The sequence below is a fragment of the Heterodontus francisci genome, chromosome 3, assembly GCF_036365525.1.
Source record: "Heterodontus francisci isolate sHetFra1 chromosome 3, sHetFra1.hap1, whole genome shotgun sequence".
Lineage (NCBI taxonomy): Eukaryota > Metazoa > Chordata > Chondrichthyes > Heterodontiformes > Heterodontidae > Heterodontus > Heterodontus francisci.
In genome coordinates this window covers 88,381,183-88,525,361 of record NC_090373.1, presented here as the reverse complement: position 1 = coordinate 88,525,361, position 144,179 = coordinate 88,381,183, and the positions used below count along the sequence as shown (strand labels likewise).

The 144,179-nt window shown below is 44.2% G+C and overlaps 2 protein-coding genes and 1 non-coding gene across 5 annotated transcripts; 2 read left to right on the top strand and 1 right to left on the bottom strand.

Annotated features, from left to right (window-relative positions):
- Positions 1-54,816: 54,816 nt before the first annotated feature.
- c3h8orf74 (chromosome 3 C8orf74 homolog) lies at positions 54,817-124,013 on the bottom strand. 3 transcript variants are annotated; one of them, XR_010971196.1, is made up of 6 exons: positions 107,268-107,439; positions 105,384-105,787; positions 88,128-88,314; positions 67,373-67,555; positions 61,085-61,158; positions 54,817-54,910 (listed from the first exon to the last, which is right to left on the bottom strand). XR_010971196.1 is itself a non-coding variant. In XM_068024106.1 (4 exons), exons 1-4 carry the CDS (start codon positions 107,371-107,373, stop codon positions 67,542-67,544), a joined length of 711 nt encoding a protein of 236 aa, XP_067880207.1. In that variant the 5' UTR covers positions 107,374-107,439; the 3' UTR covers positions 66,354-67,541. The 3 variants fall into 3 exon arrangements, 2 of the variants coding, with proteins under 2 accessions (XP_067880207.1, XP_067880206.1); XM_068024106.1 differs by lacking the exons at positions 54,817-54,910; positions 61,085-61,158 and having other exon boundaries at positions 66,354-67,555; XM_068024105.1 differs by lacking the exons at positions 54,817-54,910; positions 61,085-61,158; positions 67,373-67,555; positions 107,268-107,439 and adding exons at positions 116,573-116,765; positions 123,966-124,013 and having other exon boundaries at positions 87,927-88,314.
- On the top strand, positions 70,268-88,095 carry sox7 (SRY-box transcription factor 7). Its single transcript, XM_068024104.1, has 2 exons — positions 70,268-70,611; positions 84,302-88,095. Exons 1-2 carry the CDS (start codon positions 70,383-70,385, stop codon positions 85,165-85,167), a joined length of 1,095 nt encoding a protein of 364 aa, XP_067880205.1. The 5' UTR covers positions 70,268-70,382; the 3' UTR covers positions 85,168-88,095.
- Positions 124,014-133,285: 9,272 nt separating the features above from the next.
- trnal-cag (transfer RNA leucine (anticodon CAG)) lies at positions 133,286-133,368 on the top strand. The gene has a single exon. It is a non-coding gene; the product is annotated as a tRNA-Leu (tRNA).
- The last annotated feature ends 10,811 nt before the right edge of the window (positions 133,369-144,179 follow it).

Sequence of the window (144,179 nt, the reverse complement as noted above, 5' to 3'; positions counted from 1 at the left end):
TAGACAACGTCCATTGCCCTGCCCTCATCAATCCTCTTGGTCACCTCCTCAAAAAACTCAATCAAATTCGTAAGACATGATTTCCCATGCACAAAGCCATGCTGACTATCCCTAATCAGACCTTGCCTTTCTAAATGCATATAAATCCTGTCTCTCAGAATCCCTTCCAATAACTTTCCCACCACTGATGTAAGGCTCACCGGCCTGTAGTTCCCTGGCTTATCCCTGCTGCCCTTCTTAAATAAAGGCACAACATTAGCTATCCTCCAGTCTTCCGGTACCTCACTCGTGGCTAACGATGATACAAAAATCTCTGCCAGGGCCCCAGCAATTTCCTCCCTTGCTTTCCATAGCATCCTAGGATACACCTGGTCAGGCCCTGGGGATTTGTCCACCTTAATGTGCTTCAAAACCTCCAACACCTCCTCCTTTGTAATGTTGATATACTCCAGGATATCGTTGTTCCCTCCCTTGAACTCACTAGCTTCCATGACCTTCTCCATGGTAAATACAGACGAGAAATATTCATTTAAGACCTCGCCCATTTCCCGTGGCTCCACACATAGATTACCACACTGATCCTTAAGGGGACCTACTCTCTCCCTAGTTACCCTTTTAATATACTTACAAAATCTTTTAGGATTCTCCTTCATCTTATCTGCCATGGAAATCTCATGGCCCTTTTTCGCCCTCCTAATTTCCTTCTTAAGTGTACTCCTACATCCCCTATACCCCTAGAGGGACTCGCTTGATCCCAGCTGCCTATACCTGACATATGCCTCCTTCTTTGTCCTGACCAGACCCTCAATATCCCTCGTCAACCAAGGTTCCCTAAACTTGCCAGCCTTGCCCTTCCAAATAACAGGAACATGCCGGCCCTGAACTCTTCCTATCTCACTTTTAAAAGCCTCCCACTTGCCAGACGTCCCTTTACCTGTAAACAGCCTCTCCCATCCAACTTTTGAGTGTTCTTGTCCGATGCCATCAAAATTAGCCTTCCCCCAATTTCGGACTTCAACCTATCCTTTTTAGAGTCATAGAGAGATACAGCACTGAAACAGGCCCTTCGGCCTACTGAGTCTGTGCTGACCAACAACCAGCCATTTATACTAATCCTACATTAATCCCATACTCCCTACCACATCTTCACCATTCTCCGACCACCTACCTACACTAGGGGCAATTTACAATGGCCAATTTACCTATCAACCTACAAGTCTTTGGCTGTGGGAGGAAACCAGAGCACCCGGAGGAAACCCACGCGGTCACAGGGAGAACTTGCAAACTCTGCACAGGCAGTACCTAGAATCAAACCCGGGTCGCTGGAGCTGTGAGGCTGCGGTGCTAACCACTCCACCACTGTGCCGCCCAAACTATCTTTCCATAGCTATCTTGAAGCTAATAGAATTATGGTCATTGATCCCAAAGTGCTACCCCATGACACATCAACCACCTGCCCATCCTCATTTCCTAAGAGGAGGTCGAGTGTAGCCCCTTTTCTGGTAGGGCCATCCACATACTGCTTCAGAAAATTATCCTGGACACACTTAACAAATTCTTCCCCATCTGATCCCTTAGCACTAAGGCAGTCCCAGTCAATATTAGGGAAGTTAAAATCACCTACAATTACAACCCTACAATTCCTACATCTATCTGTGATTTCCCGACATATATGCTCCTCCACTTCCCTCTGACTATTGGGGGACCTATAGTATAATCCCATCAAAGTAATCACCCCTTTCTTATTTCTAAGTTCTACCCATATGGCCTCGATGGCCATTCCCCCCAGGATATCCTCTCTAAGTACTGCCGTGATGTCCTCCCTAATCAATAGTGCAACTCCCCCTCCTCTCTTACCTCCACCTCTGTCACGCCGGAAGCATTGGTACCCCGGAACATTGAGCTGCCAGTCCTGCCCATCCCTCAACCACCTTTCCGTAATAGCTATAATATCACAATCCCATGTACCGAGCCATGCTCTGAGTTCATCTGCCTTACCTGTAAGGCTTCTTGCATTAAAGTAAAAGCAGTTTAGCCTACCAGACCTTCCACGCTCCTTGTCCTGCCCCTGCCCGGCCTGCCTACTGGACTTGCTTGCTTTAACCTCTACATTTGCCTCAACTATCTCATCGGAGAGACTACTACTTTGGGTTCCACCCCCCTGCCAAACTAGTTTAAACCCTCCCGAGTCATACTAGCAAACCTCCCCGCAAGGATATTGGTCCCCTTCCAGTTCAGATGCAACCCATCCTTCTTGTACAGGTCACCTCTGCACCAGAAGAGATCCCAATGATCCATGTAGCTGAAGCCCTCCCGCCTACACCAGCTCTTCAGCCACGCATTCATTTGCCTTATCCTCCTATTCCTACCCTCACTAGCACATGGCACAGGGAGTAATCCTGAGATTACAATGCTTGAGGTCCTGCTTTTTAACTTTCTGCCTAACTCCCTATATTCACGTTGCAGGACCTCATCTCTCTTTCTGCCTGTGTCGTTAGTACCAATATGGACCACGACCTCTGGCTGCTCACCCTCCCCTTTGAGAATCTCCTGCAGCCGCTCCGAGACATCCTTGACCCTAGCACCAGGGAGGCAACATACCATCCTGGAGTCTCGTTTGCGGCCACAGAAATGCTTATCTGCACCCCTTACAATAGAATCCCCTATCACTATAGCTCTTCCACCCCTTTTCCTCCCCTGCTGTGCAGCAGAGACCTCCGTGGTGCCAAAAACATGGCTGTTGCTGCTTTCCCTGGGAGGTCATCTCCCTCAACAGTATCCAAAGCGGTATATCTGTTTGAGAGGGGGAATGGCCACAGGGGACTCCTGCACTACCTGCCTGTTCCGTCTGGTGATCACCCATCCCTTTTCTGCCTGTGCAGCCATTACCTGCAGTGTGACCACCTCACTAAACGTGCTATCCATGACATCCTCAGCATCACAGATGCTCCACAGTGCATCCACCCGCAGCTCCAGCTCCCTAATGCGGGTAGCCAGTAGCTGCAGGTGGATATACTTCCTGCACACATGGTCGTCAGGGACACTGGAAGCATCCCTGATTTCCCACATAGTGCAGGAGGAGCATATCACAGGGCTGAGCTCTCCTGTCATGACATACCCTTAGATTAATTAGTTACTCCCTTAATTAAAAAATACTAATTACACTAGGGGCTTTGTTCTACCCACTACAATCTAAAGTCCTTAATAAGCTACACAGAATTTAAAAAAAAACACTTTAGTAGTACTCATCTTATCACCAGGGATTTTTCCAACAAAAAAAAACTTTCCCCCCTTTTTAAAGATATTTAAATGCACTAACAGCAGTGACTCACCCAACCAATCACCTTGCAGCTCTCCTCTGACGCCATTATTGGCTTTTTTTTTCAAAACTCCGGTGCGCTGGAAGATCTCCTCTCCACTCCCAGAAGTAAGAGGAACTTGAAGAAAAAGAAAGACAGGAAAAGGAACAGGAGAGAAAGAGAAAGGCAGGAGAGGGAGACAGAGAGAGCTTTCCAGAAAAAACGTGAAGAGAAAGAAAGAGACTAGAGAGAGAGAGAAAGACAGGAGAAAGAACGAGAGAGGAGAGAGAGAGAAAGAATATTCTGGAAGGAATGTGAAGAAAGAGAGCTGAAGCAGCTTGAGTTAACTAAGGGGCGACAGAGTAACCCCAGTGAAAGCATGGCCAATATGGAGGAACAGAATTCAGGGCTGGGTACAGAATTGTCAAATCTAGCTCAACTAATTCAAAGATTCAATGAGGAAGATGTAGAAGATTTTTTGGGTCTTTTTTTTTTCTTTATTAGCCGTTTATTGTTCCATTTTGTCAAAAGAAGTCGTGTAATTGTCCGCAACCAGTTATTTAGATAGAGGCTTCAGTTGGCATCAGTTTTGTAGATCTGTTATCATAATCGTCTTGCTTCACGCTCAGACTCCAAAAGTGTGAGCACATCTCCCTCACGGACTGGTCCTTTCACGTTTCGAATGATGGAACAGTTGCTATCATCCATAAATTCTACACGGACCTGAGTACACTGTCCCTGGGTTGAGAAACTGGCAAGGTAGCTAAAATAGCCAGCTGAGACCTGGCCTCTTTGAGACCTAGCCCATGAGGTTTATTCCCTGTTGCCAGATGAGAGTTCATCAAATTATAAACTGAAAAAAAGTGCTCTCCTCGGGGCATATGAATTAGTACCCAAAGCCTACTGCTAAAAGTTTAGAATCCTCAAGAAGTAAGCTAATCAAACTTACCTGGAGTTTCAAAGAAGTAAGCAGCTGGCTTTTGACCAGTGGCTGAGGGCTCATAAAGTACAGCTCAGCTATGAGAATCTCAGAGAATTAATTCTGTTAGAGGAATTTAAACACTCTCTCCCATTCTCCATAAAGACCCATGTAGAGGAGCAGTGGGTCCAGAGAGCCCGGCAAGCAGCCGTTCTGGCCGATGAGTTTGCTTTAATTTATAAGTCAGTTTCCCAGAGGAGAACCTTTCCTAATTACCCCCATGAATCCAAAAAGGACAAAGAGTGGGAAGGTGATAGGAGCCCAAGCAGTCCTGGGAGAGAAAGGAAAGGAGACACAGGGGCCTCCTCTAGCCAAAAAGGAAGGTGCTGTGAGCAAGAGTAAAACCCGGAGACCTGTGTGTTTCCATTGTGATAAGGCAAGGCAATTAAAAGCTGCCTGCTGGAAACTAAAGGGAAAACCGGTAGGGTTAATCAGGGCACACTCGCTCAATGAAAAAGCGAACCTGATGGAAAGCACAGCAGAACAAGCTGCGGCTTTAACTGCAGTAAGAGTGAGACCCAGGAAGCTTACGGCTGCAAGTACAGGAAAAGTTAATAGGATTCCTGGAGGATTTCAGGGTTTTGTGTCTGAAGGGAGAGTAACCCCATACCCCTCAAGTGGGGCAAGCAAGCCTCTAGTGATTCTCAGGGACACAGGGGCCACTAGATCCCTTTTACTGAGAAAAGGCCAGACCTTTCCCTCAGAGAGTGTAGTGAGCAGCAAAATGGTGGCGAATGGTATTGGAGGGCAGTGTATGCCTGTACCTGTACACCAGGTGCACCTGGAGTGCGACCTAGTTTCGGGACCGGTGACCATAGGGATTGTCCCTAGTTTGCCTGTGGACGGGGTTGACCTGCTCCTAGGTAATGATCTGGCGGGGGTGAAGATGGTAGCCCCCCAGTAGTGAAAGAAAGACCACAGGAGGACAGAGAGACAGGTGGGAGACAGACCCCTGCAGTTTCCCTGAATGTATAGTGGGTCAGACCATGATCAAACCAGCTCCCCCAGAGGAGACTGTGTTGGCACTGCCGGCAGATGACCAGGTCTATCTGTCTGAGACTTTCTTTGGGAAGTTAGGAGTCCCAGGGAATGAATTAAATGGATTTTCCCTAGCTGAGGCTCAGCGAGCCAACCCAGTATTACGAGAGCTAGCACAGGCTGCCCAGTCTGAAAGCGAAGCAGAGGGAGTCCCGGATTGCTACTATTTAAAGAATGAGGTACTGATGAGGAAATGGAGTTCTCCGCACAGACCTGAGAGCAAGGAGTGGACAGTAGTTCACCAGTCAGTGGTGCCACAGAGGTACCAGAGAGAAATATTAAGAAGAGCCCACGAGACTACAGTGGCTGTACATGCCGATGTAAGAAAGACCAGAGCCCGTATAAGACAGCAGTTTGACTGGCCAAAACTCCACAAAGATGTGATGGAGTACTGCAGGAGTTGCCACATGTGCCAGGTTGAGGAGAAACTCCAATCTACAGTGAAACCTGCACCCCCAACTCCTGTACCACTGTTAGGAGGACCCTCCAGCAGAGGGCTGGTGAACTGTAAGGGACCCCCACTGAGAACAAAAGGGGACAGGCATGCACACTGCTGGCAAAAGGCTAGACAGGGAAGGGGAAAAAGTGTCAAGAGGGCAGGTTAAAGAAAGTCTGGGAGGAATCCCGGATGAAAACCCCTATTGTCTGGTCAGCCAACCTCGAAAAATGTGAAAGGTTATACCCCACATTCTCCTACGTAAATGCAGACACTAGAAGCACCCCACCAGAGTTGCTAACAGGCTTTCCAGGAATCTGCAGAGACAAAGAAAGACTGCTAGGGGCAGAGAAGCCATGAGGGTGATGCCTCACCTAGTCAAAGTGCCACATGGGGAATGCAGTAGAGTCTTCACAAATACCTGCAGGCAGGAGTGTCCTCTGGGACAAAGGGGAGATTAGCAAAGAATCTTCCCCCCACAGTCAGAATCAAAGAGAAGCACCCATCCCCCAAAGTCAAAAGCCTTTGCATGTCTCAGCAATGCACTGAAGGAGAGTTCAGGATAGACCTGCCCACTACCGAGTCTCCTGAAAAAAATTACCTCAGCAGGAACAAAGACCATCGCCTGCCATGGAAATGGGCAAATGGAAGAGATACTTCCCCAAAAAAGAACCACATGTTTATTGGGATGCCAAAAAGTGAGTGGGGGGGGGAGGGGGAGCAGTTTTAATAAGATTTAGGATTTGTGAATGAATGAGAGAAATGCATGTTTTTTTTCTGTATCTTATATTTTCTTTTGACCCTTTTAATGAAATGTGCCTTTTCTCAAATCACATTTCATTCCGCTGGGTGTGGAGGTGTCATGCCAGGTCCCCATCTGCCAAGAATGAGGCATATTAATTTTGTCATGAACATTGATTTTAAACTATTACTGGAGTGAAGAAAATACTTGTTAAACAGATCAGCTGTGGCTGGAAAATACATTTGCATATTAACAGACGGTGATTGGAAGGACAAAGGGCCATTTCCTGACACATTCAACCCACAATGGACCTTAATCACCAGGTATGGTGTGTAAGAGAAGCATTCCAGAGACTGTTATGGTGATACAATCCAAGACATGGTCAGACCAGCTAGTTACATGACTAACCTGTTTGGCAACCTGGGGTTTTCTGAATTGTACAAACAGTTTGAACTGAGAGTGTCTTTTTGCTCCTGGACTGAGAAGATCTCTCCTGTCTACTCCTATCTCTTTCTCACAAGCCTCTGAATCCACTGAAGACACATGAACCCCAAGAGAGAACAGTCTGCTACAGCGAACAAGGTTTAAGAAGAATACTGGGCCCCAATGAAAAGCAAGATCTACTAGAAGTACCGTAACAAAAACTCTTCAGATACTGCCTCAAACTTTACATTTTATTTTTTCTTCTGCTCTTTTCTGTCTCTATTTTACATGTGTATCGTGTATGCATGCTCGTGTGAGCGCATCGTGTATCCATAGGCATCAACCGAACTAGAGATTTAGTTTAATAAATTTCAACCTTTCTTCTTTAAACCTAAGAAAGCCTGTTTGTGTTAGTTTCTTTGCCTTATAATTGGAAAGCGGTGAACAGGGATTTGCCAAGGGGTAGCTAAAAACATGGTCTGTTTAAAATTAAACCTGTTAAGGTAAGACCAGTTGAAGGCTAAAAGGAACCCCTAGACACCTTCCTCAATGGGTTGTAACAAAGGTTATAGCAAAAGTATTTAATGACTGCAACAAACATATAAATCCCAAAGTGTAAGAAGTTATTATTGGCTATATTAATGTAGGAACATTTACTGCATTTATATGATATTCATATAATATTTCACTGTCGAACACATTTAAAAAAAGTAAGCTAACAACTCCATTAAAATAGTGACAGAAAAATTTCATATGAACATGTTAAGTGTTCCGTTGCTAATAATCAGCAACAGCAGTTCCTATCTGACAACCTTTTAGACCAGAGTTGTCCAATATACGGCCCACGGGTCAGGATCTGGCCTGCCGAAGGTTCCCATCCAGCCCATGGGTGTAAACTGTACCGGGGCTGCTCCTCATCCTCACCAGGGCTCTGAGACTGCAGATGGGAAATTTCCCATTGTTAGACCAGCTTTTAAAAAAGATTCAGGTTTTCCAGCGGGCTTTTAAAAGACTCCAAATCTGTCTGAAGTTCAGAAATTGCTGTTCCTGCTGTCAGGATCTGTCAGCTGTGAAACTGACTTGAGATTTTTTTATAAACTGACCAACCATCTGCTGAGCGTTCCCGCTCGCTGCAACTGTCAGAGAGAGAGAGATAGAGAGAGAAGGGGGAATAGGAAGAGAGAAGGGGTGCAGAGAGAGTGGGGGCAAGAGAGAGAGAGGGGCAGAGAGAGAGAGGGGGCAAAGAGAGAGGGGGCGGGCAGAGCAAGAGAGGGGGTAGAGAGAGAAGGGGGACAGAGAGAGGAGGGCAGCGAGAAGTGGGGTAGAGAGAGAGAGAGGGGCAGAGAGAGGGGGCAGAGAGAAAGAAGGGGGAACAGAGGTAGATAGAAGGGGAACAATGAGAGAGAGAAGGGGGAACAGAGAGAAGGGGGAACAAAGAGAGAGAGAGAGAAAGGGGAACATAGAGAGAGAGGGGGGCAGAGAGAGAGAGAGGAAAAGGGGACAGGGAGAGAAGGAAAGGGGACAGAGAGGGAGAGAGACAGAGGGAAAGGGGAACAGAGAGAGGGAAAAGGGGGTCAGAGAGAGAGAGAGAGGGAAAGGGGGTAGAGAGAGAGAAAGAGGGCAGAGAGAGGGGGTGACAGAGAGAGAGAGAGATGGAGAGAGAGTGATCGAGATCACTCCTGACAGAATAACATCTATCCAGAATACTCCGCGTCGCTGCAACAAGTGTGCGGGCAAACACTGACTACTTGTGCAAGCAAACAAATGCCAGGTATCTGACTCGATCAGTGTCCAACATAGTGACCAGAAATCAAGCCAATAAATTAGTCTTCTCATTTAAAGCTTCTTCACAAAAATGCACCACTCTTGTTGTTTTGATTAATAGTAAGATAAATGTTCATGCCTTTATCTTTATTGTCTCACCAGCCCCCCATGTAAGAAAAAAATTGTAATGTGGCCCCCCACGTGAAAAGGTTGGACAACCCTGTTTTAAACTGTTACCTTTCAGAGTTTTAAAATGATTGCTTTTCATTAAAGAGACATGGTACATGTAGATTTGAAACAAATGTGAGAAAGCAAAAAGATTATGGCAAGTAACAGGATGTCACAAGGTATAATATTAGGAAAGGGCTTGTAGATTGAGCAGTGAACTTATCTACTGAGCCGTACACACAAGGAAACTCTCAGATGCCAGTTTAGCTGATTTCAGCTGCAGTCCTTCTGCTATAATTGGCCTTTCATCATGTGCCTCTACCATTTGGCTGAATTTCTTTTTGACTTCTTGACCAAGTATGTAAGGCATGGAGCCTAGCTGGTGACTTTATCTATTCATATTCAATGAATGCTGGCTCTGAAACCTCTGGAAAATATGACCCCAGGAATTCTGGTCCAGGAGCTGTGCTGCGAAAAGTGCAGTGGTGCGGAACTTCCAGCCACTCAACTGCCCCAGCAATGAGCCTGCCCAACTCTGAGGCACTTGCAGAAAATGCCTGCATCTCTTATGGTGCTAACTGGGGTGAATACACAAGGGCACCAGAATTCCAAGTGACATTTTATTGCTCCTTTATGGAGGTGGGTGGGGTGGGTCTGAGTCTGATCTGATCAAGATGTCTCAACAGGAACATTTTTGCTGCTAGCTCTTCTTTTGTTGTTCTTCCACTTTCCTATTGGCAATCAGTCGCACTGATACAGCACTGTTAGCCCTTGGCTATTGGATCGTAAGTATGTTTGTTTCGAGTCAGTATTCTTGCTTGCCTGATCTGGGTGTAGTTGGGAGCCTGGCATCCCATCATTCCCAGCTTATACTCACGATGGTCAGGAAGGACCTCCATCCCACCCCACTGAAAATTTTCAAAGTGGCCTCAAAGGGGCAGAAGCAGTGGAAAAAGATTCCACCAACAACTCCTCCTTACTGTCCAGAATACCCACGCCTAAAATGGGCTAGACTTTCTATCCCAAAATAAGACCAGTAGCATGAGAGAGGGATGGATGTGGGATGGTGGGGATTCCCTACTTCAAGAGTTCCTGTATCATTGGCCTTTCAAGGGACTTGGTGTAGAGAAGGTCTCTGCATTGGGTCAAAATACGAAGGCCATTCAAAAGGCCTTCAATAAGATACCACCTAGTACACACATGACCAAGGTCAGAACATGTGGAGTCAGGGGATAAGTAGGAGAATGGATAAAAAGCTGGCTGCAAAACAGAAACAGAGGGCTGAATTTTACAGGCCTGTTCAGAGGCGGGTTGGAGAGGGAAATGGGTGTAAAACTGGAACTGAAAACGATGGACCGGATGTCCAACGTCTTCACGTCATTTCCATATTTTACCAATGGAGGATGACATGAAAGGTGGACACACATTGACGGGAAGGCAATTAAGGTCCTTAACAGGCCAAGTGACAGCAATTTTATGGCACATATTGAATTTTACTAATGCCGTACAGGAACTATGAGGCTTCAGAGCCTCGTCTGGTTAAAGGAGGTGGCAAGCAAATGGGAACTCTCCGGCAGTCATCATGCAAGGGAGGGTGCAGCAGCATAGGCACCAAAGCCAAAGGCAGGAGGGTGGAAAAGGTGCCAAAACTGTGGGGCATGCTGCTAGGATGCCATTGAGGCAATGGCATAATCCACGGAAAGGACTGGGGAAAAGTTGGGGACGGTCCTCTGGATGGAAGGCTGTGCACAAGGAGAGAGGCCACCTGCTATGGGCCTCATCCACCCAGGCTTTGGGGCTCCCTTGAGGAGGAGGAGCAGCAGATAGAGAGGGAGGTCCAGGCACCGGCTGTGGGACATCAGCAACCTCAGAGCTAACAAGTAGGCCAGCTTTAGATTGGGGACGCTGGAGAAGGATGCAGAGGGGCATGTGAATTGCATCATGAGTGCAAAAGAGACTACCGTCATGAGAGGGTCTAATATCTGAGGCTCAACTACTTTCAAATGTCAGAGTGTCAGTGTCAGTGAAGACTCCTGCACTGCAGAGAGACTGCCACTGATCTGTGTGCCATGATACCGGATGTGCTGAAACCCATGGTAATGGGTGGACACCAATGCCAGTGGTGTTGGAGATCATCGTGGCTCTGAACTTCTATGCCTCTGGATCATTCAAGGGATCCACTGGGGACATGTGTGGGGTCTCCCAGGGTGCGGCCCATCGGTGCATCAAGGAGGTGACCAATGCCATGTTCAAGAGGGCCGGTAACTATGTGCACTATTGCACTGATCCAGACATTCAAGCAGAGAAGTCCATCGGATTTGGCGCCATCGCTGGATTCCCCCAGGTGCAGGGTGTGATCGACTGCACGCACATGGCTATCAAGGCTCCCACAGAGCAGCCAATGACCTTCATCAACAAGAAGGGCTTCCACTTGCTGAATGTACAACTGGTCTGTAACCACCACAGATGGATTCCTCAGGTGTGTGCATGGTTCCCAGGAATAAGCCACGATGCCTAAATACTTCAGGAGTACCAGGTGCCACAGCTATTCCAGCCCCCAGCGTTCCTTCAGTGATGAAATAAGGGCTACCCACTGAGCACTAATGTCTGTGAGGAACTCACGCATGGATGCAGAGGAGAGATACAACACCTGCCGCAGGGCAACCTGAGCAAACATCATGCAGGCCCGTAGGTCTAATGAAGATGCAATTCAGATGCCTCGATCAATCCAGTGGACCTTTTCAGTATGCCCCAGCAAGGGTCTCGCCTATCATGGTGGTCTGCTGTGCACTGCACAACCTGGCACTGCAGGTAGGAGGCAGTGAACAATGAGGATCTTGTGAAGTTGTGATCTTGCGATGCCTCTTCTGATGGTGAGGATGTGGAGGAGGCTGCTGACCAGGTAATGCATGATGAAGGATCCCAGGGATGACAGGCAAGGTGAAATGAGATACGGGTAAGGGAGGCTGGGGACGTGCTAATACATAACTGTTTCTTATGACCCTTGCTACCTTTTAGAAATTTTCCAATAAAGTCTTACCTTTATGCAGCCCTGCTGTTGCCTCCTTCATTTTAGACTCCATTGCCCAGAGCCCAGGTGCACATCGCACAATGGCAAGGCTGAAGCATTGAGTGGTCATGGCTTAGTTCATTGTTTCCAGCCCTTTGAGGAAGCCAGGCTGTAGACGAAGTCTCAAAGGGCAGCAAGAATGGGAAGGAGGTGTAGCAACAATACATAAACCCTTATTACGTAGCACAACAAACATGAGGCTTAACATCTACATACTGTTTTCACCCATGAACCCCAAGTGCAGCTAGGTGCTCTTGTTAAATTTTGTGCACGTACTCCTAAGTGATGTATCCCCTGTGCTTTCAGCTGAGGTGGGGGCAGGTGGCTGACCTTGCTGCCCATGGCTTGGGATGACCTTGGCGGCCATTCTTCGATGCCCTGAGCATGCTGAGGGGCGAGCCTTCTCTGTTGTTGTGGCTACTGGAGGTGCTGCTGTCACTGGCAGAGGGGTTGAGGAGCTGCCATCCACACCAGAAGTGCCCTGAGAGGATCTCCCAGATGCAGAAGGCATCCGCTCCTCCTTCCTTGCAGGTGTTACGATCGAGGCAGGAGCAATGCACCGTCAATTCAGTCCCATCACTCCACAGGTCGCAGCATATTGTTAACGTTTTCCCACCCAACCATAAGACAGCCAAATTAAACACTCTAGTAACCCCCAGAATAAAACAGACCAAACCGGGCATCTCTAGACAACTACAAATTAACGATTTATTAAAAACATAATCTTAAATACTATTAAGATAAACTTATGTCTAAAGGCCTTATAACTTCTTATTTCAACCCATTCACACACATACACTCAAAAACTAATGGTTAACAGTTCCTTTGAAAAAATTATGTTTAAAAAAATTAGCTGTTTCTTAAGAATAAATAAATAACTGGCATATGTGTCTTTGTGGGTTACGTTCCTGATGGGTGAGGTATTCTAATGTAAAAATAATCAAATGCCACTTGAAGTCTCCACACGGATTTGATGAAATAGTCTCTTAGTCGATAGGCATTCAAAACACTTCGACTGCAGCAGGCAGCAAACAGTTCTTTCAACGATGAACACAGCAATAGGTTAACTTGAATTTTAAAGCCGACAGTCTCTCACTCTAAACTTTACTTCAGCAATACAAATGGTGTCTTCAAACGGTTTTTTCCTCCTTAGGCAATTAACTTAGCCTGCAACTCCTTGTAGGATTTTTGCTGAGAAAAATTGACACCTCTTTTCTTCAGTAGCATGCTTCGCTGGTGAGTCTCTCAAAACACAGTTAAATTGTTACAGTACACCATGTGACCTCTCTGTTACAGATCTTCAATAGACTCAATAGGTCACACTTGCCTTGATTATCTGGCATTGGCGCTTTACTGATCTCGTGAATCATCACAATCCGGAGTTCACTGCATGCTGGTAGTCCTGCTACCGCTGGATCATTGGTGTCTCACTAATTTGATTGAGTTTTTTGAGGAAGTGACAAAGATGTTTGATGAAGGAAGGGCAGTGGATGTTATATATATGGACTTCAGTAAAGCCTTTGACAAGGTCCCTCATGGCAGACTGGTACAAAAGGTGAAGTCACACGGGATCAGAGGTGAGCTGGCAAGATGGATACAGAACTGGCTCTGTCATAGAAGACAGAGGGTAGCAGTGGAAGGGTGCTTTACTGAATGGATGGATGTGACTAGTGGTGTTCTGCAGGGATCAGTGCTGGGATCTTTGCTGTTTGTAGTATATATAAATGATTTGGAGGAAAATGTAGCTGGTCTGATTAGTAAGTTTGCGGACGACACAAAGGTTGGTGGAGTTGTGAATAGTGATGAGGATTGTCAGAGGATACAGCAGGATATAGATTGGTTGGAGACTTGGGCGGAGAAATGGCAGATGGAGTTTCATCCAGACAAATGTGAGGTAATGCATTTTGGAAGATCTAATACAGGTGGGAAGTAAATGGCAGAACCCTTAGGAGTGTTGACAGGCAGAGAGATCTGGGCGTACAGGTCCACAGGTCACTGAAAGTGGCAACGCAGGTGGATAAGGTACTCAAGAAGGCATACGGCATGCTTGCCTTCATCGGTTGGGGTATAGAGTATAAAAATTGGCAAGTCATGCTGCAGCTGTACAGAACTTTAGTTAGGCCACACTTAGAATATTGCGTGCAATTCTGGTCGCCAAACTTCTAGAAGGATGTGGAGGCTTTGGAGAGGGTACAGAAGAGGTTTACCAGGATGTTGCCTGGTCTGAAGGGCATTAGCTATGAGGAGAGGTTGGATAAACTCAGATTGTTTTCACTGGAACGACGGAGGTGGAGGGGCGACATGATAGAGGTTTACAAAGTTATGAGCGGCATGGACAGAGTGGATAGTCAGAAGCTTTTTCCCAGGGTGGAAGAGTCAGTTACTCGGGAACATAGGTTTAAGGTGAGAGGGGCAAAGTTTAGAGGGGATGTGCGAGGCAAGTTCTTTACACAGAGGGTGGTGAGTGCCTGGAACTTGCTGCTGGGGGAAGTGGTGGAAGCAGGTACAATAGCGACATTTAAGAGGCATCTTGACAAATACATAAATAGGATGGGAATAGAGGGATACGGTCCCCGGAAGTGCAGAAGGTTTAAGTTTAGGCAGGCATCAAGATCGGCGCAGGCTTGGAGGGCCGAATGGCCTGTTCCTGTGCTGTACTGTTCTTTGTTCTTTGAACATATGAATTAGGAGCAGGAGTAGGCCACTCGCCTCGAGCCTGCTCCGCCATTCAATAAGTTCATGGCTGAACTGATTACTCCACATTTCCACCTACCCCCGATAACCTTTCACCTCCCTTGCTTATCAAGAATCTGTCTACCTCTGCCTTAAAAATATTCAAAGACTCTGCTTCCACCGCCTTTTGAGGATGAGAATTCCAAAGACTCACGACCCTCTGACAGAAAAAGTTCTCCTCATCTCTGTCTTAAATGGGCGACCCCTTATTTTTAAATAGTGCCCCCTAGTTCGAGATTTTCCCACAAGGGGAAACATACTTTCCACATCCACCCTGTCAAGACCCCTCACGATCTTATATGTTTCAATCAAGTCGCCTCTTACTCTTCTAAATTCCAGCGGATACAAGCTTGGCCTGTCCAATCTTTCCTCGTAAGACGGCCTGCCCATTCCAGGTATTAGTCGAGTAAACCTGATGTGGTCTCACCAATTCCCTGTATAGCTGAAACATAACCGCCCTACTTTTGTATTCTATTCTCCTTGCGATAAACGATAACATTCTATTAGCTTTCCTAATTACCTGCTGTACCTGCATACTAACCTTTTGCGATTCATGCACTAGGACACCCAGATCCCTCTGCATCTCAGAGCTCTGCAATCTCTCACCATTTAGATAAATGCTTCTTTTTTATTCTTCCTGCCAAAGTGGACAATTTCCCACTTTCCCACATTATACTCCATTTGCAAGGGCTTTGCCCACTCACTTAACCTATCAATATCCCTTTGTAGCTGTCTTATGTCTTCTTCACAAGTTACTTTCTTACCTATCTTTGTGTCATCAACAAATTTAGCAACCATACCTTCGGTCCCTTCATCTAAGTCATTTATATAAATTGTAAAAAATTGAGGCCCCAGCACAGATCCCTGTGGCACACCACTCGTTACATTTTGCCAACCAGAAAATGACCCATTTATGCCTACTCTCTAAAATAAAAGCGAAATACTGCGGATGCTGGAAATCTGAAATAAAAACAAGAAATGCTGGAACCACTCAGCAGGTCTGGCAGCATCTGTGGAAAGAGAAGCAGAGTTAACATTTCGGGTCAGTGACCCTTCTTCGGAACTGACAAATATTAGAAAAGTCACAGGTTATAAGCAAGTGAGGTGGGGGTGGGGCAAGAGATAACAAAGGAGGTCTAGATTGGACCAGGCCACATAGCTCACCAAAAGGTCACGGAGCAAAGGCAAACAATATGTTAATGGTGTGTTGAAAGACAAAGCATTAGTACAGATTAGGTGTTCATACACTGAATATTGAACAGCAGCAAGTGCAAACCTGAAAAAAAACTGTGGGTAAGCAAACTGAACAAACTAAGATGAAATGAAATAAATGCAAAAAAAAGATTGTAAAAAATGTAAAAAAGAATGTAAAAAAAAGGAAGAAAAAACAACTAAAAATGAAAGTAAAATGGTGGGCTGTCATGCTCTGAAATTATTGAACTCAATGTTCAGTCCGGCAGGCTGTAGTGTGCCTAATCGGTAGATGAGATACTGTTCCTCGAGCTTGCGTTGATGTTCACTGGAACACTGCAGCAATCCCAGGACAGAGCTGTGAGCATGAGAGCAGGGGGGAGTGTTGAAATGGCAAGCAACCGGAAGCTCAGGGTCCTGCTTGCGGACTGAGTGGAGATGTTCCGCAAAGCCATCACCCAGTCTGCGCTTGGTCTCCCCAATGTAGAGGAGACCACAGTGTGAGCAGCGAATACAGTATACTACATTGAAAGAAGTACAAGTAAATCGCTGCTTCACCTGAAAGGAGTGTTTGGGGCCTGGGATAGTGAGGAGGGAGGAGGTAAATGGGCAGGTATTACACCTCCTGCGATTGCAGGGGAAGGTGCCATGGGACGGGGACGAGGTGGTGGGGGTAATGGAGGAGTGGACCAGGGTGTCGCGGAGGGAACGATCCCTTCGGAATGCTGACAGGGGAAGGGAGGGGAAGATGCGACTGGTAGTGGCATCACGCTGGAGGTGGCGGAAATGGCGGCAGATGATCCTTTCTACTCTCTGTTTCCTGTTAGTTAGCTAATCATCTATCCATGCTAATATGTTACTCACTACACCATGAGTTTTTATTTTCTGCAATAACCTTTGATGTGGCACCTTATCAAATGCCTTCTGGAAATCTAAGTACAATACGTCCACCGATTCCCCTTTATTCACAGCACATGTAACTCCCTCAAAGAACTCCAATAAATTGGTTAAACATGATTTCACTTTCACAAAACCATGTTTACTCTGCCTGATTACCTTGAATATTTCTAAATGCCCTCCTATAACATCTTTAATAATAGCTTCTAACATTTTCCCTAAGACCGATGTTAAGCTAACTGGCCTGTAGTTTCCTACTTTCTGTTTCCCTCCCTTTTGAATAAAGGAGTTATTTCGCTATTTTCTAATCCAATGGAACCTTCCCCGAATCTAGGGAATTTTGGAAAATTAAAACTAACGTATCAACTATCTCACTAGCCACTTCTTTTAACACCCTAGGATGAAGTCCATCAGGACCCGGGGACTTGTCAGCCCGCAGCTCCAACAATGCGTTCAGTATCACTTCCCTGGTGATTGTAATTTTCTTGAGTTCCTCCCTCCCTTCCACTTCCTGTCTTACTGCTAATACTGGGATATTACTTTTATCCTCAATAGTGAAGACTGATGCAAAATATCTGTTCTTAGTTAACAATGAGGTCATTAATTATTCCTATCTCGTTGCACAATACCAGGTCTAGTGTAGCCTGCTGATGGTTGGCTCCAGAACATATTGTTCCAAGAAATTATCCCAAAAACATTCCATGTACTCCTTATCTCGGCTACCTCTGCACATCTGATTTTTCCAGTCTATATGTTAGTTAAAATCCCCCATAATTATCACTGTACCTTTCTGACAAGCTGCCATTATTTCTCCCTTTATACCCTGTCCCACAGTGTGGCTAATGTTACGTGGCCTGTACACTACTCCCACAAGTGACTTCTTGCCTTTATTATTTCTCATCTCTCCCCAAACTCCTTGTACATCCTAGTGTCCTGAACTTAGGTCATCCCTCTCTATTGCGCTGGTACCATCATTAATTACAGAGCTACCTCTTCACCATTTCCTAGCTTCCTGTTCTTCCTAAATGCCATATAGACTTGCAGGTTGATAGGTAAATTGGCCATTATAAATTGCCCCTAGAATAGGTAGGTGGTAGGGGAATATAGGGACAGGTGAGGATGTGGTAGGAATATGGGATAAGTGTAGGATTCGTCTTAATGGGTGGTTAATGGTCAGCACAGACTCGGTGGGCCGAAGGGCCTGTTTCAGTGCTGCATCTCAAATCTAAAAAAAAAAATCCTTCAATATTCAGATCATGCTTATTTATTTCTATTTGCGTTCTAATTCATCTGTTTTGTTTCGAATGCTATGTGCATTCAGATACAGCACCTTTAGTTGTGTCCTTTTATTATTTTTGTAACCTTGAGCCTTATTTGTTGATTTACTCTTAGATTTGTACGCTCTGTCCCTCCCTGTCACAGTCTGTTTTTCATTTCCCATATTAATACCTTTCTCTTTTGCCTTGTCTCCACTCCTTGATTTACCATATCTTCCCAAATTTGATCCCTTGCCTCCACTACTCAGTTTAAAACTCTCACTACTTCCCTAGTTATGTGGCTCGCTAGAACACTGGCCCCAGCATGGTTCAGGTGTAGATCAGGAACAGCCACCACATTCCCCAGTACTGGTGCCAGTGCCCCACGAACCGGAACCCACTTCTACCACACCAGTCTTTGAGCCACGCATTCATTTCTCTAATCTTATTTTCCCTATGCCAATTTGCACATGGCTCAGGTAATAATCCAGAGATTATTGCCTTTGAGGTTCTGCTTCTTAATTTGGTGCCCAGTTTCTCATACTGACTATGCAGAACCTCTTTCCTTGTCCTGCCTATGTCGTTGATACCTACATGGACAACGACAACTGGATCCTCCCCATCCCGCTGTCAGTTCCTCTCCAGCCCTGAGCAGATGTCCCAACCCCTGGCACCAGGCAGGCAACACAGCCGTCTGGACTCTCGCTCTTCGCTGCAGAGAACAGAACAGGTTCTGCGACTGCAAGATCTGAAAAGCACAACTCCATATGCTGTCAAAATAGTTGGAATTCATGAAGGACATCAGGAATCTTTAAATTCATAGCTGGATATTTCATTGTCATGGCATCAAAATTTATTGCCTCACAAGAATTCTTTGTGCCAGGGCTTTCCCCTAAACCCGCTTCCGGTGCCTATATCGTGACCTGCGACCTAGCCTCAAAATTCAGCCCAGAAAGTATGGGTTAGAGCGTGGAACTCACTAGCATCAGGAGTTGTTGAAGTGAATTGCATAAGGGGAAGTTGGATATACACATGAGGGAGAAAAGAACAGAAGGATGAGGTTAGATGAAGAAGGTGGAGGCTTGTGTGGACCCCAAACAACAGTATGGACTTGTTGGGCCAAATGACCTGTTCCTGTGCTGTAAATACAGTGTAATACTATGTAAGGGTACACTGGCCAGACCAGGTGTTTTACAGCAACCACCAGTGCAAGTTAACTTCCATATGGGGATCGTGGCCTGTACCACTGAAGAAAAGCAGCCTGCTTACAAACCAGGAGGCTGGGCACTTTTCTGGGTAATTGCAGCAGCCATAAGAACATACGAAATAGGAACTGGCCTATTGGTTCTTCGAGCTCGCTCTGCCCTTCAGCAAAATCATGGCTGATCTTCTACCTCAATTCCACCTTTCATACATTATTCCCATATTCCTTAATCCATCTTAGTATCCAAAAAATCTATTGATCTCTGTCTTGAATATACTCAATGACTGAACAGCTGCAGCTCTCTGGGGTAGAGAATTCCAAAGATTCATAATGATTTGAGTGAAGAAATTTCACCTCATCTCAGTCCTAAATGGCCAACCCCTTATCCTGAGAATGTGACTCCACAGTTCTAGGTTCCCCAGCCAGAGGAAGCATTTCCTCAGCACCTACCCTGTCAAGCCCCTTAAGAATTTTATATGTCTCAAATTGATCACTTCTCATTCTTCAAAACTCCAGGGAATATAGGCCTAGTCTTATCAATCTCTCCTCATAGGACAATCCCCTCATCTCAGGAACCAGGCAAATGAACCATTGTTGCACTCTAGGGCGAGTATGTCCTTCCTTAGGTAAGGACACCAAACTGTACACAGTACTCCAGTTGTGGTCTCACCAATGCTCTGTATGATTGTAGTAAGACTTCTTTACTCCTATACTCCAATCCTTTTGTAACACAAGCTGACATACCACTTGCCTTCCTATTTGCTTGTTGTACATGCATGTTAATTTTCTGTGATTTATGTATAAGCACAACCTAATCCCTCTGTATGCAAACGTTTTCCAGTGTCTCACCATTGAAACAAATTCTGCTATTTTACTTTTCCTACTAAAGTAGATAACTTCACAATGTTTTATTCCATCTGTCATGTTCTTGCCCATTCACTCAACCTGTCTATATCCCTTTGCATCCCCGTCACAGCTTACTTTCCCACCTAACTTTGTATCATCAGCAAACTTGGATACATTAAACTCAATCCCCTCATCTAAGTCATTAATATAGATGGTAAATAACTGAGGTCCACGTATCGATCCTTGTAGTACCCCGCTAGTTACAGCCTGATAATTGAGTTTAATCATATGCAGGTGGAGGGTGTTAATTAGTCTTACTTAAGGAGACACTTACTGAAACTGGGTGAAGGTTTGACTGAGGAGCTGCATGTTTGTAATCTTTTAACTTTGTAAAATAAATGCAAGACTGAGTAAAGATTGGCTCCATCGTAATCTTTCAACAACAAGCTTTCTACAGTATAATATAGCCTGCCACCCAAAGATTTCCTGATTATTCCTACTCTCTTTTTTGTCTGTTAACCAACCCTCAATCCATGCTAATATATTACCCCTAATTCTATGAGCCCTAATATTGTGTAATAACCTATTGTGTTGCACCTTACCAAATGCATTTTGAAAATCCAAATACACTACACCACTGGTTCCCCTTTATCCACTCTGCTAGTTACATCCTCGAAAAACTGCAACAGATTTGTCAAACACAATTTCCCTTTCATAAATGTTGACTCTGCTTAATCTTATTACGTTTTTCTAAGTGCCCTGTTACCACGTCTCTAATAATAGATTCTAGCAATTTTCCTATTACTGGTGTTAAGCTAACTGGCCTAACTGACCTTCTAGAACATAGAACATAGAACAGTACAGCACAGTACAGGCCCTTCAGCCCACGATGTTGTGCTGAACCTTTAACCTACTCTAAGATCAAACTAACTATCTACCCTTCATTCTACTATCATCCATGTACCTATCCAAGAGTCGCTTAAATGCCCCTAATGTATCTGCTTCTACTACCACCGCTGGCAGTGCATTCCACGCACCCACCACTCTCTGTGTAAAGAACCTACCTCTGACATCTCCCCGAAACCTTCCTCCAATCACCTTAAAATTATGCCTCCTGGTGATAGCCCTTTCCATCCTGGGAAAAAGTCTCTGACTATCCACTCTATCTATGCCTCTCATCATCTTGTACCCCTCTATCAAGTCACCTCTCATCCTTCTTCGCTCCAATGAGAAAAGCCCTAGCTCCCTCAATCTTTCTTCGTAGGACATGCCCTCCAGTCCAGGCAGCATCCTGGTAAATCTCCTCTGCACCCTCTCTAAAGCTTCCACATCCTTCCTATAATGAGGCGACCAGAACTGAACACAATATTCCAAGTGTGGTCGAACCAGGGCCTTATAGAGTTGCAGCATAACCTCGCGGCTCTTAAACTCAATCCCCCTGTTAATGAAAGCCAACACACCATACGCCTTCTTAACAACCCTATCAACTTGGGTGGCAACTTTGAGCGATCTATGGACATGGACCCCAAGATCCCTCTGTTCCTCCGCACTACCAAGAATCCTGTCTTTAAGCCTGTATTCCGCATTCATATTCGACCTTCCAAAATGAATCACCATTATGAAGCTGAGAGGCACCCTAATTTTTCTCCATGTGCTCTGTCTGGCCCATCCAATACACCCAAGTACAGTAACAGGGAAATCTGCTACCATTAAATATCAGGAAGATATTTCAGAACATTTTCTGAATGCCTTTTGCTTTTGTAAACATGTGTATTTGTTAGGCATTATATGATCAGGCATTTCAACAGTTGTTTTCACTGAACCGCTCTTCATGACCAAAGTTGCATCTTTCCATTTTCCTAATACATTTGCCTTAATAGGGAACTGCAAGGTTTTTTGCTTCTTCTTCCATGCTGCGTTGCTAAATAGTGAACTTGAGTGATTAATTTAATGTTCTACTGGATGATTGAATTAAGAATTAAGAAACAAAAAAGGAATAAATGGTGTATTATCTTTTGGGCCATAATTCTGATTATACAAATAGAATTAGTGACTATACACAGGAAGATCCCAACCTGTACTTATAAAATAAACAGTATTTATTAACATGGAAGTTGTGAACTCATCAGGATATTTTACGATTAAATATTTTTCTTTCAATTGATCAGTATGAAGCTGATTGATTTTTTTTCACTTCCTTTGGTCTAGCTGTTTTAAAACCATATGAAAGCTTTTTCTCACTGCTGTACAGGCTAGAAAGATCCCAGTTTCAAACCCCAAGCTGTGCTCTGCCTGCTGACCTTATCTGAGATGTCATTAGGACAGTAAATTTGGGCTCAGCATTGGGCTAAGGAGGGGAATAACAACTCATGCAGGATTCTCATCCCAAATTACTAGCCAGTGGCCCCTCCTGGAAAATACGAGTGCATGGACAAGAATAGAATCATGCTTTGGTTGTCACACCCCACCCAGTTGAATAACCTGCCAATAAACTGTCTTTAGGCTCACAGATGAACAATGGTTAATTAACAATGATACTGCAAACCAACGTGATTCAGCACATTCCCAAGAGTAGTAGAAATGGTTAAAAAAAAGACAAAAATCTGTGTCTCATCTTTTAATCAGCAATTCCAGCATAAAAAGGTATTAAAAATGTTCTTATTACCATATTAAAAGTCCTTAATTGCAATCACTAAATGATTAACTTGTGTTATCATGCATTATTTTAGCTCTTGTTTTCATATGTTGTCCCTTCATTGCACCAGCAGAATGAACTTCAAACATTTTACTCATTGGATTTGCTTGGTTATCAAACAACCAACATATGAAAGAATTCAGAAGCTGAAAAACAATTAACTTGCCTTTTGACTTCAGTAACTTGTTCCTGTCATAAATGGAGTTGCTCATTCATCAATTTTAACAATCAAAATGTTTTCTGTTGATTACAAAATTGCCTCCCTCTCTGCCCACACATGAAGGAGAGCTCAGTCTTTCACAATCTTAGGCATTACTATGTGTACACCAGCTGGGACGAACTGTGAGCTGGATTCCAGCCAGCACACATAACCAGGGTTACAAACTCTCCCAGATTGTCTCTCAGAATGGAAGACAAATCTCCTGGGCAATGCTGCCAGATATCGCAGTTTTCACCTGTGGACATTCTTTTCCACGTTGCTTCGTCCCTGTGCATGGTGTTCCTTGTGATATCCCTGCGTGCAATATCCCTGTGTGTGGTGTCTCTGTTTGTAATATCGCTGTGTGGTGTTCCTTGTGATATCCCTGCGTGCAATATCCCTGTGTGTGGTGTCCCTGTTTGTAATATCGCTGTGTGGTGTTCCTTGTGATGTCCCTGCTTGTGATATCCCTGCGTGTAGTGTCCCTGCTTGTGATATTCCTGTTTGTAGTGTCCCTGCTTGTGATATCCCTACTTGTAGTGTCCCTGCTTGTGATGTCCCTGCTTGTGATATCTCTGCTTGTGATATCCCTGTTTGTGATATCCCTGTGTGTGATATCCCTGTGTGTGATATCCCTGTGTGATATCCCTACTTGTGGTGTCCCTGCTTGTGATATCCCTGCTTGTGATATCCCTGTCTGTGATATCCCTGCTTGTAATATCCCTGCTTGTAGTGTCCGTGCTTGTGATATCCCTGCTTGTAGTGTCCCTGCTTGTAGTGTCCCTGCTTGTGATATCCCTGCTTGTAATATCCCTGCTTGTAGTGTCCCTGCTTGTAGTGTCCCTGCTTGTGATATCCCTGCTTGTAATATCCCTGCTTGTAATATCCCTGCTGGTAGTGTCCCTGCTTGTAGTGTCCCTGCTTGTGATATCCCTGCTTGTAATATCCCTGCTTGTAGTGTCCCTTCTTGTAGTGTCCCTACTTGTGATATCCCTGCTTGTAATATCCCTGCTTGTAATATCCCTGCTGGTAGTGTCCCTGCTTGTAGTGTCCCTGCTTGTAATATCCCTGCTTGTAATATCCCTGCTGGTAGTGTCCCTGCTTGTAGTGTCCCTGCTTGTGATATCCCTGCTTGTAATATCCCTGCTTGTGATATCCCTGCTTGTAATATCCCTGCTGGTAGTGTCCCTGCTTGTAGTGTCCCTGCTTGTGATATCCCTGCTTGTAATATCCCTGCTTGTGATATCCCTGCTTGTGATATCCCTGCTTGTAGTGTCCCTGCTTGTAATATCCCTGCTTGTAATATCCCTGCTTGTAGTGTCCCTGCTTGTGATATCCCTGCTTGTAATATCCCTGCTTGTAATATCCCTGCTTGTAGTGTCCCTGCTTGTAGTGTCCCTGCTTGTGATATCCCTGCTTGTAATATCCCTGCTTGTGATATCCCTGCTTGTAATATCCCTACTTGTAATATCCCTGCTAGTAGTGTCCCTGCTTGTAGTGTCCCCGCTTGTGATATCCCTGCTTGTAATATCCCTGCTTGTGATATCCCTGCTTGTAGTGTCCCTGCTTGTGATATCCCTGCTTGTAGTGTCCCTGCTTGTAGTGTCCCTGCTTGTAATATCCCTGCTTGTAGTGTCCCTGCTTGTGATATCCCTGCTTGTAATATCCCTGCTTGTAATATCCCTGCTTGTAGTGTCCCTGCTTGTAGTGTCCCTGCTTGTGATATCCCTGCTTGTGATATCCCTGCTTGTAATATCCCTGCTTGTGATATCCCTGCTTGTAATATCCCTACTTGTAATATCCCTGCTCGTAGTGTCCCTGCTTGTAGTGTCCCTGCTGGTAGTGTCCCTGCTTGTAGTGTCCCTGCTTGTGATATCCCTGCTTGTAATATCCCTGCTTGTGATATCCCTGCTTGTAATATCCCTGCTTGTAGCGTCCCTTCTTGTCGTGTCCCTGCTTGTGATATCCCTGCTTGTAATATCCCTGCTTGTAATATCCCTGCTGGTAGTGTCCCTGCTTGTAGTGTCCCTGCTTGTAATATCCCTGCTTGTAATATCCCTGCTGGTAGTGTCCCTGCTTGTAGTGTCCCTGCTTGTGATATCCCTGCTTGTAATATCCCTGCTTGTGATATCCCTGCTTGTAATATCCCTGCTGGTAGTGTCCCTGCTTGTAGTGTCCCTGCTTGTAGTGTCCCTGCTTGTAGTGTCCCTGCTTGTGATATCCCTGCTTGTAATATCCCTGCTTGTGATGTCCCTGCTTGTAATATCCCTGCTTGTAGCGTCCCTTCTTGTAGTGTCCCTGCTTGTGATATCCCTGCTTGTAGTGTCCCTGCTTGTAATATCCCTGCTTGTAGTGTCCCTGCTTGTGATATCCCTGCTTGTAATATCCCTGCTTGTAATATCCCTGCTTGTAGTGTCCCTGCTTGTAGTGTCCCTGCTTGTGATATCCCTGCTTGTAATATCCCTGCTTGTGATATCCCTGCTTGTAATATCCCTACTTGTAATATCCCTGCTAGTAGTGTCCCTGCTTGTAGTGTCCCCGCTTGTGATATCCCTGCTTGTAGTGTCCCTGCTTGTGATATCCCTGCTTGTAGTGTCCCTGCTTGTAGTGTCCCTGCTTGTGACATCCCTGCTTGTAGTGTCCCTGCTTGCAGTGTCCCTGCTTGTGATGTCCCTGCTTGTAGTGTCCCTGCTTGTGATATCCCTGCTTGTAATATCCCTGCTTGTAATATCCCTGCTTGTAGTGTCCCTGCTTGTAGTGTCCCTGCTTGTGATATCCCTGCTTGTAATATCCCTGCTTGTAATATCCCTGCTTGTAGTGTCCCTGCTTGTGATATCCCTGCTTGTAATATCCCTGCTTGTAATATCCCTGCTTGTAATATCCCTGCTTGTAATATCCCTGCTTGTAGTGTCCCTGCTTGTGATATCCCTGCTTGTAGTGTCCCTGCTTGTGATATCCCTGCTTGTAGTGTCCCTGCTTGTAGTGTCCCTGCTTGTGACATCCCTGCTTGTAGTGTCCCTGCTTGCAGTGTCCCTGCTTGTGATGTCCCTGCTTGTAGTGTCCCTGCTTGTGATATCCCTGCTTGTAATATCCCTGCTTGTAATATCCCTGCTTGTAGTGTCCCTGCTTGTAGTGTCCCTGCTTGTGATATCCCTGCTTGTAATATCCCTGCTTGTAATATCCCTGCTTGTAGTGTCCCTGCTTGTGATATCCCTGATTGTGATGTCCCTGCTTGTCATAGAACCATAGAGTCATAGAGTTATACAGCACAGAAACAGGCCCTTCCGCCCATCGTGTCCGTGCCAGCCATCAAGCACCTAACTATTCTAATTCCATTTTCCAGCATGTGGCCCGTAGCCTTGTATGCTATGGCGGATGCCTCTACTACCTCTTCAGGCAGTGCGTTCCAGATTCCAACCACCCTCTGGGTGAAAAAGTCTTTCCTCAAATCCCCTCTAAACCTCCTGCCCCTTACCTTAAATCTTTGCCTCCTGGTTAAAGATCCCTCCGCTAAAGGAAAAAGTTTCTTCCTATCTAACCTATCAATGCCCCTCATAATTTGTATACCTCAATCATGTCCCCCGTCAGCCTTCTCTGCTCTAAGGAAAACAACCCTAGCCTTTTCAGTCTCTCTTCATAGCTGAAATGCTCCAGCTCAGGCAACATCCTGGTGAATTTCCTCTGCACCATCTCCAGTGCAATCACATCCTTCCTATAGTGTGGCGACCAGAACTGTACACAGTACTCCAGCTGTGGCCTAACTAGCCTTTTTATACAGCTCCATCATAACCTCCCTGCTCTTATATTCTGTGCCTCGGCTGATAAAGGCAAGTATCCCATATGCCTTCCTAACCACCTTATCTACCTGTGCTGCTGCCTTCAGTGATCTACGGACAAATACACCAAGGTCTCTCTGACCTTCTGTACTTCCTAGGATCCTACCATCCATTGTATATCCCTTGCCTTGTTAGTCCTCCCAAAATGCATCATCTCACACTTCTCAGGATTAAATTCCATTTGCCACTGCTCCACCATCTTACCAGCCCATCTATATCGTCCTGTAATCTAAGGCTTTCCTCCTCACTATTTGCAACACCACCAATTTTCGTGTCTTCTGCGAACTTACTTATCATACCTCCTATATGCATGTGGTGTCCCTGCTTGTGGTATCCAAGAACACACAAGAACACAAGAAATAGGAGCAGGAGTAGACCATATGGCCTGTCGAGCCTGCTTCGCCACTCAATATGATCGTGACTGATTTTAGGCTTCAAATCCATTTTCCCACCTACTTGCCATATCACTTGATTTCCTGATAGACCAAAATCTATCTATCCCAGCCTTAAATGTATTCAATGATGGAGCATCCACAACGCTCTGGAGTAGAGAATTCCAAAGATTCACAACCCTTTCAGTGAAGTAATTTCTCCTCATCTCAGTCCTAAATGATCGGCCCCTTATCCTGAGACTGTGCCCCGTGTTTTAGATTCCTCAACCAGCGGAAACAATCTCTTGGTGTCTACCTTATCCAGCCCCTTCAGAATCTTGTATGTTTCAATGAGATCACCTCTCACTCTTCTAAACTCCCGAGAATATAGGCCCAAGTTGTTGTCATCATCGGACAACCCCCTCATCCCAGGGACCAATCTAGTGAACCTTCACTGTACTGCCTCAAATGCTAGTATATCCTTTCTTAAATGTGGAGACCAAAACTGCACACAGTATTCCAGATGTGGTCTCACCAAAACCATGTACAATTGTAGCAAGACTATTCCTGTACTCCATCAGCTACATTACCCTTGGTCTTCTCATCTACGTTATTGATATAGATTGTAAATAGCTGAGGCCCAAGCTCTGATCCTACAGCACTCCACTATTTACTGCCTGCCAACTTGAAAATGCCCCGTTTGCTTCCTGTCCATTAACCAATCCTCTACCCACGCTAATATATTACCCCCAAATCCACGGGCCCTTATTTTGCCTATTAACTTTTTGTGTGGCACCTTATCGAATGCCTTTTGGAAATCCAGGTATACTATATCTACCGGTTCCCCCTTTATGAACTAGTTGAAGCCTCAAAAAACTCTAATAAATTTGTCAAACAGGATTTCCTGCTTGTCATATCCCTTTGTTGGGTATCCCTTTTGATATCTCTACTTGTAATATCCCTGCGTTTGGTGTTCCTGCATGTGGTGTCCCTGTCTGTGGTACCCCTTCTTGTGACATCCCTGTGTGTGGTGTCCCTGCTTGTGGTGTCCCTGGTGTCCAGCAGGCCCTGGTCTGTCCCTTATTTTGAAATGAATGAGCAGGTCACAGTAACTCACTGTATTTGCTCCCAGTACAGATGCTATTGCCCCGCTTCTGCGTTTCGTCCTCTTTAATCTTCTGATCTAACCCCACTACACATTTGAATATTTAACACTAATTTCATGAACTTCATGAAACGTCTATTAATCTGTCCTGGCTATATTGTGCACTCGGAATCTGCTAGTACAATAAACCTGAATGTAAAACAACTTCCTGATTTTTGACTATTTGACTATTTCGCTCTCGCTGTATTGGCACCATGGGCGGGTCACATCGTCCATATGCCTGACACAAGACTCCCAAAACAAGCTTTCTACTGCTAGAACCGTCACAGCAAGAGCTTACTAGGAGGGCAGAGGAAATGCTACTCGGATGTCCTTAAAGCCTCCCTGAAAAATGTGACAGCTCCACTGATTCATGGGAATCTCTTGCCCGAGACCGCCCAAAATGGAGAAGAAGCGTCCGCTTTGGTGCCAGCTAGTTCGAACAACGTCGACATGCCCAGGCAGCGACCAAGTGCAAACAGCAGAAGGAGCATTCGGAAATTCGAGCATCCCATTCACTTGCATCACCAAACACCACCTGCCCCACCTGTGGCAGAGTGTGTGAATCCAGAATTGGACTATTCAGTCACCTAAGGATCCACAACCCTTGAATAGAAGAAAGTCATCCTCATTCCCAAGGGACTGCCTAACAGAAGAGATTGGTACCTTACGATCAGTTCTATTTTGGAACTGGTTCACTATAAGTATCAGACACAACATACTGCATGACGATTCATGTATTTTGTAATCACTCACATGCACTTTAAAATGCCTTTATTCTTGTATACTCCTGAAGTAAGGGGAAAATTTATTTTAATATAGGATTTAAGTCGATCAAATTACTTGCCATTTTAATGTAACTGGAGACTGGCCTAGGTTTCTGATTTTGACATTTGACTGAGTCTGAGACTAGTGTTTGGCGGGGCTATATTTATAATTAACACATCAAGAATTTAATCTTTTTATAGTAAACTGTGATTTTTGAGTGTTTTTTCCCCTTACTATATGTTTCCTAATATCTTTGTGGGTTTCAAAATAAAACTGAAATAATAAATTTAATGGCTGTATTTCTCCCCCTCCCATACACACAACTCTTTCCCATTGTTTTAATAGCCAATTAAACAGCACATCTAATATTTAATGATATTAATTTCTGTCTTTTTTAAATTTAGTTTTGTTGGTGATATTTTAGTTTTCTCTGGCTAATTTCAAGTTGAAGTATATACCGTTGAATAGTGTCACTGCTGAACCAAAGCAAGTTATTGACTGTGACAGAAGGAGCAGGAATCCCTAACTCATTAAAACATAATTAGTTTCAAAAGAAATTCTGGGCTGAATTTTACTGGGGCGCCGCCGTCTGCGGTGGCTCATTAGAACCACGGCACCGAGCCACCTTCCCCATATTACGTGAGGAGAAGCGGGACATTCGGCGCAGTGAGAGTCTTTGACAGTTTAAGCGTCCCAGCACCTGCTTCCTGACAGCTGTCAAAGAAATACTTACCTGACTGCTGAAGAATGGGGCTGCTGTCAATCTGGCAGCAAAACAGAAAGTCCTTCAGAAACTCAGCCGGTCAGGCAGTATCTGTGGAGAGAGAAGTAGAGTTAACTTGTCCAAGTTCACAGACCTGAAAATTAACTCTGCTTCTCTCTCCACAGATGCTGCCTGACCTGCTGAGTGACCCCAGCACTTTCCACTTTGCTGCCACATATTTGCCCTGCTGTGTCCCAGTGTCCTGTGAAGTTGTGATCCTCTTCTCCCACTCAAGTGTAACATTCCCTCTTGTAGTCGTGCCGCACCTGGGTGAATAATCTTAATTTTGCACATTCCAGGACGTGAGACCTAAATAGACATAAGAGGTATTACAGAAGTTTACAGAGAACACACTGACACAAATGGGAATGCATGGGTGTCACAGCAATGTAAATACATCTTTCACTAAATGTTCCTCACCAACATGTGTGTCCTTTTCGCTGTGTGAATAATGTGTGCCAGCATGTAGCACCAATGTCACATCCCTTTGCAACGTTGACCCTTCAGGAGATCCAGTATTTGCAATAACAGCATTGCCATGCCACCATTACTCATGAGCATCTCTACGGACTCAGTAGCATGGACATTGGCTCAGTCAGCTGCTGCCTCTAATGGTTTACAAAGGGATGCTGCAGATGTAGACTGGTGCGCAGCAGGTGAGCGAGGGTGATGTGTGGCTTGCAGAGCTCATGTTGGTTCCTATGGAGCAGACAGTCTTTGTCTGATAAGCCACTTCCGTATGTCCCTAGCTATTTACTAGCCCTGCGTGGAGAGCCTGGGTGCATCTGCCCTCCTTTGCATCTTTCATGTTGTAGGTCCTCAGCGTCCTCATAGTCCAAGGAGGAATCCTGTGGACGTCTCTCCTCATCATGCCAGGCCTGGCCCCTACTGGGTGCGTAGTTGTGCAGAGCAGCAAAGAAAGGAGTTGGCCTTTTCGGCCCATAGTACAGGGCATCACCCTATCCATACAGGCATTGGAGGCGCCCTTTCAGCATGCCGATCTCCTGCTCAATGGTGGCTCATGTAGCTCAGTGGTTGGCTTGTATCTCTCCTCTGCAGCAGTGGTGGAGTCTCTCACTGGTGTCGGGAGCCATGTCTGCAAAGGATAGCCCTTATCTCCAAGAAGCCACCCCTCCATCTGAGCCAGTTCAGTGAATAGTGGTGCCATCCAGGACTGGTGCAAGACCCAGGTGTCATGGCAGCTGCCTGAGAAGCAGTCACACATTTGCTGCAAGTATCTGCGGTGTTCACATACCAGCTTCACCCAGATTGAGAGGGCTCCTTTAATGGTGACGTCTGCAGATGGTAGCCTGGCAGTAGGCCTGATGGCCACATGAGTGCAGTCTATGAACATTACAACCTATGGTTCTCCAGCAATGGTGTCAGAACCAATGGCAATCTGGGCCTGGCTGTGAGAGTCCGTCCTGAAGCGGACATCCTCACTGGCCCTCCGGTGCAGGGCATTGGTGACCTCCCTGATGCAGCAGTGCACTGCTCACTGTGTGACCCCACTAAGGTCTCTGGTGGGCCCCTAAAAGGCTGCAGAGGCGTCAGGCTTGAGAACCGCTCCCACTATGAGGAACAAAGGCATGGGATGTCCACCGGAGCCCATGGGCTGCAGATCATCCTTGAGCAGGGAACAGAGAAGTGTCACCACCCTCTCTATATGTGCAATCTCCTCTGACACTGGTGCTCTGACATCCGATGACATGTCATGTGGGGCCTGTAGATGCACGGCAACCGTAATGGCGGGCTCACCACCAGGAGCCTCCACATGGATCACATCTGCCTGTTGACATTGCCTCTGGTGCATACAGATCCTCACGTGCAGAGGATCACACAATGTAGGATGAGCCATACCTATTTCCATGTGATAAATGAAGTTGAACCCTGCTATTTTCGTAGGTTCCTAACAGGGCATGGATTGATGTTGACGGATACATCAGCTGCTTTCCTGGATCAACTATGTGGCGTGCCATGGCATTGCCCATCTTGGCCAACACTCAGAGTGGCACAGCATGACCACATCAAGATCCTACCAGCTGAAATGATTGCCCCCACCATCCATAACACCTTAATGCTCCTGCCCTTACTGGCACCCTCCTCACACACAGGGTGCCTAGTGTGCCATTGCCCCCTCACAAACACAGAGCGTACACTGTTAATGGAGGGATGGTACATGGTACCTCCCTTCATGCCAGCACAGCTTTCCCTCCAGTAATTCCTCCCAGACCTCCTCCCTTCCAGAATGCAGAGTTAGCTCCCTGTGTATCCCCCCTTCCTCCTCCCTTCCGTAATGCAGAGTGAAGACCTACTGGCTTTTCAGATCGTGAATGGGATGGCACGTGACGGCTGCCCTTTCAACGAAAAATCTGGCAGTGTCGTTGGAGTGGTGGCGGGCTGCATAATCAGCATAGGTAAGTAAGCATTACCATATGCTATTTGTGGTGCCGCCGAGGGGAGCCGCACCAAGGTCCCACCGGCAGCAGTAAAATATGTCCGGCCCATCTCGTTGGCGCGGGTCGAGGCCGGCCTCTCCCCATAGCATTATACTGGCCCCCGCGCCGCAACCCGCGGTGTTGAGGGGCCGGTAAAATTCAGCCCTCTGTCTTTGGACAGGTCTCTATCTAACAGGTGCTGTATGCTTTTAAAAAATCAGTAACCAAAAGTCCTGTCTGAAAGTGCTACAGACGTACTGTTTGAAATAAGATAGCTAATTCCATTCTGTTGATGACTGTAGGACCTAAGGACTCAAATTTGATTTTTTTCCCAATCTGAGGGATGTCACCAATTAACACTGATCCCCAAAGCATGTGGTTTCCAGTGTGTGCTTAAGTTTACCAGCAATCTAAAAGTGTTGTGTAGGTTCTGTGTAATCAAACTGTACAGTGACTTTACAAAATATATGAATGTAATTTTTTCTCTACAAAATGCAACTTCTACATTTCTACATGAAACTGTCAGCAAAATTTCTTGAACATTAGAGCTGCCATTCAGTCCATTAAGTGGTTTGAATGTCTTATATTTAGGTGTGTGCCCAATATTATATCCCACAATAGTGGGGTAACTAAAGTGTGTAACACAAAGATTCCCTTCTGATCGGAGGTGGAAGTTGTGTTTTTTTCACATTTTTGTGTGCAGCCTCTGGGTTTTTGTTAAATGTATGCAAATTCCAAAGAGTGGTTCCTTGGCAGCTGGTGGAAAGGCTGCCAATGGTGGAGTGAAGGAAGAGAGGATTCACAAGAGGCCAGAGTCAAAAGAATAGAGTTTGGGGGTGGGGGGGGGGGGGGGGGGGTGGGGGGTGCAAGGGGCAGGGATTGTAGGGCTGGAGGAAATTACAGAAATAGGATGGGGCATCGCAGAAAGTGTCGCTTTCCTACATGTTCATACCCACTCACCAGGATCTACAGACGAAGGAGGCCAGACATTGACTTTCCAGCAGTGCCTTGGAAAGGCTGAGATTCTTCCCAGAGGTGATTGGGGTATATATATCAACTCCTTGCAGCTCACTTCTGTGCAGCATGGAAGGATAGTTATTACTGCACCAAACCTGTTTGCTAAGCAAATGAGGTCTCTTGAAAGAAAGTGCAGCAGGTTACTAGTGGGTGCAGATTAGTGGGCAGTATTCCTATTCTGTCATGAACCTGCCAAAGGGAGGAAAATCCAGGCTCATAAATATAAGTGTAAAGCTTGAATAACTTATAAATGTTGACAGAATTTCAAGATTGAATTGCTGACTTAAATCCACTGCCAGCTACCAGTTCTTCTTCCCAGTATAAACATTCATTGCTTTGTTTAACTTCTTGTCTTTGCAAAGTTAACTGATACCAGCTGGAATGCTACAAATGGCCTTAGGAAAGGGAAAAATTCCGTCAGAGCTTCTGCTCCTGATCACTGTCCAGTGACTCCTATTAGAAAGTGCATATGGGTGGGTGCCAGATTAGGACGGGTTATGTTTGGATGCAATGTCTCCCCAGTCAAAAAACAACCACTCACTCTAGAGGAAGAATTACCATTTGGATAAAGAACCCAAGGACTGCCGGTCCATATGGTTTAATGCATAAATGAGTCAGTCGCTTCAGGAGACGTGAAAACAAAATGGAGATTCTTTGAATAAAAACTAAAATATACATATATGTTAGATCAGCTTTGATATTATGCTTGTAACTATTTTCCATTTGATCGACATTGTTTTTTTAAATAAACATAAGTGGATTTTTATTTAGCTGTTTTTGTTTATTTAAAACTTAGTAAAATCTACATAGCTGTTCCCTGTTGGCAGTAAGCATCCCATATTTATCTGTCAGATTTTTGTTTAACTAGCGGGAGGCACTCACCTACCTGTCTCCATGCCCTGGTAGCTCTGTGTTCAGTGGAGCGCGAATCCCAGCATTCCCATAAATTCAGTTTTATGCTACCGGAGTTATGGTTTGAGGGATCAAAACGACTACTGTTGTGTAACTAATGCCAGGAGCTGTCTTGCAGAGTGCTTTTTTGGCTTTTGTTCTGAGCCGGTGTTACGCCAAACATTGTAACATGTGGTATAGAAAGCGATAATGGTGATGATTTACCTGGTGCATTTCCTTATCCCCGTGGATCTTCAGGTTTTTTTGTGAGTATTACAGGCAGACCTTCCAAAGTAGGGCACAAAAAATGTAAAATAAAAACAAAGTAACATGAAGATATATGCCACATTTGTAATACGAAGCATTCACTTTATAAACATGATGATGTATTAAAATTGTAGCATCATAAGATTGTGTCTTCAACCTGTTCCCCCTCTTCCCATTACAAAAAAAGGCTTGTCTACTAAATCCAAAACTGGACAGGGAGCAAAATATGGGCTTGGGGGAGGAGCGGGTGGGGGGTGGGGGGTGAGCCATGTTTGAATCCTGATGGTTGCTTTTCTGCTCATAAAATGGAAAAAAAAAACTTAATAACTGATACTTCCACATCACAAGGAGCAGAATAGAATAAAACAGGGTTGTTTTAAAATATGTTTTTGGTGTCCATTTACATGTTTGACACCCTGCTCAAATACAGAATCATTCAATCCAAAACTAGGCCAAAGACCAATCCTATACAAGAGAAATATTTTCCATTCTTCACTATCAAAGTCCCGGACCTTGCACTCTTAGTTTTACTGCAGCTTTGTACAACTGCAAATTAGACAAGACCCAATGCTATTCATTTCCTTTATCTACATTATTTGTGACTCCTGAATTTCCCAGAAGTAAAGACACCATTCTTAAGAGTAGCTTGTGACACACTGAATATGCAGGACTGAAAATGTGCATAATTGACAGGATTATTTACATTGCAAATGCAAAGAGTGAAATCTTCCCTACTTACACTAAAACAGGAAATGGAATAGGCTGGGAGGAAAAGAAGGTTGAGAGAAGAATGGAATGATGCAATGTAAAAATATCCACCTTTTTTTTACAAGTTGTGTCAGAAGGTGGGGAATGTCAGTGCGATTGTGATGTTTGAGCAGTTTGCAATCAATGATGAATGATTTGTGGTAACTGATCACAAATGTTGAAATTGTCACTGGTTCAGCATACATGTGCAAATTTTGTGATACACATTTATAGAAAATAGATGACAAGAACAGAAGAAGGTAAAAACAAGAACATTCAGCACATCTAGTTTGTCAATAAATTAGTCACAACTTTGCAAAAGCCATTATTCCTTCAAAGTTTTAAAAATGTCTTTAAAGGAAACTTTGCAGCAATCTTAATTTCTTTCCTGCTGATCTATCATAACTGAGGGAAAACACAGTGATTGGGGGTTTTACATATTCTGATATGGCAACAGATTTGTTGTTTGAATTCTAATGCTAGTAGTTTGCTCACTAGTAGTTTGCAGACTGGAGCACAGTACTGATGTTTAGTGGCTTAACTGGCCTGTCCCTTTAAGGCTACTGCTGACGACTTCCTGTTGGAACGGGTTCTAAATAGGAAAATCCAAGTAATTGTGGCTGTTTGTAAACCTTTGAGGTCAGTCACTGCTTGTACTTTTCTCTGGCTCCCAGTCAGAAGAACTTATCACAAAATGATGGGCTTTCACTTTTAAGACTGTTTTTCATCTGTAACAAAGTGTGACACTTTGAAGTATGATAACTAGATTGTTTTGAACACATACTGGTACAGAATTTTCGATGACATATTAGTTAGTTAGTTGTAGATTTGCACACGGGAAGAGTTTACTTTAATTTTCATATTAAAGCAGTGCAATTTCTTTCTCTTTCAGATAACGATCAACAGGTTATTTCGAGCATTTCTTTAAATTTCACATTTCCAACATTCATAGTCTTCATTTTGCTCTTTAAAAGAATTCTAGTGACTATATAGCACAACAAATAGGTGTGATAATGTGGATCTTCAGGATCTTCAGATCCCAGAGGCTGTGCATTCAAATTGCATCAAATTATCAGACAAAAAATGGGATAATGTCTGCCTATTGCATAATTAACAAACTGATAATGAAATTGCATTCTCCGATACTGCATGCTGGATGTTCCCGTGTGTGCCCATTATTTTATTAGTGGGTCAGTAACATAAGGATATAACAGACAGGTGAAGACGTATTGGAAGTTCTCGTTAGTTCATAGATTTTCCATTGATCGCAGTCCGGGCGGGGATTTCAATAGTGCATCCTTTGGAGAAGCATGAATCACTGTCAGCAACTTCTGAATTTCTGCATTATTCTACACATGTGCAGACTCCTGAAGTTGCTGTCAGTTTCAGTGAAGTAATGATGGCAAACGCTGACAGTTTTGCTGTCATTACCATCACAAAATCTGGGCCTTTCTATTCCTGTTGCTATTTTCATAAACCTCAATTAAATCATCCCTGCCTATGCTTCGCTGAAGTATACAGATCCAGATTATTGAGCCTATTTGAGTAACTATGGTGTTTTAAAAATGGCCCTCCTCTGCACCCTTTTCAAAGTCTCAATATTCTAACTGAGGCCTGACCAAGGTCAAGGACAATGTCCATTAATTAATGTCCATGCATTATAGTTAATTTTCTCCATTGTCCTATCTTTCACTTTACGCTTCAGTTGTTTTTTTGAGTGAAAGGTATCTGTCTGTTTTCAGCCAACATCCTGCATTTGTATAATGTATTTGTAACTGGGGAGACCAGTTCTTGTCAAACAGATCATGTAGCTTTATTTGCTTAGTTCAGCATCTAACAGGCACAGAAACTCAACATCACATCTAACAGTCTTCAAACCAAGATACTGTCAATATATGCAGACTTTCTACTTGCCCAATTATAGGACTGAGTTTAATAATTGGCGGGACCGGAAATAGGTGCTGTTCCAGTCTGTCACAATCACGTGGTGGGTGGCCATTTTGCATTGTGGAGACGCAGATCCATCCCAATCACATAGCGGGGACGAGAGGTGAGTCATTGATTACAGCGTCAGGTGGCTCCAATGCAGGTGACATATGTAAAGGCCTGACAGCCCTGCATTCACTCCTGCCTTATAGTCACTGGCGGCTTTCAGTTGACTGACAAAAACATTACTGAACTGATTCAGGGAACCCCCAATACCCCGAGGAGGATAACACAGGATGCCCGAGGCAAGACACAGGGTGGCCCACGGTTCAGTGATGCCTCCCTGCATATTCACCTTGAGACTACAAAGGAAAGACGGGAGGTTCTCTTCCCCTGCGATGGCAAGAAGAGGTCCCCTCGCCTGATCAAGCAAGCCCGGATGCAGATCGCAGAGGAGGTCAGCAGCCGTGGGGTCACCCACCGGAACTGGGTCCAGTGTGGAAAGAGGATCAACGACCTCCTGCGTTAGGCCAAGGTGAGTGCTCCACACCCCTCTCCTTTTTGGGGAGTGCATGAGACTATGCAGGACGGTGTGTGACATGGGGAGGGTAGAACTATGACGGCGATGGCAGAGCGGCTAGGGTATTATCTCATCCTGACAGATGCATCTCAGCCACAGGCCACCTTCGTTCATAGCTCACCTCCCCCACCACCCCCCCCCCCCCCCCACCCCTTAACTCCTCTGACAGCGTGTGGCAGCATGAGACGTATCAGATCCCCCAGTAGGGGACGAGGAGCTGACATTAGCAAAGCTGTCCTCTTGATCTCTCTGCCAATCTCTAGGAATCTTGGTGGGAATATGGAGTTCAGGTTACAGTCAGATCAGCCATGATCTTGTTGAAGGGTGGAGCAGGCTCGAGGGGCCGAGTGGCCTACTCCTGCTCCTAATTCATATGCTCATACATTCGTGAGAGTGAGGATTGACTTCAATCAACATACTCATTAATGTTGGAGACCCACATCATGTATAGTTGGCATGAGGAGATCTGCACAGCCTAACCCACACATGTTTGTGTTCTCTCATGCAGGTTGGCAGGAGACTGCAGCCACAGCGGGACAGCTGTTAACCTCTGAGGCGGAGGACCACTTAGAGGATGCACCATCCCATCACTCTCCTGCACCTTCCACTAGTGCAAATACTTTCACCTCAGTGGGTAACTGATCGGCTTTAGAATCAGGGTCACACGCTAGTGAGAACAACACACACGCTCCCGAGCAGCTGACTGAGGCTGAGACAGCCGAGTGCTCTGACGGTCGGAGGACTGTGGGTGGCCAAGTCATGCTGAGCTCCAGACTGATGACGAGCTTCTGGTATCGACAGCACACAGCTTGCTGGAGTTGCATACAGAGGGGGCAACATGTGGTGGAGATGCCAGAGGCCATGCACAGCTATGACCGGACGATGGAGGAGTCCATCCATGCCGTGACTGCTGCCATGTCTCAGGCATGTGAGTGCATGGCTTCCTCCATCAAGATGTTGGTGACCCTCATGGAGAGCCAAATTCCACAGATGTGCCCAGACCTGCACACCATTGCCTTGGCCATGAGTTCAACACAGCAATGGCAAGGCGAGGGAGGGAACAGGAGCCTGGAGACTCCTCCCACTCCACGTCCTTCTCTGGTCATCAGGGAGGTTCAAGTGAGCCTTCAAAGGGAGGAGGAGAGGCTGACCTCTACATCTGGGGAACCCCCTCAGGGCACTCTGTGTGGACACCAGCTCCTCAGCCCCTCCGCCAGTGAGCCCAGCTCCAGGAGTCTGACACCTGAGGAGAGTCCTGCAACAGTGCAGGGCACCCTCAGGCAGCTAGGGCCTGGTAGGCCTCAGGCACCCGGAGGACACCCACCAAGGTCATCACAGGCCCAGGGGAGTCCTGATCAATAGCCTGCCTCCAGCCCAGCTGCTGTCACAGGGATCACACCTCATAGGAGCACTCGCAAATGTATTAGGAAGACCACCTAGCCACCCTTGGGTCACATGGGTGTAGCAAATATGTAATGTAGTGATTAATTAAAAGTTCTTTTTTGCAAATCATTAGCCATCATTGTCTGAAAGCCATTTCCATTATTCCTTAATTGTGAGCGGCTGTCTTCCCCCTTCGCCCTTAGTGTAGTGCCAATGTGACCACAACCCTCATTAATGTGGGGTGGCATAGTGGTAATGTCACTGGAGATCAGGCTAGTGTTCTGGGGACCTGGACACCTACCACGGCAGATGGTGAAATTTGAATTCAATTAATAAATCTGGAGTTAAAAGCTAGTCTAATGGTGACCATGAAATCATTATAGGAGGTGACAGAGTTCATCCATTAAGGTGAGTCTTCATTTGACTCTCTGTGAATGAGCATCAGCGTGGCTGGAAACGGGTCATTATGGGGTTGTCTCTTGCCTCGTTTGTGTATCGCTCAACACGTCTGGCCTGCTGTGCAGAGTCATCACCATCCATTGCTCCTTGTCCCTCTCCCTCCTCTGTGTTCTCCTCATCAGTGGATGAGTGTTGCTCAGGCATCTCATCATCATGTAAGGCCTCCCCTCCTCTGCAATGCTAGATTGTGCAGCGCGCAGCAGACCACCACAATACGCACACTGCAGGACTCCACTGGATCGATCGAGGCGGTGAAATCTCATTTTCAGTAGCTGATTGGCCTGCTTGATGGTCACTCGAGTGGAGCCGTGGCAATTGTTGTACCTCTCCTCCACTGGTGTAAGAAGCAATACCTTCAATATCCCTTGCCTGGAGAAACCATCCCTGAAGGCAAAAAGATGGCCTGAGAAGCTGTGGCACTTGGGACTGTCAAAGTATGTAGGCTGGGAAGTGGACACACACCTGCTGGAAACACTTTTGGTGGCCGCAAACCAGTTAAACCTTGATTGAATGGAAACCCTTCCTGTTGATGAATGAGGCTGGCTGGTTAGTGGGAGCTTTGATGGCCACATGCGTACTATCTATCACACTTTGCACCTGGGGGAAATTCCAGTGATATCTCTCAACCTGATGGCCCTCTTGGGTTGACTGTCAGGGTTGGTCCAGTAGTGCACATAGTCGCCGGTCCTCTTGAACAGGGCATTGGTCACGTCTTTGATGCAGCGGTGGGCTGCTGCCTGGGAATCCCCACACATGTCCCTGGTGGATCCCTGGAAAGATCCAGATGTATAGAAGTTTGGTGCCACGGTGATCTTCAGGGCCATAGGCATAGGGTGAGTCCAAATCCCAGAGGTCGCAAATTGTCCTGCAGCAAGGTGCAGGCCTCCCTGGAGAGATGTAGCCTCTGCTGAAAGTGGAACCAGGACATTTGGAGGTAGCTGATCCGAGTCCGGTACACTCTGTAGTGTACGTGGGCCCTTCTTGGCATTGTCGGCTGCTGTTGCTTTCATTGTGGAGCTCCACAGACAGGCACAGCAGCCCGTTGTCCCTCCCTCTGCCCGAGGCACCGCATCACGCCATGGGGGTCCAAACATACAGGGTGTATTGGGACCATGCCAGGTGAACGGTGGGGCTGAGAGCGCTATCGATGAAGAAACGACCCTGCCCTGGCAACTGAGGTTTTGACAATTCTGATGGACCTCAGAGCCCAACCTTGCTAATGGCCCACCCTCTGTTCTAGCAGTGTCAGTGACCAAACACATCACATAGCGGTTTGATAATCCAATACAAGCACCCCGCAAACCCACGCTAAACCCTAGCAGAGCCCCCGAGACCCCAAACCTCTTTACAGAGCTCCAGAGACCCCAAAAACCTTGCAGAGCCCCCGAGACCCCGAACCTCCTTGCAGAGCCCCCGGACTCCCTTGCTGAGCCCCCGAGACCCCAAACCCCCTTGCAGAGTCCCCGAGACCCCAAACCTCCTTACAGACCTCCATTGTCCCGAAACCCCCTTCAGAGCCCCCGAGACCCCGAACCTCCTTGCAGAGCCCCCAAGACCCCGAACCCCCTTGCAGAGCCCCTGAAATCCCGGACCTGCTTACAGAGCCCCCGAGACCCTGAATCCCTTGCAGAGCCCCCCAGACCCCGAACCCCCTTGCAGAGCCCCTGAGACCCCAAACCCCCTTACAGATCCCTGAGACTCCAAACTCCTTGCAGAGCCCCCCAGACCCCAAACCCCCTTGCAGAGCCCCTGAGATCCCAAACCCCCTTGCAGAGCCCCTGAGACCCCGAACCCCTTGCAGAGCCCCCGAGACCCCGGACCCGCTTACAGAGCCCCTGAGACCCTGAACCCCTTGCAGAGCCTCCAAGACCCTGAACCCTCTTGCAGAGCTCCCGAGACTCCAAACCCTCTTGCAGAGCCCCTGAGGCCCCGAACCCCTTTGCAGAGCCTCCAAGACCCCAAACCCCCTTGCAGAGCTCCAGAGACCTCGAATCGCCTTGCAGAGCCCCCGAGACCTCGACCCCCCCCCTTGCAGAGCCCCTGAAACTCCTTGCAGAGCCCACGAGTCCTCGAACACTCTTGCAGAGCCCCCGAGTCCTCGAACACACTTGCAGAGCCCCCGAAACCCCTTGCAGAGCCCCCAAACCCTCTTGCACAGCACGCAGAAACATAGTCCCACAATGGCCTCCGAACCCTTCTCTTCCACCGTGCAGCAATGCTCAAGGCTGCCTCCCCATCGCAGCAATGTGGCCTCTCACCTCGGTACCACCAGGTTTTAACGGTCGTGAACCCGAAGGCACGAGTGCCATCCACCATTCACAAAGTCAAGGGACAATCATTAAATCGGAATTAATTATATATAAATGCATTTAAAACAGCGGTTCAACCATTTAAAATGGCTTCCCGTCGCATTGAGTGCTTTCCTGCCACTGATAAAATCCAGACCCAAAGTCACGATGCCGTATTTCCGGGTGCATGGTTCCAATGCGGTTCTCTGTCCCCCCACGCCACCATACCTGCCTTCAATGGCACATACAGTGCACCTGCTCTCTTCAGCAGGCACCACCATACTTGTGAGGCTGGATTTTAACCCTACCAGCCAGCAGATATCGAGTAGGTGGGCAGTTAAAATGGCCCCGCTTACTTACCAGTCAAATAGCTACCTAGATCCTACTGTTTCAAATTTAAACAGACACATGATAGGTTTTGAGGTCCGATCATTGGAGCCCTACAGCAATTTTAACTCTGGCCTGGGTCTCTGCAATTTTTATGTCAAAGGAAGGCCAGCATGAAGCTGGAGACCCTCGAGATAGGTTTTTTTACATATGTTAAGGCCGCACAAAGATTGTTTAAATCTTACCTTCCCTAGACTCTCCGCACCTTTTCCGTACTGCGAGACTCCCAACTCATACCTGAGCACCGGAGGGTGGCCAAGGAACTTAGATCTCCTTCAGTCTGTACAACACAATTCACCATGTTTTCCCAAACCTTATGCAGGTGAGTCCTTACCACCAACTGGAACTGGATCACCACTAAGGGCAGAATTTTAACATTTAGACCCACTTGCAACAGAGGATGCTAGCCCGAAACATACTGGAGTGGGTTTTGCTGTGTCTTGACAACTCAGACATGGCAATAGCATCTCACTTCCATGTTTCCTGACCAATCAGAGCAGGCAGGCGTGATGAGGACCCCCACCTGACAATTAAATCCTCACTATTTAAAGGGACCCCAGCAGGGGTCTGAATGGATCCATTATAGAACTATCAGGACCGAGAAAGCAAGTGCAATTAGTCTTAACGTGGGAAAACTACCCCGCCTCCCTGCCCTCCCCACCGGTTCTCTGAGGCATCACTGGATGTCATGCTACAAGCTGTAAGGGCCCGGAAAGAACACTCTTCCCAGTGGATGGAGGAAGAGGCCAGCATCTGATGCCAAGCAGGCACAGCTGGAAGTGGTTCAGGAACCACAGGGCAGCACAGTGGCGCAGTGGTTAGCACTGCAGCCTCACAGCTCCAGCGATCCGGGTTCGGTTCTGGGTACTGCCTGTGTGGAGTTTTCAAGTTCTCCCTGTGACCATGTGGGTTTCCTCCAGGTGCTCCAGTTTCCTCCCACAACCAAAGACTTGCAGGTTGATAGATAAATTGACCATTGTAAATTGCCCCTATTGTAGGTAGGTGATAAGGGAATGGTGGGGATGTGGTAGGGAATATGGGATTAATATAGGATTAGTATAAATGGGTGGTTGTTGGTCGACACAGACTCGGTGGGCCGAAGGGCCTGTTTCAGTGCTGTATCTCTCTGACTCTAAGGAAGTCAGCAGCACTGTAATATCTCACACATGGGTACAGTTCCAAAAGAGTTTCAATGACCTCAACAGAGCAGGAAAGGTGAGTGATGACCCACATTCAAGTGGGTCTCACACTCTGCTTTTCCCAACATTCTCCTGCATAGCATTCCTCAGACCAACACACCTTGCAGATCCACGCATTCCTCTCTGTCAATGCACCTCCTCACATCCCCATCTAAACAGCCAGCAGCCACAGTCACCCTTATCTTACTGTCATCTCATACCCTCCCTCACAGTCACCCTCCACAAATGTTGTCCTTCCATCCTCTCAAAACATTCCATTTCTCACACTTATAACTCTATGCTTTCTCTCATTGCAGAAGAGAGGCAGAGAACCAGGGGTGGCAACTTGACCACTGCGGAGGAGGAGGCGATGGAGATCAACAGAGTAGTGGAGTGCATCGCCATTGGAGATGGAGATTTAGATTTTTAGAGATACAGCACTGAAACAGGCCCTTCGGCCCACCGAGTCTGTGCCGACCATTAACCACCCATTTATACTAATCCTACACTAATCCCATATTCCTACCACATCCTCACCTGTCCCTATATTTCCCTATTACCTACCTATACTAGTGACAATTTATAATGGCCAATTCACCTATCAACCTGCAAGTCTTTTTTTGGCTGTGGGAGGAAACCGGAGCACCCGGAGGAAACCCACGCAGACACAGGGAGAACTTGCAAACTCCACACAGGCAGTACCCAGAATTGAACCTGGGTCGCTGGAGCTGTGAGGCTGCGGTGCTAACCATTGCGCCACTGTGCCGCCCACTGGAGAGATGGGGGTCTCCAGAATTAAATATCACACAGCCGCATGGCATACAACACTCACTCATGTTGAATTGATGTCATCTGGAACTGAAATATGGTCATCTGCGCAAGTATGACTTTGAACCCTTTTCCCATGTCATTTCGAGGTCATATTTTTCATTTCCCCCAGGTCTTTCAAACGTGATGCAGGAGCTGGTGCAGGAGGAGGCCATCAAGATCACTCACACGATTCATGCCCACCCTCCACAAACTCAGCTAGACACACCTCGGTAGGGCAAGCAGTTGGGTTGTCACATGGTGAGGCACACATCACAAATGAGCAAGAGCACGTGCTGGAGACAGGGATAACAGTGGAAAGTCTCTGTCGGAGGGCACAGGACAAACCAAGCTCAGGTCAGCTGGACACAGATGCTGATCCTTGGGTCATCCAAGAAGATGACTACTCTAGAGTGGCACCGGAAAATGTGTGAGGTTCTGTCAGCATTTCCAGAGGCACTCCATACAATTGGAGATAGATCAGAGGAGCCCATGTCCTGCCTTTACGATGATGTCCACTCTATGGAGCATCAGCAGGTAACCGAGTGCAAGCTGGTCCTTATCACTGGCCTTAACACTCAGTTTGCCAGTATAAATAAGATAGAGGAAAGCCTCACCTTGGCCATTCAGCGCCTCACTGAAGTGCAGCAAAGTGCTCTCCAGCTCTTGGCTAGCAGGGAAGTGTGGGTGGGCCATGAAAGGGAAAATGGAGAAAGGATACATGGAAGTGGGGACTCTGCTCAAGGTGCTCCCACTCCTCCCACCTTGCACTTCAACCACCTCCCCCCCCCCCACCCCGCCCCAGGCAGATCCCCCACATGCTGCCGCCTGTCCCAATGGCTGAGTCTGCCCCGCACAGGTACAGATGGAGCAGTCTTTGGTGGGGCCCCTCACTGGTTCCAAAGCCCAGAGGATGTTAACCATGAGCATTTCGGCTATCAGCTTCCTCCAGCTCTGCTGAAGCCACTGGGGCAGCACCACATCGAAGTATTAGGAAAATGAAGAGAAAGACTGTGTCGTTTCACAAGGGGAATCACTTGGGTGTTTACAAGTCTGTCACTGTGTCAATTTTATTGTCAATGTTTTATGAACCATAACAATGGTCCGGATTTTCCAGAGGGAATTGACAGTGAACTATTAGCTTTCGCCATCACTACTCCCTGAAACTGACAGCAACTTCAGGATGTCGGACATGCGCAGATTAGTGTGGAAATTCTGAGGTTGTGGTCTGTCATTCAGTGCTCTGACACAAACTGCGCTGTGGCTCCTCCCAGAGTCAGCAGTCACTGAAATTAGTGAGAAATTCAATCACAGCGCTGTTAGAAACCTCACAAACAGTTATACCTTGTTCAATCATGTGTAACTGGGATTTGAACAGTGATGGGACTAATAAAATTTGATGAACAACAGAAAAAAATCATTTTATCTTTGTGGAGTCCTGCTAAATGATTAATTGGTATATTTTTTAAATAATTTTAAAAATAATTTATTTCAGTTTTTTTTAGCTTCTGCCTTCACCCTCCTATGTATATCCCAATCTTTAATTTGCTCTACGTAAACATTTTTAAAAAGTGATTTTATTTTAGTGCTTTTTTTCTGGTTGATTATCTGTGAAAATCCTTTAATGTGATCGGCTGCTTGGACAGTGTGACGGCATTACTGCTGTTCCATGCTGCGAATGTCCAGCAAAGAACATTGCAATCAGGTCCCATACCACTGCACAGTGATCAAGGTGGAATTCTCGCCAGAGATCACTAGATCTCTCATCAAGGCTCACTTCGAGGTCAGTGGCAAGTGCCCTTACTTCACAATTACTTCACAATACTTTACAAATTCGGACCCTTTATTTCAAGTCAGCATTGTCCATTGTTGCCTGTTGCATGCCAGGTGGCCATCAGCCTTGAGGAAAATGATATGACCAGAGAAGAAGACGAGCAAAGGATGCAATGAGATGGAAGGGTTGTTGACTGTGGGAATGCTTTGTGTTGGGCAGGGTGGGGAGGGTGGGGTGGAGCTCAGTAGAATTAGCAATGGTGTGCCATATGATTTCACAGTGACAACTGAGCTGAATCATGCCTGTGTGAGTCCATCACGGGCAGCTCTGGCAGCTAGGTGAGTGCCTACAGGAACCCTGGCCACATCAAAGAACAAAGAAAATTACAGCACAGGAACAGGCCCTTCGGCCCTCCCAGCCTGCGCCGATCCAGATCCTCTATCTAAACCTGCCACCTATTTTCTAAGGGTCTGTATCTCTTTACTTCCTGCCCATTCATGTATCTGTCTAGATACATCTTAAAAGACGCTATCGTACCCGCATCTACCACCTCCGCTGGCAACGCGTTCCAGGCACCCACCACCCTTTGCGTAAAGAACTTTCCATGCATATCCCCCCTAAACTTTTCCTCTCTCACTTTGAACTCGTGACCCCTAGTAATTGAATCCCCCACTCTGGGAAAAAGCTTCTTGCTATCCACCCTGTCTATACCTCTCATGATTTTGTACACCTCAATCAGGTCCCCCCTCAACCTCCGTCTTTCTAATGAAAATAATCCTAATCTACTCAACCTCTCTTCATAGCTAGCGCCCTCCATACCAGGCAACATCCTGGTGAACCTCCTCTGCACCCTCTCCAAAGCATCCACATCCTTTTGGTAATGTGGCGACCAGAACTGCACGCAGTATTCCAAATGTGGCCGAACCAAAGTCTTATACAACTGTAACATGACCTGCCAACTCTTGTACTCAATACCCCGTCCGATGAAGGAAAGCATGCCGTATGCCTTCTTGACCACTCTATTGACCTGCGTTGCCACCTTCAGGGAACAATGGACCTGAACACCCAAATCTCTCTGTACATCAATTTTCCCCAGGACTTTTCCATTTACTGTATACTTCACTCTTGAATTGGATCTTCCAAAATGCATCACCTCGCATTTGCCGGATTGAACTCCATCTGCCATTTCTCTGCCCAACTCTCCAATCAATCTATATTCTGCTGTATTCTCTGACAGTCCCCTTCACTATATGCTACTCCACCAATCTTAGTGTCGTCTGCAAACTTGCTAATCAGACCACCTATACTTTCCTCCAAATCATTTATGTATATCACAAACAACAGTGGTCCCAGCACGGATCCCTGTGGAACACCACTGGTCACACGTCTCCATTTTGAGAAACTCCCTTCCACTGCTACTCTCTGTCTCCTATTGCCCAGCCAGTTCTTTATCCATCTAGCTAGTACACCCTGGACCCCATGCGACTTCACTTTCTCCATCAACTTACCATGGGGAACCTTATCAAACGCCTTACTGAAGTCCATGTATATGACATCTACAGCCCTTCCCTCATCAATCAACTTTGTCACTTCCGCAAAGAATTCTATTAAGTTGGTAAGACATGACCTTCCCTGCACAAAACCATGTTGCCTATCACTGATAAGCCCATTTTCTTCCAAATGGGAATAGATCCTATCCCTCAGTATCTTCTCCAGCAGCTTCCCTACCACTGACGTCAGGCTCACCGGTCTATAATTACCTGGATTATCCCTGCTACCCTTCTTAAACAAGGGGACAACATTAGCAATTCTCCAGTCCTCCAGGACCTCACCCGTGTTTAAGGATGCTGCAAAGATATCTGTTAAGGCCCCAGCTATTTCCTCTCTCGCTTCCCTCAGTAACCTGGGATAGATCCCATCCGGACCTGGGGACTTGTCCACCTTAATGCCTTTTAGAATACCCAACACTTCCTCCCTCCTTATGCCGACTTGACCTAGAGTAATCAAACATCTATCCCTAACCTCAACATCCGTCATGTCCCTCTCCTCGGTGAATACCGATGCAAAGTACTCATTTAGAATCTCACCCATTTTCTCTGACTCCACGCATAATTTTCCTCCTTTGTCCTTGAGTGGGCCAATCCTTTCTCTAGTTACCCTCTTGCTCCTTATATATGAATAAAAGGCTTTGGGATTTTCCTTAACCCTGTTTACTAAAGATATTTCATGACCCCTTTTAGCCCTCTTAATTCCTCCTCCTCCTCCTACCAAGATACAGAGGGGTCATCACTGTCCTCCTCTATGCTGCGCTATGTTGTGCAAACCACAGCACACTGCCATCATTTGGGACACCCTTGCTGCTGCATACTGAAAGGCACCCCCTGATCTGTCCTGGCACCTGTATCTTAACTTCAGCAATCCAATGGCTTGCTCCATGACTGTTCTTGTTCTCATGTGGCTCAAGTTGTAATTTCATGTTCATCAGTTGTAGGGTTCCTCACAGATGTCATCAGCTATGTCCTTAGAGAGGAGACCTTTTATCCAAGGAGCCACTCGCTGATTCTTTGTGTGGGCGGGGGGTTTGGGGTAGGAGCAAAGATTTGTGGAAGATTTCCCTTTGCAGAAAGAAGGAATCATGGCAGCTTTCTGGATATCTGGCACAGACCTGCATGATGACCTTCTGATGATTACATATTAGCTGAATGTTTATCGATTGGAATCCCTTTTGATCGATGAATACTGCTGGTTAATCTGCAGGCACCTTGATTGCCATATGTGTGTAATCTATGACTCCCTGTGGGAATCCAGCCTTTGCCACAAATATGAGGACACTCATTCTGACTGAATTCATGAGTATCAACATGGACTTAAGTGGCAGCCCTGACAAACATGGTATAGGTCACCTGGGAGATATACTTATGCACAGTAGATTATGAGATTCTACAAATGTCACCAGCTGATTCCTGGAAGGAGCCGGAGGCAAAGGAACTCAGGGCTATGGTGACTTTGATGGCCACTGGCAATGCATGCCTCCTACCTGGCAACTGGGAAGTGTAGATCAAAGTCAAAAAGTTCCAAGGTAGCAGAAAAGACCTCCAAGTGTTGGAAATCCCCTCCAAAGCAATGAAAGCACACTCTCAGAATAAGCCCTGTGAGTAAACGCCTTACCCTTAGGCAAGGAAGCAGCTGTCATAGCTCCCTAATTAAAGGATTTCCAGCTTGTCAATTTCCTAGCCCTGTCAATCCCTACTGAGCACTCATCTTGTTGACCATGGCAAGTTTCAGGCATTCGGAAAACTGTGTGCTGGGAGTTAAAGTCAGAATGCAGGGTTAAATTTTCATTCAATTGCCACCTTCCATATGATAATTGCCGACGGGCTTGACCCATGGGGGTTTCCCGCAGCCTGGAAGTGCCAACTGGTTAAATCCGGAGGTCTGCGAGGTCATGTTGGGTTTTCGACACGCTGGCATTTTTCCATTTTTAAACCCCCTGCACATACCAACTCCCAACCTCTTGCTGGTTAAAACCCCTCCCCAAGTTCAGTTGTGAACTCTTGATTAAATAGGGGTGTTGTGGTGCTATCTTGGTGCGTTTTTCAGACAGGCTTCGTTTTTGAAACAACTATGATCAACTAAAAACTCATTCTCCACAGTGGCAGCACAAACCAGGATGGTAAAATTTCCATGGAGAAGACCTTTATTGTTATTCAGCGTATACACGAACATGTAATAAGGTCATCGCATCAGTAATGTCTCCTGATGATAAAAATGAATAAAATGCCATGTCAATTTATCAGAATGATTACGTCCCTTTAAATGTTGCTTTAGTTCAGATGATAATCCTTTCATTTTTTTGCCATATAATTTGCTGTATGCAAAACCTGGGCCACTGAGGTGAGTCACTTGTGTTATGAGCTCCATAGGCAACTGCTAGCTCCTGTTTAACGTTGGATGTAATAAGGGAAATCAGATCTGGCTACCAACATTTTAATGTCAGAGTGACTAATGTTTTCCTTCTTTTAACAGATTTACCGATTGCCAAGCTGTTTTACCTGACCAGTTGCTGCATTTCATTTACTAAATACTGACAACAGCCTTTTTAAAATCATTTTTTACTGCCTTGTAATAGATATGTAAGTCAGAAATTCAGAGGGAAAGAAATAGATGTTGAGAGGTACACACCAACACAGAGACAGGCCTGCACTTTACCTGGCCTGTCAGAAAGATGGCAGGGCAGGATTCCCACCTGCCCGCAAGACCTCACCTGTGCTTGACAGCATTTTCCTGGGGATCCCTCATTTCATATGCAGAGCTGGTTAAAGGTGGAAATCCCACTACTGAATGATGCTCCGCCATTGGGAAAGAGAAAATCCAGTTTTACTGCAATAGTTAAAAGGCGACTACAGTGGCTTAAAGGTTCATAGGGCGCAGAGACAGAGCAAGAGCACAGTGAAAGGCAAATGATGGACCAGCATTGGAGGGGAAGAAAGGACAGAAGAGGGAAGGGGAGGGAAGGAGAGAAGAGGAGAGGGCAATGATATCACAGGAGGAAACACGAGCACCAGTGAGAGGATATATCACAGGGTAAAGCCAGGAGCACCAGTGAAAGAGAGGGTATATCACAGATTAAAGCCAAAAGCACTAGTGAAAGAGAGGGTATATCACAGGTTAAAGCCAAAAGCACCAGTGAAAGAGAGGGTATATCACAGGGTAAAGCCAGGAGCAGCAGTGAGAGAGAGGGTATGTCACAGGGTAAAGCCAGGAGCAGCAGTGAGAGAGAGGGTATATCTCAGGGTAAAGCCAGGAGCACCAATGAGAAGTTGCGAGCAGACAAAGAGGGGCCATTTGACTCTTTCTGGAAGAGACCTAGAGAGCTTGATCTCAGCCCAGAGAACTCAATCTCGGTGCAGAGAGCTTGATCTCAGGGGTGTAGTCTTCGTAAGAAATGTGAGTTGGGAGCATAGTTTGTTTGTGCAAGAATTAGAATTAGTGCTCTCTTGTGTGTTGCTGATAGTGGATAAGTTGAAGGGGTCCATAACCTACATCTGCAACACCATGTTAGGGTATGCAGAACATCCTGATAAATGTTCCTAGGAGGTTTATGCAGTGGAAAGATGTCAGATGATGCATTATCTCTTACAGAATCTCCAACATGAGCTGAAACTCCCAGGTTTTCTTCTGCCTGTTAATCATGTGATGCATGTTGTCATGGGACTTGTTGGGTATTTTGGTTCCACAGGAGAAGAATGAAAATGACAGCCAGCATGATACATTTCCCTCTCCCACACGTATGGCCCAATTTTAACATAATGTGAGAACAGAGCATGTTTACAGTCAGCTGATTTACATCCCTCCTGATTTTATGCTCCAGTGAATTTGATGGAGTCGATAATCTGGCAAGGTCCCACTGGTAGGGAAGATTGACAACAATAGGCAGAGGATTAGACTGCTGCGACACCATTAGCAGATCTCAGGTAAGTGGCCAAAGGGGACCAGCAAGGGGGCGATTGGGTAGGGTGGGGTAGGGTAGGGGGTGCGGCTTGGTTGGGAGGGGAGCAGCAGTAATTGAGGGAGAGGGAGAGGGAGAGATGGTGCTCCTGCTCCTCCTGGCTCCAAATTCACCTGTATATTTTTAACATCTTATTGGTTGCGGCCTGCAGCAATCCCTTTAAGGGCCACTTGCTAGGCCACATGTAGACCTGGCACTCCTTAAGCAGCCAGCGCCAGCTGACTTAGGGCAAACCATTATTGAGGAGGGGCTTCAAAAAGGTGTAAAGCCCCTTATTAGCAAATGCTTCAGGCATAGACCCTGTTTGCCAAATTTCTCCCTATATTAATATGGTGGGCCGCCTAATTCCAGCTCGTAGTAAGTGTGCATTTCCCAGTGTTCACATCTGACACTTAGGAGGTTGTTTAGTGTTAGTGTTTGTGTGGTCAAGTTTCTAGGCCAAGATTCGGAAACACACAAAAATTGAGAATAACTAATTGACTGGTACTTTCAGCTTGATTTAAAAATCTCCGGGTTTATTGTGTTCCTAAACTTGTTCTGACCTGACCCAAAAAAAAATCATGTGATGATTCCCTTTTTTACTTTCAAAAGAACCTTCTGAAGGGTTACCTACAGTGATAAAATGCTCTGTCAAATGAGAATCAAAATCACATTTGATCATCACAGAGGGAATGTAATTGCTCTGTCATTGTTACGATTGCTGCAGTTCTCTGAATTGCATATAGTGTAAAAAGGCAGACCTTTAAAAGTAAGCTGGAAGGGAGAATTCTTAATTATTTTAAAAAGTGGACTGCAAAGTTTGAAAATGAGTGGATCGTTGAAGCCCTGTGGCAGCTCAGATTTACTGAAAAGAGCAGCTTTCCCTTCCATGACAAATGGGCTCATTAACCAATAGCCTGTGCTGACTCAGGGAAGCGGGGATAGAGTGCAAAGTGTTGCTATGCTTTACTTAGCATTATTTTGCTTTCGTAATTTTTAGCATAGCTATTCCATGTGGCCTGTATCTTTTTCCTGTGGAATTTTGCTCTTAAATATTCAGATTAATCACATTTTATTGTCTGAAGAATATCAATTATGCTGAGGCTCTATCACATCTTCTGCAATGCTGGGCAGGTTACATCTGAAAGATTAACCCTCTCTCATCTCTTGCCTCAAACATCTGTCTGTCACAACTTCTCACCCCTCTATTTCTTAATACCATTACGGCCAGTGTTTCTTTGACCTTTCATCTCTTGTCCCTCCTAAATTGCAAATGTACCATTCTACATATTTTTCCTCCTCTCTGCGTATCACTGTGTTGAAATCAAGACCCTTCACAAAGTACTTTAGTTTGTCATTCTTTTCTATCACTGAAAAACTTGGAACTCCTTTTCTTCTGTATACTGTCTCGCACATTACTTAATCATTACTTCCTGATTTATTTCATCTGCTCTACTTTTTCAACCTCAGTGCTGTCCTACTCTCTGGACCTTATCCCTTCTGCTCAGCATCAATTTAAAAGAAAAATAACTTTCTCCATTTTGTGCAATAACTAATTTTATATATACTCCACTTTTAACGTTTTGGGTGTGGATTATTTCCAAAATCGGATTTAGGTATTGAAAACAGTGTAAAAAATGTTAGTTTATATAGGAACAAATTGGTGTTGGCATCCTTCCATCTATGAAAGACGATGGACACACAGCAAACAATCCATTTAAGTGGGGTGTCTTCTCTTGGTACACCTTTCCTGATGGCTGTGAAGGCCAATCCTTGAGAGGCAGGTTCTGCCACAAGTGCCACACCTGAAGCTGCCAAGTGACGCTGTGAGTTGTTGTTTTCAGCATTGGTGCTTGTTGCCAAGCTGCTGTAGCAACTGGTCACACCAGTCCACAGGATGTGTCGCCATTTCCCTCTTTTGCCAGCTAGTGACTCCCAGGTGCGAAGGTCAATGCTCAGTGCCTTCATGTCAGGTTTGCAAGGATCCTTGAAGTGGAGCCTTTGGGCACCTCACTGGTCGTCTGGCCCCGGCCACCTCACCATACTGAAGATCCTTGTGTTTGTGACCGTCTTTCATCCTGCAGACGTGTTTGATCCACCGAAGCTGCCTCTGTTTGATTAATGCCAACACACTTGGGAGCTCTGCCATTGAGAGGACTGCCACATTTATGATTTTGTCCTGCCAGGATACACCCATAATGCACCGCAGACAGCGAAGGTGGAAATTACTGAGCTTATTTTCCTGGTAGCTGTAAGTCACCCATTTTTCACAGCCATACAGCAAGGTGCTGAGAACACAGGCCTTATAAATCATCAGCTTGGTCTTAAGGGTCAGCTTGGTGTTATCCCATGCGTGTTTCATAAGTTGGCCAAAGGTGGTAGCATGTATCGAGCTCTGCATCAAGGGACAGATTGTCTGTCACTGTGGACCCAAGATAGCAGAATTTACTAACCACTTCCAGTGGGGTGTTATTTAATGTGATCAGGGGTGGAGATGCAACACCTTGTCCCATGACCATGGTTTTCTTGCTGCTTTTCTTCAAGGAGAACAACTTACAGGCAATGGGAGACTGTCCATGAGTCTTTGTAGCTGAATTTCTGTGTGAGCTACTAGGGCAGCATCATCAACTTGGAGGAGTTCTCTGATCAGTATGTGATGTGTTTTTGTCTTCGCTTTCAGCCTTGATAAATTGGAGAGCTTGCCGTCTGTCCTAGTGTGCAAGTAGATTCTTTCCATATCTACAGGGAAGGTGAAGGTCAGGAGCATGGAGAAGAAGGTACCAGAGTGGGAGCTGGGACACAAACTGGTTTCACTCCATTCTTCACTCCGAAACTGTCAGAAGTCGAGCCAAACTGTACAGCACAGTGCATGTTGTCATGGAAGGAACGGATGAGACTGAGGAGCTTCGGTGGACAGCCAATTTTTCCCAAAAACTTGTAGAGCCCTGCTCTGCTGACGGTGTTGAATGCCTTAGTGAGATCTACAAAAGTAAGGTAAAGGGGTATACTCTGTTCCCTACACTTCTCTTGAAGCTGGCGTATGGAGAAGATCATATCCACAGTAGATCTGCCGGCACAGAAATCACATTGCTCTTCTAGGTACACTCAGTGTGCAAGTAAATGGAATCTTTTAAGTATAACCCTAGCAAAGGCCTTCCCCGCTAAGGAGTGAGATGCACCTGTAGTTGTTGCAGTCTCCTTTGTTCTTTTATAGTGATGATTTTGGCATCACGGATCTCCTGTGGAACAGAGCCTACTTTCCAGCAGAGAAGGAGAAGGTCATGAAGGTGTGACAATAGATGGGACTTTCCATGCTTGAGCAATTTGGCTGGGATTCCGTCTTTGCCACTTGCCCTTCTATTTGCTAGGTGGTCTATGGCCTTCTCAAGCTCCAGTGATGAGGGTTCTTCATCTAACTCATCCATGACAGGAAGTTGTGGGAGAGCATCGAGCGCAGACTGAGAGATGGGAAACCAGATTTAGGTATTGAAAAGAGTGCAAAAAATGTTAGTTCATATAGGAACAAATACTCTACTCAAATTAATTTCTACCAGTTAGAATTAAACAATAGGAACATTTCTTACAAAACATGTTTTTCAAGCAGGTCATTGAAATCGGCGATCAACATGCAAGCAGCTTTGCAACTGTCGTACTGTCTATCGGTTGTTATTTAGAAGTATTTGAAAAAATTATTAAAATCTCCACTTGAATTAATGTATTCCATCTTTACAGATACAATTTCATGCAAAATATACACATTCTGATGGTAAAAGCATCTTTTCACAAAGTACTTTGTTAAAAGAATGTAATGATACATTTTGAATTTAGAAAGATCCTTTACAATTAATGCACAAAATGCACTGTTTCAACAAAAGTAAATATAACACACATAATTGTTGGTCTTTCCAAGTGAAAATCATAGATCAATGTGTGGTGCCATCTATTGGTTAATTCTGTTACTTTTAAAACACACAGGGTTATTTTGGCAAAAGTGTGAAAACAAGTGTTAAATGGGTGCAAGACTAATAACACTAACCTGTTTGTAAGTCTAGATTTGGCCACAATTTTTGTCTCAATTGCTGATTGCCATAATTTGAATTTACCTGAAGGGAGAGGGTACACAGGTTCTCAGACATGGCATGAGAGGTTCCAGTGGAGAAGGTCCAGAGGAAGAGGAATGTCCTCATGTCCCTTTCTGTCCTGCAGCAGCCGGTACTGTTTTACCTGGCCTCATTTCCTCCTCCCCCCATTACTCATGCAGAGCAATGGGGTCCCCTAGCAAGATGCCCATGATTCAACACTCCCTTTCTCCTGACGACTCCTATAAAGTGTTGACTTACATAGAGTCGCACAGCACTTACTCTTTTTAAGTGAATTTGTCAGAGAATTTCAGGAATAAATGTCCATGAAATGGTGACCAGCCATTTAAGTAGTGTTTGAAATCGTGTTTACTTCCAAACAGCTGGTCACTGTTAGGAGCGGGCATTAGTTAAAGCATTGACCAGTAAAATGCCGTGCAGCCTCTTTACTGAACACAGCAGGCATGTTAAAGAGCAATCAACTGTTTAGCAAGGCTCCAGGAGGCTTTTCTCGCACTGGCTTTAACACCTTTACCAAGATGGCATCTTGTGTTAAACATGAACTAATTCAGAGTTTCAGCTCAAGACCCCACCTTGGCCACCACTTTATGTCTTTAGTGCTGAAAGTATTCAGTGAATATTGCTACCACATTGTGGATACTGCCCATTTATTTAGAGTGCCCATGAATGAACAACTGCAAATTTATAAGGTATTTTACAAAAAAAGTTTACATTTTCTCTCTTAAACTTTCATTAAGAGGATTTGGCACATGCTGAATATTTGTCTGTCCACCTGGTTGCTTTACTGGCATTAATCATCATGATGTCATGTCTCACAAACAGTTTCTGTTGAATTTCCAACAGAATTATAAATTAACCCTTTGGAATACTGGATGCATTTCAAGAAATAGTGCATTTTCAATCTTATACAATTACTTTTTTCTATCAAGTTTCCAAATGTTTTCTCCTAAATTTTCTGGGTTTTTTTGCCCCTCCTAGGAGATTGCATGGCTCCTGAGTGGATTTTTTTTATTCATTGTTGGGATATGGACATTGCTGGCTAGGCTAGCATTTATTGCCCATCCCTAATTCCTCTTGAGAAAGTGGTGGTGAGCTGCCTTCTTGAACTGCTGCACCCCACATGGTGCAGATACACCCACAGTGCTGCTAGGGAGGCAGTTCCAGGTTTTTGACCCAGCGAAAATGAAGGAACAGTGATATTGTTTCAAGTCAGGATGGTGAGTGACTTGGACAGGAACTTGCAGGTGTTGGCATTCTTATGAACCTGCTACCCTTGTCCTTCTAAGTGGTAGAGATTGCAGGTTTGGAAGGTGCTGTCGAAGGAGTCTTGGCAAATTGCTGCACAGCAACTTGTAGATGGTACAAACTGCTGATACTCTGCGTCAGTGGTGGAGAGAGTGAATGTTGAAGGTGGTGGAGTGCCGATCATGTGGGCTGCTTTGTCTTGGATGGTGTCAAGTTTCTTGAGTCTTGGTGCAGCACTCATCCAGGCAAGTGGAGAGTATTCCATCACACACCAGAGTTGGGCCTTGGAGATGTTGAACAGATTCTTACCAATACCATCATGGACAGATGCATCTGCGACAGGTAGATTTGTGAAGGCGAGGTCAAGTAGTTTTTTCCTTCTTGTTAGTCTGGTTGATATGTCCTTCAGAACTTGGCCAGATCAGTCAATTGTGGTGCTACCAAGCCACTCTTGAAGTCCCCCACCCAGAATACATCTGTACCCTTGATACCCTCAGTGCTTTTTCCAAGTGGCGTTCAACATGGAGGAGAACTGATTCATCAGCTGAGGGAAGCGATAGGTGGTAATCAGCAAAAGGTTTCCTTGCCCATGTTTGACCTGATGCCATGAGACTTCATGGGGTCTGGAGTCAATGTTGAGGACTCCCAGGGCAACTCCCTCCTGACTGTATATCACTGTGCCACCTCCTCCGGTGGGTCTGTCCTGCTGGTGGGACAGGACATACCCAGGGATGGTGATGGAAGAGTCTGGGACATTGGCTGTAAAGTATGATTCAGTAAGTATGACTATGTCAGGCTGTTGCTTGACTTGTCTGTGGGGCAGCTCTCCTAATTATGACACAAGTTCCCAGATGTTGGTGAGGAGAACTTTGCAGGGTCAACTTTGCCATTTCCAGTGCCTGGGTCGATGCCGGGTGGTCCATCCGGTTTTATTCTTATTTGACTTTTCTGTAGCAGTTTCACTGAGTGACTTGCTAGGCAATTTCAGAGGGCAGTTAAGAGTTAACCACATTGCTGTGGGTCTGGAGTCACATGTAGGCCAGACCAGGTAAGGACAGCAGATTTCCTTCCCTCAAGGAATCATGATGATTAAGGTATCACAAATCTGTGGTTCAGGCTCAAAGGACCAGCTGCATTTTTGTATGTTCTTATTTCTGTAATTTTCTGACAATATTTTAGTGTGGTGTCAAAGAGGAAGGTGCTTACTTTGGACTTCAAGGTATTAATACCTTCAGCATTTAAAGGGCAATGCATATGTGATTGATTATAATTTTATATTAATATTTTTATTTCATTTTTGTTCTTGTTTGCTATAGCCAAGAAATAATTCTTTAACTTCCTAGAATCACAGCCATACTTTTAATCATTTTAATACAGTTTTTTTCACCAACAGCTTTTGTTTTCCATTTGCTATTGTTCTTGTTTCTTTGCCAGCTCTTTCCATGATATTGCATTTTGTTCCTTGTCAGCTTCGCGTTCTCATTGCTGTGACTAAAACTCCTACACCTGCTGGCACTGCAATCGACAAGCACAGAAGTAACTGCCCCAGTGAGTGATATCAGTAAACAGAGCAGGGTGACTTCCTCTTGACATCACAAACCGAACCTTGTACAAAACTTGTTGGGTTTTCATATATACTTTGGCATGGTGTCGTCATCGGCTGTACCTCAATTTGAGGATGATGTCTACTCAAGGTCACTAGTTTCCGTTGTGGGTCTTCAGGGGACTGAACAGGCTGATTCTCAACCCACAGACCTTTGGGCACATGGGGCAGGATGTCCCACGAGGTAGTGGGATCCGGAGTGCAGGATTTGCTTCTTTTCTTTCCTTCTCTGCCGCTGCTCTGCCTCATCATTAAGGTATTTGGACTCAAAGCATGATGCAGCTTGATGGACAGATTGTCACCATTTTGAACAATTGGTAGCAAGCTCCTTCCAGTCATCAATGTCAACGCTGCCATGCTTCAAAGAGAGCTTCAGAGTGTCTTTGAAGCCTTTTCTTTGTCCTCCCCTGGAACACTGGCCATTTGAGAGTTGAGCAAACAGGACATGTATTCAGTATAAACTTTGTGCTACAAAGCTGACTGCAGTTTGATTTTCACAATTTGTCATGGATGGTAGAGAGCCAGAATACACGGAATCTGCTTTCAGTCTCTGTTCCCATTGGTCTTGATCTATGCTACATCTTTTCTTTAAATAAAGGTATTTCCAACAACGACTTGCATTTATATAGCATCTTTAATATGGTAAAACATCCCAAGGTGTTTCACAGGAGCATCATCAAACAAAATTTGACCAAGCCACATAAAGAGATACTTAGACAGCTGACCAAAAGCTAGGTCAATGAGTTAGGTTTTAAGGTGTGTTCTAAAGGAACAGAGAGAGGTAGAGAGGCCAGAGCGATTTAGGTGGGAATTCCAGAGTTTAGGGCCTAGGCAACTGAAGACATGGTCGCCAATGGCAGAGTGATTAAAATTGGAGATACACAGATAACTCGGCGGGTTGTAGAGTTGGAGGATATTACAGAGATAGGGAGAAGTGAGGAAATAGAGAGATTTGGAAACAAGGATGACAATTTTAAAATTGAGGTGATGCAGGACTGGGAGCCAATGTAGGTCAATGGTCATAGAGATGATGGATGAACGGGACGGTGCGAGTTAGGATGTGGGATGAGTTTAAGTTTATGGAGTGTAGAAGATGGGAGGCCAGCCAAGAAAGAATTGGAATAGTCAAGTCTAGAGGTAACAAATGCACATGAGGTTTTCATCAGCAGATAAGCTAAGGTAGGATGGAGGCGGGCAACGTTTTGGAGGTGGAAATAGCTAATCTTGGTGGTGGAGTGGAAATGGGCATGGAAGTCCATTTGCAGGTCAAATAGGATGCCAAGGTTGCGAACAGTCTGGTTCAGTCTCAGACAGTTGCCAGGGAGAGGGATAGAGTTGGTAGCTAGGGATAGAATTTGTGGCAAGAACTGAAGACAATGGCTTCAGCCTCACCAATATTTAGTCAGAGGAAATTTCTATTTATTCAGTAGTGGATGTTAGACCAGGAATGTGACAAATCAAAGGCAGTGGAGGGGTCGAGGGAGATGGTGCTGAGATAGAGTTGGGTGTCATCAATGTACATAAGGACCCGCATTTGTTTCCGGATGATGTTGAGGCCAAGGATAGATCTTGTGGAGCTCCAGAGGTAACAGTGCAGGAGGGGGAAGAGAAGCCATTGTAATTGATTCTCTGGCTACAACTAGATAGACAGCAGATTAGAAACAAGTATTAAATGTTGCTTTTTGGGTACAGAGTAAAACAAAGTTCTGTTGTCTCCAGACGTAACTTGGAATGTGGAATAAGGTTCTCATCCGTCAGCTTGTAATCATACTGCAGTCTTGGTAACATTTGAAATCCTTGGTCAATAGTTCATTGCTATATCTCCGAACTGTAATTACTACTTGAAAAAAAATCAAATCTCTTGTGATAAAACAGAGGACATGCTGTTTTACACCCTATAACACACAGTGTATTACTATAATGGAGTATTTACATCTGGATAGCTCTTTTCCTGCAGGCACAATTAAAACTCCAATGGTGAAGCTGAATTTGCCTGTTCCTTTAAGGCTACAAATTCTAACTGAGAGAAGAATTCTGATCATCTATTAACTCAACAACTTCCTTGGAGAATTGTTGTAAATTCGCACAACTGGAGATCAATTAGAGGCTAAATGGTGTTGCTCAGAGGAAATTAGATGCTGTTTGTTCATTTGCAAGTTTCCTTACCTGGTTTAGTTGCAACTTGTTTTAGGAATAGATATTTGAACCAATTGCATGGAAGTGTGACATTCACTTTCCACACGTGCTTTCAAGTGTGAAACTGCAATGTGTGACAGATGCACTAGACTTCTATATTTTATTAAGGGGTCACCCATTACATTGCTCACACTGTTTTATAAAGGCAGGACAATTAATCCATGCAAATACAATGTATTATTTTAATGCTATGGTTGAGCTGACTGTTACTGTGCATCTCTTTAAGGCTACACGATCTAACTGCTGTATAGGCACATCCTAAAGTCAAATAGAAGGCAATTGTTTTCCTGTAGCTAGGCCTGTAGCAATAATAGTAGAAAATCAGGAGGCAAAAGGGAGGGAGGAACTTAAAACCTGCCACTTAGCTGTAGTATCCATAGTGTGAAAGACTCAAAACTTTTATATTTGTACCAGCAGATCTCCCCTGGCATTGCTTATGGTGAGTCAGAGGGTATGCTAAAGTGTTACAGGAAGTAAGCAATACTTACAACGAAGATGTGCTATCCACAAGACTTCAGACATGCCCCATGCAGATGTCCAGGCCAAGGACACTGGTCTTGATCTTCAAAGGTTTCATGCAAGTGAAATTTTTCAAAATTTTAAAGCCACTCTTTACAAAGGGGACACAAAAATCAGTTGCTTACACTGCATTCCCAGACCTAGCAGTGGTCTGCAAACTTTGTGAGATTTTCAGCGTCCTGCTTTTTCACAGTGCTGGGGAAGGGGTGGGGGATTCTGGGCTTTTCTTTCATTAGGAGATGGTCTTGAGTTTTAGCAGAATTGAGATGTGTTTCCTGGAATTTGGTAGTGGGGTGCTAGGGTTAGGCAACATGGGGAGGTTCTTTGATCTACTGTCATTGGCAGAGTGGAATGTGGGATTTGGCTCACTGGTTGATTCCTGCAAATGAATTTTTACTGGTGGTCTTAAACTTAAATAAAGCCAATTACAAAGGTATGAAGACAGAGTTGGTTAAAGTGGATTAGGAAAACAGGTTAAAAGTTAAGACAGTAGATAAGCAGTGGCAGATATTTAAGCAGATATTTCATAATTCTCAACAAAGATATAATCCATTGAAAAAGAAAGACTCTGCGAGAAGGATGAACCATTTGTGACTAATGAAGGAAATTAAGGATGGTATCAAATTGAAAGATAAGACATACAATGTTGCAAAGATTAGAACTAGGCCAGAAGATTTGGAAAATTTTTAGAAACTAGCAAAGGATGACTAAAAAATAAAGAGGGAGAAAATAGATTATGAGAGTAAACGAGCAAGAACTATAAAAACAGACAGTAAGAGCTTCCACAAGTATATAAAAAGGGAGAGTAGCTAAAGTAAACATTGGTCTCTTAGAGGATGAGACTTGGGAATTACTAATAGAAAACAAGGAAATGGCAGAGTTTGAACAAATATTTTGGATCTGTCCTCAGGGTAGAAGACACTAAAAGCATTCCAATAATAGTAGAAAATAAGGAGGCAAAAGGGAGGGAGGAACTTAAAACAGTTATTACTAGAGAAAAAGTACTCAGAAAACTAATGGAACTAAAGGCTGACAAGACCCCTAGACCTGATGGTCTGTATCCTCGGGTCTTAAAAAAAAGTGGCTGCACAGATAGTGGATGCATTGGCTATAATCATAGAAACATAGAAAGTTTACGCACAGAAAGAGGCCACTTGACCCATCATGTCTGTGCTGGCTGAAAAATGATCCACACAGTCTAATCCCACCTTCCAGCATTTGGTCCGTAGCCCTGCAGATTACGGAACCTGAGGTGCATATCCAGACTCCTTTTGAATGAGTTGAGGGTTTCAGGCAGTGAGTTCCAGACTCCCAACACCCTCTGGGTGAAAAAATTTTCCTCATCTCCCCTCTAATATTCCTACCAATCACTTTAAATCACTTTAAATCTATGCCCCCTAGTCACTGACCTCTCTGCTAAGACCTCTCTGCTCTATTCAGGCCCCTCAAAATGTTGTACATTTCAATCAGATCTCTCCTGAGCCTTCTCTGTTCCAAGGGGAACAACCCCAGCCTATCCAATCTTTCCTCATAGCTGCATTTTTCCAGCCCCGGCAACATCCTCATAAATCTCCTCTGTACCTTCTCTAGTACAATTTCATCCTTTCTGTAAAGAGGTGACCAGAACTGCACACAGTACTCAAGTTGTGGCCTAACCAATGATTTATACAGTTCCAGCATAACCTCCCTTCTCTTATATTCTATACATCAGCTAAAAAAGGAAACGATTCCATCTTAGTTGTTTCATTTCATTTCATCTTAGTTTGTTCAGTTTGCTTACCCACTGTTTTTTTTCAGGTTTGCACTTGCTGCTGTTCAATATTCAGTGTATTTACACCTAATCTGTACTAATGCTTTGTCTTTCAACACACCATTAACATATTGTTCGCCTTTGCTCCGTGACCTTTTGGTCAGCTATGTGGCCTGGTCCAATCTACACCTTCTCCTTTGTTATCTCTTGCCCCACCCCCACCTCACTTGCTTATAATCTGTGACTTTTCTAATATTTGTCAGTTCCGAAGAAGGGTCACTGACCCGAAACGTTAACTCTGCTTCTCTTTCCACAGATGCTGCCAGACCTGCTGAGTGATTCCAGCATTTCTTGTTTTTATTATAAACAATTCCATATGCCTTCTTAACCATCTTATCGACCTGTCTTGCTACCTTCAGGGATCTGTGGACATTCACTCCAAGGTCCCTTACTTCCTCTACACTTCTCAGTATTTTCCCATTAATTGTGTATTCCTTTGCCCTATTTGACCTCCCCAAATGCATCATCTCACACTTCTCCGGGTTGAATCCCATTTGCCACTTTTCTGCCCATCTGACCAGACCATCAATATCTTCCTGCAGCCTACAGCTATCCTCCTCACTATCTCCCACATGGCCAATTTTTGTGTCATCTGCATACTTCTCGATCATGCCCCCGACATATACGTCTAAATTGTTTATACCACAAAAAGCAGGGGACCCAGTAGAGCCCTGCAGAACGCCACTGGAAACAGCCCTCCAGTCACAAAAAAACCCATCAACAATTAACCTTTGTTTCCTGCCACTGAGCCAATTTTGTATACACCTTGCTGCATTTCCCTGGATCCCACGGGATTTTATTTTTTTAACCAGTCTGCCATGTGGGACCTTGTCAAAAGCCTTGCTAAAATCCATGCAGACCACATCAACTGCACTACCCTCATCTATCTTCCTTATTACTTCTTCAAAAAATTCGATCAAGTTGGTCAGACAAGATCTTCCCTTAACAAATCCATGCTGACTGTCCTTGATTAATCTGTGCCTTTCTAAGTGACAGTTTATCCTGTTTCTCAGAATTGATTCCAATAATTTGCCCACTACTGAGGTTAGACTGCCTGGCCTGTAATTATTCTTCCAAAATTCCCTAGATTCTAGAAAGATCCCAGCAAATTGGAAACTGCTCGCCCCAGGCCAATTGAGGCCCTTAAGTGGCCAATTAATTGCTACTTAAGGGCCCCCTTGTGTCTCCGTTGGTATCTTACCAGTGGTAGATGGGCACTTCAGCACCTGAAGAGGCTGTCTAGTAATACCAGGCTGGGGAGGGGCCCTCCTGATCGAACATCCTGTGCCCCATGGAGGGCCCCGCAGCAGCACGGACTGTATCCCTTTTCAAGAAAGGAAAGCAGGAAACTATAGGCCAGTTAGCCTAACATCTTATTTTTGGGAAAATCCTGGAATTCATCATTAAGGAAGTAGTAGCAAGACATTTCGAAAATCATCATACAGTCAAGCAGAGTCAACAGAGTTTTAGGAAAGTGAAATGGTGTTGGACAAATTTATTAAAGTCCTTTGAGGATGTTGAGCAGGGTGGATAAACAAGAACCAGTAGATGTAGTGTATTTAGATTTCCAAAAGACATTTGATAGGATGCCACGTGAAAGATTACTGCACAAGATAAGAGCTCATGGTGTTGGGTGTCATATATTACCGTGGATAGAGGATTAGCTAACTAACAGGAAACAGAGTCGGGATAAATGGGTCATTTTCAGGTTGGCAAACTGTAACTCGTGGAGTGCCATAGGGATCAGTGCTGGGACCTCAACTATTTATAATCTATATTAATGACATGGATGAAGGGATCAAGTGTATTGTAGCCAAATTTTCTGATGATACAAAGATAGGTGGGAAAGGAAGTTGTGAGGAGGATACAATGGCTGGAATTTTAACCACCACCTCAACCTAAAATACTGGCTGTTGTGTTGTAGTGTTTTGAAATTGCAATTGCATTGTGCTTTGTGTACACTTGGGGCTGCTGTAGAACACACATGCTAGGGATGGGAAAATGAAACTAAAACAGAAGAAGAAGACTTTATGTTCAGCAACCTGCAGTCTCTATCGTGCCTTATACCTTTTACCCAACCTTAGCCGATCCTCACTCAAGTACCGAGGCCATCACACCGGCCAAAGAGTCTGCAAAGGGATATAGATAGGTTGAGAGTCAGCAAACATTTGGCAGATGGCATATATTGTGGGAAAATGTCAGCTTATCCACTTTGGTAGGAAAAATAGAAATGCAAAATATTATTTAAATGGAGAGAGCACTGCAGAATGTTGCGGTACAGAGGGGTCTGGGTATCCTCGTATATGAACACAAAAAGTTAGCATGCAGGTGCAGCAAGTAATTAAGAAGGCAAATGGAATGTTGGCATTTATTGCAAGAGAGATGGAATATAAAAGTAGGGAAGTCTTGTTACAATTGTACAGGGCATCGGTGAGACCACACCTAGAATACTGTTTAGAGATACAGCACTGAAACAGGCCCTTCAGCCCACCGAGTCTGTGCTGACCATCAACCACCCATTTATACTAACCCTACACTAATCCCATATTCCTACCACATCCCCACCTGTCCCTATATTTCCCTACCACCTACCTATACTAGGGGAAATTTATAATGGCCAATTTACCTACCAACCTGCAAGTCTTTTTGGCTTGTGGGAGGAAACCGGAGCACCCGGAGGAAACCCACGCAGACACAGGGAGAACTTGCAAACTCCACACAGGCAGTACCCAGAATTGAACCCGGGTCGCTGGAGCTGTGAGGCTGCAGTGCTAACCACTGCGCCACTGTGCACAGTTATGGTCTCCTTATTTAAGGAGAGATATATTTGCATTGGAAGCAGTTCAATGAAGGTTCACTAGGATGATTCCTGGGATCAAAGTGTTGTCTTATGAGAAAAGGCTGAGCAGAATGGGCCTATACTCATTGGAGTTTAGAAAAATGAGAGGTAATCTTATTGAAATATATAAGATTCTTAGATTCTTAAGGGGCTTGACAGGGTAGATGCTGAGAGGATGTTTCCCTGAAAGGAGGAATCTACAACTAGGCGCACAAGCATCAAAATAAGGGGTCTCCCATTTAAGATGGAGATGAGGAGGAATCACTTCTCTCACAGGGTTGTTAATCTTTGGAATTCTCTACCCCAGAGAGCAGTGGAGGCTGGGTCATTGAATATATTCAAGGCTGAGTTAGACTTTTGATTGACAAGGGAGTCAAGGGTTATGGGAGGCAGGCAGGAAAGTGGAATTAAAGCCATAATCAGATCAACCATGATCTTATTAAATGGTGGAGCAGGTTCGAGGGGCTGAATGGCCCACTCCTATTTCTTATGTTCTTACAGTTCTCCTTTACATTCAGCAAACTTTGGCAGCAGAGCCATGGAAATGATGCAAAAAAAGCATAACACCATTTACACCATTTTCCCAGTATTTCAATACTTCTTCCACTGAGGCTCCACCGGAAAAGCAGTAGAATCCCCAACAAAATTCATCCCCTGATCTGTCAGTCTGATTTTCTGCCCATTAATTTAAATGGATGGAAAACCAGGGAGGCTTTTTTATGGATGTGTTTCCCTCTATATATTACACCCAGGTGATTCAGTATACCTAGGAACAGGAACAGATACATTTACCTCCACATTTTCTAACTACAGCAAATGGCAGGTGATGACAATCAGCTTTTCCATTTTCTTGAGAAACTTTCAACATTCAATTAATTTGCCTTTATTATTTTGAAATAAATATAACCTCAAATTATGAGGAAAAAAGCTCCTTGGCTGAAAGTTCTTAATTCTACTCCATGAACAATTTTAAAAATGTTTAAAGTCTTATTTTCAACATCATATATTGCACTTACTGAGAACAACAACTTAATTTATAACACCTTTAATGTAATAAAACATCCCAAGGTGCTTTACAGGACCATTATTGAAAAAAAATGACACCAAGCCTCAAAAGGAGATATTAGGTCAGATGACCAAAAGCTTGGTCAAAGAGGTAGGAGTGTCTTAAAGGAGGAAAGCGAGGTGGAGAGCTGGAGGGGTGTAGGGAGAGTATTCCAGAGCTTAGGACCTAGGCAACTGAAGGCACAACCACCAATGGTGGAGCAATTAATATCTGGGGTGCACAAGAGGCCAGAGTTAGAGGAGTGCAGATATCTCGAAGGATTGTAGGGCTGATGAAATTACAGTGACATAGAGTGCCAAGGCCACAGAGGGATTTGAAAACAAAGATGAGAATTTTAAAATCAAGACATTGCTTGACCGGGAGGCAATGTAGGTCAGCGGGCACAGAAATAAAAGTAGATAAAATGCTTCTGAAAAAAATTGCTTTGGGTAATTCAACTCCTCCATTTTTTAAAATTCAAGTTTTGCCAAACTGTTCATTTCGGATTAGATGTCTTCATAAATCCTTAATAGTTTCTCATCAGCTGTTTACCAAGCATTCACCTTGTTTTTGATTCATACATTCCCTCAGTTTTCCGGTCGATTTGCTGCTGTTTCAACACCTCCTGACAACAACATGGCTGAGATCAAAATTCAGAACTCCTGTGAGAAAGCACCTGTTTCACACAGGGCATCTCTCTATGGCTCATTCTTATTCGTTTTTCGCTCTCCGTTACTCCTCTTCTGCTGTTCAAGTAAAAAAGAATTAAAATTAACTGATCAGAGATGAAGGCCGGGACTTTTCTTCCAGCAGTGGTGTTCATTAAGGCAGGCCTTCTATCTGTCCTTTCAACACCATCACAACCCCACCCACAGGTAATTACAGATGCATGATGGGTCCCCAGCGGGACATCTGGCACCAGGAGGGTGCCCACCAATGTCCAGCCACAAAATCTTGGCAATGCTGCAGCACCAGATGAAGCTGCCAGGCAGCTAAGGGCCAAAAATATCCTGAGACTCAAAGAGGGGCAGCTTAATAAGCAGAGAGCAAGGTCTACACAGGTAAGTCACTGGGAACCAGACTGAAGGGAGAGGAGGCCACTACAAGGCCCTCTCCCTCCATAGGGGACCTCAGGGATGTCACCACCTCTTTCCAGGGCCCACTGTTACTCATTTCTCATGGTGGCCCTGGGAAATGCCAATAATATGGGTGGTGGGAGAAAATCCACCAAGAACCTGGGTCTGCTCCCCCTCCCCCCCACCTCCCTGCCACCGTCTATTTGCACATGTGGTAGCCCTGGGAGGGGTGGGTGGAGGGATACAGAGATGGTGAGGCAGTGGTAGGCCTGACTGCCACCATTACTCTTATTTTCTGTCATTTTCCCATCCAATTAGTATGTGGTTGCAGAACAGAATGCAGCAGCATGTTTCCTGCATACATAAAACCTCTCTATAAGCTGGTAGAGGGGATTCAGTGGGATCGGAATCACTTCCAGTACTAATTCACTTACATGGCTATAATGTGAGTGATGAGTTGAGAGAATGTGAAAGTAGAAATACTTTGGTAAAGGGGGAAGATCAGGAAACAAGAAAAACAGGGACACCTTGCTCCATAACAAATCCAAATATTAAAAGTCCAGTCACAGACACCTTGTCTTAGTGAGTAAAGGTACCATGGGATCTACTATTAAGGCATACAGACCAGTAAGGCTCCATGTTCGATCCTTAGTCTATGGTGAGTTTTCTGAATTAAGATGGGAATTTAATGGAGGTGCAATAGATGGCCATAGTAGTGCAGGATTAGGGAAGAGAAAATTGGGCAGAGCTCCTCATTGGTGGATATTAAGTTTTATGTATGCTAACTGAGCATCGGTCTTACCACATTCTCTATTCAACATTAATGGAGATGTAGGGCTGTAGTCATTGTTACAAAAATATGAATTTCTGTCTTTGATAGTTTCAATGACTGGGGTTTAAAATGGAGGCTACTCCTACATTAGCTACAAACTGTAAGACATTGCTCCTCCTCCTGGTACAGAACAGAAGGCAGAAGACAGTAAGATTGCAAGAAAGAGTACCACTCCTTGAAGGTAGCTAAAGTTCCTGAGTTTTACCTTGTTACCCTCTTTTGCACCATTTCAAAAACAAGCATACATTGGTACCCAATTCACCACCTTCAACATTCACTCCCTCCACCACTGGCGCACAGTGGCAGCAGTGTGTACAATCTACAAGATGCACTGCAGCTACTCGCCAAGCCACCTTTGGCAGCACCTTCCAAATCTACGACCTCTACCATCTAGAAGAACAAGGGTAGAAGCCTCATGGGAACACCACCACCTGCATGTTCCCCTCCAAGTTACACACTATCCTAACTTGGAAATATATTTCCATTCCTTCACTGTTGCTGGGTCAAAATCCTGGGACACCCTCCCTAATGCAATGTGGACGTACCTACAGCACGCGGACTGCAGCAGTTCAAGAAGGTGGCTCACCACCACCTTCTCAAGGGCCATTAGGAATGGGCAATAAATGCTGGTCTTGCCAGTGACACCCACATTCCATGAATGAATTAAAAAAAGGTGATTATAGCATTTTTAAAAAATCTTAATAAAAGATATTACACAAAATTTGCGATTGCTCTTTGCTCAAAACACAGCCTGGTCACAGAGTGGTGGATTAAACAGACCTAAGGACTTGCCTGTGACCAGTGCATAAATAATTAGCTTTACTTCAAAGAGTTAAAAGTCGCATTGATATATATTTTTTATAAAGTGGGTGCACAGGGGTGATTATTGTAGTGGAACGTAATGTTTGGGGTCAGATGACTATCCTCAAGGTTAATTTTTGTGATTTGTAATGTCATCTGAGCCCCAACATGAATTATTTCCTTGCAATCACTCTTGCCCACTCTATACTCTTTCCTTTTTCTGTCTGTCTCTCCCATATATATGCACATAACTAGCTAGCTAGCTAGATAACGACAACAATATAAAATAGAACAAACTACAATGGGGCTATTAACAAACAGGAAATTACACATATGGACATCATGTGCCAGTTTTGAATCAAGAATCAAGTAGAAATAATGGATACGGTTCGAAAATTCATCTTGTTCTTATGCACAAAATCATGAAAGCAATATTAGTAATATGTTCACAACCGAATGCTGCTATAATAGTATGCAACAATGCTTGAAGAAGTTGAATTATGCTGAATCCACTTCAGTTTAACATTTATCATCGGAAAATAACCTGATTGAAAGTTGAAAGGTTCTAAAGGAAAACTTTTTTATTGGTCTATAGTTTTAAGTTTTTGCTACAAGTCTGAGCTGTTTGATTGCAGAACCAGTTAGGGGAGGAGCTTCTATTAAAAACAGCCTCATGGTCATTGGTTAAAGTTGCCATCAACTGTCACTGAGGGAATAAATGATTCTGGGACTCTCTTCCTGATCTGGGATTTGATCTCACCAGCTTTAAGCATCAGCACCACTGTGATTTAATCCTACTCACTGTTATATAAATTTCCAAAAGTTATACGGATTATTTTGATTAAAGTGATCCAATACACAGTGATGGCTACAATAATGAGCCCCTACTCATGGACAGAGGGTTTGGACTCTCCTGTTGGAGAGGGAAAACCCAGGGCTGGGCTCACAGCTCACGAATCTTCAGGCAGGAACAAAGCAGAGCCACGAATCCGGAGACCCATGAATGCCTTCATGGTCTGGGCTAAGGATGAGAGGAAAAAACTAGCGATTCAAAACCCTGATCTACACAACGCAGAGCTCAGTAAAATGCTGGGTAAGTATGCACAAAAACCTTTTCTTTAAAATATAAATTTTAATTCTGATTAAAAAGTGCCTATGAGAGTAATTATATATCTCTTTAAAGAGAGCGAGAGAGAGATTCTTAAATTGTAACATCTACAGACTGTTTTTCAGTTTTGAGATGTAAGTTTGTTTAGCATAAATACAAGAAAACTATCTGAAGCATTTAAAGTTGAATTATATAGCTGTTTTGCCATGGGATAGATCTTTATTAGTTTAATTTACTCATTCATTTCTAAAAAGAAAGTACTGTCAAATAGTATTTATTGCACTTAAGTAGACACAAATGACTATTAAGTGTCTAGATCTGATGAAGCAAAAAGCTGAAAAATGTCTCCTTGATAATGAAAATTTCACTACCTACTATAGGTTTTTTAAAAAATGATAAATGTCTTAAAAATATAGAGCCCCAATTAATGCAGTTTTTAAAAATATCAGATATGCTTTGACATTTATCTACTTGCAAGGAATATTTTTCATTTCAGCATTATTTTACACATGAAGGAAAGATGTATTATTATATTTTTGTACAATCAAAATGTGAAGTTTTTTTCGAAATGGAATATGTTAATATGCATCAACAGTCTGCTAAATTTTGCTGGCTTCAGGACAGAATAATTGACCAGAAAACCTTACCAGAGTTTAATTTGTTTAGCAGAAATTAAATGGGGCTTTTTATGTAGATTACTTTTAAATTCAGCTGTTTCAAGAAATTACATTTGCTTCTGTTCTATTCCGTAAACCTGTAGCAAAAGTTGAAGGCATGTAAGCAGTAGTTTTAATATGTAGTAAACATATGCAATCAGTAAACACTAATGAACTGTCCTACTGTATTTGATTGAGAGCCATACTCAGCCTGTTGGAGATCACATTCAGTTTCTCCCAGTCCCAGGTACTGCAGTTATACTGATGTTGAAGTGATTCAGTTGATTAGCTGGCAGTATCTGAATTATCTCTAGCTAATGCACTCAAACTAAAAATATCAAAACATCTTTAGATATTGTTTTCAAACATCTATCGTTGGTATGGTATTTACAGTGATTCCAATCATTAGCTTTAATTTTAGGTTCACATGGTATTGGTTTGTACCAACTTTATTGTCTGATGTTTTCAGACAGAATCAAGTTCATCACATAGAATGTCAAAGAAGTAAATAGCCAAGAAAATTAAAAAAGATTTTAACAGATGAAATAATTATATGGCCTTCCTCCAAGAGACCAACTTCTGAGGCAGGGCAAGTTTCCAACAGAAACAGAATTGAACAGTAAGGATGGCTAATGTAATTTAATCTTATAAGACCAGCAACAAGAATAGTAACTTTAAAAAAAAACTCTAGTAATATGCACCAATAAAAAATTAATTATTCCAGATGGTAATGATTTTCTTGGTAATGATTTCACCAGTCTAACATCCTGGTGAAAGTACCTATTTTGTACCTTTGGCTCCAACTATGTAGATGATTCAGTTTTATTTGTTTAATTTCCTTATGCTCCTTTCCTGAAGGTTCTCACTCTTCTTAGATATTAGACGAGATTTACAAGGATGTTGCCATGACTGGAAAATTGTAGCTATGAGGAAAGATTGGATAGGCAGGGGTTATTTTCCTTGGAACAGAGGAGAGTGAGGGGAGATTTAATTGAGGTGTATAAAATTATGGTGGGCCTATATCGCATGGATAGAAAGGTTCTATTTTCCTTAGTACAGAGGTCAATAACCAATAAGTGGGGGCATAGATTTAAAGTAATAGGTAGAAGGATTAGAGGGGAGTTGAGAAATGTTTTCACCCAGAGGGTGGTGAGGGACTGGAACTCAAACCTGAAAGGGTGGTAGAGGCAGAAACACTCATCACATTTAAAAAGCACTTGGATGTGCACTTGAAGTGCTGTAACCCACAAGGCTGCGGACCAAAAGCTGGAAAATGGAATTAGGCTGGATAGCTCTTTTTCGGCTGGCTCCAACACGATGGGACAAATGGCCTCCTTCTGTGCCATAAATTTCTATGGTTTATATGAAGATAGTCCACCAGCTGTTTGGTATTTCACCCAAATGGTCATTCTTCATGAATGACACTGGAGTGTAACTATCAGCAGGTTATTCAACCCCCAAGAGCATCACAGTGGACAGAAGTCCTGTTCTTAGCAAAGTCCATACTTAAGCACTTTTTGCAGGAGTCATTTAATGATCCGATGCAGGAAAGCTATCTCAGGGGATAGTAAGCCTGATTGTGGTATGTCCATTCGCTGCTGTGGCTAAAATCAGCACAAACCAATGACTGCATCTTGGGCTGGTGTTCTGCAAATGATTTTAATCAGGACTATAATGCAGAAAACATCTAAACAGCAGCAGAACATTATTAGAAGTAGCAATTTTTCAAACATCCATACGGAAGCATCAATATTTCAATGTTAGCGCTCATTTTCAAATTTACACTAAGCCTATCCCTGAATAGAGAACTTTCTCCCAAGAATTCCTTAATTCAAAGCACAAGGTAGCAATCAACAATGTAGATATTTTAGATCAGGTTACCGTCTCCTGTGTTATTGATTTAAGTGGGCAATTAAATTAACAAACCCATATCATCACTTCTAAACAGCTCTGTTCTAAAATAACTAGAAATATATTAAATTCTACAAACAGCTATTAGAATTGAAAAGGGATAGAGTGGCATGTAAATAGATAAATGTGTATTGTTTCACAGAGGTATAGCTTCTACAGCAAAATAGAAAAACACAGGAAGGAGAATAGTTGGGGATAAAACTGGGAAGGAAACATCCAGATATTGGACTATTGTCCTCCATTGTCTTAGTAGTTAGTATCACTGTAAAGATATAATTAGTGACAGAGTAGAATAGTTAAAACCTAGAATACATATAATGCAAAGAAAGAAAAGCAGGAAGAGAGGTCAGGTTGCTTCAGAAAAGGAAAAGATACAAGTAGTTAAAAGAAATGACTGTGTATTGACATATAAGCAAGGGATTGGAACCAAATTTGTTTCTTTTTGCGATTAGTTACAATCCCTCAGTAGATGAATTAATTTCTTCTTTAACGCTACCATAAAAAAAGAAAATCATGGGACCCTGTGAGCAATTTAACAAACCCTAGAAAAGCTTTGGAGCTTCAACATGATATTGCACAATTTCACTAAATGAATCAAAAGGATGGATGAGTTACCTGTACAATTTTACAAGGCCAGCAGAAATATCAGTGCCTCTTCCTGGTATATTCATAAAAGGAGATTTTGGAATATGGTAAAATGACTTATTCAATATCATCTAATACTTATTATCAACCAATTTCTCTCCTCCTTGCATCCAAGCTATCAGCTCAGACCTTCAAAGGTGATTTGCTAACCGTATAGCCCAACTGATCTGGATATATAATTGAACAGACTCTTGTGGTAATTCCAGGAGAATTGTCAATCATATATGTATTAAACACATAATTTGAATCCCATTATCAGTACTGCAGTGGGGTCCAGGAGCTCACTATGATGGCACAAGCATGGGTTTTGGGCAATATAAAAGTAGAGTTTTCATCCTTCTTGCTTTCTCATTGCACAGGTACTAAAGTACATTAGTAGCAGATACAGCCTTAATTGTTATATATGAACCTGGCTATCTGTGTGACTCAGGTGGTTTTAATTCATTTAAGCCTTGGTTTGCTGCTCTGTGTAGAGTGGAGTTACAGGTATTTCTCAGAATATAGTTGGAACCTCCACTTTGCCACATTTAGCTGGAATAAATTAATCGTACTTTGTTGGCCATAGTCAGCAGCGAAGCAGAAACAATCCAGTGGCAGTTAGCAATTTCCGGTGAGCCTACACTGGAAACAAAAATTACATTAAGAAAAACTGCAGATGTTGAAAAGCTAAAACAAAAACAGAAAGAAAATGCTAGAAACACTCAGCAGAAGTCAGCATCTGTGGAGAAAGCAATGGAGTTAACATTTGATGAGATGAGTTAAAGATCCACATCTGAAACCTTAAAATTCATTTGTTCTCTCCACAGATACTGACTGATTCACTTTTCCCAGCATTTTCTGTTTTGTGTAAGCCTATTTTGGAATAGTTGTCAGCTGTGTGAGACTCAGGCATTGGGAGCACGGCACTTAACCCAATATAAACTCAGTTTAAAAAAAAGGCTAAACTCAACAAAGCTGAGATGAAGGATTTCAACAGTCCAGTTGCCTCTGCCATTTATAGCTGAAACTGTTATTTGGGATCTCAATCAAAATCTACACTGCCTGTAAAGTGCCTTCTTTACCTAAGTTTAGTTAATGGCTTATAATTGCCCCATTGAGAACTGTAAGGATATGAGTTAGTGTCTCCTGTAACTGAAATGTATTTTCATGCATTAAATTTAAAATATCTCTGGCCATTTCAAAAGGTTGAAATCATCCTGTGTAACATTAGCATATAAATATACCAACCCATTTCAATGAATTCCCTGGGTCAGCTATTTTAATAAAGATAGTAACCCTTTTTTAAAATGGGTTAACACCCCCTCAAAATAGCAGACAATAGAATTTTGTTGATGTGCTCATATCATACATGATGATTTCACCCCACTTAAATGTTACAAACTTAAGAATTTACTGCATAGTGTATTTCTGTCCCAAAATTCATCTTTCTTAAATTTTCCAGGCCACAGTCAGATACTGTAACCCTATTGCTTGATGTTGTGAAAGGCCTTAATTGAGTGGAATCGAACTGTTGAGTATATTAATTCCTGTTCTTGCTCACTGATTCACAATTTTCTGTCTTAACCAGTGGGATCTCGCCAAATGCCCTTTGGCTATCACTTTTCCCGCTGCTAATCATCTGAGTCAGTATTGGTGCAGATTTGTGATGACCTGTATGTGATTCAGATTGCACAAATCCACCCAGCACAAACTCAGTTCCCATGTTTCTTCACTAGAAAAAATTAGTCACCATGATAACATATGATAAATTCATGAATCCTACATCTGACGCACACTCTTCAAGTATTTATATACATACCATCTTTTCCTTTACCAGATTCTGTTATTTCCTCAAACAGCTTTATTAACTTTGTCAGACACAACTGCCTTTTACAAATTCATGCTGTCCTTAACTCATTTTATTCCATATTTACCCACTCTCAATTTTAGATTGACTGATTTTTTTAGATTTTAGATTTAGAGATACAGCACTGAAACAGGCCCTTCGGCCCACCAAGTCTGTGCCGACCATTAACCACCCATTTATACTAATCCTACACTAATCCCATGTTCCTACCACATCCTCACCTGTCCCTATATTCCCCTACCACCTAGTATACTAGGGGCAATTTATAATGGCCAATTTACCTATCAACCTGCAAGTCTTTTGGCTGTGGGAGGAAACCGGAGCACCCAGAGGAAACCCACACAGACACAGGGAGAACTTGCAAACTCCACACAGGCAGTACCCAGAATTGAACCCGGGTCACTGGAGCTGTGAGGCTGCAGTGCTAACCACTGCGCCGCCGATAGTTAGATCTATAGTTAGCTGATTTATCCCTTTCTTTTAAAAATTCCAGCTTTTTGGTCTTGAAGCTTTCTTCATTGTATGGATTGTAACTATTTACAAGTGCTTCATAATACAAATAACAATTATTTCTTTATGACACACAGAGAAGCATAACAGGGATGTGAAGGCATTGGAGACAGTGCAGAAAGGATTTACGAGAACGTTTCCAGGGATGAGGGACTTCAGTTATGTGGATAGATTGGAGCAGCTGGGGGTGTTCTCCTTAGAGAAGGTTGAGAGGAGATTTAATAGAGGTGTTCAAAATCATGAAGGTTCTGGACAGAGTAGATAGGGAGAAACTGTTCCCATTGACAGAAGGGTCGAGAACCAGAGGACACCGATTTAAGGTGATTGGCAAAAGAATCAAAGGCAACACGAGGAAAAGCTTTTTTATGCAGCAAGTGCTTAGGATCTGGGATGCACTGCCTGAGAGTATAGTGGAGGCAGAGTCAATCATGGTTTTCAAAAGGGAATTGGATAATTATCTGAACAGAAAAATTTGCTGGGCTACAGGGAAAATGCAGGGGAGTGCGACAAGCTGGATTGCTCTTGCAGAGAGCCAGTATGGACCCGACAGGCCAAATAGCCTCCTTCTATGCTGTAACCATTCTATAATTCTATCATTCTATGTCTATAACCTCTGCTATTAAATTGAAACCAATTGCTGAAACAATATGGAATCACAGACACAAAAGGATTAATTTCATCCCTATAAAGCAACCTTCAGTGATTCAGGATTAGGCTCAGAAGTGATGATCTCCAAGTTGACGAGCTGACCAGCAATCACTCACAAATATCAAGGACATGGGTGAGGTCTGTGTAGTGATGGGAACTAATGAAACAATACCTCCTTAAGATGTTGGGCTGTATTTTTAAATGGCCGTGGAGGCGGATGGGCCCACAATTTCCCGAAACTGTTTGGTATGCCAGTCTCCCACCATGATTTCACCTCTGGGCCACTTTGTTCTAGGAGGAGTTGTGGGTGGGGGAGGGGGCTGATCGTTACCGACCGGCAAGTGGCGGGTAGCCTATTAGGCCAATTAAATTGCGTATTAAGGCCACTGAACAGATGCTGACTGGAATTCCCCCCCCCCCCCACCCCCACTGAGGCCAAAATACAGTCAGGGGATAGATGCTGTCTCCTGGTGGCAGACCAGGGGAGGGGGGGGCAGTGGTGGGGGGGGGGGGGGGGGGGTAGGGAGAATGGCTCCATCCCACTAAGGAACACCGTCCCCACTGGTCACATTTGTGACCACTGGCCATCCAGTGGAGGGGTTGCCCCTTGACAATAGTGGCCTGGCAGCTGTGGCCTTTTTAAATGTTAAAACTTTTAATGTTCTCTTCAGAGGGCACCACCTCTCTCGTATCTGCATCACCATCTCCCACCTCGGATGGTGGGGCTGCCGATATATCATTGCTGGAAGACCTCCTACTGGCCCGCCAGCCTCGGGCACCCGCCATGGACTAAGAGCATGCACATTGGCCTCCTGGTTAAAGATCATGTCGGGCATCAAGGGCCAACGTGACCTGAGATCAGGACCCAGAAATTTACCCAATGTCAGGGTCCCAACTCCAAAACAAAAAACCAGTCTGTTAAGTCAGGGTGAACATTTATGAGAGATTTTGCCATCTGTAAGCTCATTCATTTGATTAGACGAACTGTCAGCTAGAGTCAAATCAGGTCAGGAGGGCCAACAGAAGTCATGCTGCCACTGATCACTTTTTAACAATAAATATTAGTCACGCTAGAACATGCAAATTTTTGGCTTCTATTGAATGATTTATTTTTGGTTATCTGAGTGTCTGCACCAGTGAAAAATCTACACAGGTAGAATTTTTCTTTGCCCTATATGGAGTCCACACTTTCTCCCAGTTTAGACACAGCCCATTTCCCAAAGCTCAGAGTTTAGGAACATGTTTGCATGAATATGCCTTTAGAACCAAGTATGTGCAGGGGTATTGCAGTTTAACCAGCTCAAATCACATACTGTACCAGCGCAAAGAATAGGTAACCTATCTGTCCATCCAGTACCACACTTATACAGCACTTCAATGTAGAAAACATCCCACGGCACTTTCTGTAGGAGCAAGAATAAAAATAAGTAAATAAAAGGAATAAAGAAGAGGGTAAATAGGGAGGGAGCTTCAGAGGTGCCTGAAGTCTTTGTCACTTTGTCATTAATTGTAGGATGAAAGGAAGGCATCATGTATAAAGGACAGAGTCAGAGAGCCACAAGATGCTGGAGGGAACGTAAGGCTGCAGGAGACTGTAGAGATAGGATGAGGAACAAACATGGAAAGGTTTGAAGATGAAGAGATTTAAAATTCAGCTCCCCAGACACAACAAATTGAATAGGTGATGGAAGACAATTTTGCTTCACTCCTCTTTCAGAGGAGATAGGTTCATTGAGTTTTCCATTTAACATTACATGAAATTTGGAATTGGAATATACATCCCTACTAAAATCTAATATTTGGTATTTACTGCCATCGAAAACAAATTCTTCATGGAAGCAGCATGAGGCTATAAGGTCAGAAGTCTTATGAAAATGTAAATGGCTTCCTTTGCATGACTAACCCTCATTCTAAATGGAAATTTAGAATTTAGCTATCATGCTTGACCTTCGACAGCCTTTCAGTCCTTTTTTAAATGGGAACACCACCAAGAGTGACACTAGAATTGAACATTTTGGTCTGTTTCCACTTACTGCAGATCTTACATCTTTTCTGGTCACACTTAGCACCTGAGAAAAATAAGCCTATAGGTACCACGTGCCTTCCAATACCACACCATTTGGCTGTTCATCATATGCAGGTGGCACAGTGGTGCAGTGGTTAGCACTGCAGCCTCACAGCTCCAGCGACCTGGGTTCAATTCTGGGTACTGCCTGTGTGGAGTTTGCAAGTTCTCCCTGTGACTGTGTGGGTTTTCGCCGGGTGCTCCGGTTTCCTCCCACAGCCAAAGACTTGTAGGTAAATAGGCCATTATAAATTGCCTCTAGTATAGGTAGGTGGTGGGGATGTGGTAGGAATGTAGGATTAGTATAAATGGGTGGTTGATGGCTGGCACAGACCTGGTGGGCCGAAGGGCCTGTTTCAGTGCTGTATCTCTAAATTAATAAAGTAAGTTGCAGTAGGCTATTTATCCATATGGGGAGAATTATAGTTGAGCCCAAACCTGTCTTCATCTGATAGCTACACAGGCTAACTTTCTAGCTCGGCCACTGAATAGCAATCAAACAAGAGCAGTGGATAATTTTTCTTCTTCCCATCCCAGAAGTGCTGAGGCTTGTCATGCTCACTAGCTGAAATCAACTTATTCAGCATAGATCAAGGTTCAAACCTTCGAAAGTCTTGAATGGTTCAGTATTAACATTTTTCAGTGCATCTACATGCAAGGTTATCTGGAGAGTTCCCCATTGGAGTCTGATTGGGAGAGCAAAGGTGTGCCTTGTATTGGTAAGCACACTATAGATGGCACAATGCCCTCCATTTAGGCAGCAACAAGAAAACCATCACCATCTTTGAAGAATAGTCAGTAGAACATAAATAAAATAATAAATTGAGACTTTGAGTTCTATGGTAACTACATCTTAGGTTTTGTTAGCTTAAATAGAAGACAAACTTTTAAAATTAACAGCTATTCTGGCAGTTTCGTTAAATGAATAAAATATTAAGTTTAGAGTTAAATAGGGGCCAGTAAGAAATTGAAACACTGTGCAATATATAAATTGTAGATAATTGATATATACAATGATTGGAACCATGAGCTTATATTCCGAATCGCAGAAAGTGTAAAATGTTGGAAAAGGTTATAAGAGATAGGATTTAAAATCATCTTGAAAAGAATAAGTTCATTAGCGATAGTCAGCACAGGTAGGTCGTGCCTCACAAACCTTATTGAGTTTTTCGAGAAGGTGACCAAACAGGTGGATGAGGGGAAAGCAGTGGATGTGGTGTATATGGATTTCAGTAAGGCGTTTGATAAGGTTCCCCACGGTAGGCTATTGCAGAAAATACGGAAGTATGGGGTTGAAGGTGATTTAGAGCTTTGGATCAGAAATTGGCTAGCTGAAAGAAGACAGAGGGTGGTGGTTGATGGCAAATGTTCATCCTGGAGTTTAGTTACTAGTGGTGTACCGAAAGGATCTATTTTGGGGCCACTGCTGTTTGTCGTTTTTATAAATGACCTGGATGAGGGTGTAGAAGGGTGGGTTAGTAAATTTGCGGATGACAGGAAGGTCGGTGGAGTTGTGGATAGTGCCGAAGGATGTTGTAGGGTACAGAGGGACATAGATAGGCTGCAGAGCTGGGCTGAGAGATGGCAAATGGAGTTTAATGCGGAAAAGTGTGAGGTGATTCACTTTGGAAGGAGTAACAGGAATGCAGAGTACTGGGCTAATGGGAAGATTCTTGGTAGTGTAGATGAGCAGAGAGATCTTGGTGTCCAGGTACATAAATCCCTGAAAGTTGCTACCCAGGTTAATAGGGCTGTTAAGAAGGCATATGATGTGTTAGCTTATATTAGTAGGGGGATCGAGTTTCGGAGCCACGAGGTTATGCTGCAGCTGTACAAAACTCTGGTGAGGCCGCACCTGGAGTATTGCGTGCAGTTCTCGTCATCGCATTATCGGAAGGATGTGGAAGCTTTGGAAAGGGTGCAGAGGAGATTTACTAGGATGTTGCCTGGTATGGAGGGAAGGTCTTACGAGGAAAGGCTGAGGGACTTGAGGTTGTTTTCGTTGGAGAGAAGGAGGAGGAGAGGTGACTTAATAGAAACATATAAGATAATCAGAGGGTTAGATAGGGTGGATAGTGAGAGTCTTTTTCTTCGGATGGTGATGGCAAACACGAGGGGACATAGCTTTAAGTTGAGGGGTGATAGATATAGGACAGATGTCAGAGGTAGTTTCTTTACTCAGAGAGTAGTAGGGGCGTGGAACGCCCTGCCTGCAACAGTAGTAGACTCGCCAACTTTAAGGACATTTAAGTGGTCATTGGATAGACATATGGATGAAAATGGAATAGTGTAGGTCAGATGGTTTCACAGGTCGGCGCAACAGCGAGGGCCGAAGGGCCTGTATTGCGCTGTAATGTTCTAATTCTAATTCTAATTCTAAACCTTCTTGAAATCTCAATATAACTTTAATGAAAATGTTGTTAACTAATAATGTTTATAGAGTCATAGGGTTGGACTTTATTTTCCCACCACCAATAAAACGCAAAGTTGATCCTGTAACCCACCCCACACACTATAAATGCAAAGTTGATCCTGTCACCCACCCCACTACGCTAAAAATGCAGAGTTGATCCTGTAACCCACCCCACACACTAAAAATGCAAAGTTGATCCTGTAACCCACCCCACTACACTAAAAATGCAGAGTTGATCCTGTAACCCACCCCACACACCAGAAATGCAAAGTTGATCCTGTAACCCACCCCACTACACTAAAAATGCAGAGTTGATCCTGTAACCCACCCCACACACCAGAAATGCAAAGTTGATCCTGTAACCCACCCCACTACGCTAAAAATGCAGAGTTGATCCTGTAACCCACCCCACTACGCTAAAAATGCAGAGTTGTTCCTGCAACCCACCCCACTACGCTAAAAATGCAGAGTAGATCCTGTAACCCACCCCACACACTAAAAATGCAGAGTTGTTCCTGCAACCCACCCCACTACGCTAAAAATGCAAAGTTGATCCTGTAACCCACCCCACACACTAAAAATGCAAAGTTGATCCTGTAACCCACCCCACTACACTAAAAATGCAGAGTTGATCCTGTAATCCACCCCACACACTAAAAATGCACAGTTGATCCTGTAACCCACCCCACACACTAAAAATGCAAAGTTGATCCTGTAACCCACCCCACTACGCTAAAAATGCAAAGTTGATCCTGTAACCCACCCCACTACGCTAAAAATGCAAAGTTGATCCCGTAACCCACCCCACTACGCTAAAAATGCAGAGTTGATCCTGTAACCCACCCCACTACGCTAAAAATGCAGAGTTGATCCTGTAACCCACCCCACTACGCTAAAAATGCAGAGTTAGTTAGTTAGTTAGTTAGAGATACAACACTGAAACAGGCCCTTCGGCCCACCGAGTCTGTGCCGACCATCAACCACCCATTTATACTAATCCTACACTAATTCCACATTCCTACCACATCCCCACCTGTCCCTATATTTCCTTACCACCTACCTATACTAGGGGCAATTTATAATGGCCAATTTACCTATCAGCCTGCAAGTCTTTGGCATGTGGGAGGAAACTGGAGCACCCAGAGGAAACCCACGCAGACACAGGAAGAACTTGCAAACTCCACACAGGCAGTACCCAGAATTGAACCCAGGTTGCTAGAGCTGTGAGGCTGCGGTGCTAACCACCGCGCCACTGTGCCGCCCTGTTGATCCTGTAACCTACCCCACTACGCTAAAAATGTTCTTCCCCCCCACCCCTGCCCCCTCCCCACCTCAGTGGCGCCAGATTTCCCTACACGGGAAATTGAAGGCGCATGAGTACCGCCCGTCGCACTGAAGATCCGGGTCCAACGGTAAGATCGCAGGGAATTGGATTGAAATGTATGCATCATGTTAATTTCAATAGTTAAAAGTCGGGTCCCATCACGAGACAACGGAGGGCCTGCTACGGAGCCTCACTGCTGCCAGGAAGATCGAGCCAGGAAATCCCTGCATCGGGCTCCGTGGCGGACCCTGCCACTGCGATCTGCCGGCCCCACCCCTGCCACGGAGCCTGCGTTGGGAGCTCAACAACATTCAGCCCATAGAGTCTTTTACAGCATTGAAGGAGGCCATTCAGCCCATCGAGTCCATGCTGGCTCTCCATGGAGCTTTCCAGCAGTCCCACTTCCCCACTCAATCCCCGTAGCCCTGCAAGTTTATTTCCATCAAGTGACCTTCCAATTTCCTTTTGAAGTCATTGATTGTCGATGCTTCACCACCCTTGTGGACAGTGAGTTCCAAGTCATTACCACCCGCTGCATAAAACAATGCTTCCTCACATTCCCCCTACCTCTCTTCCCCAAAACCTTCAATAGTTTTTGTATGATTAGTTAATGGGAACAGATTTCCTTGTCTAACTTATCTAAGCCTGTCATAATCTTGTACACTTCTATTAAATCTCCCCTCAATTTCCTTTGTTCTAAGGAGATTTTCCAACCCAACCTTGCAACTAAAATCACCCATCCCTGGAACCATTCTGATAAATCTCCTCTGCACCCTCTCAAGGATCCTCACATCCTTCCCAAAGTGTGGTGACCAGAACTGGACACAATACTCCAGTTGGGGCCTAACCAGAGCTTTGTAAATGTTCAGCATAACTTTCCTGCTTTTGTACTCAATGCCTCTATTTATGAAGCCCAAGAACCCATATACTTTACCAACCACTCTCTCAATATGTCCTGCCACCTTCAAAGATCGATGCATATGCAAACGCGGGTCTTACTGGGGCATTCACTGACTATTTTACAACTACAGATATGAAAAATAACCTTTCAAAAACTTAATATGCAAAATCAAAATATAGTAGTAATGAAGCCTAAGTTATGAAGCCTTATAATACTTACATCTATTGAGACAAGATAAAGAAACCGATTGAATCAAATTTTGTTAATACCAAAATTATGCTTCCCCACTTATTAAATTGATTTTTCTATTCTCAGCCCAATTGACAACACAGGTTGGCTAGAGCAGTGTTAGGACAGTGCATGCAAGTAGCCTCTGGAAAAGTACCTGGCATTTGTTTAGTGCTCCTCGCTCATGTCAGAGTCCAGTTCAATTAGACTTCACTTGTGAAGGGAAATGTGGCTGTGTACCCTGAATCACAGTGCAGTGAAACATCTATGCTAGCATGGTAACTTGTTAATCCCATTTTAATTCTCATTTTATTTAATACAATTAAACTATTATCAAGGTTTAATTACCTTACAGTCATAGAAAGACATCTTGTGTACTATTTTAAACATTTAAAAAATATATATATTTTAGCCTATAGAAATATTTATAATGAAACAAGTGAAGCTACAAAGGATTGGTGTTTAACTATGAATTGTAGATAAATATGTTTTTGCCACTTCTGATTGAAATCATGGGATATATTTTAGGCAAATCGTGGAAAGCACTCACTCCTTCACAGAAGCGGCCTTTTGTGGAAGAAGCTGAAAGATTGCGAGTCCAGCACATGCAGGATCATCCCAATTACAAATACAGGCCTCGGAGGAAAAAACAGATCAAACGTCTCTGCAAACGTGTAGACCCCAGCTTCCTGCTCAACAACTTCCCCCACGATCAGCCTCCTGTCCACGGTGGAAGAATTTGTAGGGGATCTCTGGAGGAGGAAGAGGATAAAGGCTATCCACCAGCCTCAAGACTTCCTGCAATCAGCAGATTCAGGGAAAGACAGGCAACAAACAGCAGCTTCAACAACTATGGGCTACCCACCCCTGAGATGTCCCCTCTAGATGTAATTGATGCTGATCACAATTTCTTTCCTCCTCAGTGTACAGAAGATTCTCCTTCTCAGATGAATGGTGTAATGTATCGTTCAGACTACAGTCAAAGCCCCATCCAATGTGGACATCTGAGTCAGATTTCAATTCCCCAAAATAGATCTACCATGATGCACCCTGCAAACAGCCACCCTCCACCTCCTCCTTATTATAACCGGATCCAGCATCCACCCCTCCAGTCAGTGAACTCAAGCACATCAGTCCACCTTTCTCCCCCTCATGACCACCATCATCTAGATAACCTGGAGCACATCAGCCAGGCTGAGCTTTTGGGAGAAATGGACCGTGATGAGTTTGATCAGTATTTGAACACCTCTAGTCATCTAAATCAAGCAGGGATGGTAATGAATTCACATTTACCTGACGTCATTTCATCAGGAGGCACAAGTTCAGAGAGGAGCCTTATATCTGTGTTAGCAGATGCTACTGCAGCATATTACAACAGCTACAGTGGCTCCTAGACCAAACAAATAGACTTGAACCTTTCTCAGTAACAGCAGTATTATTTACAATGATCTCGGGACTTTGAAATATCCTCAGGGTAGCAAAATAAACGAGTAATAATTTTCATAAATGAGGAACCACCAAAATATTTATGTAGGTAAATTCTTATGACACTTTCAAAATCAAAAAACTACTTGACTCTGTCCACTTTGTTTTTGTAGCTTTTTATGTTTGTAAATAGCTTAATATGTATTTAATGTCCAGTGACTTTTTTAAAAATTGGTTTGTAAGCCTTCACATATAATCTCTGAATGAATATATACATATTGGCCTTCCTCACCTGTAATTATCTTGTGATTGTTTTATTGCATCCAAAGCAAACTGGAGGTGAAATTGCCCAATTAAAAAAAGGAGTATGCCTATTTTTCTCCATAATTAATGATCCACTAACGAAATCACATCGTCAGAAGTTGCACATTTCAAAGTCATGCAGTCCCACAATGTCATTAGTTGGTCATTAATTATGGAAAAAATAGGCATTCTCCCATTTTCATTAAAAAAGGAATTTCACCTCCCTTAGATGATCCAACAGGCCTGTCACTGAATGAAATGCTGATTTATATATACTTACATTATATATATATATATATAATTATTTCCTTGGTCGTTGAAACCAAGCTTGGCAGCCTTAAAAAATTAAAGATAAAATTTGTTTCTAATAAAATGGCTGATGATTTTAGATATGCAAAGTGCATTCAAGTTTAATTGAAAATAGCATAATTTCACAGAGATTCTATTTCCAACATTTAACTGTCAGCCTGGAGGTCCTGCACAAGAGATTTTAATTGCCTGAAAAAAATGTTGTATACTTTGATTAAACACTATACTGAGGGTATACACACTTTGTATTGTTTTGATAGTTAATAAAAGTTCATTGTTGAACAAAGTTTAAAACATTTTAATAGAAATTACTTGCCTCTGTTAATGTTAATGTTACGCAGAAAATATACTATGGTATATATGCCTGCAGGGGAAAGACAAAGAATACCATTTGGAAATATTTGAAAAATAAACATAACCTTATGCACTTTATTAAAGATTTTATTTGTCAAAGTTATAACAATGCTCTGGATTCTCCAAAATATATAATTAAAATCAAATGCTTTTAGTGAGACTGCGAGACTGAAATCATGACAGCATTCAGATCCGATTGTATTAAAACGGTAACTACACTTCAGAAGTACTTCATTGGCTGTTAAGCGCTTTGGGATATCTGGTGGTTGTGCAAGTCTTTTATTTCTTGAACAATTATCAATGCTCAATTATTCATTTACCAAAGAGTTTTCTTCAATTATCAGAAAGTGTTTGTATTTTGGTCAGGTTGGTAAGAAAACCTCACATTGATATGTCAATTGGTCAGCAGTAATTTTGTTCTTAAATCACACCGTGGTTCACTTACAAAGATTTTTTGTGCTTTGTGGAAAACATACATAATGTTTAATTTCAAAATAAAACATTAAATTTGTAGAATTTATATTTGTGCTGAAATTTATCCATAACTTGCTTGAGATGTCCTACTTTATGTATATTCCTGAATCTGTATAGTACTTTCCCTGTTCAAGTTTAATTATTCAACTAATTATACAAGCATTTGATGAAATGCATTAGTTAAAACTGACATTTTTGGCAGTTCCACAACTGGATTGTAATTGCTGATGAAACTACTAATAATAAGTATAAATTCAGAAAATGATCTCCTGTTGAGTTAGTATAGATTTGTGAAGTAGAAACTCTGTTCACAGAACTAGATTGTATTGAAATCTGTTTAACTGATTTTAGAATAAAAAGGAATGTGATTGACTAACCGTTCTTTGCTGCTGTCTGTTTTCCTGAATTTGGGAATTTGGTTCTGAAGCTGGCGGATGTGGACAGAGCTCTGTTTCCTGCCTGATAACACTACATCTATTCTGCATTGCCTCTCCATCAGGATGTTTGTAGTTATTTTACTACAGTCATCAGACTGAGGAATGAACACTTGTTGATGCCAGTCTGAGAAAAAAACCTCACTGATTAACATCATCTGGGACCAGTGACCCCACCAGAAGATTAAGACAGGAGTCTTTTTTGCTATCAAATTGCAGCTTAAATATTAATGGAACTGCATATTTATGATTTGTAAGACCCATAACAGGTGAAGTAATAAATACTGATGAAATTCAAAGGATATTGTGCTTTGTAGTAAAGTACAGACAACCCCTTATTATAAGTTTGTATGGGTTATAAAATTACTTTTTCTTATCAAAGTATATTATTGAGGTTTAAGATTAACTACGTAGTATAATGAAATCACAAGATGTTAATTATTTCAAATTACTTTAAGTGTAAGCAATTTAATAAAGTACAAAAATACCATGAAGTTCAAAAAATATATACGGCGAGATTTTAACTAATTCAAAACCCACCCACATGTCAGAGCTAAAATGAGGCACATAATGCTGAAAAGCATGAGTGAACACTCAATCCTCATGGTGCAGAATAACTGGATTGAACAGACCACAACACAGAACTAAATCAGAGTAATTTCAAGAAAAATAATTTGTTTGCCACAGGCTGCAGTATGATTATGAGATGCAATTTGTTTTAGAGTGGTTTTAAAGATACCAAAAAATTCATAACTTACTGCAAATATTTATCTTAGAAATTTGTAATTTGTTTAACAGGAAAATGGTGGAAAAGTGCAGCAGCAATGTCACGTGTAATGTGACCTCATGATTTTCAAATATATAAACATAAAACACAATGTAAGACATTAACTTAAAGGAAATAGCCAATAAATGTGCAAATGATGATGGCTTTGACTTTCATTCAATGGAATAATCAGACTTTCTCACAATGTATATAAAGACTACTTTATTTTCTTGTTAAAAATGTCACAATTAATAAATGGAATACTTAAAATGTTCCTATTTCTTCTTACTCATTTTTCTAGCTTTAGTTTCCTTTGTTGTAGAGGATTGATGCAATTTGGAAACTGGAAGGGGTGTGGTTGTCTTCTGGATTTTTAAATCTAGGATTTGAAATGCAGTTTCAATCTCTTTTTGCAGAATTACAGAAGCAATCGTCACCTGTATATCATGGGCATCCTTGACAACTTTTTCTAGATTCTGAAAATTAAACAATTTATTTCAGTACAATAACAAGCAGTTTCCAAGTCAGCAAGTAAATGTTTAAGTCTCTTCCAGTATGTTAGTTTATCTTTGTAGTTACTCTGCTGGAGCTTCATAATAATGAGCTCTACTTGTGAAACTCTACATTATTTGTTACCCAAATTTTATGGCACAGAAATATTTCCTTCAGGCAACCAAACTGTCCAACAATTATTCACTTAGTCAAGTGTCTGATGGATGACCAAATAGCTTCATATTGTCAATGGTTATACGACCTAGAACATGAAGTTTGTAAAATTTACTTCAGATCACAAACACAAAACCTTTAAAGGATCAGTAGTTCTTGTACCTCACATAGTCCATACTTGTGGGATACTATGCACTTCTTGATAAAACAAAAGCAATGGGCAACATTGTAGTGCAGTGCTAGTTCCAGGGAACGCATCACATGCTCATGTTTCTCCCATGCACTGAGCTGAATTCAAATATGCCATTGTAGGATTGCACAAGGGTTAAAGGGAGGGAAAACCACAGGAACAATGCTACTCATACCCACTTTCCAGTGATATAATTTACAGTAGCATAGGCGAAGGCCTAGAAACATGAAGAAAACAATTCCAATGTCCAGTTCGTCGGGAAGTGTTGGGAGCACATATCACAAAATTGCACACCACAGCCTGTAATTTTCCATTAATGCATATAAAATTACAAGGAGCTGCAGATCAGAATTACCCACATCATCCATCCATTCACTGAGTTATGAATTGTGCCTGACTGGAGACCATTATGCTGAATAAAATACATAAGCTGGATTTACATTCACAGACTGATGTCTACTGCAGGTGCAAAGTACTCTATAGCATGACAGCAATGTAACAGTTTCAGAGATTTTTATTTCATGGATGTTATAAATTACCATCAAGTGTCCAGTTAAAAGCACAGAGCTGGATTTGTTCATTTTAGGACTGAGGGCATTGTAGGTCCTCTGGCTTTACTAAGAGATGAAGTAAGAAGAGAAGTGAATATGGAGATCAGTGCATGGAATACTACATAACATGAAAATGTTATCAAAAGCCTCAAAGACGGAATCTTGATTTCAAATAGCTAACAGCAAATAGTAATGCTAGGTCAGACAGAGGGTCAGACACATTAGTTAGCTTACTCACCAGCACATGCTATTATTGAAAGAGACTCTTTACAGGAAACATAAACCAGACTCAGAGTGCAGGAGAGACTGAGATAACTCTTCCTCCCAGTCTTGGTTCTTAACTCTTCACTATAAAAGTGAAAACAGCAAATGGTGGTGCAAAAGATGCATATCAGGAGGTCGAGAGGGAGGTTTCAACAACAACAACTAGTATTTATTTAGCATCAAGGCACTTCACAGAGACATTATAAAACAAAATATTACATCAAGCCACATAAGGAGATATTAGGGCAGATAACCAAGAGCTTGGTCAAAGAGGTAGGTTTTAAGGAGTGTCTTACGGGAGGATGCTAAAGGCCTAGGTAACTGAAGGCATGGCCGCCAATAGTGGATCAATTAAAATTGGGATACTCAAAACCCCGAATTAGAGAAGAACAGATATCTCAGAGGGTTGTAGGGGCAGCAGGAGAGTACAGATAGGCAGGGACCAGGTCATTGGAGGGATTTGAAAATGAGGATGAGAATTTTAAAATCGAGGCACTATGTAGGTCACCGAGCACAGGGGTGATGGATGAATGGTATTTGGTGCAAGATAGAACATGTGCAGCAGAATTTTGGAAGACCTCAAGTCAATGTGGGAGGTCGGCCAGCAGTGCGTTATAATAGTCAAGTCTAGAGGTAACAAAGGCATGGATGAGGGTTTCACCAGTAGAAGAGCTAAGGCAGGGGCAGAGAAGGGTGATGATATAAAGGTTGAAATAGGCTGTCTTAGTGATGGCACGGATATGTGGTTGAAAGCTCATCTTGGAGTCAAATATGACACCGAGGTTGCAAACAGTCTAGTTCAGCTTCAGACTGTTGCCAGGGAGAAGGATGGTATCAGTGGTGAGGGAATGGAGTTTGTGGCAGGGACCGAAGACAATGGCTTCAGTCTTCCCAATATTTAACTGGAGGAAATTTCTGCTCAGCCAAAACTGGATTCCAGAGAAGCAGTCTGACAATATAGAGGCAGTGGAGGGGTCGGGAGAGTTGGTGGTGAGGTAGAGCTGGGTGTCATCAGTGTACATGTGCAAACTGATGTGTTTTCGGATGGTGCTGCCAAGGGACAGTATGTAGATGAGAAAAAGGAATCCAAGGTTAGATCCTTGGGGGTCACCAGAGATAATTGTGCAGGAATTGGCAGAGAATGTAATTCAGTGGCACACTGGGGGGAGAACAGGGCAGGAATCAAACAACCTAACTGTAAGATAAACATTTCATATACTCAAGGTATGATGTAATACTTCTTCAACATTATTTCTATTCCGCTTAAAATAATAGTAGAAGCTTCTGGATACCTGGCAACACTCATGTTGATAACTGTTGACAGGCTTAGAGAAAATTTTATCTGCCATATTTTTGAGGTAAGATCATCAATCATCAAGACATTTACTAATTACTTGCACGATGGCAATTTTAAGAAAGGTGCAAGGGATGTCTTGTGAAAATCAACTTTCCACTTCAAAACATTGTTTGCAGATGATGCCAGTGTATTATAGGTTACTTTCATTTCGTTTATTCTCATTTAGAGATGCAGCACTGTAACAGGCCCTTCGGCCCACTGAGTCTATGCAGACCAACAACCACCCATTTATACTAACCCTATAGTAATCCCATATTCCCTACTACCTAACTACACTAGGGGCAATTTACAACAGCCAATTTACCTATCACCTTCAAGTCTTTGGCGGTGGGAGGAAACCAGAGCACCCGGCGGAAACCCACGCAGTGACAGGGAGAACTTGCAAACTCCGCACAGGCAGTACCCAGAATCGAACCCGGATCCCTGGAGCTGTGAGGCTGCGGTGCTAACCACTGCGCCACTGTGCCGCCCATATTATTCCTTTTGGGGTAAGTTCTTGGGGATTCCCTATAAGTGAATGAGGGAGTGACCTTTATAGCTGAACATGTAAAAAAAATGTATGCTGTGCCTTTAAGAGGTACTCAACAAGCTTTTCTTTCCTGTTAAAGTTTTCCTCTAATATTCACACAAATAGACAATGGTTCCAAACTTGCTTGGGGTCTTATGTCACCGCCCTGAAGAAAACTTGCTGAAAATTCTGACTGGATGAGGGGCCAGGTAGAGAATCTTTCTGCTCCGTTGAAGTCCTGATGTAAAGAAGGAGACAGGAAATCTAGCAAGATGACATCTCTGCCCAAATTTCACACTAAGTCACTCTTTTTTCCACAATTGTCCTGAACGCTGGGCATAATCCTGGCATCCAGGTTAACAGAATAGCTGAGTGGAGACCATAGGGGTTTTCAGTGTTATGTCCAAGGTGAGAGGAGTGTATTGTCTTTCTCTAGTTCTATTTCTCCACAGGTCACAACATATATTTAAATGTTTACCCAATTACTGATGCAGCCAATTATATATTTTTATCTATTTTAGTTTCAGAATAAAATCCACCAACCAGGTTTCTTTAATAAACAACAAAAGTATTAACTTATTGTAAAACAAGACTTAGTGATACAGATGCAAAGCTTTATCACACAGTTTAAAATAAGTCAGTAAATATATATATTCCCTTCTATATACCCAACACACACACATACATATGCACACGCATTTTAAAAGCCCGTCGCCCAAATAGGCCACAGGTGGAAAAACTTGCGGCCTGCAGACACAGGACGCAGGTCGTGGAGCTGCTGCGATTCCAAATGCTGCGGCTCATTAGCATGGCCGGGGCGGCTGCCCCCCGCCTCCCTCCCGATGACATGAAGGGGGCGGGCGAGCTATCCCCAGCAATGGCATCTGGCGCCAATGCGCAGGCACCATGCCATTTTTAAAGGGCGTGTTCAGATCGAGGTAGTACCGTTGTATTTTCAGTCAGCTGCATCCAATTTTATAGGATGGACTGGAATCACTGGTCCTCATCTACACCCAGCTCTCGCTGCTGGCTCCAAGCACCACACCCCGGTACACCATCTCAGCTGACAGGCAAACCATAGTGAGGGGAGAAATGATGAACATGACACCACCTGAGCGGATGTCTTTCTTGATAAAGGTAATGGCCAGGGTGGAAGGATTCCAAGTGGCTCAAGTGACCATCATGTTCTGGACCAAAGGCGTACCACACCATATTGCGTGGGCTACGATTGTTGGTATTCCAGCTATGGATAAAATAGTAAGGGAAGGAGGGTCCCTTCAACACTTAGTCGGCAACCCACCTAGGAAAGGGAAACTTTGAATCCAAACCTACAGCTTGGAGACCTGGCTACCGCCGTCCCAGTTCACTGGGCCATGACAGATGAGCTCCAGGCTTAAAGGGTGGGGTCAGTCAGCACAAGCTGTACTCCAGCTGAAAGCGCCACTGCGCAGGCAGGAAGGTAATCCATCCACCCCACTATAACTCAACAAGTAAGTCCTGTAGCGACAGGAAAGGGGCAAAAATGGCAGGTGCAAGATGGCACTGGCAACTTCCAATCCTGCATGCAGGCGGCTCGCTATATTGTTAGTTTTGATGATGACCTAGAAACGACAACAACACCGATAGCACACTGAGCGACCAAGCAGCCTTTTTGAAGGACAGCACTGCTTGCTCCGAAATTGGAGAGGGGCCTAGAAAAAGTGGCCTAAACAAATGCTCGTCACCCTACCACCCTGTTGGCTTGCCACGGTCAACGGGCATCTCTTAATGCGTTCAAACTACGACAGAGAAGGAAACACAAACTCCTAACCTCATTTCAAAAGGTGGGAAAAGAAAAATTCTGAAACTCGCCTGCAGGAACATGAGAACAATGCTTGACTCTGGTGACAACCGCCGCCCCCAACGACACTCAGCCCTGGTGGCCCATGAGCTGGCCATAATACAGTCATAGAGTTATACAGCACAGAAACAGGCCCTTCGGCCCATCGTGTCTTTGCCGGACATTGATATGGCGGCCCTGAGTGAGTTCCGCTTCTCAGAGCAGGGCAGCCTAACAGAACACAACGCTGGCTACACCCTCTATTGGTTAGGTAGACCTCAAGGTGAACGACGCCTCTTCGGTGTTGGCATCATGGTGAAGAAGACTATCGCCACCAAACTTTCAAGCCTGCCAATCAGCCATTCTGAACACATCATGTCCCTGCGCCTCCCCCTCCAAGATCAGCAGCATGCAACCCTCATCAGTGTTTATGCTCCAACCCTGAAGGCTAACCCAGCTGACAAAGATAAGTTCTACACAGATCTCCGCGAACTCATCCAGAATATCCATCCCAAGGACAAAATTGTCATCCTTGGCAATTTCAAAGCCAGAGTGGGCCGTGACAGCCTGGCATGGAAGGGAGTCCTCAGAAACCATGGAGTGGGAAACTGTAATGAAAACGGATGTTTACACTTGGAACTGTCCATAACCAACATCTTCTTTCAACAAAAAGATTGCTTCAAGACCACATGGATGCATCCCCGCTCTAAACACTGGCACCTGATAGATTACATCTTGGTGCACCAGTGTGACCTAAAGGACATCCTGCATACTTCAGTCATGCCCAATGCTGAATTGCATACAGACCACCGGCTTGTGCGTTCAAAGCTGAACTTCCACTTCAAGCCTAAGCCCAATAACAGGCCTAGATACAACCCATCAAAGAAATTTTAAGTCAGCAACCTACAAACCTCATCTTGCAGAGATAGATATCAAGCAACCTTACAGACTCACAGCTGATTCCACTCCAGAAGAACTTTGGGAACACATCAAAGCTGCAGTACTGGATACTTCCAACCAGGTCCAAGAAGAATAGGGACTGCTTTGATGAAAATGACAAGGAAATTCAAGTTGTGCTAAAAATATAAAGGTCAGCTCACCAGGCTCAACTGGCTCAGCCGGGCGACTAGCCAAGAGAAAAAGACAGCCTATCGTCAAGCATGCAGCACCCTTCAATGTAAACTGAGGAACATCCAAAATGACTGGTGGATTGCACTTGAGGAAAAAACTCAACTGTACACTGATACTGGCGACATAAGAAGTTTCTATGAGCACTAAAATCTGTCTATGGACCAGCACATCAAACCCAAAACCCCGAGGAGCGCCGATGGCAAGATCCTACACACCGACAAGGAGTCAGTCCTGGATCGCTGGTCAGAGCAATTTGAAACTCTCTTCAGTGCCAAGTGCACAGTGCATAATACTGCCATCAATTGCATCCAACGTCAACCTGTCAAAGAAGAACTGGATGAGAGCCCAACTCTGGAGGAAACTGTAACCGCCAATCAGATGAAGAACAACAAAGCCCCCAGAACCGATGGAATTCCACCCGAAGCCTTGAAGCATGATGGCCCTGCCTTATACACCAAGCTCCATGAGTTTTTCACAGCCTGCTGGGAACAGGGCAGGATTCCACGGGGTCTTCGTGATGCCATTATCATTACCTTGTACAAAAGCAAAGGAGAAAAATCAGATTGCTCCAACTACCATGGGATCACCCTCCTTTCTATTGCTGGGAAGATCCTGGCTAGAATACTTCTGAACAGGCTTGTGCCTACCATTGCAGAAGAAAACCTCCCCGAGAGTCAGTGTGGTTTCAGAGCAAACAGAGGCACCAGAGTCCTGGTATTTACACTCAGACCATTAACAGGAAAAGTGTCATGAGCAAAACAAAGGCCTGTACGTCACTTTCGTAAGCCTCACCAAGGCATTCAACACTGTGAGCAGAGATGGACTTTGGAAAATCCTTGAAAAACTTGGATGCCCACCCAGGTTCCTGGCCATGGTGAAGCAGTCAAGCAAAACAGCGACCTCTCAAGTCCCTTCCGTATCTCCAGTGGCGTGAAGCAGGGATGTGTGCTGGCCCCGACCCTATTCACCATCTTTTTCAGCATAATGCTGCAGAAGGCAATGGAAGACCTTAAGGTGGGAGTTTATGTACTGAGGGAGGCCTTTTCAACCTCAGGCGTATTCAGGCTCACACAAAGACACAAGAAAAGCTCATCCGTGAACTTCTTTTCGCTGATGACTGTGCTCTCCTGGCCCACAGTCAGTCAGACCTGCAATGTATAACAACACATTTTTCCAAGGTGGCACAACTCTTCAGACTAATAATCAATTTAAAGAAAACTGAAGTCCTGCATCAGCCTGCACCACAAGAAGAATATAGACCACCAAGCATTGTCATCAAGGGAACCAAGCTGAATGTTGTCAAGCAATTTACTTATTTGGGGAATATCATCTTGTTTGATGCCACCATAGACAAGGAAGTGGACAACAGGCTCTCAAAAGCAAACCGTACATTCGGTAGACTCTACAAATATGTGTGGAGCAACCACAGCCTCAGAGCACAGACCAAACTCAAAAGTGTACAAAGCCATAGTCCTTACCAACCTTTTGTATAGCGCCGAGTCATGGGTCCTATACTGCTGTCATATACGCCTTCTAGAGCGCTTCCAACAGCGCTGCCTCCGCAGCATCCTCAAGATCCGCTGGCAGGATCGCATCTCAAATATTGAAGTCCTGGAAACAGCCAACATCACTCGCATTGAGGCCATCCTCCTGTAAAGCCAACTGCGTTGGGCAGGTCACGTTGCCCGGATGGACAACAGTCACATGCCCAAGATCGTGTTATATGGAGAGCTGACAACGGGTAAAAGGAACAGAGGGGCCCCATGCAAACATTTCAAGGGCTCCCTGAAGAAGTCCCTCTCTGTATGCCACATCCACCATCATCAGTGGGAAGCCCAGGCCATAGATCATGATGCCTGGAGATGCTACATCAGGAGGGCTACAGACACCTTTGAGACTGAGCGAAGAACCATCATGAAAGAGAAAAGATGGAGAAGGATAGATCCAACTGCCACCATCAGCGACTACACCTTCACTTGTACCCGCTGTGGGAGAATCTGCCGGTCATGGATAGGCCTAACTAGCCACCAGCTGGCCTGCAACTGATAACTACAACCTTCCCAAAATCTTTGTCCGTGAAGAAATGCCAAGAGACAGCCCTAAATGAAAAGTGCAATTTTTAAAGGGCCAGTTATTGTACAATTTAAAAAATGAATAGAAAAGTCTTTCCATGCCCCCTCCCAACCTCTCCCCACATTCCCCCCCCCCCCCCCCCCCCACCCCCTCAATGGCATTAAACATCATTCCTGCCCTTCATTCGACCCGGAATACCAACCCTTATTATATGACCTTTCCACCCACCAAAGTTCAGAACCTTTCGCCAATACCCCTTCCCATCACTCCTCCAACCAATCTGAAGTGTTTGACCCCGCTCCCCACCTCCGGCACTGAGAAATCACCTCCTCCCCCACCCCGCTTCACAGGTATCGCGCCTCATTTCCCTGAACGGGAATTCAAAGGCACAACATTGCCGGCTGCCCGAATAAGATAGGTACGGCAAACAAGGAGGGGATGGGACCTTCATTAATGCAGGTAGGGTAATTTATTTAAATATGGAAATTGTGGACCCGTCGCCGAGTGGCTGTTGGCTGCCACAAGGCCTCTCTGCCTCCATTGAGCTCAGGATGGGGCCTGCCGGCATCGGGATCAGTGGTGGACCTCATCTGTTGCAATCTTCATACCCTCCCCTGCCACTCTTCCTGGCATCGGACACCCTTTAAAATCCAGCCTGTTGTGTTCCAGATGGCATACAGTCTGGCATCTGAGTACACATAGACAGGTCACTGGGATCTTTTCAGAAGCAGTTCATTCAGGAGCTGTTGAGAGGAAGAGTTCCAAAAGCTTCTCAGGAGAAATGCGACATCAGGCGTTACAGATATCACACACTGGATATTTTTGCAGGGTTTCTCAGGGAGGTGGAGAAAAGATGAGCTGGGTGTTTCTTTCAGCAAACTACAAATGCAACTGACTCAATACAGTATTCAAAAATGAAATCCACTCTTGAGCACCATAAATCTTGACATGTCACTTCTCTTGTAAACAACTCACATCGTCAGAAGGCACTTGTTAACATTGAAACATAGAAAATAGGAGCAGGAGTAGGCCATTCAGCCCTTCGAGCCTGCTCCGCCATTCATTATGATCATGGCTGATCATCCAACTCAGTAACCTGTTCCCGCTTTCGCCCCATACCCTTTGATCCCTTTAGACCCAAGAGCTATATCTAACTCCTTCTTGAAAACATACAATGTTTTGGCCTCAACTGCTTTCTGTGGTAGCGAATTCCACAGGCTCACCACTCTCTGGGTGAAGAAATTTCTCCTCATCTCAGTCCTGTAGGGTTTACCCCGTATCCTTAGACTATGACCCCTGGTTCTGGACTCCCCCACCATCGGGAACATCCTTCCTGCATCTACCCTGTCAAGTCCTGTTAGAGTTTTAAAGGTTTCTATGAGATCCCCTCTCACTCTTCTGAACTCCAGCGAATATAATCCTAACAGACTCAATCTCTCCTCATACGTCAGTCCTGCCATCCCAGGAATCAGTCTGGTAAACCTTCGCTGGACCCCCTCTATAGCAAGAACATCCTTCCTCAGATAAGGAGACCAAAACTGCACTCAATATCCCAGGTGTGGCCTCACCAAGGCCCTGTATAATTGCAGCAAGACATCCCTCCTCCTGTACTCGATTCCTCTTGCTATGAAGGCCAACATACCATTTGCCTTTTTTACCGCCTGTTGGACCTGCATGCTTACCTTCAGTGACTGGTGTACGCGAACACCCAGGTCTCGCTGCATATTCCCCTTTCTCAGTTTATAGCCGTTCAGATAATAATCTGTCTTCCTGTTTTTGCTACCAAAGTGGATAACCTCACATTTATCCACATTATACTGCATCTGCCATGCATTAGCCCACTCACTCAACTTGTCCAAATCACCCTGAAGCGCCTCTGCATCCTCCTCACAACTCACCCTCCCACCCAGTTTTGTGTCATCTGCAAATTTGGAGATATTTACATTTAGTTCCCTCATCTAAATCAATAATATGTATTGTGAATAGCTGGGGTCCTAGCACTGATCCTGCGGTACCCCACTAGTCACTGCCTGCCATTTGGAAAAAGACCCATTTATCCCTACTGTTTGTTTCATGTCTGCAAACCAATTTCCTATCCATCGCAATATGCTACCCCCAATCCCTTGCGCTTTAATTTTATACGCTAATCTCTGATGTGGGACTTTGTCGAAAGCCTTCTGAAAGTCCAAATAAACCACATCTACTGGCTCCCCCTCATCAACTCTACGAGTTACATCCTCAAAGAATTCTAGTAGATTTGTCAAGCATGATTTCTCTTTCGTAAATCCATGCTGACTCTGCCCGATTCTACCACTGTTCTCCAAGTGCTCTGCTATAAAATCTTGATAACGAACTCTAGAATTTTCCCCACTACCAACGTCAGGCTGATTGGTCTATAATTCCCTGCTTTCTCTCTACCTCCCTTTTTATATAGTAGGGTGACATTAGCTACCCTCCAATCTGTAGGAACTGTTCCAGAGTCTATAGAATCTTGGAAGATGACCAACAATGACCACTATTTCTAGGACCACTTCCTTAAGTACTCTGGGATGCATACCATCATGCCCTGGGGATTTATCAGCCTTCAATCCCATCAATTTCCCCAACACCATTTCTCTACTAATACTGATATCCTTCAGTTCCTCTCTCTCACTAAGCCCTGTGTTCCCCAACATTTCTGGTACGATATTTGTGTCCTCCTTTGTGAAGACAGAACCAAAGTATGCATTTAGTTGGTCAGCCATTTCTTTATTCCCCATAATAAATTCCCCTGTTTCTGACTGTAAGGGACCTACATTTGTCTTCACAAATCTGTTTCTCTTCACATACTTTTACAGTCAGCTTTTATGTTCCCTGCAAGCTTGCTCTCATACTCTATTTTCCCCTTCTTAATCAATCCCTTGGTCCTCCTTTGCTGAATTCTAAACTGCTCCCAATCCTCAGGTCTGTTGTTTTTTCTGGCAGATTTATATATGCCTCTTCCTTGGATCTAATGCTATCTATAATTTCCCTTGTAAGCCATGGTTTGGCTACCTTCCCCGTTTTACTTTTGCGCCAAACAGGGATAAGTAATTGTTGCAGTTCATCCATGCGCTCTTTAAATATTTGCCATTGCCTATCCATCGTCATCCCTTTAAATAACGTTTCCCAATCCATCATAGCCAACTCGCGCCTCATACCTTTGTAGTTTCCTTTACTAAGATTCAGGACCCTAGTCTCAGAATCAACTACGTTACTCTCCATCTTGATGAAGAATTCTATCACATTATGGTCGCTCATCCCCAAGGGGTCTCAATTATTCCTCTCGCATTACACTCGTTGTTTACTTAGCTGAAGACATGTGATATCTAGTAAATGTTTTTAAACAGAATCTTTCCAGTGACCTTTTCAAAAACCAAAGTTCAGCATCTATGGCATCATTTCAGTCCTCCAATGAATCCATCTCCGCAATTCTAAAACACGAGTCCTTAAAAAATATTAAATAATAGAAGCACTTTCATAACACCAGGCCAGGGCCATGGCCATGGCCAAGAAAACTCCAGAATTCGTAGGCATAAAGCTTTCAAAGTATGTTGAATAAAGGGAAGATTAGCAAGCATACTTGGACTTACAGGCCTGCAGGCTGCACTCTCACAGAGCAATGCAGTTCTGTATCTTCCTCCCTTACCCGCCACTCTATTGGATGCCCAAGCTGCACCATACTAGTATAGGTACCCACCTACTTTATTTGAACAAGTTAGTCCTGGAAGCGACTGTGTTGGGAGGATTGCAGGTCTCCAGTGCATTAAATTTTTATTCTGTTTCAGTTCCAACTCTATATGCTTAACAAGTGAACAAGAAGAATTCTCTCTCTAATAAATAACTCGATTAGAAATAGTAATACAGGGTTCACAAGACAATTCATAATTGGCATACTTTTTCCATTAACATTGCTACCGGACATTCAGAATAGCAAAAGTTAGTTTTCCCTGCACAGAGCACTGCATCCTCAATTTGTCTGCAGTGTTTTGTAGCATTAACTTTAATATCAGGTCACGTAATAAAAGGAGAGAAGACCTGCTTTTTCTGTCTCCATTAAATCACCTGAAGGATGCAAACCCACTTGGTGAGGAAGGAATGAAGAGGAGAAAACAATCTCGCAAAATCTCAAATAAGCTTCCTGAAGTACCAGTCACTGGGATTGTCTGTGGGGAGGTCTGCAGGCAGAATAGTCCTGCCCTCTACTGTTAAAGTTGCCAAATACAACAAAAAAAAAGGATTATTTCCAAATTAAAATTGAAACCTTCAAGTTATGTTGCGTGATATTATATGAATACTTAATCCACTCACTAAGCCCAATATTATATATCTGCTGAGCAGTACCATCCTCAAAATCTTGAACTGCTCTGGGTTTAGAGGACTTGGCTTCAGACTACACCATGTCGACAGTCTGGTGAACAGACAACAGCATGGATACTGATGGAGTGGCAGGGGTTGGAGAAAGAATGTTATCAACCTGAGAGTTCAGCAGATTTATGTTTCATGGAGTCACTGCCACTCTCCAGGGGTGGGACTCCCGCAATCCAGCTAATCTGCTGGACTGCTGCAATGCCCTGGAAGCCTCTTTGAACAGTGGCATTCAGAGCATAATGCAGCAATCTGAGCTTGCACAACAGCAGTCAGAGCTTCCACTACAACACTGAGACCTTTGATGGAAGCTGTAATATCACACATCATGGTGGGTTCCATAGGTGCACTGATGGAAGTGACCACCATTCCATGTTGGAAAGGATGAGCTCCAAGCTTTGCATAAAGCCCTGTGCCACGTTGGAGCTGGACTTGTCCATGCTCCTTGACATTATGTGCAGGCTTTTTGGCAGGCTTCACAGTGCACCAATAATTTGGTTATGTACACCCACCTGCCTTATGTAGCCTGGCCCATAGAAGTCTTCATCTGATTCCTCTGCAGTAAAACTGTTGTATGACTTCACCCTCTGGCAAGCTGACACCTGTGCTATAATTTTTCCTTGCACTGGCTCCTGTGCACTTGTGCCTGGTGCTTCATCACATGCAGATCCCTCCTCTATCCTAGCCTCTAAAGCATATATAGCGTCAGTCTCTCAGCTGGTGGTTGCAAGTGTAAGATTGAGTGATTGTGTCTCTTCATCATCACTGTCTTCTTCCTCTTCCTCCTCTGACTTGAAAGGTACCAGTTCTTGGCATCTGAAATGAAAAAGCGGCAAGGGTTGGGTTGTGGTGAGGGGATTGGAGAAAGTAAGAAGTGTATATTACACCATCTGTAGCTCGTAAATTGGAAGAGATTATGGGATGAGGGAAAAGTGGGAAGAGAGGAAGAGGATTAGGTATGGAGATATCCTCATCAACAATCCCTTCAGCGCCATCAGTTGCCACAGCTTCAGCGATGTTCCTTTCCTTGAAGGCCAGCAATGACTCTTCCATTGGGGTTAAAAAATGCAGACTCACTTGTCTTCCTCCAGTTCTTTCCTGCTACATCCTGTTATACACTTCTTTCTCCTACAAGAAAGAGAGAAGTGTGTCAGTGAGTGCCCTGCAAGATGTTTGGATGATGTGGCTGTCATGGATGAAAAGCTATCAGTGTGTGTGAACAGTGAGTTGATGCACGCAAAAGCTGCAATCAGTGCTAAGTGCCTGAGGGTGAGGTAAACCACATGAATTGAACGATTGAGTACTGATTGATAGCGATTGTTGGATGATGGAGGTGTAGAGAATTGAGCCATGGATGAGGCTAATTGTACAGTTGGTAGAATATGCCACTGAAGACTGAACTAACTCTCTTCAATAACTATGTCAGATTGTTAGACTTCCTGCAGCTACATTCCTGGTATTGATCTCTGCAGCCAGTTCTTCACACTGCCTCCTGAGTATATATCGAGAAGGCCTCCTGCCCCCCTTTCGAATACATTATATCTCGCCTTCTTTTCACATCCTGCACCAAGACCTCCAGTGCATTGTCAGAAAACATTGGTGCACACTCTCTCACATGTTCAGCCATTCCTCAAAGTATCACAGCACATGATTCAGTTTTGACATGACTTCCACCACTTCTTACAGCACAATGCACCTCCCCTTTAAGAGGTGCAGTTTGGTTTGAGGTAGCGTTAACCACCTGCAATATTGGACTTCCAGCTGATGCGGCTATTCCTGGCTGCATGCAGCAATTATTTAAAACAACGGCCAGCACAAATTTGACATGTTTCTGGCAACAAAATGAAAAGGCACAGATTAATTGCGTATTGCGAACCACACAGCTGTTTTTGGGAGTTATCTAACTTAACTACCCTTAAAATTGAATTCTTTTCAGACCTAAAATATTCAACTTTTTCTATTTATGGTAAGTATGGCATAGCAACGGACGCCTTTCCCATGCGCTTGTTGATTTCTGCATCGAGAGACAGGTTACTGATGATAGTTCAGCCTAGGTAGGTGAACTCTTGAACCACTTCCAGAGCGTGGTCGCCGATATTGATGGATGGAGCATTTCTGACGTCCTAGCCATGATGTTCATTTTCTTGAGGCTGATGGTTAGGCCAAATTAGTTGCAAGCAGCTGCAATCCTGTCGATGAGTCTCTGCAGACACTCTTCTGTGTGGGATGTTACTGCAGCACCATCAGCAAAGAGGAGTTCCCTGATGAGGTCTTTCCATACTTTGGTCTTCGCTCTAAGCTGGGCAAGGTTGAACAACCTGCTACCTGATCTTGTGTGGAGGAAAATTCCTTCTTCTGAAGACTGGAATGCATGTGACAACAGCATTGAGAAGAAGATCCCAAACAGTGTAGGTGCGAAAACACAGCCCTGTTTCACGCCACTCAGGATAGGAAAGGGGTCTGATGAGACACTGCTATGCTGAATTGTGCCTTTCATATTGTCATGGAATGAGGTGATGATACTTAGTAGCTTTGGTGGACATCCAATCTTTGCTAGTAGTCTGAAGAGACCACGTCTGCTGATGAGGTCAAAGGCTTTAGTGAGATCCATGAAAGCAACGTAGAGGGGCATCTGTTGTTCACGGCATTTCTCCTATAGCTGGCGAAGGGAGAACAGCATGTCAATGGTGGATCTCTCTGCTTGAAAGCCGCACTGCGCTTCAGGGTATACATGCTCATCCAGCTTCTGGAGTCTGTTTAAAACGACCCGAGCGAAGACTTTCCCCACTATTCTGAGCAGGGAGATTCCACGGTAGTTGTTGCAGTCACTGCGGTCACCCTTGTTCTTATTGAGGGTGATTATATTGGCATTGTGCATGTCCTGTGGTACTGCTCCCTCATCCCAGCACAGGCAAAGCAGTTCATGGAGTGCTGAGAGTATAGCAGGCTTGGCACTCTTGATTATTTCAGGGGCAATGCCGTCCTTTCCAGAGGCTTGTCCACTGGCTAGAGAATCAATGGCATCACTGAGTTCCGATTTTGTTGGCTGTTCGTCCAGTTCATCCATGACTGGCAGAGACTGGACTGTATTGAGGGCGGTATCAGTGACAACATTTTCCTTGGAGTACAGTTCTAGGTACTGCTCCACCCAGTGGTCCATTTGCTTGCGTTGGTCAGTGATCGTTTCCCCTGATTTACACTTGAGGGCGCACTGACACGAAACACAAAAGTCTGAGTGTTTCAAGCCTGTGTCCTCAGTACCTTGCTCTACGGCAGCAAGGCCTGGACAACGTATGTCAGCCAAGAGCGACATCTCAACTCATTCCATCTTCGCTGTCTCCAGAGAACCCTTGGCATCAGGTGGCAGGACCATATCTCCAACACAGAAGTCCTCGAGGTGGCCAACATCCCCCAGCATATACACCCTACTGAGCCAGCGGCGCTTGAGATGGCTTGGCCATGTGAGCTGCATGGAAGATGGCAGGATCCCCAAGGACACATTGTACAGCGAGCTTGTCACTGGTATCAGACCCACCGGCCGTCCATGTCTCCGCTTTAAAGACATCTGCAAACGCGACATGAAGTCCTGTGACATTGACCACAAGTGGTGGGAGTCAATTGCCAGTGATCGCCAGAGCTGGCAGACAGCCATAAAGGTGGGGCTAAAGAGTGGCAAGTCGAAGATACCTAGCCGTTGGCACGAATAAAGACAGAAGTGCAAGGAGACAGCAAACTGTGCAACAGCCCCGACAACTAATTTTGTTTGCAGTGCCTGTGGAAGAGTCTGTCACTCTATAACTGGTCTTTATAGCTACTCCAGGCACTGCTCCACAAACTACTGACCACCTCTAGGCGCTTACCCATTGTCTCTCGAGACAAGATGGCCAAAGAAGAAGTATGGCATAGTCAAATATCAATAGTAAATATATTTCAAAATATATTTCATTAGCTGTGAAGTACTGAGGATGTAAAAGGCACTGTATTAATGCAAGTTCATTCATTCTTTGCTTAGTGTTAAAATACAATCTGCTGATATAGTACTCAATTGGAACGTTGCTAATGTATGTCATTACCTGACCGATTTACTTTCGACATTTTTCTCTTGACTGAATAGACAATGAAGCTGCACTACCTGCTTTTTTTTGTATTTACCTGCTGAAGGTGCACCAAGGCTGCATTTACACTGCAACTACAGTGTCAGTATAAAGCAGTTTTGTTTTGACCAATGCTAAAAAGTGGCACTGCAGACCCACAGTCAGGGCCTGCGCAGACTGAGATTGCTTTAACAGTCACTTCTATCTGATCCCAATTTAACCCTGTTTGACAACACATTTTAGATCAAATAGAAAACTAGGAAGACAAAGTCATCATGAAATCAATTTCTATGAGGTATATTTTGGAAGAAAATCTTGCCTGTTCCTGTTGGAATCTTACATTAATACTGCAGTTTGTTGCCTGCCATGATAAATTAGCTTCATCCTAGTTCCTCCAACTTATATGCCCCAGAAGACTGCTGCAAGGAAAATTTTGTGACACTACATATTGACACATTTAAAGCAGGTAATTGTGACTAATTGAATAAAAGAAAGGGTTCACTTACTGCTCTTTCAATCACTTCTTTATCTTGAAATTTAAGATCCTCATAAAATTTCTCCAGTTCTTGTTCACTTTTCAGCTGCATGGTCTCACGGAAAGCTGACATACTGGCCCGTAATTGAGCTTCAGCCTCATTGAGTTTAGCCATATGTTGCTGGTATTTCCAAAGCTCAACATCTATGCCATCCTTCAGAGGTGGTAATTCTTGGGGCACGTGGACCTCAAGGTTATGTATGGTTTGGTCAATCTCTCTGACTTCACACAGTAGAAACTGGTAGAGACGATAATGTCTAAAGAAAGTTCCAAGGAAATGGCTGACTAAATGTTGGAGGCAATTAGGATTCAGTTTATATTGGTACTGTTCACATTTATCTCTCAATTTTCCAATAGCCTCTTGCATAGTTTTCCCTGGAAATTAAAAGAAATGAAATTCTTTATTATTTGTTTTCTCAATTTACCTACTGTTTTCGTGGTAATTTTTGGTAATGGATAACAGTTTTAGAGGTAATAGAAATAAAGGATGATAAAGAAGATATAGGAAATCAAAGTCAGCAGAGTGAAAAAACAGTTGAGTGAGTTTGAGTCCGTTGAGTTCATTTATCATTTCAAATAGCGCCAATCTGTGTAGTGCAGAACCTGCATGATGTGGAATTTTTTGGAAACCAAGGCTGTCCTAAACAACCAGTATAAGAAGTGTCTTCAAGTGGTCTTGAGTGAACTCAGAGTTATAGAGTTTGAGAAACAGTTGAAAAATATCCATGTGACACAGAATGATTAAAGGTTCCTTGAGCCCATGTTGCAGAAGCAGGTCACTCCACATTTAGAGAGAAACAATGAGGTAGAGAAAGGGAGAGGTAGGTGAACAAACACTGTGGAAGGAGGACTTGGGTCGAGGTAGTGTAGCTCACAAATTAGTTTAATCCTAGTTCCTCAAATTAATTCCCCTAGAAGACTATGATACTACGGGCTGAATTTTTTGAACGCGCTGCAAATTGCGACAGTGCGCTCTGATCGCGGCAGGCCGCTCACGCGGATGCACCGTCACTGAGCCCCTGCGATATTTTGCGCGAGGGCTCATTTAAACGGAGTGGGCAGAGTAGCCACCCCCGATGACGTACAGGGGACGGCAGCTCCTTCCCCAGCAACAGCATAGGGTGCCACCGTGCAGGCACTGGCGCCAGAAAATTCTTCAAGGAGAGGCACGCCATGACCTCCGACGCCGAGAAGGCCCGGTGCATTTTACTTCAAGCCCTTCATGTGGAATCAAATTTTTAAAGGTGCCAGTGTCCAGAAATGACAAATTTCAAATTTCAGAGATACTTTCAATCCCCTTTCCAATCCCCCCCTCAACTGAGTTATCAATTATAAAATAACACATCCCCCCAGAAAATAAATTTTTAAAATTACGAACTTTCACCTCCCAACTTCAGCACCTTTGACCCTCAACCATTTCCCACCATCCCCACACCCAATCGGAGATTTTTTTCCCCGCTCTCTCCCACCACCTCCCGCCCTGAAATTTTCACTCTTCTCACCTCCCCACCAGTGTCACGCCTCGGAACTCCAATCTGAGTTCCAAAAGCGTGTGAGTTCCGCCGGCAGCCGGAATATCAGCGTGGGACAGCCATCACTACTAGCTAAGCAATTATTCTTTAACTGTAATATTATTTGCATGTTAAAATGAAGGCCCCCGGGAGGCCGCGCTGAGGACTCGCTGCCGGTGGTAAAATGCGCCGGGGCCTTCTCAGCGTCGGAGGTCATGGCGGACCTCTCCCGGAAGAATTGTCCGGGACCCCCCGCCACCAGAGGGCTCATAAAATTCAGCCCTACATATTGACAAATTCAAAAGCAAGTAGTTGCAACTGATTAAAAGAAAGGATTGGCTCACTTATTGCTCTTTCAATCACTTCTTTATCTTGAAATTTGAGATCCTCATAAAATTTCTCCCGTTCTTGTTCACTATTCAGCTGCATGGTCTCACAGAAAGCTGACATACTGCCCGTAACTGAGCTTCATCCTCATTGAGTTTAGCCATGTGTTGCAGGTATTTCTAAAGATCAACATCTATACCATCCTTCAGAGCTGGTACCTCTTGGGATACGTACACCTCAAGATCTGAAATTGTTTGATTTGTATACAGCACTATGACACAGGCGAGAACTGTTACATGGGCAGTGAAACTATGAACAATGAAATAGGCCCATGGAGAATGATGAGGATGGAACCAAGAAAGGTTCAGTCATAATTTTCTACAGCCATGGCTATGTGTCCTCTATGGTCTGTTGCCTCCCACATAGCAGGGTAAGGGATATAAAGGAGTGGGCTGTGAAGATTTTGAAAATGGAAAGTGAACAACCTGAAGTCTTGGTTTATGCTAGAACAGCTGGCATAAAGATAAACAGGATAGAGGTATTGCAAAGGGAGATTGAGGATTTCGGTTTTAGAATAAAAAGGACTTCTGGGTTGCTGCATGCCAGCCTGTTAGGGAGCAGATTAGACATGAATATATAGCTAGATAAATGGGGTAGTAGGGAGGATTTCAGACTTATAGGCTATTAGAATAAATTAAGTTCTAGAACTCAAAATATAAGAGGTTAGATAAAGTAGTGGTGAAGGAATTAGAATCAGTGAGGTGGGGAAAAGGCAAATCTTAAAACACATGGGGAGGAGCTAAGATAATAAAATGGCAAAGGAACTGCAATAGTAAACTTAGAATTTGCTGGGGGTGGGGGGGAGGGGGTGGGTAGGTGGGTAGAGATATCAAGGAGGATGTGGAGAGCTACTGTAGGGCCAACTGGTGAAAGGTTAGGGAGAGAGGTACTGAAAGAAGAAATAGAAGAAAAAAAGTGTACTAAGGAATATGAATGTATTGGGGGTTACATTGTTTATGTGTGAATATGCAAAGCATTACAAATGAAGTTAAGCACCTAAAGGCATTAATTAGAATAAAGGAACATGATATTAAGGCTTTGACAGAAAATTGGCTTTGGCCAGGCAACATTGGGAACTAATATTCCCTTGATATAAAATTTAAGGTTAGACAAATGATCAAAAAGAGATTGAGTACAATAGAAACATTTAGAGAGACAAACTTTGAGGGACAAGGGATGATCTAAAGAAACTGAAATGGACAGTTAGAGTGGAAAAAACATGAAAGAAAAGTGGATCACATTTAGAAATACCACAGAGAGTAGTAAAGAGATATATGCCACTAAGGAAGAAAGTAACAGATGGAAAAGACCGATATGGGCAACAATGGGACTAATATGCGGAACAAAGCCATTGAAAATCCTGGATAATGATTTCCATCAGCTCTCCGTCTGCCATCACTTTGTGGATTTCTTACTGCAAGTGCTGGACATATTCAAACGAAATGTTAATAATGGAAATACATCATCCTATATAGGTATTTTCCATCTTCAACACCTTAACAACTCTCTGCATCGTCTACACAGCCTTGAAATCTTTTCTAAAGTGGGATGCCAGAAACTGGACACAATGGCCTAAAAATTAATTAATTCAGTACCTGTTTTAGAGGTGCTACTTAGACTGCTAAGACCCCAATATGGCAAGCAGGAAGTGTGTACATATTTCCAGCCAGAGGTGTCCCACCCGCCATATTGGGCAAGGATAAAAGTATGCAGCCCTTATCCATGCCTAAAACAGGCATTAGTTCCTTTGCATATGTGAAATAGGGGTCTCACGCCTGTTTTAGCCCAACTCTCCAAGACTGATTTGCCATAATTCACTCCTTCTCATGCATCCCCAAAGCCTCTAAAACAGGGTTTGTCATTTCAAAATTAGGATATTTTACAATATATCCAGATACTCTAGAATAAGCCAAAATGAACTGACGATCGGGTACACTGACTGCCTTTGTAGAAACGACAGCAACAGCAAAGCATCTGCTGAGAACAACTTCATGGCATTGCATGATACCCCAGGACCAACAGAATGAAGGAAACATTCCTGTGCTATGTGGAGATTGCTTCTCTCAAAGAATGAAGACACTACCAAGGTAATTAATCCAGCTTTTCACATGTGAAGGTTGCAATATAAATCACAGGGCTGCTTTAGTTGAGCTTGCTGTTTTCACATGGGTAAGCTTTGTTAATTAAACCAAAAACAATATGAAATCAAGCTTTAACGAAAAACAATTTAATTTCTGAAATCTTTACTCAGTGCAAGCATTTTGCTGCCAGCCTTTCCTTAAGTTCAACTGCAGTATCCCAAAATACTAAAATAATGTTCCTACTTTCATATTTTCAATTATATTTTTATTAATATATTCTAAACTAAAGGCCAGCTACCCGACCCAAACCCGACGAGACCCGACAACCTGGGTCAGGGTCGGGTCGGGTTGCACTTCCGGGTCCGGCTCTCGGGCTCGGCTCAGGTCGGACACGCTCTATCACAACCTCAGGTAAGTGGCTCCACTGTTAATGTAATTTTTGGACTAGAAAGGTGGTTTTGTTACAGTTAGTTTAAGCTTGTGCAGATCAGCAACAAAGTGAAAAATGGCAGGTAGGTTAACTGATGGTCGGGTTGGGTCGGGCGTGGGAAAAAATGGAAGGACTCAGGAAGGGTCGGGCTCGGGGTCGGATGTGGTTCTGTCGGGCTTGGGTCGGGTTTCGTTTGCAGACCCAAGCCAGGTCTTTATTCTAAACCATTTATTTTATAAAATCTTGGTACAGGAAGTAAGGGTTTGTGGAAAGGAAATGTGCACCACAGCCAAGACGCTTAATTAATGTATAAGTATACACACACATACGGACACGTGATAACACGTGTGATAGATGAATTTAGGCACTGCAGCAAATGTTTATGCCTACCTCTTAGCAGCATTTCTGTGATTTAAAGAAACTTGAACTTATATTTTACATATATCTGTATTGTTACGACCAGCTGAGAAAGATGTCTAGCGGACTCTTTCAGTCTTCACCTGGTCTTACTGTAACAGGATTTCATTTTTAAACACACTGTGTTTTGAGCTCCCCCTTTTGTGAATCCTTGTTCACCGCTTTCCAATTATATAGCAAAGAAAGGAGCACAAACAGGCTTTTTTAGGTTTAAAGAAGAAAAGTGAAAATTATTAAAACTTAAACACTACTTCGGTTAACGCCTACGAATGCACGCCGTGCCCCACGCTAGCATGCATACGTGATACGCACATGCAAATAGAGACAGAAAAGGGCAGAAGAAAAATAAAGTGAAAATGTTTGAGGCAATCTCTGAAGGGGGTTTGTTACTGTGCTTCGAGGTCGCTGTAGAGTCCTTGATTGTAGGTAGTCTTACTTTTCGTTGGGGCCCAGTATTCTTCTTAAACCTTGTTCACTGTAGGAGACTTTTCTCTCTTGGGGTTCATGTGTCTTCAATGGCTCTTCAGTTCTGTGAGAAAGAGATGGAAGCAGACAGGAGAGAGATGTTCTCAAAGCAGGAGCCAGGAGCTTTCTGCCTTTAAGAACACGTTCTAATTCAAAAAAACTAAGGTTGCCCAGCAGATTAGTCATGTGTCTGGAGGGGGGTGTGACCACGTCAGTTTATGCATTCGGCCATCTTAGCAGTCAACCTGGAATGCAAGCTCCTCCACCCTCAACGTCTGGTAATCAAAAGTCCATTGTGGATTAAATGTGTCAGGAAATGGTCTTTTGTCCTTTTTAAACAACTGTCTGTAAATATGCAAATGTCTTTCCAGTCAAGGGTCTGGTGTTGCTTTCTTGTGAAAAGCAAGTTCTTTCTTTACTCCAGTAACAGTTTAAAAAATTAATGTTCATGTGGCAAAATTAATATGCCTCACTCTTGGCAGGTGGGGGCCTGCACGACACCTCCACACCCAGGAGAATGAAATGCGATTTGAAACAAAAAATGGTGCTTTTCATTAAAAGGTTTGAGAGAAATATAAGATACAGAAAGAAAAACCATATATATCTCATATTCATTTCCATTCATTCATAACTCTTAAATCTGATTAAAATTGTCTTTTCTGGGTGCCTGTACTGCTTTAATTTCCCCTTTTTGGTAACTATGTGGTTCTTTGGGGAAGCTTTTCTTCAGTTTTCCCATTGCCATGACCTCCTAGGGTCTTGGTCCCTGCTGAGGTAAATTTTTTTTCAGGAAAGTTAGTGGTGGATGGGTCTGTCCTGAACACTCTTTCAGTGCTTTGCTGAGTCGTGCAAAGGCTTTTGACTTCAGGGGATGGGTGGTTCCCTTTTCCTCTGACTGTGGAGGAGGATCCTTTGTTATTCTCCCCTTTGTTCTCTGGGACACTCTTGCCTGCAGGTATTTGTGCAGACTTGATTGCACCCTCACAGTTTCTGTGCCCTCTAGAGGTCTCTCTTTGTCTCTGCAGATTCCTGCAAATGCTGTTAGCAACTCTGGTGGGGTGCTTCTAGAGTCGAATTTACATAAGAGGGCGTGGGGGTATAACTTTTCAAATTTTTCGGGGTTGACTGACCAGATAGTAGGGGTTTTCATCCAGGATTCCTTCCGGACTTCCTTTAACCTGCCCTCTTGGTCACTTTTTCCCCTTCTCTTTCCAAACTTTTGCTAGCCGTGTGCCTGCTTGTCCCCTTTTGTTCTTGACGGAGATCCCCTACAGTTCACCAGCCCTCGGCTGGTGGGTCCTCCTAACACCAGTACAGGACTTAGGGGTGCAGGTTTCACTGTAGCTTGGGGTTTCCCCTCAACCTGGCACATGTGGCAACTCCCGCAGTACTCCACCACATCTTTGTGGAGTTTTGGCCAGTCAAAGTGCTGTCTTATGCAGGCTTTGGTCTTCTGTATACCGGCATGTATAGCCACTGTAGTCTCGTGGGCCCTTCTTAATATTTCTCTCCGGTACCTCTGTGGCACCACTAACTGGTGAACTACTGTCCACTCCTTGCTCTCAAGTCTGTGAGGAGAATTCCATTTCCTTATCAGTACCTAACTCTTTAAATAGTAGCATCTGCTTCACCCTCTGCTTCACTTTCAGACTGAGCAGCCTGTGCTAACTCTTGCAATACTGGGTCGGCTCGCTGAACCTCAGCTAGGGAAAATCCATTTAATTCATTCCCTGGGGCTCCTAACTTTCCAAAGAAAGTCTCGGACAGGCAGAGCTCATGGTTATCTGCCTGTAGTGCCAATGCAGTCTCCTCTGGGGGAGCTGGTTTGATTGTGGCCTGATCCACTACATATTCAGGGAAACTGCAGGGAACCGTCTCATAGAAACGTAGAAACTAGGAGCAGGAGTAGGCCACACGGCCTTTCGAGCCTGCTCCGCCATCATTATGATCATGGCTGATCATCTAACTCAGTACCTGTTCCCACTTTCGCCCCATACCCTTTGATCCCTTTAGACCCAAAAGCTATATCCGACTCCTTCTTGAAAACATACAATGTTTTGGCCTCAACTGCTTTCTGTGGTAGCGAATTCCACAAGCTCACCACTCACTGGGTGAAGAAATTTCTCCTCATCTCAGTCCTGAAAGGTTTACCCCGTATCCTTAGACTATGAACCCTGGTTCTGGACTCCCCCACCATTGGGAACATCCTTCTTGCATCTACCCTGTCAAGTCCTGTTAGAATTTTATAGGTTTCTATGAGATCCCCCCTCACTCTTCTGAACTCCAGCGAATATAATCCTAACCGACTCAATCTCTCCTCATACATCAGTCTTGCCACCCCAGGAATCAGTCTCCTGCCACGGCACTGTCTCTCTGACCTCCAGCAGTCTTTCTTACACTACTGGGGGGGGCTACCACCTTCACCCCCGCCAGATTATTACCCAGCAGAAGGTCAACCCCATTCAAAGGCAAACCAGGGACAATCCCTACGGTCACCGGTCCCGAAACTAGGTAACACGGCAGGTGCACCCTGTGTACAGGTACATGCATACACTGCCCTCCAATACCATTCACCACCATTTTGGTGTTCACTGAACTCTCTGGGAGAAAGGTCAGGCCTCTTCCCAGTAAAAGGGATCTAGTGGCCCTTGTGTCCCTGAGAATCACTATGGGCTTGCTTGCCCCAGTCGAAGGGTATGGAGTTACTTTCTCTTCAGACACAAAACCCTGAAAACCTTCAGGAATCCTATTAACTTTTCCTGCACTGGCCATAGTAAGCTTCCTGAGTTGCACTCTTACTGCAGTTAAAGCCACAGCTTGTTCTGCTGGGCTTTCCATCAAGGTCCCGTCTTCACTGAGCGGGCTTGCCCTGATTAACCCTACTGGATTTCCCTTTAGTTTCCAGCAGTCAGCTTTTAAATGCCCTGCCTTATTACAATGGAAGCACACAGATCTCCGGGTTTCACTCTTGCTCACAGCACCTTCCTTTTTGGCTGGATGAGGGCCCTCTATATCTCCTGCTTTCCTTTCTCTCCCAGGACTGCTTGGGTGGAGATCACCTCCCCACTCTTTGTCCTTTTCAGATTTGTGAGGGTGATTAGGAAAGGTTCTCCCCTGTGAAACCGACTTATAATTTAAAGCAAACTCATCGGCCAGAACAGCCGTTTGCCAGGCTCCCTGAACCTGCTGTTCCTCTACATGGGACTTTATTGAGAGTGGGAGAGAGTTTTAAAATTCCTCTAACAGAATTACTTCTCTGTGAGTTTCATAGCTGAGCTGTATTTTAGGAGCCCGCAGCCAATGGTCAAAAGCCAGCTGCTTACTTCTTTCAAACTCCAGATAAGTTTGATTAGCTTGCTTTTTGAGGGTTCTAAACTTTTAGCGGTAGGCTTCGGGTACTAATTTATATGCCCCAAGGATAGCATTTTTGGTCAGTTCATAATTTGATGAACTCTCATCTGGCAACAAGGAATAAACCTCATGGGCTTTTCCAGTTAGCTTGCTTTGTGTTAAAAGAGACCAGTTCTCAGCTGGCCATTTTAGCTGCCTTGCCAGTTTCTCAAAAGACACAAAAAAATTCTTCCACATCTTCCTCATTGAATTTTGGGATTAATTGAGCAAGGTTTAGCAATTTTGTACCCAGCTCTGATTTCTGTTCCTCCATATTGGCCATGCTTTCACTTAGGTTACTCTGTCGCCCCCTAGTTAACTCAAGCCGCTTCAATTCTCTTTCTTCACATTATTTTTGGAATATGCTTTCTCTCTCTCCTGCCTTTCATTCTCTTCAGGTTCCTTGTTAGAAGGCTCTCTCTTTCTCCCTCTCCTGCCTCTATCTCTCTTTTTCTCTTTCCTCTAATTCAAGTTTCCTTTGTTCCAATTGTATCTTTGCTAACAACACCCTGTCAGAGTCTGCTTCTAACACTGCTTTTGCTTCTTCAGATTCAAGGGAAAATGGCTGGCCACTAGCCTTAGGAGTTCAGACTTCCTAGCCTTGCCATATACAGTAATCCCACACTGCTCTGCCATTTTTCTCAACTCCTCCATAGACTGTGTTTTTAATTTATCCAAGTAACTTCACCCTGGCTTGGAGAGCTGCTCACTCAGTTGCAGACATGTTAGTATTCAATCACACACAACCACAAGAAAACCTGTACTGATCTTGCTCTTTGTTTTGACTGGGAACAATTTGGCTTCCCACTTCCAATTTCTCTCCTTTGTCTGTGGGTTAAATTCCAGACGCTAGCCCCCAAATTTCAGTTACAACCAGCTGAGAAAGCTGTCTAGGGGTCTCTTTCGGCCTTCACCTGGTTTTACTGTAACAGGATTTAATTTTTAAACACACTGTGTTTTGAGCTTCCTCCTATTGTAAATCCTTGTTCACTGCTTTCCAATCATAAAGCAAAGAAATGAGAACAAACAGGCTTTCTTAGGTTTAAAGAAGAAAAGTGAAAATTATTAAAACTTAAACACTACTTCGGTTAACGTCTATGGATACACACTGCGACTCACAGTAGCATGCATACGCAATACGTACATGCAAATAGAGACAGAAAAGAGCAGAAGAAAAATAAAGTGAAAATGTTTGAGGCAATCTCTGAAGGGGGTTTGTTACTGTGCTTCGAGCTCACTGTGGAGTCCTTGATTGTTGGTAGTCCTGCTTTTCGTTGGGGCCCAGTATTCTTCTAAAACCTTGTTCACTATAGGAGACTTTTCTCTCTTGGGGTTCATGTGTCTTCAATGGGTCTTCAGTTCTGTGAGAAAGAGATGGAAGCAGACAGGAGAGAGATGTTCTCAAACCAGGAGTCAGGAGCTTTCTGTCTTCAAAACACTCTGGCAAGTTCAAATTCAAAAAAACTCAGGTTGCCCAGCAGGTTAGTCATGTGACTAGGGTGTGTGTGACCACGTCTGTTTGTGTGTTCAGCCATCTTAGCAGTCAACCTGGAATGCGAGCTCCTCCACCCTCAACGTCTGGTAATCAAAAGTCCATTGCGGATTGAATGTGTCTGGAAATGGTCTTTTGTCCCTTTTAAGCACTGTCTGTAAATATGCAAATGTCTTTCTAGTCAAGGGTCTGGTGTTGCTTTCTTGTGAAAAGCAAGTTCTTTCTTTATTCCAGTAACAATTTAAAAAAATCAATGTTCATGTGGCAAAATTAATATACCTCATTCTTGACAGGTGGGGGCCTGCATGACAGTATAATTAAAATTCTTGGATTATTACATGTATGCTATGTTATTATATCAAAGAAGTCACATTTTAAAAGTTTCACACTGTAGGATTTCACACATTTATGAGACAAAAATGAGTGATTGCCTGAAATAAGCACTTATCAGTCAAATTGGGAATTAAATATCTAATGAACTAGGCAGAAAATGTACAATGAGGTATGGACAGCAGAAAACAACATGAAAAATAAAAAATCTTTTTACAGCAACAAGCCCTTTAGGAAGAACTGCAAATCTATCATGGGAGGTAGAGCAAAAGAATAAATATTTTATTGTGTAAAGAAATGGAAATGAGAAGCTTGAAGCAGCAAGGACAAAACTACTTGCATCTTAAACAAATTTTGGGAAGTTCTTGAAAATAATATTGTAAATATTATATCTGTGAGCCCTGTATCCTTTACTATCAGCAAGGTCGATCATGTTTGCGCTTTCCTAGCTGAGCAACAAGCCTTCATATTTTAATAGGATCACAATAAACAGGAGCACATTCACTCCAAGTCCCAGATTGCAATACTTAGGGGGATGTATTTTAAACAGGGGGAATTTTCCTTTGTCTGTAAATTCATTAATCAGTGGCAGCTATTTAAATCTCTGATTTAACTGTATTATAAAAATCATGACAATAACTTGCATATTAGTATTACCTTCAGTTTCATAAAGTAGTTCCTCTGAAAAATGTACTGCCTGTGCCACACTGGGCCATGGAAATCCTTTTTCAGCAGCAAATATAATAGTATTGTACAGAAAGTCTAGAAGAATGCCAGGTTTTAAATCTTTCTCTTCATCAAAAGCTTCCCATTTTAGCAATTTAATTAAATGACAACGACCATCTTCTTTCTAAAACCAAACAAATAAAAAGTATATTTTGAGAAAAACTTTTCAAACCATTTTTAAACTGAATTTCCCACAGTAGAACCAAAGAAAAACCATAGAAAAAGTGCAGCACAGAAGGAGGCCATTCAGCCCATCGTGTCTATCTGCCCAAACTAATCCCACCTTCCAGCACCTGGTCCACAGCCCTGCAGGTTACAGATTCTCAGGTACATGTCCAGGTACCTTTTCAAAGAATTGATGGTCTTTGCTTCCACCACCATTCCTGGCAGCGAATTCCAGACACCCACCACCTTGTGGGTGAAAAAGTTTCCCCACATGTCCCCTCTATTCCTTCTACCAATCACCTTAAATCTGTGCCCCCTGGTAACTGACCTCCCCGCCAGGGGAAACAGGTTCTTCCTGTCTATCTAGGCCCTCATAATTTTGTACACCTCAATCAAGTCACCCCTCAGCCTCCTCAGTTCCAGGGAAAAAACCCGAGCCTCTCCAATTTTTCCTCATAGCTGCAACCTTCAAGCCCTGGCAACATTCTTGTAAATCTAATCCTCTGTACACTCTCCAGAGCAATTATGTCCTTTCTGTAAAGTGGTGACCAGAACTGTAAACAATACTCCAGTTGAGGCCTAACCAACACTCTATACAGTTCCAGCATCACATCCCTGCTTTTGTACTCTATACCTTGACCAATAAAGGAAAGCAATCCATATGCCTTCTTCACCACTCCATATGCCTTCTTCACCACTCTATCCACCCCCTGTTCTGCCACCTTCAGGGACCTATGGACATGCACTCCAAGGTCTCTCACTTCTTCTACCCCTCTCAATATCCTCCCGTTTATTGTATATTCCCTCACTTTATTTGCCCTCCCCAAAAGCAATACCTCACACTTCTCTGGATTGAATTCCATTTGCCACTTTAACGCCCACTCAACCAAAACATTGATATTATTCTGGAGTCCACGGCTTTCCTCCTCACTATTAACTACACGGCCAATTTTTGTGTCATCACCAAATTTTCCAATCATGCCACCCACATTTAAGTCCAAATCATTAATATATACCACAAATAGCAAGGGACCTAACGCTGAGCCCTGTGGAACACCACTGAAAACTGCTTTCCATTCACAAAATCATCTGTCGACTACTCCTTGTTTCCTGTCACTGCGCCAATCCTGGATCCAACCTGCCATCTTCCTCTGTATCCCATGGGCTTTCATTTTACGGATCAGTCTGCCATGCAGGACCTTGTCAAATGCCTTACTAAAATCCATGTAAACCACATCCACTGCACTACACTCATCAATCCTCCTTGTCACTTCCTCAAAAAACTCAATCAAGTTAGGAAGACATGATCTTCCCCTAACAAATCCCTGCTGACTATCCCTGATTAATCCATGCCTTTCTAAGTGACAGTTTATCCTGTCTCTCAAAATAGATTTTAACCACCACTGAGGTCAGTCTGACTGGCCTATAATTACTGGCTTATCCCTCGCACTCTTTTTAAACAATGGTAAAATGTTCGCAGACCTCCAATCATCTGGTACCTCTCCTGTATCTAGTGAGGATTTCAATACAACAAATATCACTTGACCATTTCACTCACTAGTGCACAACGTGACCCAAGACTAAGATCATGGTTTACTGGGCAGCAGTGATCCCTGCACTTCTATATGCTTCAGATACTTGGACAACCTACAGCATACACCTCAAAGCACTGGAGAAGTACCACCAGATGTGCCTCTGCAAGATTCTCCATATCCGGTGGCAAGAAACAACAATAGCGTCCTCTCCCAAGCCAACCTGCCCAGCATCGGGGTGCTAATCACCCAAAACCAGCTCCGTTGGGTGGGACATGTCGTTCACATGCCTGACACCAGACTCCCAAAGCAGCTGTTCTACTCAGAACTTGGTTGCGGCAGGAGACTCCCAGGAGGACAGCGGAAAGGCTTTAGAGATGTCCTCAAAGCATCCCTGAAGAGATCAAACATCCCCATCGACTTGTGGGAGTTCTGGCTTGTGACAGTCCTAGATGGAAAAAACTCATTCGCAAAGGTATCTTACACCTCAAGGGACATTTTCGGGAACATGCAGATGCGAAGTCGTAGCATTGGACAGAGCGCACAAACCTCCAAACTATTCATTTACCTGACCTTTCAAGCACCACCTGCCCCTCATGTGGCACAGTCTGCAGATCATACATTGGAATTAGCAGCCATCTCAGAACCCATTGATTCAGAGTGGAAGCAAGTCATCTTCGATCCTGACAGACTGCCCAAGAGGATGGAAGGCACAATGTGACGCAATACCAATTTACTGATTGTGTGCATTAACTGTGAACAATCCAATGTTAAAGTGTATTTTTTCCTTCTTTCAGATCCCCAATGCCACAAATTTCCCTCCCCCCTAACTCAGGCATTCTGAAATCAACTGTTGCACGTCTACTAAGGTCTCCAATTAGGCCTCAGCACATTCAAGATCTGTGTAACTCAGTACCTCCATCAAATTACTCAGCCATTGGGGGAACATAGAATTTTTTTTAAATGAGCTGTGATAAGTTTTAGAAAAGCACAGATTTCTCCAACAATATCTGGATATGAAAGTATTTGTTTTCAAATAGTTATAGAAATCACAAAATCATAGAATGGTTATAACACAGAAGGAGGCCATTTGGCCCAACATGTCTGTGCTGGCTCTCTGCAAGAACAACTCACCGAGTCCCACTCCCTCACCTCTTCCCTGTAGACCTGTAATTTTTTTCTCTTCAGATAATTATCCATTACCCTTTTTGAAAGCCATGATTGAATCTGCCTCCAACACACTTTTAGGCAATGCATTCAGATCCTAACCACTTGCTGTAGAAAAAAATTTTGTTCATGTTGCCTTTGGTTCTTTTGCCATTCACCTTAAATTGGTGAGCCTTATTATTGCCAGGGTCCTGTCAAGGGACATGATCCCCTCTAAAATAATGGAACACCATGTTTATCTGACAGATCCAGAATACTGATTAAGTTATTATGTCCCATTAAATGTATTTGAAAACAGAAATCAATGTTGTTGACTTCTCCCCAAAGTGCTTTTAGGGAGTGAGTACCAGGATTTTGATCCAGCGGCAATTATATAGGCCGGAACTTTATGATGGGCAGGAGGCCCCGCCCACCGACCGAAAAGTTGGTGGCGAGCCTGCCTCTGCCAGGCCTCTGGGGAGCCAGGCCAGTATTTTTTGCTCCCCAGGCCCTTAATTACTGGGTCTTCCACCTCCTTGAGGCAGGAAGTTCTGCCTGATGGAGCTGCCGGCCAATCAGCTGGCCGGCAGCTTCGTCCCAGCAGCGCCACCAGGAACGGTGGCCACTGCTGGAATTACACCCCAGCCATCGGAGGCAACAAGAAGGATGGCCCCAGAACTCAGTTAAGTTTTTAGAGCCTCGCCGGGGACAATCGGCCAGGTACCGGCGAGGTAAGGCAGGGTCAGTTACGTGGTGGGGGGGTTCCTGACTTGGAACTATGACCGAAATTTTACATCCCGCCAGCAAGTAGGCTGGTGGTGGCGAGGGTGGGGGGGGGGGGGGGGGTGGTGCCGTTCCCAACCCCCTCCCCCCCCACTGCAATTTTTTGCAGGGCAGCGGCGGCAAGAAACACCCCCCTCATCCCCAGCCAATGAAGGCTCTTAATTGGTCAATTAACCGCCACAGGTATTTTACCCTCGGAGGCCGGACGGCAAATACCCCAAGAAACCTGCCTGGTAAAACCAGGCGGCCTTCTTGCGGGCAGGGGAGCCCTTCTGAGCGGGCACCCTGTGTTCCACGGAGGGCCGCCCCCGAAGCACAAACTGCCCTTCTGTCTCCTACTGAGGGGACATAGAATTCTGCTCATAGTTCCAAGTCAGGATGTGTGTAACTTGGAAGGGAACTTGCAGGTGGTGGTGTTCCCATGCATCTGCTTCCCTTGTCCTTCTAAGTGGTAGAGGTGGTGGGTTTGGGAACTGCAGTAAAGCAATTGTTTTTGTAATTATATTTAAAATGCTTTTCTTTTGTTCATATAGGATGGTTAAATTAATGTACTTTTGTCATGACTATTAATACTGCAATTAATGTATGAGCTGAAAATTAGAAAAACGGCCTTGTAAGGCAGCCTCTATTTCTCTGCATCTACAAAATTCTCTGAGTTAATTCTAGAAAGAGGTTAGAAAAGAAGTTTACAGCACAAAAGGAGGCCATTCATTCCATTGTATTCACGCCAGCTGACAAGTAGCTATCTAGCCTAATCCCACTTTCCAGCTCTTGGTCTGTAGCCTTGTAGGTTACAGCACTTCGGGTGCATATCCAAGTATTTTTTAAATGTTATGAGGATTTCTACCTTACTACCCTATCGGGCAGGGAGTTCCAGAACCCCCAACCTTTGGGTGAAAACATTTCCCCTCGAATCCCTTCTAAACCTCCTACTTCTTACCCTAAATCTATACCCCCTGGTTATGGACCCCTCAACCAATGGGTATAGGGCCTTCCTATCCATGCTGTCTAGTACCCCTCAATCACAATTTTATATACTTCAATTAGATCTTCCTTCAGCCTCCTCTGTTCCAAAGAAAACAAATTTAGCCTATCCAATCTTTCCTCAAAACTAACATTCCCCAATCCAGGAAACATCCTCATAAATCTCCTCTGTACTCTCTCTAGTGTAATCACATCTTTCCTATAACACGGTGACCAGAACTGCATGTCCTACTCCAGCTGTGACCTAACTAGTGTTTCACTCAGTTCCAGCATAACCTGCAAGCCCTTCTTTTCGGCTAATAAAGGCAAGTATTTTGTATGCCTTCTTAACTACCTTATCTACCTGTCTAGCCACCTTCAGGGATCTGTGGACATGCACTCCAAGGTCCATCTGTTTCTCTGCATTTTTCAGTATCCTACCCTTTATTTTGTATTCCCTTGCCTTGTTAGCCTTCCCCAATTGCATTACCTCATACTTCTCCAGATTGAACTCCATTTGCCACTGTTCTGCCCACCTGACTAGTCCATTGATATCTTCCTGCAGTCTACAGTTTTCTTCTTCATTATCAACCAAATGGCTAATTTTTGTATCATCTACAAACTTCTTAATCATTCCCCTGCATTCATGTCCAAATAATTGATTATATACCACAATAAACAAGGGACCTAGTACGGAGCTCTGCTGAACCTCACTGGAAACAGCCTTCCAGTCACAAAAACACCCATCAACTCTTACCCTTTGTTTCCTGCCTCTCAGCCACTTTTGTATCCAACTTGCCACTTTGCCTTGGATCCCATGGACATTTACTTTTGTGACCTTGTGAGACCTTATCAAAAGCCTTGCTAAAATTAATATAGACCACATCAAATAAACTATTGTCGTCAACCCTCCTTGTTACCTCCTCAAAAAATTCAATCATGTTAGTCAAACATGACCTTTCCTTAACAAATCCATGCTGACTGTCTTCGATTAATCTGTATCTTTCTAAATGAAGATTTATCCTGTTCCTCAGAATTTTTTTCAATTTTCCCACCACTGAGGTTAGGCTAACTAGCCTGTAATTACTCAGTCTAATCTCGTTCTCCCTATTTAAACAATGGTACAATGTTAGCTGTCCTCCAGTCCTCTGGCACCACACCTGTAACAAGAGAGGATTGGAAAATGATGGTCAGAGCCTCCGCTATTTCTTCTTTTGCTTCCCTTTAACAGTCTAGGATACATTCGTCAGGGCCTAGGGATTTAGCAACTTTCAAAGATGTTAAATCCCTCAATACTTCCTCTCTCACTATATTAATCCCAGCTAATATTTCACACTTCTGTTCCCTAATTGCAATGTCTGTATCGTCCCTTTCTTTAGTGAGTACAGACAGAAAGTATTCATTAAGAACTACACCAACATCCTCCGACTCCACACACAAGTTACGCTTTTAGGTCTATTCTTGCTTTGGTTATCCTCTTGTTCTTCATGTATTTATGAAAAACTTTGAGGTTTCCTTGATTTTTCATGCCCTCTCTTTGCTTTCCTAATTTCCTTTTTAATTTTCCCCCTACACTTTTTATACTCCTCTAAGTTTTCTGCAGTATTGGGCCCTCAGTATCTGTCATAATCTTCCCTTTTTCTCTTTATCCTCTTCTTTAACATCCTTGACATGAGGGGGCTCTGTTGTTAGTCCCATCCTTTTTCTTTAAAGGAACATACTTGCTCTGAACCCTCACTATCTCTTCCTTGAATGTCTGTCTCCCACTTACCAGAATGGTACCAGGGATGGAGGATTTTAATTACAAGGTTCGGTTGGAAAAGCTGGGTTTGTTCTCCTGAGAATAAAGGATATTGGGAGAGATGTAATGATTATGACAGGCTTAGAGAAGTTAGACAAGGAAAAACTGTTCCCACTAACATTGGTACAAGAACTAGGGGACACAAATTGAAAATTTTGGACAAGAGATGCGGGGAAATATGAGGTAGCACTTTTTTATGTGGCAGGTGGAACTCGCTGCCCACAAGGATGGTGGAAGAGGAGACAATCAAAGACTTCAAGCGGAAGTTGGTATGGGAATCAAGCGGGGGAGTGGGACTGACTGGATAGCTCTGCGGAGAACCAGCATGGGCTTGATGCTGAATGGCTTCCTTCTGTGTCGTAAATGACTCAATGATCTGACACTGTTTTACTTTCAAGTAGCTGTTTCCGTCCACTTTAGCTTAATCACATCTCACCTGAGTAAAATTAGCTTTTCCCTAATTGCGAACTTATCTGTAAAATATCTATTGAAGAGTCTTCACTTTAATTTGTTAATGTCCCACAAATTAAGAAATTACTCACCACACTGTTGTTTATTTGACATTACGAATTTTCTTTGTAGTTCATGTATCTAAACATGAAGGCAATAGTAACTTGGATTTACAGCGGAGGCTGCTCTGTTTTATTTAAACTGAAGAGTTGGAGATGGTCAGATTGTGGGGAATAGGCAGGATCTATTTGCTCTTGAAATTTCAATGCAAAGTGATTGATAAATATATTTAATGTACAAAGTGTCTGCAACTAAGAGCTCATTTGATGCACTATTTCAGTTTAAAGGAATACTTCTGAGGTCGGGTTTCATATCAAGGGAATATGGGAGCTGTCCCACAGCAGAGCCGTCAGCCTAATCTGACACTGCAGTATAGTATTGATGAAGCCTCTGCTTCCCCCACTCCCACATTGAACCCTTTTACCTGGAGCTTCACCACCTGCCGCACATCCTCCGCCGTCAGCGAGTCCATGGTTGCTAAGAGACACCGTCAACACCACATCCGGGAAAGTGGCCCGAGCCGATCTCGCGAGAGCTCCTGAACGCGGGCTGTCTCCCTGGGATCAGCTCGGGCTGTCTCTCAGTTTGGGCTGGCTTCCTGGGATCAGCTCTGGCTGTCTCCCTGGAATCAGTTCGGGCTGTCTCCCTGGGATCAGCTCGGGCTGTCTCTCAGTTTGGGCTGGCTTCCTGGGATCAGCTCGGGCTGGCTTCCTGGGATCAGCTCGGGCTGTCTTCCCGGGATCAGCTGCAGCTGGCTTCCTGGGATCAGCTCTGGCTGTCTCCCTGGAATCAGCTCGGGCTGTGTCCCTGGAATCAGTTCGGGCTGTCTCCCTGGGATCAGCTCGGGCTGGCTTCCTGGGATCAGCTCCGGCTGTCTTCCCGGGATCAGCTGCAGCTGGCTTCCTGGGATCAGCTCGGGCTGTCTCCCCGGGATCAGCTCGGGCTGTCTACCTGGGATCAGCTCGGGCTGTCTCCCTGGGATCAGCTCGGGCTGTCTCTCAGTTTGGGCTGTCTTCCTGGGATCAGCTCGGGCTGTCTCTCAGTTTGGGCTGTCTTCCTGGGATCAGCTCGGGCTGTCTCCCTGGGATCAGCTCGGGCTGTCTCTCAGTTTGGGCTGTCTTCCTGGGATCAGCTCGGGCTGTCTCCCTGGGATCAGTTCGGCTGTCTCTCAGTTTGGGCTGGCTTCCTGGGATCAGCTCGGGCTGTCTCCCTGGGATCAGCTCGGGCTGTCTTCCCGGGATCAGCTGCAGCTGGCTTCCTGGGATCAGCTCGGGCTGTCTCCCCGGGATCAGCTGCAGCTGGCTTCCTGGGATCAGCTCTGGCTGTCTCCCTGGAATCAGCTCGGGCTGTGTCCCTGGAATCAGTTCGGGCTGTCTCCCTGGGATCAGCTCGGGCTGGCTTCCTGGAATCAGCTCGGGCTGTCTACCTGGGATCAGTTTGGGCTGTCTCCCTGGGATCAGCTCGGGCTGGCTTCCTGGGATCAGCTCGGGCTGTCTCCCTGGGATCAGCTCGGGCTGTCTCCCTGGGATCAGCTCGGGCTGTCTCCCTGAGATCAGTTCGGCTGTCTCTCAGTTTGGGCTGGCTTCCTGGGATCAGTTCGGGCTGTCTCCCTGGGATCAGTTCGGGCTGTCTCCCTGGGATCTGTTCGGGCTGTCTCCCTGGGATCAGTTCCGGCTGTCTCCCTACAATCAGCTGCGGTTGGCTTCCTGGGATCAGCTCGGGCTGTCTCCCTGAGATCAGTTTGGGCTGTCTCCCTGAGATCAGTTTGGGCTGTCTCCCTGAGATCAGTTTGGGCTGTCTCCCTGGGATCAGTTCGGGCTATCTCCCTGGGATCAGCTCGGGCTGTCTCCCTGAGATCAGTTTGGGCTGTCTCCCTGAGATCAGTTCAGGCTGGCTGCCTGGGATCAGTTTGGGCTGTCTCCCTGGGATCTGGTGTCAATTGATCAGCTTGGGCTGGCTCCCAGGGATCTGCTGACATTCAGCCCATGGTGTCCCCAGCCCTGCTATCTCATCTCTATTTACATTCCGGTTGATTTAGTATTTTGCTGCCACATTCTCATTCGTTTAGCTTCTCTTTTTCTGCGCCTTAAGGAACCTACTCCCTCATATCAATCAATCAGGGACAAAAAGTGTGCGAGGAAAGGTCGCAAAGAACTGAAACGTTAACTCTGTTTTCCTCTCCACAGATGTTGCCCGACCTGCTGAGTATTTCCTACATTTTCCATTTCACATTTTCAGCATTGGCAGTATTTTGCTTTTGGACAAAAGGTGTCTTTCTGTGTTGCAGTTATGGGCAGAAGAAATTACATTTCAGAACATTTGGCTGTTTTCAAAAGGCTTCAAAATCATAACTCTTTAAAAAGAATCAGATTTCCAAGCAACAAAAATTGTTAATTCACACAGGGATTTAAACTTATGTTTACCTAATAAAATTCTTTGTCTCTAATTTTTAAAAAGTTTATGTTTTTCTATTGCTGGAGATTCTAGCCCTATCAAACAGCATTTCTCTAAGCATTGTCTTAAATACCTCCTCAAAATGGAGTCAATAGTCAATATGAATGATGGAAGGGCAGGAGGGAAGATACAGGGAGAGTAGGAGACATAATGGGGAGACAGGATAGGGATAGGGGAGGAACAGGAGGAGTATGGGGAGAGGGTAAATAAATACACAATTCATACATAATTCAGAGGACTGCGGATTAGCTGGGTATAAAGGTATATGGACAGCAGAAAGGAATAATGTAGACTGTCCCCTTAATCACAGATATTTACAAAATCTACTTCTTTGACCAAGCTTTTGCTTACCTGTCTTAATATATCATGTGGGTCAGTGCCTTGGATGCCTTACAATGTTAAAGGTGTTAAAGATTTTGTTGTGTAGTTCAACCCTGCTGTTATGGACAGTTGAGAAGTAGTGTGGGTGACTTCCACTTTTCACTTCTCAACTGACCGCAGATAGTTTTTTTAAAAATAGTGTTTTAGTCCCTGAGTGTTTTAAAAGGCAAATAAATAGACAGACAACAGGTTTTCTTGTGGATTAAAAAAGATAAATATGTATTTTTACACAATAACTGAAAAATATTTGTAACTTCACCCACTCGGGCATTCACACATACACACACAAGAAAAGACAGCGAGCAGAGTGTAGCATGCAATTAGAGACCAATTTAATACTTGCCATACAGGGGGTGCAATGGAGATTCTCCAGACTGATTCCTGGGATGGCCAGATTGTCCTATAAGGAGAGATTGAGGAGACTGGGCCTGTATTCTCTAGCATTTAGAAAAATCAGAGGTGATCTCATTGAAGAATAACATTTTTTTACAGAGCTCAACTGGGTAGATCCAGGAAGGATGTTTCCCCTGACTGGTGAGTCTAGAACCAGGGGGCACAGTCTCAGAATAAGAGGGCCATTTGGGGTTGAGATGAGGAGGAATTTCTTCACTCAGAGGGCAGTGAATCTTTGGGATTCTCTACCCCAGAGGGCTGTGGAGGCTCAGTCATTGAGTATATTCAAGACAGAGATCAATAGATTTTTAGATATTAAAGATATCAAGCGATATGGGGATAGTGCAGAAAATGGCATTGAGGTAGAAGATCAGCCATGATCCAGTTGAATGGCAGAGCAGGCTTGAGGGGCTGGATGGCCTACTCCTGCTCCTATTTCCTATGTTCCTAATTGTTATAAAAAAGTGTTTTTAAAAACCTTTAGAAGCTTGCCGGAATGAAATATTTCAGTGGTACAGACCTGAATGTTTGTTGTCTTGAAAAGGATGAAGTGTCATAGGCTCCTTGTGGTTAAGCCTCAGTCCAATGTGGGAAATCCTAGTTCCCTTTCGCTGATAGGGAGTTCCAAGGTCACCTTGCAATTTCACTGCTGCAGTAGTTGAACGATGTTTTCAGCAAGGCTGCTGCTTAGCTGGAACTGTCTCACAGCTGTTCTGGCTGGAAAAGACCTTCTCTGGCTGTTCTGCCTGTGTTCTCCCTCTCCCAAGAGATACTTTTTAAAGTATCTTGTCAGGTTGGGGTGTCGGTCAAGTGACTAAGGGCTCTCTCTCCTGGGGTGATTCATACAATGTTCCAGGGTACGGGAATCATTGTTAGATGATGGCATCTGAATGGGGTCCATTCTGCTAAAGTGGTTCTATTTCACACCTATTATCTTAGTCTTGGCTGCGGAGTCAGTCTGTCAGTGAAAGTCTTTGTTAGCTCCATTCCTGCAGATAGGAATTGTTAGCATGGAATGGGCTGTATTTCTATTTCAATGTGTTTTCCCAAAGCTAATTCAGATGTGCTTAATGGGTTTCGTTTTCAACAGAGAAAAATGTTTATCGATAGTACAGGAGGGCTCATTTGACCTCTGCTCCATTTTGTCTGTGGCACAAATATGTCCCGTTTTCTGTAGTTCAGTTCAACAGTTGACTTTTATTTCATAATTCCTCCAGTTCATTTCAATATTTCATCACTGTTCCCTCTGTGAGCATAACACAGCCTTCCTCCACGGACATGCACTCTAGCACTCCTCAGCAACAATCTCTGTGTCCAAAAGGAGAAAATCTTTAGCTCAATAGTTCCCAGCCTCCCACTGGTGCCAATCTTGGGGGCTGTGGGAGGGAATGTTTATCACATCCTAACAGATCAGCTCCCCACTGACAAGAATTTCTGTGATTGAGGGAAGGTAAAGGGCAGAGCAGTGGCAAATAGAACTTAATCCTGAGAAGTGTGAGGTGATGCATTTTGGGAGGACTAACAAGGCAAGGGAATGGGTGATTGGACCCTAGGAAGTACAGAGGGTCAGAGGGACCTTGGTGTGCTTGTCCATAGATCACTGAAGGCAGCAGCATATAAGATGGTTAGGAAGGCAAATGGGATACTTGCCTTTATTAGCTGAGGCATAAAATGTAAGAGCAGGGAGGTTACAATGGAGCTGTAGAAAACACTAGTTAGGCCACAGCTGGAGTACTGTGTACAGTTCTGGTCGCCACACTATAGGAAGGATGTGATTGCACTGGAGAGGGTGCAGAGGAGATTCACCAGGATGTTGCCTGGGCTGGAGCATTTCAGCTCTGAAGAGATACTGGATAGACAAGGGTTGTTTTCCTTCGAGCAGAGAAGGCTGAGAGGAGACCTAATTGAGGTATACAAAATTATGAGGGGCATAGATAGAGTAGATAGGAAGAAACCTTTTCCCTTAACAGAGGTGTTAAAAACAGGGGCAAAGATTTAAGGTAAGGGGCAGGAGACTTAGAGGGGATTTGAGGAAGAGTTTTTTCACCCAGAGGATGGTTGGAATCTGGAACACACTGCCTAAAGGGGTGGTAGAGGCAGGAACCCTCACAACATTTAAGAAGTATTTAGATGAGCACTTGAAATGCCATAGCATACAAGGTTACGGGCCAAGTGCAGGAAAATGGGATTAGAATAGATAGGTGCTTGATAGCTAGCACGGACACGATGGGCCAAAGGGCCTGTTTCTGTGCTGTATAACTCTATGACTTTATAGTTCATACTGATTGAATAGTGGGTTCGGGTGGGGGAAAGGACAGTTCATCACTGCCATGCTCAAGTAAAACTCTGACTGTGCCTCCCTCCTGACATAGCTTCCCTGCCTTTGATCCCATGCTGTGCTCCTCTCCACTCGCAACCTTGGTCCAAGTTATCCTTTCCCACCGAACTGAATGCCATCATTGGTAGTAACTTCCCCCCACCCCATGCAATGCCATAGAAGATCAACTACCGTTATTTTGTAATAAGAAGAACATAAATAGGAGAGGAGTAGGCCACTAGGCCCTTTGAGCCTCCTCTGCCATTCAATAAGAATGCAGCTGATCTTCTACCTCAACTACAGTTTCCCATATTATTCCCATATTCCTTCACATCTAAACATCTATTGAATATACTCAATGACTGAGCATCCACAGCTCTCTGAGGTAGAGAATTCCAAAGACCAAGAACCCTTTCAGTGACGAAATTTCTCCTCATCTCAGTCCTCAATAGCTAACCTCTTATTCTGAAGCTATGACCTCTACTTCTAGACTCCCAAGCCGGAGAAACATTCTCCCAGTATCTACCCTGTCAAGCCCTTTAAGAATTTTATTTTTCAATGAGATAGAATCATAGAAAGTTTACGGCACAGAAAGAGGCCACTTGGCCCATCGTGTCTGTGCTGGCCAAAAAAAGATCTAATCCCATCTTCCAGCACTTGGTCCATCGCCCTGCACATTACAGCATTTGAGGTGCATATCCAGACTCCTTTTGAATGAGTTGAGGGTCTCTGCCTCAACTACCCTTTCAGGCAGTGAGTTCCAGGCCCCTACCACCCTCTGAGTGAAAAACTGTTTCCTCTAATCTCCCCTCTAATCTTTCTATCACTTTAAATCTAGTCATTGACCTCTCTTCTATGGTAAATAGGCCCTTCATCTCCACTCTATCCAGGCCCCTCAAAAGTTTGTACATTTCAATCAGATTTCCCAACCCCAGCCTATCCAATCTTTCCTCATAGCTGCATTTTCCAGTCCCGGCAACATCCTCGTAAATCTCTGCTCTCTCCAGTGCAATTACATCCTTTCTGTAATGAGGTGACCAGAACTGCATACAGTACACAAGTTGTGACCGAACCAATGATTTATACAGTTCCAGCATGACCTCCCTGCTCTTATATTCTATACCTTGGCTAATAAAGGAAAGGATTCCATATGCCTTCTTAACCACCTTATCGACCTGTCCTGCTACCTTCAGGGATCTGTGGATATTGACTCTAAGGACCCTCACTTCCTCTACACCTCTCAGTATTTTCCCATTAATCATGTATTCCTTTGCCTTGTTTGACCTCCCCAAATTAGATCATCTCTCATTCTTCAAAACTCAGGAATATAGGCCTAGACTACTCAATTTCTCCTCATAGGACAATCCCTTCATCCCAGGAATCAGTCTAGTGAACCTTTGTTGCACTGCCTCTAAGGCAAGTATATCCTGCCTTAGGTCAGGAGACCAAAACTGGACACAGTACTGCAGGTGTGGTCTCACCCAATTGGACTTGCAATTGGACTTCTTTACTCTTATACTCCAATCCTATCTTCTTCTTCTTTGGCCTCCTTGTCTCGGGAGACAATGGGTAAGCGCCTGGAGGTGGTCAGTGGTTTGTGGAGCAGCGCCTGGAGTGGCTATAAAGGCCAATACTACAGTGACAGACTCTTCCACAGGTGCTGCAGGTAAAATTGGTTGTCAGGGCTGTTACACAGTTGGCTCTCCCCTTGCACTTCTGTCTTTTTTCCTGCCAACTGCCAAATCTCTTCGACTTGCCACACTTTAGCCCCGCCTTTATGGCTGCCCGCAAGAGCGACGTCTCAATTCATTCCATCTTCGCTGCCTCCGGAGAATCCTTGGCATCAGGTGGCAGGACCGTATCTCCAACACAGAAGTCCTCGAGGCGGCCAACATCCACAGCTTATACACCCTACTGAGTCAGCGGCGCTTGAGATGGCTTGGCCATGTGAGCCGCATGGAAGATGGCAGGATCCCCAAGGACACATTGTACAGCGAGCTCGTCACTAGTATCAGACCCGCCGGCCGTCCATGTCTCCGCTTTAAAGACGTCTGCAAACGTGACATGAAGTCCTGTGACATTGATCACAAGTCGTGGGAGTCAGTTGCCAGCGCTAACTTTCTGCAATTTGTCTACAAGGACACCCAGTCCCTCTGAATGCCAACATTTCCAAATCTCTCATCGTTTGAAAAATATTTTGCTTTTTTATTTTTCCTACCAAATTGGATAAGTTCACCCTGCATTATTCTCCATCCACTCCGTTCTTAGCTCAGCATAGTGGGGAAAGTCTTCACTCGAGTCGTTTTAAACAGACTCCAGAAGTGGCTGAGCATCTCTATCCTGAGGCACAATGCGGCCTTTGAGCAGAGAGATCCACCATTGACATGCTGTTCTCCCTTCGCCAGCTACAGGAGAAATGCCGCGAACAACAGATGCCCCTCTACGCTGCTTTCATAGATCTCACCAAAGCCTTTGACCTCGTCAGCAGACGTGGTCTCTTCAGACTACTAGCAAAGATCGGATGTCCACCAAAGCTACTAAGTATCATCACCTCATTCCATGACAATATGAAAGGTACAATTCAGCATAGCGGCGCCTCATCAGACCCCTTTCCTATCCTGAGTGGCGTGAAACAGGGCTGTGTTCTCACACCTACACTGTTTGGGATCTTCTTCTCACTGCTGCTCTCACATGCATTCAAGTCTTCAGAAGAAGGAATTTTACTCCACACAAGATCAGATGGCAGGTTGTTCAACCTTGCCCGTCTAAGAGCGAAGACCAAAGTACGGAAAGTCCTCATCAGGAACTCCTCTTTGCTGACGATGCTGCATTAACATCCCACACTGAAGAGTGTCTGCAGAGACTCATCAACAGGATTGCGGCTGCCTGCAACTAATTTGGCCTAACCATCAGCCTCAAGAAAACAAACATCATGGGACAGGACATCAGAAATGCTCCATCCATCAATATTGGCAACCACTCTCTGGAAGTGGTTCAAGAGTTCACCTACCTAGGCTGAACTATCACCAGTAACCTGTCTCTCGATGCAGAAATCAACAAGCGCATGGGAAAGGCATCTGCTGCTATGTCCAGACTGGCCAAGAGAGCGTGGGAAAATGGCGCACTGACACGGAACACAAAATTCCGAGTGTTTCAAGCCTGTGTCCTCAATACCTTGCTCTACGGCAGCAAGGCCTAGACAACGTATGTCTCATTCCATCTTCGCTGTCTCCGGAGAATCCTTGGCATCAGGTGGCAGAACCGTATCTCCAACGCAGAAGTCCTCAAGGCAGCCACCATCCCCAGCATATACACCCTACTGAGCCAGCAGCGCTTGAGATGGCTTGGCCATGTGAGCCGCATGGAAGATGGCAGGATATCCAAGGACGCATTGTACAGCGAGCTCGTCACTGATATCAGACCCACCGGCCGTCCATGTCTCCGCTTTAAAGACGTCTGCAAACACGACATGAAGTCCTGTGACATTGACGACAAGTCGTGGGAGTCAGTTGCCAGTGATCGCCAGAGCTGGCGGGCAGCCATAAAGGCGGGGCTAAAGAGTGGCGAGTCCAAGAGACTTAGCAGTTGGCAGGAAAAAAGACAGAAGCATAAGGAGAGAGCCAACTGTGTAACAGCCCCGACAACCAATTTTATCTGCAACGTCCGTGGAAGAGTCTGTCACTCTAGAATTGGCCTTTATAGCCACTCCAGGCGCTACTTCACAAACCACTGACCACCTCTGGGCGCTTACCCATTGTCTCTCAACACAAGAAGGCCAAAGAAAGAAGACTCCGATCTTACTCTAGCTATGTCCTTTAGCAATCTCTCTGTGGCCTCCTCAGAATTTACTTCCCACCTAATTTTGTACAGTCAGCAAACTTGATACATTACATACTTATTGCAAACACTGAACTGAACTATATTTTCTTAAATTTAACGAAGTCAGATTGGGTATTCCTAACTCAGAAAAGTGACACGTCACATCCCTGATGAAAGAGGTGAAAAAAAATCCCAGATCAGTGCTGATCTCATGCAAAAAGTGTGTAACCATTCGGTATGTTTATATAGTCTCATGTGATGAGATTACTTTACAAACAACGCGAAAGTTGCAAATTGAATTATTGCAGCAAAATAATAAAATTATATATATGGGCTTATAGTGTATTCAGAAGACAGATTCAATAAGTACGTTATTGTAAGTCAGGATGGCCGAGCGGTCTAAGGCGCTGCGTTCAGGTCGCAGTCTCCTCTGGAGGCGTGGGTTCGAATCCCACTTCTGACACATTTTGTTTTCAATTAAATGTTTTATTAAATTCAGTTGAACCCAAATTACGGGAACTAAATATGTAACTCCGCACAGCTGAGAAGTTTCTAATCTTCGCTAATTGTTTGCCGTCAAAAACGACGGAACTACGCGGCATCGCACGTTTTTTACTAGTTGTGTGTTTGAAGGCCTGCAAGGAGTGGGATCTTTATTTTAATAATAAGGGAGTTTGTTCATTTCAGTCTCTCTTAAAAGTTAAAAAGTAGACAAGCTGCAAATAAAGCGTTTGCACCAGCCCTCTCCACTGGGAGTTTCCGTAATAAATGAAGCAGAAGAAAACTGAACTGAATTGCAGAAAGTGGATACATTTATCGCACAGTCAATAACTTTTTAAACTTGCATGTATATACACCATTAATTAAACATTCCACCTGCATTTAAGTATACGTGTTCGCCTCCGCGTTTACACATTCAAAGTAAAATAAATAGTTGTTCAATCTCGGTAATCTCACAAACGCTAGAAAAAAAAATATTTGCAAGTGTACCTTTGAATGAAATCACAGCACTATATGGATTATATTGAGGATAATAACCATACTTAATACACACTCTTTTCATGTTGGCTTTACAACAGCATGCATTTATTTTCTAATAGTGTCCTGCGAATTTACCCCTATTATACACCTTCACTTTAATATTAAACAAGATTTGACATCTCTGCATTGTCTCAATAGTACATACAGGGTGTGGATAAACTTGGATTTTTGACTATATTAAAAATGGTGTTTTCTGACTAATTGTTTTGGTAGCAAATTAATATTTTAAGAGTTGTGGTCAATAATATTTGATAAGTTGTATTTTTTATTATCTTATAAAACATTATCTAATAAAACATTTGCGACATCACTTATTTTTATTTTACACGAAAAGATAAATATTTGTAATTTTCCACCCTGCCTGTAGTTTAGTTAAAGAATGAAACACACATTAATCCTATGCTATGTCATCTACTACTTGGCAGACAAGATCATATTGCTCATGGGTGCACCACAGATTACAATTTGCTCATCTCTAAGTACATGAGAATAGGTGTCTTTTCAGGGTCTGAGGTGCTTTGAAAACTACATTGAGAAAAATGAAATTGATCAGAAGTGATTGAGAGGTTCGGATGATGTCACAACAGCAACAGAGAATTCAGATAATTTATAACTGTCAGCTAGATCTCAAAATGAGATTACATACTTGAAATTACGTCCCTGCACAATCCATGGTACCTCCAGGCCATATGACAATTGGAACAACTGGAGCATAGAAACAGGAGGAGACATTCAGCCCCTTGAGCTTTTTCCACCATTCAGTCAGATCAAGGCTGACTGTATCATAACCCCATTTACAGGCCTTGGTTAATACCCTTGCTTTAAAAACATCTGTTAGTCTCAGGTTTGAAATTTTCAATTGGCCTAGCCTCAACAGTAATTTGTGGGAGAAAGTTTCAGATTTCCACTACCTGTTGTGTGAAGAAGTGCTTCCTGTCAGCACCCTTGAACTGCCTACCTCTAATTGCAGTTGAAAATTGTGTGCGTCACCTCCCCTGAAGGCTTTGTAATACCTCTCTGAGCCAGTTACTGGAAAACAGGATTGGGCATGGATGACTCTCTCATCCCTTACGGAATCACTTAGAGTTCCCCACAGCACATGGCTAAGATCAGGAAGTCAGTGCTGTGGTTGTCATGGGTGTGAACTCATTTTCCAACACTTCATAATTACTTATCCATTTAACTACAATGTTTAGCGTTTTGAAAGCTGTAGGGTGCTGCTATGGCAGCAAAACATTTTTCCATTCATCACTCAGACAGCCGGAAACAGCGAGAGCGGAGCTGGGGCACAAAGCGACCGGGAGACAGAGAGAGAGTTCACTCAGACAGCGGGAAACAGTGAGAGTGGAGCCGGGGCACAAAGCGACCGGGAGACAGAGAGAGTTTACTCAGACAACGGGAAACAGCGAGAGCGGAGCCAGCGTATAAAGAGACCAGGAGACAGAGCGAGAGTTCACTCAGACACCGGGAAACTGCGAGAGCGGAACCGCAGCACAAAGAGACCGGGAGAGAGAGCGAGAGAGAGAGTTCATTCAGCGAGCAGAAAACAGCGAGAGCGGAACTGGAGCACAAAGAGACCAGGAGAGAGAGAGAGAGAGATCATTCAGCGAGCCGCTTACCTTCCGGGAGCAGTCCGGGTGCGCCAGAGTTTTGAAAAAAAAAGTCAGTGACATCACAGGAAAACTGCAAGGTGATCGGTTGGTGAGTAGCAGCTGTTAGGGAATAACTCTAAATAGCTGGTTTTGTAACGTAAGAGAAAGGTCGACAGTTCTTTTTAATATAGTAGGTAGTTTTTTTTGGGAGAGGAATCAAGGTACCTAGTGTAAATCTAATTTTTGGGGGCTGGCGGACCCCCATTGTGGTTCCTGGTGAACACATCTGTAGCAAGTGTTGGCTGCTCGAGGAACTCTGGCTCAGAGTTGATGAGCTGGAGTCTGAGCTTCGGACACTCCGACACGCCAGGGATGGGGTGAATTACCTGGAAGCTGTGTTTCAGGAGGCAGTAACACCGCTTAGATTAACTACCGTGAATTTGGCCAGTGGTCAGGGACAGGAGGGTGTGACTATGAGTGAGGCAGGTAGAGGGATGCAGGAGGTAGTGCTGCAGGAGCCTCAGCCCTTGTCCTTGTCCAACAGGTTCGAGATTTCTGCTCCCTGTGTGGACGAGAGCAGAGACTGTAGGGAGGATGAGCAAACTGACCATAGCACCGTGGTACAGGGAGCCATTCAAGTGGGGGTAGAAAAGAGAAATGTAGTCGTTATTGGAGATAGTATAGTTAGTTAGATTTAACATCCGCAGCACTTAAAGCAGCCAGAAGTACTGCACAAAGAACAGCTAGGCGTTGCGCAAACGACTACTGGCAACACCTATGCAGTCATATTCAGCTGGCCTCAGACACCGGAAACATCAGAGGAATGTATGATGGCATGAAGAGAGCTCTTGGGCCAACCATCAAGAAGATCACCCCCCTCAAATCTAAATCGGGGGACATAATCACTGACCAACGCAAACAGATGGACCGCTGGGTTGAGCACTACCTAGAACTGTACTCCAGGGAGAATGCTGTCACTGAGACTGCCCTCAATGCAGCCCAGCCTCTACCAGTCATGGATGAGCTGGACATACAGCCAACCAAATCGGAACTCAGTGATGCCATTGATTCCCTAGCCAGCGGAAAAGCCCCTGGGAAGGACAGCATTACCCCTGAAATAATCAAGAGTGCCAAGCCTGCTATACTCTCAGCACTACATGAACTGCTATGCCTGTGCTGGGACGAGGGAGCAGTACCCCAGGACATGCGCGATGCCAACATCATCACCCTCTATAAAAACAAAGGTGACCGCGGTGACTGCAACAACTACCGTGGAATCTCCCTGCTCAGCATAGTGGGGAAAGTCTTTGCTCGAGTCGCTCTGAACAGGCTCCAGAAGCTGGCCGAGCGCGTCTACCCTGAGGCACAGTGTGGCTTTCGTGCAGAGAGATCGACTATTGACATGCTGTTCTCCCTTCGTCAGATACAGGAGAAATGCCGTGAACAACAGATGCCCCTCTACATTGCTTTCATTGATCTCACCAAAGCCTTTGACCTCGTCAGCAGACGTGGTCTCTTCAGACTACTAGAAAAGATCGGATGTCCACCAAAGCTACTAAGTATCATCACCTCATTCCATGACAATATGAAAGGCACAATTCAACATGGTGGCTCCTCATCAGAGCCCTTTCCTATCCTGAGTGGTGTGAAACAGGGCTGTGTTCTCGCACCCACACTTTTTGGGATTTTCTTCTCCCTGCTGCTTTCACATGCGTTCAAATCCTCTGAAGAAGGAATTTTCCTCCACACAAGATCAGGGGGCAGGTTGTTCAACCTTGCCCGTCTAAGAGCGAAGTCCAAAGTACGGAAAGTCCTCATCAGAGAACTCCTCTTTGCTGACGATGCTGCTTTAACATCTCACACTGAAGAATGCCTGCAGAGTCTCATCGACAGGTTTGCGTCTGCCTGCAATGAATTTGGCCTAACCATCAGCCTCAAGAAAACGAACATCATGGGGCAGGATGTCAGAAATGCTCCATCCATCAATATTGGCGACCACGCTCTGGAAGTGGTTCAAGAGTTCACCTACCTAGGCTCAACTATCACCAGTAACCTGTCTCTAGATGCAGAAATCAACAAGCGCATGGGTAAGGCTTCCACTGCTATGTCCAGACTGGCCAAGAGAGTGTGGGAAAATGGCGCACTGACACGGAACACAAAAGTCCGAGTGTATCAGGCCTGTGTCCTCAGTACCTTGCTCTACGGCAGCGAGGCCTGGACAACGTATGCCAGCCAAGAGCGACGTCTCAATTCATTCCATCTTCGCTGCCTTCGGAGAATACTTGGCATCAGGTGGCAGGACTATATCTCCAACACAGAAGTCCTTGAAGCGGCCAACACCCCCAGCTTATACACACTACTGAGTCAGCGGCGCTTGAGATGGCTTGGCCATGTGAGCCGCATGGAAGATGGCAGGATCCCCAAAGACACATTGTACAGCGAGCTCGCCACTGGTATCAGACCCAACGGCCGTCCATGTCTCCGTTATAAAGACGTCTGCAAACACGACATGAAATCGTGTGACATTGATCACAAGTCGTGGGAGTCAGTTGCCAGCATTCGCCAGAGCTGGCGGGCAGCCATAAAGACAGGGCTAAATTGTGGCGAGTCGAAGAGACTTAGTAGTTGGCAGGAAAAAAGACAGAGGCGCAAGGGGAGAGCCAACTGTGCAACAGCCCCAACAAACAAATTTCTCTGCAGCACCTGTGGAAGAGCCTGTCACTCCAGAATTGGCCTTTGTAGCCACTCCAGGCGCTGCTTCACAAACCACTGACCACCTCCAGGCGCGTATCCATTGTCTCTCGAGATAAGGAGGCCCAAAAGAAAAAAAAAAGATAGTTAGGGGCATAGACACTGTTCTCTGTGGCCAGGATCGAGAGTCCCGAAGGCTCTGTTGCCTACCTGGTGCCAGGGTTTGGGATATCTCATCTGGACTGCAGAGGAACTTGAAGTGGGAGGGGAAAGATCCAGTTGTCGTGGTCCACGTTGGTACCAATGATATAGGTAGAGCAAGGTTAGAGGTTCTGCTGTGGGAATATGAGCAGCTAGGGGCTAAATTAAAAAGCAGAACTAAAAAGGTAATAATCTCCGGATTACTAACTGAGCCAGGAGCAAATTGGCAAAAGGTCAATAAGATTAAAGAGGTAAATGCGTGGCTCAAAGATTGGTGTGGGAGAAATGGGTTCGAATTCGTGGGACATTGGCAACAGTACTGGGGAAGGAGGGAGCCGTTCCGATGGGAAGGACTCCACCTGAATCATGCTGGGACCAGAGTCCTGGAAAATCGTATAACTAGGGCTGTAGATAGGGCTTTAAACTAAATAGGGTTCAGTTACATGGAAAAACAGGAAGTTAAAGGAGAAGGTAGGAGTGCAGGTTAGTGGTGAGGCGGATTGTTACCAAACTGCAAGAAGGTTACTGGTTAAACCAGAAGAGAGAAATAATAAACAGCCGAATAAAGCATCAGTGCTGAGGGACAGGTTAGGGGGTATAGCCCAAATAAGAGTTCTATATACAAATGCACAGAGTGTAAGAAATAAACTAGATGAACAGCAGGCGCAAATTGAAATGGAAAATTATGATGTGGTGGCCATTGCAGAGACGTGGCTGCAGGATGGTCGGGACTGGAAACTAAATATACCTGGTTATAAAGTTTACAGGAGGGACAGGGAAAATGGCAGAGGGGGTGGAGTAGCCTTACTGATTAGAAATAATATCACCTCATTGGTGAGGGAGGATATAACGAGGGGAAAGCATCCAGTGGAGACATTATGGGTGGAATTGAGGAACAGAAAAGGATCTAAAACTGTAATGGGTGTTGTGTACAGACCCCATGGTAGCAGTTCTGAGGTGTTAGATTGTATAAATGCACAAATTAGGCAAGTGTGTAACAAAGGCAGAGTAGTATTAATGGGGGATTTTAACTTACACATAGATTGGGAGAGGCAGACTAGCACCTGTCAGAAAGGTAGTGAATTTCTGGAATGTGTCCGAGATAGTTTCCTACAGCAATATGTCCTAGATGTAACAAGGGGACAGGCAATATTAGATTTAGTTATGAGTAATGAGCCAAATTTAATTAGTAACCTAACTGTGCATGAACATTTATCAAATAGTGATCACAACATGATCGAATTCAAGGTAGCGTTTGAAAGTGAAAAGCACGAATCAGCTACTAGAATTTTAGACTTGGGTAAGGCTGACTTTACCGGGATGAGACAGAGACTGTCCACGGTAAACTGGGTAGATTTGTTAATGGGTCAAATGACTGAAGAACAGTGGAGAATATTTAAAGAAACATTTAACGAAATACAGAGCGAGTATATACCCCTGAGAGGAAAAAGCTCCACTTCACAGAAAAAACAGCCATGGACAACTAAAGAGATTAGGGATCGTATAAAACAAAAAGAAATGGCTTACAAAAATGCAAAACACAGCACAGATCCAGCCGAATGGGAGCAAAGGGTCACAAAGCAGCTTATAAGAGCTACTGAAAGAGATTATGAAAGGAAACTTGCAAGGGATATTAAAATCAATAAGAAGAAATTTTATAGTTACATAAAGGGAAAATGGGTGGTCAAGAGCAATGTAGGCCCACTAAAAGCTGAAACTGGAGATATTGTCATTGATATAATAAAATCAAAATACTGCGGATGCTGGAAATCTGAAATATAAACAAGAAATGCTGGAAATACTGAGCAGGTCTGGCAGCATCTGTGGAGAGAGAAGCAGAGTTAACGTTTCAGGTCAGTGACCCTTCTTCAGAACTAGCACATATTAGAAATGTAAAAGGTTATAAGCAAGTAAAGCCAGGGTGGGGCAAGAGCGAACAAAGGAGAAGGTGTATATAGGACAAGGTCACAGAATAGCTGACCAGAAGGTCATGGAGCAAAGCAAACAATATGTTAATGGTGTGTTGAAAGGCAAAGCATTAGTACAGATAGGGTGTTAACGGACTGAAAATTGAACAGCCGCAAGTACAAACATGAAAAAAAACAGTGGGTAAGCAAACTGAACAAAGTAAGATGAAATAAAATAAAATAAACGCACAAAAAAAGAAAAATATACAAAAAAAGGAAAGGGAAAACAATAACTAAAAATAAAAGTAAAATGGGGGCCCGTCATGCTCTGAAATTATTGAACTCAATGTTCAGTCCGGCAGGCTGTAGTGTGCCTAATCGGTAAATGAGATGCTGTTCCTCGAGCTTGCGTTGATGTTCACTGGAACACTGCAGCAATCCCAGGACAGAGATGTGAGCATGAGAGCAGGGGGGAGTGTTGAAATGGCAAGCAACCGGAAACTTGGGGTCCGGCTTGTGGACTGAGCGGAGGTGTTCCGCAATTATCATTGATAATGGGGAAATGGCAGACATGTTGAACAATTACTTTGCCTCAGTATTTACAATTGAAAAGGAGGATAACTTGCCAAAAGTCCCGAAAAAATTAATAGCCGATAGGGGACAGGGACTTAATATAATTAACATAAGTAAATCAGTAACAAGGAAATTAATGGAACTAAAGAGTGAGAAATCCCCAGGACCTGACGGTTTCCATCCAAGAGTGTTAAAGGAAGTAGGGGAGCACATTGTAGATGCCATATCTATAGTCTTTCAGAATTCCCTAGATTCAGGAGTGGTCCCTCTGGATTGGAAAGTTGCACATGTCACTCCACTTTTTAAGAAGGGTGAAAGGGGGAACAAAGGAAATTACAGACCAGTTAGCCTGACATCTGTGTTGGAGTTGCTGGAGTCTATAATCAAGGATAGGGTGACTGAACACCTAGAAAAATTTCAGTTAACCAGGGACAGCCAGCATGGATTCATGACAGGAAGGTCATGCCTGACAAATCTCATTGAATGTTTTGAACAGGTGACTAAGGTAGTGTCTATGGATATTATTTATATGGACTTCCAGAAGGCATTTGCTAAAGTCCCACATAAGAGACTGTTAACTAAGGTAGAAGCCCATGGAGTTGAGGGCAAATTATTGACATGGTTAGGAAGTTGGTTGAGTGATAGGCAACTGAGAGTGGGGATAATGGGTAAGTATTCTGATTGGCAGGATGTTTTTTTTTATTAATTTACTTTTATTTAGAGATACAGCACTGAAACAGGCCCTTCAGCCCACCGCGTCTGTGCTGACCATCAACCACCCATTTTATACTAATCCTACATTAATCCCATACCACATCCCCACACTTCTCTTACCACCTACCTATCAATCTGCAAGTCTTTGGCTTTGGGAGGAAACTGGAGCACCCGGCCGAAACCCACGTAGTCATAGGGAGAACTTGCAAACTCCACACAGGCAGTACCCAGAATCGAACCCAGGTTGCTGGAGCTGTGAGGTGGCAGTGCTAGCCACTGCGCCACCCTAGGATGTGACTAGTTGTATTCCACAGGGATCTGTGTTGGGGCCTCAATTATTCACATTATTCATTAACGACTTGGATGATGGCATAGTAAGTCATATATCCAAATTTGCTGATGATACAAAGTTAGGCGGTATTGTCGACAGTCTAGATGATAGCATAAAATTGCAAAGAGATATTGACAGACTAGGTGAGTGGGCAAAACTGTGGCAGATGGATTTCAATGCGGGCAAGTGTGAGGTTATCCATTTTGGACCAAAAAAGGATAGAGCAGGGTACTTTCTAAATGGGAAGAGGTTAAGAACAGTGGATGGCCAAAGAGACTTGGGGGTTCAGGTGCATAGATCTTTAAAATGCCACGAGCAAGTGCAGAAAATAATCAAAAGAACTAATGGAATGCTAGCCTTTATATCTAGAGGATTGGAGTATAAAGACACAGAGGTTATGCTGCAAATGTACAAAACCCTGGTTAGACCCCACTTGGAGTACTGTGAGCAGTTCTGGGCACCACACCTTAGGAAGGATATATTGGCCTTGGAGGGAGTGCAACGTAGGTTTACAAGAATGATACCTGGACTACAGGGGTTAAGTTACGAGGAGAAATTACACAAATTAGGCCTGTTTTCGCTAGAATTTAGAAGGTTAAGGGTTGATCTGATTGAAGTCTTCAAGATATTAACAGGAAAAGACAGGCTAGATAAAGATAAACTATTTCCACTGGTTGGAGATTCTAAATCTAGGGGGCATTGTCTAAAAATTAGGACCAGACCGTTCAGGAGAGATGTTAGGAAGCACTTCTTCATGCAAAGGGTGGTAGAGGTTTGGAACTCGCTCCCATAAACAGCAGTTGAAGCTAGAACAGTTGTTAATTTTAAATTTTGTTAAGCAAAGATATTAAGGGATATGGGCCAAAGGAAGGTATATGGAGTTAGGCCGCGGATCAGCCATGATCTCATTGAATGGCGGGACAGGCTCGAAGGGCTGAAAGGCCTGCTCCTGTTCCTATCTTCCTATATTCCTAATAACAATTGTCTTCTATTTTCTCTTAAATGAAGAGTAGAAGATGGGAGGTCGGCATGCTACATGCAGCAAGACCTGGATAACATTTAGGCTTGAGCTGATAAGTGACAACTAACATTTGTGCCACTGACCGCCTTCTGACGAAAATCAAAGTATGAGATCACAGGAAATCAGTTAATTGTTTGGTGAGTATTTTTCTCATTTATCTTTCAAAACTCGAGTAATTTTAGTAATGGTAAGGTTTTATTAGTAGCGGGGGGAACTGTCCAGGAGACCAGAGGGGGGATCTGTCCAGGAGACCAGAGGGGGGATCTGTCCAGGAGACCAGCGCAAAGCTGTCCAGGAGATCAGCAGGGCTGATGGTGGTAGTCTCCCCCAGTAGTGAAAGAAAGACCGCAGGAGGTCAAAGAGACAGGGCCATGGCATGAGACAGTCCCCTGCAGTGTCCCTGAATGTGTAGTGGATCAGGCCGTGATCAAACCAGCTCCTCCAGCGGAGACTGCATTGGCACTGCAGGCAAATTACCATGAGATATGCCTCGCCAAGATTTTCTTTGGAAAGTTAGGAGACCCAGGAATGAACTAAATGGATTTTCCCTAGCTGAGGCTCAGCGAGCTGACCCAGTATTGCAAGAGTTAGCACAGGCTGCCCAGTCTGAAAGTGAAGCAGAGGGAGTCCCTGATTGCTACTATTTAAAGGATGAGGTCCTGATGAGGAAATGGAGTTATCCTCACAGACCGGACGGCAAGGAGTGGACAGTAGTTCACCAGTTACAGGTGCCACAGAGATACTGGGGAGAAATAATAAGAAGGGCCCACGAGACTACAATGGCTGTACATACTGGTATACGAAAGACCAATGCCCGCATAAGACAGCAGTTTAACTGACCAAAACACCACAAAGATGTGATGCAGGAGTTGCCACATGTGCCAGGTTGAGGGAAAACCCCAACCTACAGGGAAACCTGCATCCCTAAGTCCTGTACCAGTGTTGGGAGGACCCTCCAGCAGAGGGCTGGTGAACTGTAAGGGACCACTGCCGAGAACAAAAGGGGATAGGCAGGCACATGTCTGGCAAAAGTTTAGAAAGAGAAGGGGTAAAAGTGACCAAGAAGGCAGGTTTAAGGAAGTCCGGGAGGAATCCCGGATGAAAACCCCTATTGTCAGGTCAGTCAACCCTGAAAAATGTGAAAAGTTAGACCCCACATCCCCTTAAGTAAATGTAGACTCCAGAAGCACCACCAGAGTTGCT

Coding starts and splice junctions, on each gene's coding strand:
- sox7 (XM_068024104.1), top strand. CDS start 70,383: ATGGCTACAATAATGAGCCCCTACTCATGGACAGAGGGTTTGGACTCT. Junction 70,612..84,301: donor AGAGCTCAGTAAAATGCTGG/GTAAGTATGCAC, acceptor GATATATTTTAG/GCAAATCGTGGAAAGCACTC.
- c3h8orf74 (XM_068024105.1), bottom strand. CDS start 124,013: ATGGACTCGCTGACGGCGGAGGATGTGCGGCAGGTGGTGAAGCTCCAG. Junction 116,766..123,965: donor GGCAGGTGGTGAAGCTCCAG/GTAAAAGGGTTC, acceptor GTTTGGTTTTAG/AAAGAAGATGGTCGTTGTCA. Junction 88,315..105,383: donor AAGAAGTGATTGAAAGAGCA/GTAAGTGAACCC, acceptor TTTAATTTTCAG/AATCTAGAAAAAGTTGTCAA.